This window comes from Zeus faber, assembly GCF_960531495.2.
Source record: "Zeus faber genome assembly, chromosome: 9".
Taxonomy (NCBI): Eukaryota; Metazoa; Chordata; class Actinopteri; order Zeiformes; family Zeidae; genus Zeus; species Zeus faber.
The window spans coordinates 26,492,911-26,612,910 of NC_137197.1; the positions used below are offsets into that span (position 1 = coordinate 26,492,911).

Below are 120,000 nucleotides of genomic sequence, written 5' to 3' on the forward strand. Positions count from 1 at the left end.
AGCCCATTCATTGTGGGCCAATTAGGGAATAAATGAGAGGCTGCTGGTACCGGGGTGAAAGGCTAGGAAGAGAGGAGTGTGTTTGTGTGTGTGTTTGAGTGTGTGTGTGTGTGTGTATGTGTGTGTTGCATTTGTTTCCACGTGCATGAGTAGCAGAAGTATTGCCCGGGTGTTTATGTAGCTCGGGTTTAGCCGGCACTGACATGACGACACAGTGGCTTGAGGCCCGGATCGTTGCCTCTCACCGGGGGAGCGGGACAAAAAGAGAACGCCAAAGTTGGGGGCCCATGCTGATTCATGGACGGAATCAGTTGTGAAGGAGAGGTGGCGGTGGGACTTGGCACATAGTCGTCCTGGAAGAGGGGGGTCTTGAACTGACTCGCCACTTCGCCTCGGTTGAAGGGGAGGTGGCACTCAAATATTTTCTCTTTCCTAAGTAACGAATCACAGTAATGCATTATTTACGATTCAATTTGTCTCTCCTCGTTGAATAACTATTTACTCGACTTCCGATTCTGCTGCTGCCGAGGGAGCGCCCCTTGCTTGGAGGCGAGAGGCAGTGAACTGAGAAGTGGCTTCAATTAAAAGTGAAGCAAGTTAGAAATGTGTGATGTCCTAGACAGCCCCAAACATAGAGGACACACGCGTGCGCACACACACACACACACACACACACACACACGCACGCGCACACACACGCACGCACACGCACACACACACACGCCTGCAGCCATGCCCACATTGTCATCAGGCACATCGTGGCCACCCACGGCGGGTCCTTCTGTGACGAGTCCTGAGGTGACGTCTTCACGCCGGGTCAGAATTGAAAAGCAGTTGGAGGGGGCGGAGGGGCAGAACGGGGACGCAGAGAAAGTTTTCAAGTGAAAAGAGGAGAGTCTGAACGCTCCCCTCAGATGTTTATGTTTAGATGCAGACATTTTACGTCGTCATTTTAAAAAGCACAATCCTCAAAACCTGTCTGTCTGGATAGTAAAAATAACCCCCCTAATTGGGGTTGGATAACTGTGTGATGACTATTTTTCTATTGTATAAGGTTTCTTGTTGATGTATTTTTTGTCTTTCAGCCCTGCAGAGGAGACAGCTTTGTCATAAATCCTTTGTTAGAGGAAAGACAGAACAGACGGCTCAGAAGGCTGGAAACAAAAGAAAAAATAACACACACACACACACACACACACACTCACACACACACTCACACTCACACTCACACTCACACTCACACTCACACTCACACTCCTGCCTTCACAAATGGTGTAATGCTCTGTATCGGCCATCACTTTTCGTTTTGGCAACACGGTACACAGAGACCATTTATTTTCATTAAATACAAGAACAGTTACAAATGAATGCCAACTATGTGGGGATTGGCATGATACGTTGTGACGCGTCAGCTTGCGGAGCTAGTTCTGTCAGACAACTTGACGGCGCCACACACTTCCACGCCCCTAATGGCTCGGCCCGGTGCCAAACTCAAACGACACAGAGCAAATAAAGATCTTTTTTTTTCAAGGTAATCTAACAGTTGTCCGTCAAAAATATTATCGAAGGGAAGCAATACAAAAAAACGACTAATACAAGGATCAACAACAATAAATTGATCATGTAATATTGAAATAAAAACAGAGATGAATGGGTAATTACACTGAGCATATTTAAAATGCTGATGATGATCGTCCAGTAGTAGTAATTTTTAATCCAATTACTAGTACTAGACCAATAATAGTAATAGAGACAAAGGGTGATAAACCTACATCTGACCTGACATCACATATTAAAGCCAATGAAAACAAACATGAACAACGTCAAATTTATAAATGTTGCATCGTATTACATCTTTATAGAGATGAATTAAACAATCAAATCATATTTAACCAAATTCAATCATACACCCTAGTCTCTCTTTTTATTACTTTAATTGTATTTTTACTTTACTTTTTATTCAATTTTATTCAATTTTTTCGGACAATTCTGTCAAGCTTTTCTTTCTTTTAATGCTAATCGTCTGCAGTGAAATGCACCAAACCTCACCAGAACAAAGTCCAAGTATATGTACACGTACTGTACATGGTGGAATAAACTGATTCTGATTTGGAGCAAATTTACCTGGAAAAGAAATTTGCAGATATCATAACGCGCACTCACGCACACACGCACACGCACACACACACACACACACACACACACACACACACACACACACACACACACACACACAGGCTTGCTCACCTTAGTTTTGTCATCCACCACCCTGAGTCCGTCAGCTGACACCCACAACACCGCCTTGACTGTCTTTTTTCCACTCTGGGGGAGAGAGAGAGAGAGACAGACAGAAACACAGACAGACAGAATTACATTTATTATATTAAAACTCATAGTTAAAAAAATATTAAAATAAAAAACAAATTTCCAATAAATATTATATAAAAACATCAAATCGAAAGAAAAAAAACAAGGAGAAAGTTGTCACACAAGTCTCACACATTGAAATGGATAGCAGGTTATATAGAACAGTCAAGCCCAGATCTACCATATGGGCAATTTTGGAACGTGGCCAGCGGCCCTTGAGCGTGAAAGGGCCACTGCAATGAGGAAAAAAAAATGTTTTCATTTATTTTCAGGTTGTTCTTTTTTTATGTCGGCTCCACAGGAAAATGACACAAAGCTTGACCCCTTCTCTTGATCTTGATAATTATCCAATCAGAATGAAATAAAAGTTGGTGTGGCGGCTTGGGGTGGGCTTGGTGGGGAGTGACACAAACCTACTCCAATGTACAGTACACTGGAATAGGTTTATGTCCAATTGGTTCATTTTAAGCCTTTATTGTAAATAGCTAAAGATAATTTGAAGAATATGATGTGGTTTGGCATTTTCTTTTTTCTATGATTTAAAGAATGAATATATAATTTTTTCCCCACAAGTTGAGTAAGACCCAGTGTTTTTGACGGTTATCTGCATTTCTAAAAATGCCCCTTCAGTCCTTATAGTTATCTCCCAGTTATTACGTTGTGTCCCCCACAAGCTGTAGTATCGGCACGGCCTTGTGGCGTGGATGGTGACGATGACAATGGGAACGAGGGAGCAGGCGGAGAGGACGGGCGGAGGTAAATTGTGCCAGCTGGCGCCAGTAGGCATTTCTCCAGGGGAGAGGCACCGAGTGGCATTAATAACACACTCCGCCCGAGCCAAGCTTAAAATACACCAGCTTAATAAGGCCTTCTTACGCGTGTGTGTGTGTGTGTCTGGATGTGTGAGAGAGCGAGACAGAGCACCGTGGTGGATGACTCTGAACGTCGTAACACACCGATAAGAAGTGTGGGTTTTGCGTACTCCCACAAAGAAGAAGAAGAAGAAGAAAGAAGAAGAAGAAAAAAAGAGAGAGAGAGAGAGAGAGAGAGAGAGAGAGAGAGAGGAGAGAGAGAGAGGGAGAGAGAGAGGAGAGAGGAGAGAGAGAGAGAGAGAGAGAGAGAGAGAAGAGAGAGGAGAGAGAGAGAGAGGAGGAGAGAGAGGAGGAGAGAGAGAGAGAGAGGGGAAAAGTTTGGAAGGAGAAAAGGAAAAAATCAAAAAAATCAATAAAATCAAAAGTAAAACTTTTTCAGGGCTGGGGATTTAGGGAATACGGCAGAGAGCGGGAAGGAATGGGAAAGAGATGCAGGGAAGACGGAGGGATGAAGACGAAGAGAGAGTCAAACCAGCAAAGCGTCAATTCGGCAGCGTGGGAAGATTAAAATAACGACTCCACCGACACCGGCTCGACGGAAAAGGCGGAGGAGGAAAAGTGCGTGAATAGAGTGGGGAAAAAAAGAAGCACAAGGAAGAAATAACTCCCAAAAAAAACCTTTCCCTGTCTCCTCTGTCGTTTCATTCATATTTCAGGGCTTGTTGAGAACATGCCGGCCAGCTTTGATCCCGGTTTTAAACAAGGGAACACTGTCTGATTCACATGAGAAATAGTTGTTCAGTCTATTGATGTAGAGCCTGTAAAGAATGTTTTTTTTCTTTCTTAAGGTGTGTGTGTGTGTGTGTGTGTGTGTGTGTATACAGTCTGTTTCACTGTTTCACACTGTTCACATTTGAATAGCGGCCCCCCAGGGGATGCAGCGGATGTGTGTGTGTGTGGGTGTGTGTGTGTGTGTGTGTGTCTGTGTGTCTGTGTGTGTGTTACTATACTTGTGAGGACCGCTCTCTGAATTGACAATTTTTTTTGTTTTACTATACTTGTTAGGACCGGTCTCCAAATTGACTGATTTGTGTGTGAAAGGATGTTAGTATTTCAACGTGCACGCATGTAAGATACACATTTGAATCACTTTCGAGTAATACAAAATGTGACTGAGCCCAGTAATAAATCACTGTTAAACAGTGACTTATTACTTTGATTTAAATTATGATCATTTTTTTTCCACTTTAGTAGTTTTATTTATTTTATTTGTATTCATCATATGTTATCATATTTTACGGGGGGGAGGAAGGGAGCGGGGTGCATGCACAAAAAAAATTTCACTGCCATTTTACATATTTAGCTGTGGTGTGTATGTGACCAATAAAGGTTGTGAAATTAAACTATTTTCAGATTTCGTTTTTTCCCTCCCAAGATTTCGGCTTTATATTATTTAAACTCAAATGTCTCACAACTACACGTCAAATTTTGATGCAGGAATGCATCACAATATTAAGCCCCCGGGTCAGAATCAATCACAGTTTATTGGTCCAAAGTGGAGAACATTTATTTTTTTTATTTTTTATTTTTATTTTTTTAATGGCATTTGACTGGTTAGTGTAATACAAGATCTATAATGGGCTGGCAATCACTGCACACAATTACACAAGTTTTCCACTTCATGTATTTCACACCTTTGGGGGGATTTTTTCAGGTTGTAAATTAGGGAAATGCCAGAGATAATATCACAGCTGATATTTTGTAAATGCCAGAATCTTCTTCACGCCGGCAGTTTTCATTTAAATACCATCTATTTGCAAATTGTATCTCGATGCACTACGTGTGAGTGTTGGCCAAAATCTCATTTTCTGCTTGCCAGTGTAGGGTATAGTAAGATTAATCAGGCAGACAATCGGGCAGGCAGGCAGGCAGGCAGACAGACAGACAGACAGACAGACAGACAGACACGTGAATGTGTACAATGTACAAACAATGAGCTCCAATGCAGTTTGTAAATCCATATGAGGAGAGAACAACTGCAGTAGCAGGCCTAGAGGAGGGCGTGTGTGTGTGTGTGTGAGTGCGCGCGCACACACACACACACACACACACACACACACACACTCATAGTGACAACACTTTTTGATCCTTTGATGTCGACTCTTCCTGTCATTGAGAAGCAGAATTCACCAAGCGCTGGATTGTTCACTCACTAATAGGAACGTTAGCTGGGTTTAGAGCGTCGTGAGACAGGTTAGTTTTAACCTACCGATGATGATGGTGTGTGTGTCTGTGTGTGTGTGTGTGTGTGTCTGTGTGTGTGTTACTTACAACTTTGAGCTTCTTCACTGCTTCTTCACATACATGCATCCCCCTGGACTCCTCCACCTCCACCAACCCCAGGTACTGGAGATAAAAGAGAGAGACAGAAGGAGGGAAAGAGAGAGAGAGAGAGGGGATTTGACGCTCAATGTTCGTTTAATAAAACATAATGAAGCAATGCGGGAGGTAACGGGGCCAAACAAACCCTGAAAACTCTCCACACACACACACACACACACACACACACACACACACACACACACACACACACACACACACACACACACACACACACACACACACACACACACACACACACACACACACACACACACACAGAAAACGAGTGAGAGAGATGAGAGGAACAGAAGTAATGTGAAGGAGAGAAGAACAGTAAAGCGGGAAAGAGAGAGAGAGAAAGAAAGGCCTTGTAAAACCAAAGCTTCATTAATGCCTATTTGTAGAAGTGGTAACTCGTCAGAAGCAGGGCATTTTTACCACATCTATGGTGGAGAAGGAGAGAGGAAAAAATAAAGCGTGAGAGAGAGAGAGAGAGAGAGAGAGTGACCAAAAGACAATCAAGCCTACGGAGCACTGTACTACTAGTGTAGGAAAGGCCCAGAGGGAAATAATTATAGTAGGACTGCAGCTCCCAGAGCCCAAAGTGACGAGCAGGCGGCGAGTGGAGGATTCCATTTTAAATGCAGCTTTTTTTTTTCTCTCAATCGCTTGTGTTGTGACATCGCACCGCGTTCCTCCGCCCGCCCACCCCTCGTGGAGGAAGATCAGTCATGTTTGGCAACGTTGTTGTAGTTTCTATGGCTTCCTTTAGCGGTTGCAATTTGTCTCTATTTTACCGATTGTGCTGTGAACTAGTTATATAATATTTGCATTAGTGAGTCTTGTGTCTCTTAAAATTTAAAATACTTGGCATTATTAGTGTCACCGATTCTGAGCCATGTATAAGAATAATTACGATTCCGAAAACATCCAACCAGGGGTTCTAAAAGACCCATCCTTTAAACAAAAGTTTTACTTAAACTACATTTGCCGCGATGCGTACACCCAACACCACTGCAGCTCCAGTGTAGTTCAATCCAAGGCAAACTTATGCAAAAAAAATGCATCAAAATGCTGCCGCTTATTGTCTTCTGACAGTCTTCCAGTATAATTCTGTCCGTGCCTCCACACCAGCTGGCGGCGCCTACAGTTCAACTATATCGTTTGCCCAGAGGGAGAAGAGGGAAACTGAAAGCCTGGCGGAGACCAAAGCATTGAACGCTCAGTGATGGTTTGCACAACAGGCTATTTTGATCGGATTTTCGCGACGGTGGTTCATGTGTGAAGAAAACTGCTCAAAAGTCCAGAGGACTGCTTCCTTACCCTGACGGCAAAATTACATTTGCCCTTGCGCACAGCCTCCTCGTCGGCCTGCCACTGGTGGGGTCTGCTGGCCTCCGGGACGTAGGTGGGCTTCTTCCTCCGCAGGCTCTGCCGAAGCTTGTTCATCTCCGGGGTCGCGTGCTCCCTGGTACTGTGAATGGAACGAGAGACAGACAGACAGGTTATTGAACCTGCACCGCGGGGAATTGGGGACAATACACACCACATTTTAACCATCTAACAAACAACCTGTGCTCCAACGGCTGTCTCCTTATCAGAGACATCGCTACGTCACATCCATCCCTAAAATGCTAAATCGCCTCGCTTGTCTCTCAAGGCTCGTTCATTTAAAAACCCAACAAAGGTGTTGTGTTGTGCACTCCAGGGCCTCACGGCCACATGGCGTATAAAACCGTGAGGGAGCGGGCACGGGCCTCATCGATTAACTCGCGCTCGTTATTGAGCAGTCATCTCCGGCGGCCTCATAAACCTCAATGCCACGACGCCTCATTGATTTCTCATTAAGACGAAGAGCAATGGATCACACAGGTAGAGCGAGACGCTGATTAGCACAGGGCACTCAGCGCGTTTTCATCTCGAAGAAGAAACATCCAGAAAACATGATGTGAATGCAGATCACTCGCACACACGTCAACGTGTTCAGACCACGGATGCGCATCATACACACAGCCCCTACCTCCTCAACACACACACACACACACACACACACACACACACACACACACACACACACACACACACACACACACACACACACACACACACACACACACACACACACACACACACACACCTACATACAAACAGACATACACACACGTTCTTGTACTGGTATCAAAGTGAAATCCGAGTATATACACCTGGTAAGCGAGGACCCATGTTTGTGCAATTCTCAACCAAAACAATTGTCAATTCTGAGAGCGGTCCTCACAAGTATAGTAACACACACACAGACACAGACACAGACACACACACACACACACACACACACACACATACATTTATATTACATTTACATTTAGTCATTTAGCAGACAAACACACTCCTTATACCACCTGTTTCTATGAGCACTGACACTCATGCACTCCTGTCATGACCGGCCTAATTAGACCATTCAGCCCATTGGTCCGTTTAGCAATGGTAATTTCCAGCCGCGCATAATCAGAGGCGATGCTATCAAAACATGACCTGCTTAAAAAATGGTAATCACCGTTTTCATCTCCGCCCCACGCTCGCTCAGTCTGCGCAGGGCCGGCTCTAGCCATTTTGCTGCTCTAGGCAAACTGTCGACGGGTGTGGGTGGGGGTGGGGGGTAGTGTCCCCATTACGCATGGTACTTGTTTTGTTCTTCAAGGAAACAGAGTCAAATAAAATAACGTACATCCAAAACAAAAACACACAGTTTTGGCGTGCTGATCACGCCTAGGTTGGCAACGTCGGGTGCTGATGCCCCATCGCTGCCGCCGGAGAGGGAGACAGGTGGGCGAATCGCCCCCTGATCGCTCCCTCACTGCCCCACCCTCGGGATGGCACCCTAGGCGACCGTCATATCTCGCCTGTCGGAAGAGCCGGGGTCTGCCGGGGAGGTAGGAAAGCTGATACGGATGGGACCAAATATAGAAGATTGAATCGCCTCAGTAGTCGCTATTCTCCCGACTCGTCGTCTTTTCTACACACGTAGTCGAATGAATCAGAAACAAAACCCTGCGGCGTGATCCCGTCTTTCGCTAAGTCTTCAGTCTTCGCGCTCTTTGGGGTCCAGAGGACACAGGGTTTGGATTAACCACATCATATTCTCTTACCGTCTAGCCGCCCCGAGCTTCGTCATCTCAGCTTTGAGAAATTCACGGGCTCGGACAAGGTTCTCACGCAGGTTTTATCTGAAGACTCCAGTCAAAAACCCTGCTCCGAAGCAGCGATCGGCAAGGATATTGTAGAAGTCTGAACTCCTCCCTGCACAGTACAGGGCTGGTACGTATTTTTATAGACACACACACACACACACACACACACACACACACATATTCTCGTCATCACAAGTAACAGGTGCTATGGTTTGCTGGAAGTGTATTCATATGCAGTACATCCTCATGTGTCACACAGTCACACACACACACACACACACACACACACACACACACACACACACACACACACACACACACACACACACACACACACACACACACACACACACACACACACACACACACACACACACACACGTTTCCGCTTATTCAGATGGAACCAGAGTGAATCCCAGGCCTGGGTGGCTGTAGTCATCCCTGGCATGGAAGGCACGCAAGCACTGCCAAGAGTTACGAGCCCAAGCCTACACACTTTACACACTTTACACACACACACACACACACACACACACACACACACACACACACACACACACACACACACACACACACACACACACACACACACACACACACACACACACACACACACCCTCTGCGGCTAGACCGCCAAGCGTGCCAAGGCCGTTGCCAGTAATTTCTGGGCACACCGCCAAGGCCGACTGGCACCTAACTGGTGTCCACTGCCTCTGGAGCAGGTGGGTGTGTGTGTGTGTGTGTGTGTGTGTGTGTGTGTGTGTGTGTGTGTGTGTGTGTGTGTGTGTGTGTGTGTGTGTGTGTGTGTGTGTGTGTTAATACATTGTAAGTGGCCTCATATGGTCAGGGTTAGAGAGAGAGAGAGAGAAACAAGCATGTAAGGAAGCAAGTGAGTAATAAGATAAGTGTGCAAATAGAACATTAAAATGTTTTGTGTTTTAGTGTGTGTGTGTGTGTGTGTAATGGGAATCTAATAAGACCCTTTCTACAGTAATGTGAGCCTTAATATTCAAAATTCAATAATTGATGGACCTGAACAGTCAAACGTTACGCTACGTTACAGTTCCGTTTTTTTGTTATCGTTGCTAAAATCATTGCGTTAATTATTACTAATGTGGATTTTGTAAAAAATGTATTCTCTGTGTTCCAAAAAGCACTAGATAGGAGTAGAGTGGGGTAGAGTGTCTGCACTATAAATCATGAAAAATAGATCTTGAGAGTGAAAAGTAGAAATGATGGCCAAATTTAGGACATTTTGAAGTGTGAGCAATAAATATTTAACATTGGAGAGGATTATTAAGTCCCTCCCTCTCTCTCTCGCTCTCTCTCGCTCTCTCTCGCTCTCTCTCTCTCTCTCTCTCTCTCCCCCTCTCCCTCTCCCCCTCGCTCTCTCTCCCTCCCTCCCTCCCTCCCTCTCCCCCCAACTTAATTTGCTGAATGTGCACAACCCAGCCAATGCTGTCTGTAATCAGGCAAAATGTTTCTAATAAATGAACGTTAAAAACTCTGATCTCAGCCTCGGATCAGAGATGAGGATAAATAAAATGCTGCACGGTGTCAAAAACAACCCTGTGCTCAGCTCGTCCAAAAAAAAGGACGACACGCAACAATAAATCTGGATAAAAGAGAAAAGCAGGAACAGACCCAGGCTGCACAGACACCCTGAGGGAGATGACAGAGTACACAAACAAAAAGCATGTGTCCCCATAAGGTTGTTTGTTTGGTTTCGTTAAGCTAAACACACTCCAAAGGGAGGCATTTGGGGACGTTCTGGAGCAGCGTGGATACAACAGGGTCCTGGAGAGAGAGAGAGAGAGAGAGAGAGAGAGAGTGGGGAAGAGAGAGGGCGAGGGTGCGGGAGGGAGGGGGACAAACAACAGGCTTATAACGGTGGAGAGCGACAGATGAGCGGAATCAGAAGGAGGTCAAGAAAGAAAAGAGAAAGACGGTAAAGTAAACAACGTCCGCAAACAAATCTATGAATCAACGGCGCCGTGGACTTCCCCGCTAATCCCCGCTCGCTGTCACGCAAAGCTCGCGCAAAGTTTATAAGCGAGCGTCGGCGTAGACTACACAAAGAGAGGGAGGGGGAGGGAGGGAGGGAGGGGGGCACATAGTTGTCTCCCTTCCAGCGTTTAGAGCGAGCAAAGTCATCTGGAGCACATTGTTCCGGGAGGAGAGAGACAGAGATAGAGAGAGAGAGAGAGAGAGAGAGAGAGAGAGAGAGAGAGAGATGACCTAGGATGTGATGTTCGGGCTTTGTCTTTCATGTGCACTCATCCCGGATCACCCCTCCCTCCCTCCTTCCTTCCCTCCCTCACCCTCTCCCTCTTCAACGCCATGGTAGAAAGGGGTGAAGGGGGAATGTCCCGACAAAAAAGCCTTTAAAGCGCTCCCGAGTCGCTGGGTTTGCGACAGTTAGGAGAAGTACTCTGATCTTTCACTCGAGTAAAAAAGTACAAACGCCCCGAGTAAGAGTGTCTCCAGTAGGAGTGAACATAGCATTAACATTTCTCCTATTAACAGTAAAAGTACAGGCACGCCCAGCGCCCTGAGGTAACAGAGCTTTTTGGGGTCATTTAGATTTAAAAGATACCATGGACCAAATCAATCATCAATGATCAGTTTGATTGATCCTTTATAAATGTGAATCCAGATTTTTGGAAAAAGTAAAGCAAAGTTACGGGATATTGAGAATGAGATAAATAAAGTACAGGTGTTTGCTTTGAGTGAAAGTCAAAAGTCTCCGAAACTGAATGTACGGAGACCTTAAAAATGTACATCAGTGCAGTAACAAAAATACTTTGTTACTTTTCACCACTGTGGATTTGTAATGGTGAAACAATGTGCATGGGTGTGGCGTGTGTGCGTTTTACTTTACTTTGAGCACCGGTCTCCGAGTGCGCATTCTTTGGTTTAGAAGTGCACCAGAAACATGGGTCCCCTTCAACAAAATGTATTTACTTGGACCTCACTTTGATACCAGTTGAAAAATGTGTGTGTGTGTGTGTGTTTCCATCCTATAGAAGTTGTCACACCCGCCCATGTATGTCCAGCTGTACATTTCACTGTCCAGCTGCAAGTCTGACTCAACTCTTTGGCGGACTGTTGCGTTCTCTTTCTTACACACACACACACACACACACACACACACACACACACACACACACACACACACACACACACACACACACACACACACACACACACACACACACACACACTCCTCCCTGATCCAGATGTTCTGCGCTGCGAGCTCAGAGCGTTGGCAACACAGGACACACTCCTCCCTCCAAACTCCTCCAGATAACATGCTCCTCCCTAACACCCATGCGCGCGCGCACACACACACACACACACACACACACACACACACACACACACACACACACACACACACACACACACACACACACACACACACACACACACACACACACACACACACACACACACCTCCCTGATCCAGATGTTCTGCGCTGCGCTGCAAGCTCAGAGCGTTGGCAACACAGGACACACTCTTCCCTCCAAACTCCTCCAGATAACATGCTCCTCCCTAACACCCACGCCCACACCCGCGCGTGCAGACACACACACACGCGCAGACACGCGCACACACACACACACACACACACACACACACACACACACACACACACACACACACACACACACACACACACACACACACACACACACACACACACACACACACACACACACACAGAATTACGGTAAGCCAGCCATGTGTCTGTGCAGCTCCTGGGATATGAGGAGAAGCGACAGGACAGGCTGGGCAAGAGTCCAAGTGTGTGCGTGTGCATGTGTGTCTGTGTCTGCGCGCACGCATGTGTGGATGTGTGGTGTCAAGCGGGAGGGGATTGTCTTGACTTAGTCGCTATTATAACGGAGTTAACCGCCACCACAATGTAGACACAAATGACACAAGGTGACAAAACCCTCTTTCTGTCCACCCCCCTCTCTCTATTACTTAATATTTTTCTTTACAATAGTCTGTTTGCTCTGTGTAATTACCGCTTCATTAGCTGCAGTATGCAATAGATTTGATTTGTTTGAACAGTTTTAGCCTACTTATGGCTAAAACACACACACACACACACACACACACACACACACACAGAGTCAGACACCGGGGGCTGAGGGGTGACCCAGTTTGAGGGCCTCTTACACTCCAACTGTACGCATGGAGTGACCCGGATAGAGACACTTGTTAGCCCACGCGGGTGGACACACACACACACACAAACACACACACGCACACACACACACACACACACACACACACACACAGGCAATCCTGAGGCGTCATCGTTTGCGGTTACTTCTTTAATGCACGTCTGACACAGAGACAAAACAGAGAAATGTGGTGGGTGTGACAGAGAGGCAGAAAGAGAGAGAGAAGAGAGAGAGAGAGAGAGAGAGAGGAAGATAGAGCTAGAGAGGGTAGAGAATACAGCGTGGTGCGGGAATGAAGACAGGCTGCCTCTGCGGCACCTCTTCATTTCAGCATGGTGAGACAGGAAGAAGCAGATGAAGAACATAAATGAATGGATGGATGGATGGATGGATGGATGGATGGATGGATGGATGGAGTTATTTATTACTCCAGCCTTAAACAGCTGTGGAATATAGTGATCTCGTAACCCTGCGTTGTTCACCTTTAAATAAAAAAACAACATTGCTAAAAACTACGTTCAGATAGACAGATAGATGCAATTTCTACATCAACACTAAACCTAATGATAAACAACAAATATAACCTAAACAATCACAGAAAAACAATCGAACTTATAAACAGGAAGAATTTTTCTCAAATACAATGACTAACAAAATCAACATAAGCGGTGAAACAGAAAGATGGACCTAAAGATAAGAAGAATAGAAGAGTTACATACAATGAACCTAATGATAACATCACAAATAACCCTAAAAATACAATAGAAAAAACCTAAAAACGTAAAGAGTAAACAGAATGGCAATAAACCCGAAAAAATGAACAGTATGTACAAAGTGTGTGTGTGTGTGTTGCCACCTCTTGCTGTGCCATAAATACATACGTACAGTATATGTTTTTTTTAAGTAGTTAGCAGAATCAAATACAAGACACACACGTAGAGACTCCTCGAGTGTCAGCCAAACACACACACACACACACACACACACACACACACACACACACACACACACTTGAATTGAGTGGTGTGTGTGTGGGTGCGTGGTGTGGTGTGTGGGAGCTGGAGACACTTCTTTTGGCGTGTGGGTGAGCGGCTACAACAACTGTACTTGTGCCTCTTCCCGAACACAATCACACGCCGTGAGTGCAGATGGATCCGTAGTGACGGCTGCAGCAGCACAGCGTGTGCTAAAGCAGCCCACTGCCACACTGTGACAGCCTACACACACACACACAGGCAGACAGAGAGAGACACACACACACACACAGGTAGACTAAAGACACACACACACACTGACTGACACGAAAAATCAAGTGGCGGTCTTATTCACCATAATTATACAAAAATATAATTAGATGGAGTCCCAGGATCAGGATAAACTAAACTGAAGAGACTTTTATAAAACATGAGAGAAACATAGCGTCCCATAGCGTGGAAGGACCAGCTTTTATACACTACTACAGGTATTTGCTTCCTTAATTGGACCAAACCAATAACACAGGTAGGTTGGGGGTGTAATACTTGAAACACATGCAGGGATTACATTATAAATGTTAATATAATGATGGCAATATATTTTTTTATGGCCAAAATTATCAAAACTAGAACACATAGTCACTTTTCTATGTAATTGTATACATTTATCTACCACATCAATGTAAAGTGAATCCAGGAAACCCTTGTTTCAGAGTTTAAAGTCTACCAGGGCCAGCCTAGTGCTACAGACCAGAACAAACACACTCACACACATACGCATGCCTAAATATAACAGATAAAGTGGAGTGCAAAGGGTAAAAAGCTTAAAGTTAAGACGTTATGTCAAAGGTTTGTGGTACTTAAAAAACAAAAATTCTAATTCCGACCGACCCCGCTAACCACTAATGACTTTGCCCTGTTTGCAAAACCTGAGCCTGAGGATCCCATTTTAATGATGCTCTAATGCAAACCACAAATCTGTGTGTGTGTGTGTGTGTGTGTGTGTGTGTGTGTGTGTGTGTGTGTGTAGCAACCAGTGACAGGAAAGTTGGAACACTCAACAAATATGAGAAGCCTCCACCCAAACACTGACAGTGTGTTTATGTGTGTATGTGTGTATGTGGTGTGTGTATAAGAATTCAACATTCTCGCCAGCGTAAGCATTTGCACCAACTCTCACCAAATCTCGTGAAAAGATCGGAGCTGCATCTCCGCCTGAACCAGACTGTTGCAATGCATTCTGGGAGGCGTGGTATTAGTATTAGCAGCAGGTGCACTCGGACTCAGACAGATGTTGTCATGACAATGATGCGGGGGATAAGGAGAAAGCCGCCCCTGCCTTTCAATCTAGGACAGTTTGGCCAATCCCATTTTGACCTTTGAACCAATGATGCGCATGCAATGATTTGTTTGTTTGTTCTACTTAAAACGCGACAAAGGTCGACCGGTAACAGTTGGCCAAATGGAACCGACTTCCAGACTAGACTCTGAAAATATGAAACAAAAAAATAAACCCCGACCCAGCCAATCACGACCCGACCATGCACAAAAACAAGCACAAGAACACTACTGTATCACACACACACACACACACACACACACACACACACACACACACACACACACACACACACACACACACACACACACACACACACACACACACACACACACACACACACACACACACACACACACACACACGACTAGGAAATCCCCTCACTGTCTGGAGGCTTTAAAACGCTCAAACTATCAGTTTCTTTGTTTCCCATACATGGAAAGAGTTAAAGAGAGGAAACCCGTCGGGAAACACAGACAACCTCACCTGTAGCGCGCACGCACCCGCGCACACACACACACGCGCTTGCGCTTGCGCGCGCACACATATACACACACACACAGACACAGACACACACAGACACACACACACACACACACACACACACACACACACACACACACACACACACACACACACACACACACACACACACACACACACACACACCTGTTATCCTCATACTTGCACCTGCCTCTGTTTCTATTCCCACCCACCCAAGGTTAAGCCTGGAGCACACTGCAGAGAAGATTGTGTGTGTGTGTGTGTGTGTGTGTGTGTGTGCGTGTGCGTGTGCGTGTGTGTGCGTATGTGGGGGTTTCATTTACTTAGTTCATTCAGGTCATTTAGGATTGGCTGCCGGGTGTGGAGCTGGTTGGGGAACGGCCACACCTGTCGAAGTCTATGGGGGGGGGGGCTCCCAACCCCCGCACTTTGTGTATATTTTTGTGTGTGTTTGTGTGTGTGTGTGTGTGTGTGTGTGTACGCCTGATGGAGGACACAAAAAATAAGTTTAAAAAAAACAAAAACAAGCAGATTAACGTACAAATCCTCCTGTGCCCTTGGAACAAGAGGACTCCCTGGATCCAGGTTAACTTTGAAAGCCTGCATGTGTGTGAGTGAGTGAGTGAGTGAGTGAGTGAGTGAGCGAGCGAGCGAGCGAGCGAGTTTGCTTGTTTGTTTTACCATACTTGTGAGGCCCAGTCTTCGAATTGACTATTTCTTTGGTTTAGAAGTGCACCAGGAACATGGGTCCTCACTTAGCAGGTGTGTTTACTTGGACCTCACTTTGATACAAGTACTAAAATGCGTGTGTGCGGGTGTCGTTAGATGCCTCAAACCACACTGTGATGCTGTGATCCCTTCTCTATCAGTCTAGACCACTGCTGAAAAAGCAGTGGTCATCACCAGCACTCTCACACACACACACACACACACACACACACACACACACACACACACACACACACACACACACACACACACACACACACACACACACACACACACACACACACACACACACACACACAGCATTATTGTTGCCGCTCCCACGCGGTGTTCTGTGTTTGAGGTTTTTTTCGTCAGTTTCATGCAGCTGTTTCAAACCGCCATACTGATGATGTCGTCTTTTTTCCCTAATCTAACACAGTTTTTTCACGTCTCCTCTCCTCCGCCTCCCGCTCTTCTCACCTCGCCACCACACTACTTGCCGTGCACGTCACACGCCATCCCCCTTCCACTTGCTTCTGTCAGTCTTGCATCATCACGCCTAACCCTAAAACTTTGTGTCATCACAATTCCATCCACCCACCCACCCACCCACCCCACAGACTGCATCATTTTTTCCCTCTGCAGCCCCACCCTCCATTCCTCCATCCCTCCATCTTTGGCTGGTGAGGACAGACTAAAGATTTACTGGCACCTATGGGAATGTCACCTTTTGTTGTTGTTGGCAGAAATGACAGTACGCACATACACACTTATAGACAGAGCCTCACACCCAACCACAAGCGCACACACACACACACACACACACACACACACACACACACACACACACAAAGTTGGGCGTTTGTATTAATTTAGCAGGTTTAATCTCTTCCATATGGGCCCAAGGGCTAATGCATCTGCTAAGGCTATTAGCTGCTATGAGTCCCGTGGATTCAGGACTAGACCGGTCGCACCAGCAGTTCAGCAGCTGCCACAAAATGCGGCCGCAGCCAACGACCGCACGACGATATCAACAACAGCAGAGAGCACTGAGCGCAAGAGCGGTGGAGTCCCTTATTGACCTTTATGAAGCTGCGATGGGGACACGGTTCGCAGGGATAGAACAGGGTCAATCCCATAAGCAGAACAAAAAGTAGGAGACCGGGAAATAAATAGTCCAAGGTGCTCAATCGCTACGGTAACAACCGACCCAGTTTAAGAGCTGCACAGGGAGGCACACGGATTCACACACGCACACACCCACCCGCTATGATAGAATGCATGTACATCCAAGCATGTCTCCTGTCAACACCTGCACAAACACACACACACACACACACACTAAACACTCACCTGAGCTCGATGGCTTCCCCCATCTCGCCACTAGAGCTCATGTCACACGGACAGAAGCCTCAGAAAGACACCGCGGCAGTGGAAATGGAGAGACGACAGTCAGATCCAAACAGAGAGAGAGGGGGGAGAGAGTGCCTCAGACCGGCAGCCACGGCAATTACAGCCGCACAAGAGAGGAGATGAGAGGCAGAGAGGACAGGAGCGAGAGAGTGAGCAGAGCCGAGCATGTGATGATACTGCCCTTCTCAGAGTGAGGGGGAGAGAGAGAGAAAGAGAGAAGGAGAGAGAGAGAGAGAGAGAGAGAGAACCCCACCTCTTCTTAAGGGATTAACTTGGAAGAGGCGGCCCGACGTGTTCATGTTTACGTGCACGCATGCACGCACGCACACACACACACACAGACTCCGTCATTCATCGAAACAAACAGGCTGATAAAGAACTAGCAACACACACACACACACACACACACACACACACACACACACACACACACACACACACACACACACACACACACACACACACACACACACACACACACACACACACACACACACACACACACACACACACACAGGCGAATACAATGGCGACGGCTCTAAAAATAAAAGTCAAATCAATTGTTGCCGCTCCAAATGCTGGCGGCTGGGAGTAGAGGAGGAGAGACGGAGAGAGAGACAGATACATAGGTAGGTAGAGGGGAGTGGCGATAGAGGAGATGGGAGGGATGACTGGGTGCATCACGGTGGGCGGTGACACAGTTTCCCTGCCTTCCATCTGCCCTGGTCACGCCGGTCAGGAGTTCGATGGCAGGGGGGAGGGAGGGGGAGAGGGTCAGTGTCTGAGCTGGAGCTGTCCTCCAAGGGACCCGCCCGGGACAAGAGGGGTGAGAGTGGTGAGAGGCGTCAGGGAGGGTTTTAGGGGTAAATAACCAGAGTAGGGACTCAGTACTGGGACACGGACTGTGACAGGCGTGCACCAATGAGGCTTTGAGTGAAGACGGGGCTACGGCAAGCTGGGTTCAATGACCCCAGCAGACCTCTGCACTTGCCCTTCCCTAACCTGCTGTTTGTTTCTTCTGACCCCGACTCTGCTCACCCACTTCACCCTCACCCCATCAGTGGGTCACATATTTAAAACCTACTCTGTGACTCTACTGACCTTACCTGTTTGTACTGAGGGTTTGGATGCAGTTGATGTCAGTTCAGCTACCACTGACAAATGTCCTGACAGGAAGTCACCTCATTAGTCATTGTTATGTCATGTGCAAAAACAACGACCTTCAAAAGGGGTCACTGCAAAAGGTTCCAGAACCGATGTCGGGTGTGCTTGAGGCTGGAAAACCCGGACGCCGGAGCAGCGACAATGGGCCGGAAGAATGGCTAGTTGGGGTTGGTGAGGGGATCAGAGAGTGAACAAGAGGGCTTGGAGGGTATAACGGGGCAAGACTCGAAGAGGACGAGGAAGATCAGATACAAAACAGCCCGCTGAGAGCCATAGGAAGTCTGGCGAGGGAGGGGGTGAGGAGTTGGACACGGTTGAGCCCTCCAGGCCAGAGTCCTCCAACTTTGATGTGGAAAGCGCAGCTCAGTGTCAGCTTGTGTGCGCAAGCGCTCCTTGATCTGACGTCTCACCCTCTTGATGCCGGTTCATCCCCTGAGCTCTTTACCTGTGATTCAAACAGCAAACTGGAGCCAAACATCCACAAGGCCAGAGGGGATGGGTGGATCAAAACATCTCATCTCGTTTATTCTCTCGGTGCTGTTCTTCGGCTCGGGTATGCCTCGGCCGTAGCTGCTCACGCTGGGGGTAAACTCGCAAGTCAAGTTAATGCTCTTTGTCTCTTTTATTTTGATCCCTGTCAGCATCAAAGTAGTAGTGATATTTCGTAGACATATCTTGTGTTTACGTATATGCGGTTCAGGGGCAATCTCAAAGTATCGGTTTCCAGTGCAAGTTATGAGTAGGGGAGTTGAGTTACATGTACCATAAATATAAAACACACACACACACACACACACACACACACACACGCACACACACACACACGCACACACACACACACACACACACACACGTGTGTGTTGGTATATATATATATATATATATATATATATATATATATATATATATATATATATATATATACAAATACAAACATACAAACATACATATACACTGTATATAGCCTTCATCCAGAGAAGCGTACAAAAGGAGGCAGCTAAAGAAGAGAGAAGATGAGAAGAGGAGGGTGAGAACGAGAGAGAAATGGGGACCTCTAAAAATAGACATCCGAGAGAGCGAGCGAGAGAGACAGAGAGAGAACCACGAAGCCAGAGACGGAGCTGGAGAAAGAGAACTGAACAGAGGATAGAAAGGTAGACATTATGCCTCTCTATATTGTGGTTTTGCAGTGAGATGATCAGCTATACGTGCTGCCACATACATGGCTCTTGCGAACATGCTTGAGCATGCATTTTCACATATCCTCACATCCATCTGTTGGGCGGACACAATCCTAAGCCTATTAGGGCTATTCATATTGTTATGAAACTCAGTGATCTCACCCGCTATGCTGCCTGGCTCACAGACGCACATCCCGCCCACAGAAAAGGATCTGAAATTGTTTTTGTTTTTTGTTTTTTATCCGATATTTTGAGATTGTAGCATTAACAAATCCGACAACTCATATCCCAGTTATCCCATCCCTAACTTCCTATGCTCCCACAGGAGTGACCGGGTGCATCCTCTAGTAAAACCTCTAGTTCTGGAAAATGTCATACTCTAGTGGAAGTGGGAGTGTTGTTATTGGATGCCCAGTGCACAGCATTGATTGTGTGTGTGTGTGTGTGTGTGTGTGTGTGTGTGTGTGTGTGTGTGTGTGTGTGTGTGTGTGTGTGTGTGTGAGACGGAGAATAACTGAACTTGTCCCAATTTCTGCCTCTGACCCAAATGATGACCCATTGGCAATACTGTTCTAATCGGAAATTGTCTGTGTGTGTGTGTGTGTGTGTGTGTGTGTGTGTGTGTGTGTGTGTGTGTGTGTGTGTGTGTGTGTGTGTGTGTGTGTGTGTGGGGGGGGGTGGCCCGGGTTTTCATGTTGGCCCGTGTCTGCCAACATGAAAACCATGAGATAGAACAACTGCTATGCTACAAAAACTGCAGTCAGTCAAAAAAGGTAAGCAACTTTTTCAGCAGACTTCAGCGTCCAGGCAGCCAGAGCTGAACCCGCTGGCTGACGCACTCATTCTACTAAATCACATGCATCACCAAATCACATGCATTTGTTTTCCTTTCTTCCAAGACTCAACCAAGCAAAAAACTTGGAACTTCTGAGTTGTAAAGCAAACACTTTGCGCTTCCATCATCTGTCATCGCAAAATGTTGAAATATATTGTAGAAAGTGTTTCAGGATTGCAATTTATGTGCTTCTCACGAGCTGCAACCGATGGCCTACTAACATATTATTCAGTATGCTAAATAAGTTTGTTGACGTGTTTAGTTTGTCTGGAAACATAGTGTGCAAGCTCAAATTGTATGCGAACAGGACCAGGATGACGTACTACAGCCGTTGAAATGTCGGAGTTTGCAAACACTGCACACTGCCCTACCAAGCATATCCCACAATGCATCGGGGGGGCCGAGATGCTGGTAAAAGTTTCTCTGCGGCGCCGTCACCATCCCCCAACGTGCTGAGAGGAAGCCGAGCGACAGAGGAGTCATCGATCTTTTTGCTCGCACACTTAAGCACCGTGGGCGGCAGCCTGAACCTACGTAGTATGTGTACGCCATTTTAGCCGCAAGGACGCTCCCAACTGTCCATCGCGAGGACTTCAAAAACTGCCCATCTCTAGGAGACATAGCAGCTCTTTTTGAACCCCTCTGTGACCTCTCTTGCCTGCATAAATAAGAATAGAACAGAACAGAATAGGACTATGAAAGTGGGGGCATTGAGTTGATTACCAGATACTTCAAAAAGCTGCTTTGTGTCTCTCTCTTCTGGGTGAAAAAAAAAAACACAGAGTGGGCAAGCAGGGCTCAGCGGCGTGTCCAGCAAAGAACGTAATTACAGTAGTGTGGCCAAGCGGACAAAGTTTTATGTGGCTCCGCGTGCCTGAAAAGACATCAAGTAAAAAGGACGTACGTTTATGTTTGCAGTCTATGCTTTCCATCCATCATTTCACACACACACACACACACACACACACACACACACACACACACACACACACACACACACACACACACACACACACACACACACACACACACACACACACACACACACACACACACTTATTACGAGGACGTTTGTTGATAAACTGCGTCTCTTATTATTCTGCAAAGGGCCAACCTGGAGCCTCACCGACGTCTCTGTCGGCTTGAGGTGGAAATGACAAAACCAAACATTTGCTCTATGACATAATTTCCCTGAAACATTTGGCATTGTTAGGGACTCCACACAGGGACAGGAGCGTGTGTGTTCCTATAGGGCAGAACATACACATCTGGCACAAGGCAAAGCAGCTGTGTAAAGATTCAATAACCGCTTAAATTTGCAGTACTTGGCCTCACAGGGCTAAAAGTAAAAGCGAGCTATGGCAGGCCTCTGCATTTCAGGGAGGGTTCTGTGCCAATCCCATGTGGGTGATGAAAACCCCACCGCCCGGTGGGCCGGCCAGCTAATCCACCCTGACTGAGGACCTGGAAAGGAAATCAACACACACACTTCCTGACTGACACACTGTCTGTAACACCCAAATCCACTGACCGTAGACCCCCCCCCGCCGCACTTTTGTCTGTTTGTCTGACCCAGAGCCTGTATCTTAACAAGTCCCCCCCCAACACACACACATACACACCATCGCTCTACTATCTGGTGTATGGATGGATTGACCTCAACACTAGATTAGAAGATCCAATGCTTTTCCTTCCTGTGTGTGAGACAAGGAAGTGGGTCAGGTCTGCAAAGTGGGTTCAGGTCTGCAGGGTCTACTAGATGGCGCTAGTGAGTTTCTGAAATCTCTCTCTCTCTCTCTCTCTCTCTCTCTCTCTCCTCTCTCTCTCTCGTCTCTCTCTCTCTCCTCTCTCTCTCTCTCTCTCTCTCTCTCTCTCTCTCCTCTCTCTTATCCTCTCTCTCTCTCTCTCTCTCTCTCTCTCTCTCTCTCTCTCTCTCTCTCTCTCCTCTCTCTCTCTCTCTCTCTCTCTCTCTCTCTCTCTCTCTCTCCACACTATGACAGACACTGACTCACAGACATACACCATGTTCAAACCCTAACTCCACTGCTTGGCAACCGGGTCGCATGGCAACCATTGTTGGGAAGGGTTTGTGGGCCGACAGAGAGACGGTGAGGGAAGCAAGAGTGAATGACAGTATGGGACTGAAAAGAAGCTGAGAGCGAGGGAGAGATAGCCAGAGAGAGAGAGAGAGAGACATAGGGTTGTGGTAGGTACTGAGGTAAAGACTGGAGGTTTCGGGAAAAGAAAATTAAACTAGTACGACACAACGTTATTGTGGGAGAGAGCCTGTGTAACAGCGCCCCTGCCGGGTGTGAAGGGCTAGTCCTAGAAGGTCTTGGTACAGCAGGCCAGATGTCTGACCGCCTGTGTGTGTGTGTGTGCGTGGCGTGCGTGCGTGTGTGAGAGAGAGAGTGTGTTTTCCATGAGCCAGGGGTCACTTTTTTGACACTAACCCAGACCACCAGTCAAATCTCTGGGCAGACAGGAACACCTGTACTCCACAGCTTGCTGACAAGGCTGCGCCTCTATATATGTGTGTGTGTGTGTGTGTGTGTGTGTGTGTGTGTGTGTGTGTGTGTGTGTGTGTGTGTGTACTCTACAAACATGTAAATGTCTGCATTCCAAATCTTTCCCAAGATCCATCTGCTCTGCACGCCTACCGCAATCCTGTAATGCATAATTCATGTTGGTGTGGATGTAAAGCAAGTAGATACACGGGCGCATTTCTGAAATCAATAAAGCTTTTAACGCTTCCAACATCCCCTCCTCAGCCGCTCTTGTTTACCAAAAATGCTGCCGTCGGTCTCAAATTATCAACCTCTTGTGCAACGTCCATCCCCCTATCTGTACATCCATATTTCTACCTCTCCCTCTAAAAATCGAACTTGAATCTTATCGCTCGGAAGCTGCTTACTTTTTGCTCTTGTTTGCATCCCGAGAAACCTATATTCCCCCAGGACTCAACGCAACGGCTTTCCTCGCAGCTGGTGACACCAAGAGCAGGAAAACCCTCTCTAGCTCATCTTCTTTCTTTTTTTTGCAGCACAGCAAGATGGGAAAACAAGGTCAGGGTTATTGTATGTATAAATAACGGCCGGGCTTACATATTTTTATTCTTAGTTTAAAAAGGGAAAACAGAAGCAGCTGGGCCATTTTTTGCGGGCGCCTTCTACTGACAGTTGTTAAAAGCTTGGGGATGGATTGGATCGGCTCGGACGCTGGGCGGTGGTGTGCGCCGCAGGGGTCTGGGGGCGGTGGAAAGGACCGGTTGGCAAACTACTTTTTGACCGACTGCTGCAGCTCGGCTCATTCCCTCAAGTCCTGCTTCTGCCGTCGGCATGGGCTGGTGATGGTCGGTTGCGTTAAGGAAAGTACAAAAAGCAGAGAACTAGTATAACAACTCTTCCATTCAGTTCTGAGCGGTATGACCAAAAATCTGTATCACGTTATTTTTTTATACAGTGGTACCTCGACTTACGACTGTAATTGGTTCTATAAGAACAGTCGTATGTTAAAACAGTCATATGTCGAAGCAATTTTACCCATATACACCATGCTCATATTTTTCTATGATTTCTTTCTTAGCTTCAATGGGAATCATTGCCCTTTTCCTTTTTCCATCATCCTTCTTCTTAGGACTCATCGTGAAGGGTGAAAATAAACAAAATACACAGCACAGACACAGTAAATATGAAAAAAATATCGATAAGCCACGAACTACGTGCACACGCGATGTGGGTCGCCCGCTGACTGACTGCTGACTGGCCGCCGAAGCGCCAACTGCACAATTTAACGGTCGTATCTTGGAGCAGTCGGTCGCAAGTCGATACAAATTTTCGCGACTATCGCTACTCGTATCTTGGATTAGTCGTAAGTAGATGCAGTCGTAAGCCGAGGTACCACTGTATTCTAACGGTTTCACGGTATTATTTCTTTTTGCATGACTGAGCCTTTGCAAAGGTTTATAGTGGCTTGTTTTACCGTCAGGAGGACATAGAATATAAAACCATTCAAATGTCATCATAACGTATATACTGAAGGCTTTACTATAGGGTTTGCTTCTCCCTACAAATCGATACAATAAATGAAGGAATCAGCACGAAACAGTTGCAAAATGTGAACAATCTTCATTGTGCAAACCGCAACGTAGTAAAAACAGAACTAAGAAAAAAAAAAGATTTTACTTATACATAGATAGTTTCGCCCTGGTAAGACATACCTCGAATCCAGCGTTTTAATCATGACTCTGAACCTGTCTTTCTAGACTGTAGCCAGGACCATGTCTGTGCATAGGGGTATTGTTATTGCGTTGGTAATGCCGCCCCGCCGCTTGCTTTTCCCGTCATAAAGTATGCGGTGCCTTGAGAAAATGCGTCCGCGAGCCATGTCGGACCCTTTGGCTTCACAGTTTCGCCAGCGCAACCTGATGACGACCTCGCATCCGACGACCGTGACCGCATACATTGCACTCTTGGTATTCCAACACGTGTTTTCTGCTGAGGTGATGGAGTACGTTCCTAGTGTTACCAACCACCAGCAACAACAGTGGCTCGACAAACGCTGCAATGAACAACCTCTTGGTCTTTACATCGGATCTATTTTATTTATTTATTTATTTATTTTCCAAACCAAAAAAAAACTCCCAAACAGCAGACACAGCTGCGCTCTTGGGCAGCATGCCGTTCGGTGTTATTTGGTAAATGTACAATCATCAATCTTATAAATTGTTTGCGTCACAAATTGTTGTGTGCCATGGTGTTATGGTTGTGTTAAAGAGAGTTAGTTGTGGGTTATTAATTGTTCTGTTATAAAGTTATAGCTGTTAGTAAGTAGGGTACACAGTTAATAGGGGTCCAAGCTCTTTGCACCAATATAAATTTATTTTTCAGGCTATTGAAGAGTTACGGCAATTGTTTCAGATATGCTATGTATGCCGGTATATGAAACATCCACATTGTGCGGGAAATTAATACTGGTGCACAGCACTACTTCCAATACTAGATGGACAAAAAAGGAAGACAGGCAACCGGTCGGAAGGATGAGGATGGCATAAATTGAATAGCTGAATGATGGGTGCATGACAGGATTACAGGGAAGGAGCAAATGAGACTATGGAAAGGAAGGACGGAAGAAGAGGGATCAAGAAAGGAATAAAGACGTGTAAGCCCTGGCTCCTTGTAGCCCAACAACCGGCACCCTTCTGGATCTTCTTCCCCCTTTGAGGACATCCTCCACGGCTCTGTGTGAACGGGGGGGGGGGGGGGGGGGGGGTTAAGCGGCTCTGTAAAACATCGGCCACCCAGGTGAGCTTGACTAAAAGAACTGAAATCCCTTTGAAGGACCGGCACGGTCTTAAAAGGCTGACGAGCGCCAAAAAGAGGGGACGAGATGGGAAGAAAAGGAGAGAGAGAAAAAAAAGAGGACTGAGAGAAGAGAAGACAAGTGGGCCCGTGTTCAGGCCCGGTTGCTACAAAACAAAGAGTCCGAGTGTAAAAAGGAGCGGATCAACAATAGGCACTTTGACATGAAGGAGAGGAGCAAAGAGGAGAGTAAAGCCCCGAACCGGGATTTGAGGAGGACGGATGACAGGCGAGGGCAGCGGCACTCTCCAACCCCGGGAGAGAGGATAACTGAGTCAAACGTCTCTCTTACATGCAGTCCCACATGGCTCCCCTGAATGCAACGTCATTGCAAAGCCGAACCTCCTATGAGGCATTGTGCTCCCGGAGAAGCGTGGCAAGACAAAAGGCAGGGATTCTTTTAGAACAGAAGTGTGTGTGCGCGCGCCCGTGTGTGTGTGTGTGTTTGCGTTGTGTGTGTGCGTATGGTCATTCAGTCCCCTGTCACATATACCAGACACACACCACAGATGGCCAGCGCGTCTCGTCTTTTCACCGCCACACTGGAAATAATGGCTAGAGGTGTCCCCTCCTCCTCCTGCCCCGCTCCCTTTCTCTTTTGTCCGGACGTGTGTCTGTCAAATAGAAGCGTGTGTCTGGGACAATGGCCGACCCGCACAAAGAGCCCGCCCTACCCCCCAGCGAGTCGCTGAATGGAGGGGCACGTGGGCCTTGTCATCCCGGGAACAATAGCACAGGGAGGGGAGGGTGTGGCACCCGGGCACAGGGCACCGAGCAGACAGCCAGCCCACCCAGAAGGGGCCGTGAGCGGGCTGCCACGTTTACTCCAGCCCCAGGCTTCTCCGCCGGCCTGTGGAAGTCTCTTCCATAGATACACAGTGGAGTACTGCTTCAGCTGCGGAAAAAGGAGGTGTGCACGTGTATGTGTGTTGAAGGGTTAGGGGGATCGGGGTGGGGAGGAGGGGTCATGGCAAAAACCAGTAGGGGAGTAGAGGAAGAACCTTCGAACAGCTGGGTGTTTGGAGGGGGTGCATGGGGTGTGGGGGGTCAGCAGAGGGAGTGACTGGAGGGGAGAGGAGAGGAATAGTGGGGGGGGGGGGTGCTGACAGAATCCTTTTAAGGTGGCAGCTGGCTTCGGGTGAGGGTCTCACCAGCTGTGCCCCCCCCCCCCCCCCCCACACACACACACACACACATATCCTCAACTCCCAAAACTCACCCGAAAAACACACACACACACACACACACACACAGACACACCAGCAACACACCATCTGTCTGCAAAAGATTTTCTATCAGTGACTGCCCCAGAACGTCCCAGCACCACACCCCAAATCAAAGCCCTCAGGAATAGAGGGCTCAACTTAACCAGACATTACCCATCACACATCAATCCCCTTCCACCATTCCAAAACATAGAAGGGACAATAGCAGTTCAATGCCTTAAACAGAACTCTGTAAGCATAAGGGTTAAACGTATAGCTCGATCGTGAGCTAAATCTCTGGCAAGATCGGCCATCGACACCACATCGAGAAAAATGTGGTTGTTGCCAGTTTAAATAGGACTTGCTTACTTGGCACTCATTGTGTGTGATATTTCTCAAAGCGTGCCTCGAGGAACGCTGAAGGATCGCCCATTACCTTCTCCTCCGTGGCCTCCTTCATTATCGCCGTGAGGTTCCGATGACTGCAGATTGACGCTGATTAAGCGACGCTCGGAGAGAGAAATTATGGTCAAACAACTTGTTTCCTGAGCGAGCCGTATCATGGAAAGCAGAGCCCGGCGCAGTTCAAAATGTGCAGTTAGATACTACGTATAGTTTTAGACACCATGTGCGCAGAAGACACACTTAGACATGCCCTTCATTTGGTGGGCGATCTAACTTAGATCCAGCATGTTGCCACTGCAGGTGGAACTCAGAATTATGAAATTAAATTCCGTTTGGTTCGTAGACTATAACTTACTAGTGCTGCACCAAGCCGTTCAGTACAAATACTGTTACACCCCTGCAATTCACCAGTCCCTGACACTCGGCTGCCCTAACTCCCGCCTCTCATCCGCGCTCCGCCTCGCCTTGATTTTCTCCCATTTCTTTCCGAGCAAATCGATAACAGCGATGCCTCCTCTTTATCTGTGTGCAGCCCCTGGTCTAGTACTTCCTCTCTCTTCTTGTCTCTCCATCCATCATGTCTGCTATGTTCTTTTACTTACTCCTCCTGGTTGCTCTACCCGATCTAAATACCCCTGAAGGGGTAGCAGAGGGGTGAATATTAGAGGCGGACAGACGGCATTAGATAACACAGACCTACATACTGTGGACGCTCTGTGAGCAGTAAATATGATATCATGAAGACATTGTACAATTCATGGCTAGGTGGGCAAACACATACTTGGCAGATACACACACACCCACCCACATATGGTTACAGTGGGTAAGTAAAAGATGGTTTCAAAGACATAAACCAAAAGAAATCATCCAAATCATATGTTATCAGTACTTTATATCGATATTGAATTCACTCTTTCATGTAAAAATGTTTCAAACTGTTCTGACCCATAAACAAACTTTGCTTTTCTTGCACGCACCTGCATATATGCACATACAGATGTGCACTGCCAGCACACTGTGCAGTGCTGGATGGGATGGGCCCACACGGCGCGCTGAGGGGCCCAGGGGTAAGTTCAGCCTTTAAAGCTGAGGCTCTCACAATAAGTTTGAAACACATTTTAATGTTTGGCAACTTGAAGGATATGAGAACGACACCATCGTTTAGGGATTCCTCTCAAATACATTACTAAAAGTTCAACAATGATACCTAATGGGTCCTAATGGCTACAAGCACATACTGTATACATCGATCAGCCACAACACTGAAACCACCTGCCTAATATTGTGTAGCTCCCGCTCGTGCCACCAAAACAGCTCTGACCCTTGGAGGCATGGACTCCACAAGACCTCTGGAGGTGTCCTGTGGTATCTGGCACCAGGACGTTAGCAGCAGATCCTTTAGGTCCTGGAAGTTGTGAGGTGGGGCCCCCATGGATCAGGCTTGTTGTTCCAACACATCCCATAGATGATCGATCGGATTGAGATCTGGGGAATTTAGAGATCAAGTCAACACCTTGAACTCTTTGTCATGTTCCTCAAAAACATTCATGAACATGTTTTTCCGTGTGGCAGGGTGCATTATCCCGCAGAAAGAGGACACTGCCACCAGGGAATACCGTTGCCATGAAGGGTTGAACTTGGTCTGCAACAATTTTTAGGTAGGTGCTACGTGTCAAAGTAACATCCACATGAATGCACGTGAACAATGTTATTCACTTAACCTGTCAGTGGTGCGCGCACACACACACACACACACACACACACACACACACACACACACACACACACACACACACACACACACACACACACACACACACACACACACACACACACACACACACACACACACACACACACACACACACCATTGGAATGGCTTTGAAGGTGGTGAAGAATTTACGGAAGGTTGCCCACGATTAATGCAAGGTCGCTAAATTTGGTGTAAGTATTTAATCAATTGAACAAGATGATTATGAACTAAATGACCCTGTGTATGAGGTTTTTAAGTTGCGTGGTGACTGTATCTATGATGATTTGTAATAAGGAAGCCTCATTTATACGTCCGTCATTTATATGATTAAATTACTTGCAGCCTATTCGTTTTTCGCTTTAAAAATAATTTGATTTTGCATCACTGTCATTTTTCAACAAATGTCTGACTGGAACCTTATTACCAAATTTTACTGGCTGTCACTTGGGAAATGATTTGTGTGAGTCTTCGTCGTCACATAGCGGACCTCACAACCTGTCATCACATCCATTACCGGACCTATATTTCATCAGTAAAGGGCGGTCAGGGCATTCAGCACTTCTCTCCATTTATATCCAGGTGATTGGGGAACTGTCCATCAAGGCAGCAGAGTCGCGGTGCGAGAAAGTGCAAGAAAAACATCCTCGTTGCCGTCACAGCCGTCTACGCTCAAAATGAAACATTTCGAATTTCAAATGCTGCGAGACTGAGCAACACCACAATCAGGAAAACGTCTGTCTCTGCTACAGAAAGAGTGTGTTTGTATTTGTTTGTGTGTGTGTGTGTGTGTGTGTGTGTGTGTGTGTGTGAAGGGGGCAACGGGGTTCAAAGCAAGTCCAGCTGAGTATGGAGAAAAACAGAAAGAAAGAGATGGGGGGGGGGGGGGGTTAAGAGGGGTTGAGATTTTCCTCTGGCTCGTAGGAATGTGGACTGTGTGGAGGGTGAGCAGTAACATTCTCTATGTGGAACAGCGTGCAACATAGGACGCAGAGCATGTAACACACACACACACACACACACACACACACACACACACACACACACACACACACACACACACACACACACACACACACACACACACACACACACACACACACACACACACACACACACAGGCAGAAAGACATGCAAATGTCGTATTCTGTCTCTTCTCCCCATATCCGGCAGCCATCTGGCCGACAGACTGAGTCAGCCTGCTGTCCAGCCCTTCGTCTTCTACTCCGGTTCTCTCCAACCCTCCTACACTCATTTACCGCCCTGCTCTCCCCTTTATTGCCGTCTCCTCTCTCCTCTAATGTCCCCTGTTTTCTCCCCAACCTCTCCTCGCCCCACAATTATTTGGATAAAACATCCAATCATAGAGGCGAGCAATGCCAAATGAACGTGTGGCATCGTTTGCCCAGAGTGTATTAGGGCGTCGCAATTACTCCCAATGCGCGGCCGGTGTGCGAAACACGATTGGCCACGGGGCACAGATAGCTGGGAAAGCTGTGGGAGCATTACGTTTGGGCTACACCCCCCCGCCCCAGAGCAGCTCATCCGTCTCGACGGTCGCAAATTTACTAGCACTAGTTTCTACAGCAGTCGCGGCAGCAGTTGCAATCACAAGGCACGAGGCACCCAAAGAGTCGGGTCCTCTTTCGGCCTTCACCACCGACTCTCAATCATCTTTTATTTTGTGGCACTGCCCTGCCACGACCCTTCATCCAATGGCCCACAACTCTTACCCTTTGAAGGGCTGTGGGTAGGGCAGAGGAGACAAGGCCATAAAGAGAATGGTAAATGCAAGGCTGTCTCTCCAGACAGCAGTAGAGGTAGAGATAGAGCGAGTAGGGGAAAGAGAGAGGGAGATGGGTAGATCCACATCCTCTAATTACACCACATCCTTGTTATTATTGCCTCGATGTCCGACTATGGTCAGACTATTAACATGCCTGATATCATGGAAGCTCACCTAACCAAGCTATGCCTTCTTACATCTCATAAAAGGTAAAAAAATAAATAAATAAAAAACGTTTTACACCTTGGGTAATGGAGGGGGGAATGCAGTTTTGTCGGGATCCATCATAGAAAACTCAAACTTCGTCCAGTCCAGATTTTTATGTAAAACAATTTCTAAAACAAGAGTTTCAATTTGAACATGTTTCCAAAATCCTTGTGGTCGGGTTTGCTGGAGGGATATTAAGGGCAGGACTGACACGTTCTGTTTGGGCATAATTAACTGCCTGGCTAGCTGGCTGACTGGATTTATGGCTGGCTGGCAGGCTGGACGTCTTGGGATTGACTGGCGAGGGAGCAGTCCTGATATTCCCCTCGGCCAGGGAACTTGCAGGCTGACAGCCTCTCCCGAGATGACCACGGCCGACTGGCTGGCTGGCCTGCTGGCCATGGGAGAACCCCTGAAATTCCCTGGGATGACTGGGCAGGCGGGTTACTCATCTTCCCACAGACAAGACAATGGCAGGTCTGTTCCTATGGGAAAGAGCACACATCCACCACCACAACCACCGGCCCCACTTCCCCAGAGTGGGAGAGAGGGAGAGAGAGAGAGAGCAAGACCAAGAGCGAGAGAGATAAAAAAAAAAAATTCTAATGGCCAGAGAGACGGTGCAGTACAGACAGTGCTGGAGAGAGACAAGGAGGAGACAGAGAAGTAGAGGAAGAGGGCCCGGCCATTCGCGCGGCATGGCAGCCTACGTGTACCGCCTGTCTCAGCTCGCGCAGGTTAGCCAGTCAATTCAGAGCCCGGTTCTACACGGCCCTCTAATCTAATGGCCCACAATCAATCAGCAGCGGCTTTTTGGGGTTGGCCTTTCCGCAAAAGCTCTCTCTCGCTCTCTCGCTCTCTCTCTCATCAAAGTCAGGTCCAGGTAAATACACCTGGTAAGTGCGATTTGGAGAGCGGTCCCCACAAATATAGTAAAACAAACACCATTCCCAAATCCCTCCTCAGCCTTGTGCTTCACAGCTTTCCTGTCGTTATATTGGTATACTTATCGTGCCTGCATCTCTCTCTTTCCCTCCCTCTCCCTCTCCCTCCCCCTCCCCCTCCCCCTCCCCCGCATCTGGCCAGCACGTGGCCACGCTGGACCGAACAATGGTGCAGATGGAAGAGTATGGGAGAGCTCTTAAACTAGAATTTCAAACTTGAAGCAAGGGATGGTAGGAGAGGGAGAGAGAGAGAGAGAGTGCGAGGAAAAAAAAAAAAGTGATAGAGCGATGTCTGTCATGCATGGGATGTCTTGTACAGCCAGATGCTCCTAATTGGCCGTGTTACTGTCAGGGCCCTCGCTATGGCAACCATGAGTCATCGCCGCCATAGATGGAGAGTGTTTAGAACAACGCCTCATTGGCACGTTCACCGGCGTGGCATGACTTCATGCTCGCAGACAGGGCGCGAGCAAAAACCCACAAAGCTTTCAGCGCGGAAGGCGGCAGGGTCTCGGGAACACCCCACACCAAAAAAAAACAAAAAAAAAAAAACACCCACTATTTTTATGTCTACGTTTTGCTTTTGCAGGTGGATCGTGGGAAGGTTTGAGACAGCGAGATCCACTTTTGATTTGCTTGGGTTGCACTGGGTAGGACGTGACACGCACAGCACAGCCGCGTTGGAAGTGATGTTTGCTCTTTTGAGACACTGTGGGTTCGGCAGTAAGAAGAAGCGAGCGGCACCGTAGCTTTGAAAGCCCACGGACGGGAAGGATCCACCAGAGTTCAAACGGAGGGGTTTTTCCTGAACCCCCTAAAACGGAGGCCAAACCGTTCCTTGTTATTTTGTCACTCCCCGTCAGATGTGAGAAACGACCCGACGTGTCATGAAGTCAGCGTAGTTACCACTGAATGAGGGGACCGTTCGGAGTAATGTAACGCAGAGGGAAGAGAAGTGATCTATAATAGCGGTGTCGGAGTACAGCGTTGGCCAGTTGGGGCTCGGCAGCGGGGCCTGGTCTTCTCAAGCTGCAGGTGGTGGAGTTACGACACTGTAATCAGACTCGAGCTCTGCCTACGTGTCACTGCGAATGCTGCCTTGCGGTCGCTGCGATTCCCCACAACATATAAAGTAAACACAGGTGCACACGGTAACTACTGGTTAGACGAACCCAAGTAGCCTTTTAAAGAAATTGTACTTTTCCGAGTCTATTTCAGAAAGACGATACTTTTCCCCCCCTATGGTCTGTGTGTATTTGTATATGTTTTTTGGTTTTTTTTTTATCCAATCGCATATCTTCTTTGCCATCCTCGGGTCGGATCATAACTTTTACCGTGAACACGTCTGTTCCATAGCCCGGTTTTAAAAAAATACAAATAAAATACTAAATACCTTGAAACCACTCTCTTGAGCTTTGAGCTCAGATCGGAATCGGATTGGTCGGAATTTATTATTACCCAAGTTGCAATTTTGATGGCTACCTTTACTTAAACTTGAAGTAAACCTCTGTTTAAATTAACACACACACACACACACACACACACACACGTCAAAGAACATACAATTGTCTGCACCTGCATGAACACCAATGGTAACGTTTCTCACTCCCTATTAGATTTCTCGCATGGCGAGAGGTTCTTTCTTCAGCAGTGGGAGGGTGGGCAAAAAAAAAAAAGTTCCCCACTCTACTTGGCTATATTTTTAGATCGCTTTCTCAATCCCAATCCCCCCCCCCCCATCTCTCTCTCTCTTTCTTGTCCCTCTCAGACACAGCATGACTCCCATGAGTTCTGCAGCGGTGTCTGAGACTGATCAGATCTGCTGCTCCTAATTCCTCAGTGTCTGTGGGACGCACACTGCTCCAGACAGGCCCTAAAACCCAAGAGCCATAAAACACACTCACACATAGACACTGATGCAGATAGACAAAAAAAAAAACCCACATATGGGAGGAAAAAAAAAAAAAGAAAAAAAAAACAGACAAAGAGATTTAACTGATTTAACCTCTGGAGAGATTTAACAGTTGGAACTGTGGGTTCCGACCATTGATAACAATCTCCCTCCTTTGCTATCACTCACTGGGAAACCAGTGACCAAGCCGAGCGGCGGTCTTGGTCTGGGTTGTACAGTCCAGTCTCTTGAAATGTACCACAAACCGGCACCCACACAAGGTCAAACGTAAATAATAATTAATAATAATAACAAACACAAACACATATCAAAGTCAGGTCCAGGTAAATACACCTGGTGAGTGAGGACCCAATGTTTCTGGTGCACTTCTAAAGAAAAGAAAACAAAAAAAAACAACCTGTCAATTTGGAGATCGGTCCTCACAAGGATAGTAAAACAAACACACACGACCAACACCATGCCCAAATCCCTCCTCAGCCTCGTGCATCACGGTTTTCCTGTCGTTATATCAGCATACTTATCCTGCAGTGCCACGGCTGGTGCATGTATTACCACACACGCTCAGGGTTCAACAATACACTGATTTGAAACCCAGTATATCTGTGGACGATAGTTTTGATAACTGCTCCGGTCGAGTGGTTTTGGATGTGTGTGTGTGTGTGGGTGGGTGTGTGTTTATACACTGCAAGGAAAGACCCTTTTCCACTTTCGTTGTTATCGGTGGAGAAAATCCTTGTTATCGGTGCCACTGAAGCAAGGAAATAAATTGACGATCGCCAGGGAAACTGTTGACCGCACGCACGCACACACGCACACACACACACACGCACACACGCACACACGCGCACACACACACACACACACACACACACACTTTTTATTTTTAGCTCACATTTCAATTATATTAAAAGTTATTTATGGCAGACTACACACACACACACACACACACACACCGTCCATCAGCCCACCTCACGCACAAGTTTAACACAACAAACATGCACAAGCACACTCCACAGGGAGAGTTTTCTACTGTGGGGTTTTTTTAGGGTTTTTTTTTTACATATACCATAGTGATGCCATTAGCGGGCACAGTAATGGAAATATATGGTGGAAAGCAGTGGCTCCATTTAACTAGCCTGCAGAAATCAGATAACTCCACTCAGCACAAAGGCACTTAGGCATCAGGCTGATGGAATCCTGCGTGTGTGCGTGTTAGTGTGTGTTGGAACGAGTGAACGACACAGATATTAGGAGACAGGTGCATCTTCTGTGGGTGGACTTCTGTCAGGTCCACTGACCAGAGGAGATTGTGACCACAAATTAGAAACAGTGGACCGTGGAACCAATTCTCTCACTCTCTTTCTCTCTCTGAAAGGGGGTAGTGAAGCCCGGTTTCATTCATGAAAACACACACATTTTCATTCACTCAATAATGTTTAGCTGTATTCTATCGTTGTGCCCGATGGGCCAGGGCCAGTGGTCAAACTCTGTATCAATGCATTTCCTGAACAGCACCTCAGCACATCGATTTGACCACGAACAGAGTCAAACTGTCAAAGGATTGGTGTCATTTAAAAGCACACTGTCCAAACTGGAACTCTCACAGAGGACTAAAGCCGACAGGATAAATGCCCGACACTTCCTGAATAGTATCCCTTCTCTGCCACTAGCCAGCTTAACGGGGCGCCCAGATTTGCCGGCTGACCAGGCGACCTCTGACCCCGTCATATTGTGGTCTCAGCTGGCCCACCTCAACCTGCACACCCCCATCCCCTCCTGTGCATGCGTATGTGACTTTCAGCGTGCGTGTCTACGTGTGTGTGTGTGCCCGAACAACAAAGGAGAGCCTAATGCTGCAATCAGAGTGAGGGGAGACAGGAAATAGTAGGTGGGGGGGGGGGGGGGTCGAGGGGGAGAGAGAAAGAGAGAAAGAGAGAGGGAGATAGACTGATGTGTGCGCATGTGTGTAGGGGGGTGTTACGATTACATGGTTGAGATAGAGTAACAGTGTAGTAGCATTTTTTACTTTTGATCCCCAGTTTAATCCCCAGGCTAAACCTCTAACCCCAGGCAAAACCTGGCCTTGCTCTGACCCCGAATCAAATCTGGCTTCTCTCTAACCCACAACAAAAAGTCTTACTCCATATGCAAAACTAGCCTAGTTTAAACGCAGGCCAGCATTGCCCTCACTTACCCCAAACCAAACCTAGCCTTACTCCAACCCCAGGCCCAGACCCAGTCCTGGACCACCTGCTTGGACAGCTGCTGGCCCAGGCTGGGCAGACACCCTGTTCCCCGTCACTGGTCTCCTAATACTCTGCATGTGACATGCTGACACACACACACACACACACACACACACACACACACACACACTCAGTCAGACACATGTCTCTCTTTCTTAATCACACACGCTCAGTGCCGGAGAGGGTGGGGGTAAAACCCCAATCAACCACCCCACCCCACCCCACCCTAACAGCATGACTGGCTGTTTAAGGAATGCCATATCATAGAACAGATGGAGCCACACAGACAATAGATTTGCATGCATGTACTTGGCTTACAAAGGCATGTGCCTTGTGTGTGTGTATGTGTGTGTGTGTGTGTGTGTGTGTGTGTGTGTGTGTGTGTGTGTGTGTGTGTGTGTGTGTGTGTGTGTTCTTGCAACATCACAGCATCCCATATCAATGATGTGATTTAATCGTGTTGCCTGCTTGTCATAACATGCGTTCTTATTTATAACACTGTAGCTCTGGAGAACTTTGAGGGTGATCATGCAACGACCCCCCCCCCCCCCCTCAAAAACCCCCCCCCAAAAAAACAGAGACAAGTTGTATCGGGAATCACACACCAGGGTCTGCCTGTACCTCGGAGAGAGAGAGAGCGAGCGAGAGAGAGAGAAGAATTGTGGGCCTAGGTGACGGAACGGGCTCCAGCCTGTAATCGTAAAGCATATTCAAACTCAGCGCGCGTTTTTCCAATAGCCTGCCTTCCTAAAGCCCGCACGGAGACAACTGCACCCCGAGGCGACGGGTGAATAAACCATCAGCCTCCGACAAGCCCCGCACAAGACGTCCCTCCCTCCCCGTAAGAGAGGCTGCTGGACCTGGACCGATCCGCACCAGACCCCGGCCGGCGGTGATTCATTCATTATTTACCCGACGCGAGGTCCGCAAACACGAACGACCAAAAGGTCCATAAAGAGGATCGGGATTTAGACGGAATCCGGAGGAACTCACCCCAAGAGAACGACGGATGATCCGCTCCCCGAACCGCCTTTTGTTGTAATCCAATACCGGCGAAATAAACACCAGAGAATGTGTAATTTCACCCAATCTTCATCCACACTATGGAAGCGGCGGTCCGCAAAATTAAAGACAAGAGAAAACAAATTCTTCTATCGCAAAGAGAGAAAAAAAAAAAAAAAAAGAAGGTGATTTGAAAAAGAAAACCCCGCAGCCGGTTTGATATTGTTCATGCGGAGAAGTAGGAAGAGCGGGGTGGGGGGGGGGGCGGCGACCCGGCGGGGATGGAGTGGACGTGGGCCCGGTTCCGTTCCGCAGTGATCTCGGATGCTTTGCTTGGTGTTGACTGTGCACTTCGGTGTCGCACAGACGGAGCTGCTCCCTCTCTCTCCCCGGCTCCACCCGCTCCTCCCGCTCCACCCAGCCCTCCCGGTCTTCCCAGGGAGCCCATTGGCACACGCGGCCGGACATGCAAATGCGTTCTTCCCATTGATGTTTCACAAAAACACCGGAGGTTTGCGACCGCTCCGGCTCGCTCTCCGGCGCCCCCGCGCGGCCGAAACCCTAACCCACGACACGCGAAAAGACCGGGGTGGCTCTCATCCCCCGAGTCCTCTGTGTATATTTCTATATATTTATATATCTGACTATTTCTGTTTTGTAGTTTTTTTTGTGTGGATATTTCGATATATTTTTCTATTTCTTATTTATTTATTCTTTTTACTTTTACGTCACTTTTTTAAAAATTCGGTTTTATTTTATTAATAAGCGTATTCTCCTTTTTGCGGACTGTTTTTTCTTTATATATTTATTTTATGCTAATGGTCTGAAGTATATTCATATTGTTTATAACCTTTTTATTATAACCCTGTTTACATATGGTATTATAAATACATAAATATAAATATACCGCTAAAATTAGCCGATTATGGTGCGTTCATAAACCTCGGATTTATTTTATTTCATACGGAGCCCTTTTAAGAGCAGATCCAAATAAAAAAAAAACACTGTACTTGTTTGGTCAAACATGGACTTGATTAAAATAAGAATCCTTAACAGCATTCCCAACCCTAACCCTTCCAAAGTCTGCTATATACAGTACACAGTAAGCTACATTGTAAATGCAGTCCAAATCAATTTGACTCGTATCAATGACGACAATGCTATGTATTGTGTTGGGCACCCCCAAGACCATTTCCTCTATAGAAACATTCGAGCAGTTAAAAAAAAAAAAAAAAAAAAAAAAAATCTATAAAAATCAATGTGGCATGTTGAAGGCCTTTGTCCAGTATTTGGCCTAGGCAGGTCTAATGGAAAACATTAAGGACCCTTTCCACCCCTATGAACTTGCATGCAGAGCAGTGATTCAGCTTGTGATCGAGCCCAACCCCCAGACAGGGATATCCTTTCCTTCTGTAGCTATGCGCTGAAGTCCGTACCATGCATGTTCTCCCCGTGCTCACATGGGGTTTCCTCCACCTACCATCAGTAAGGACCCCCACCAAAAACATGCACACATCATCATCTGATGATGGTGCGTCAACGAATGCTGCCCACTGCTCCTGGCTGCCCCCCCCCCCCCCCAAAGGAAGGACAAGCCAGGATGGGTCAAATGCAGAGGCCACATTTCACCGGCCACCATCCAAAGCATGTGCATGTGTGTGTGTGCATGTGTTGTAGTGTGTTGTGTTGCGTGACATTTAAAGATTCTTCTTCTTCTTCTTCTTCTTCTTCTTCTGTGGGATATTCCCCCCAAAGAGAGATGAACCCAATGGTTACTCCGATGTGGGGGGCCAGCCTCACACAGGTCCTGACAGAATTTAACCGCCGCCCGGGCTAAACCCACTGAAGGAATCTATTACAAATAAATATAAAATATTACAGTGAAACCATCGTGAAGGGGAGGAAACCCCTTCAGTGGTCTTTAGACACCACCCTGTGGGTGGAAAATCGCTTGAGGAGAAGAGGTAGATTTCAGATTGAAAAGAGGTAAATCATCCCCAGTTTCACATTATGCTTCTTATAGGATTATTATTGTTATTATTAGGATTATACGATGTGTCATGAGCAATCACTGCATTCGCTGCAGTATCTTAAGAGTCAAAAACTAAATGGAATTTGGGCCTGCATAGAAGAGACAAGAGGTGGCAGTTCTGTCAAATATCATCAGTTAACATACAGAACCATCCCAAGATGAGTCATTAGGAGGAACATTAATGTGGAAACAACTTCTTTAGGTAAATCACCATTTGGTTTGAACCTAGAACTAGATTTCACCTATTTCGAGCGGGGCGACGTGGTGGCAAAGTGCCGCTGCTGAGCGTCCCCCGTCTCTCTGGAGATCGCATGTTCTCACCATATTTCCCTTGGGTGCTCTGTTTCCCTCTCACCTTTCAACACACACCTGCGGGTGTGAACCGAGAGCCGAACAAGAGTGTGTGAACTGAGAGTGCGTGACAAGTAACAGGCTTCCCTTTCGGAGACACGGCACCAACTTAAGCACCCGAGGAAGCCGGAATATGCTCCGGTCCCTCCCACCATGAACACAAATGAGTTGGGTGAAGAAACTGGACGGATAGGAGTGAGCGGGGTAGGAATTGTTCGATTAGGGCGCATCAAATGTTTTTGTAGTTTTATTTTTACCCCTCCCCCCTTGATCATGACACTCGATCAATACGAGGACAGTGGTGAGAGGATGCGAAGGGCAGAGTTGAACGCGCCCTCCAGACAGTGGCCCCGAGGTCTAATATTGGAACGGAAGGATCAATAATCTAAAGGCAGAGAAATGAAACCTTGAAAGCCTGTTCTCGACACCTGCCGCTTACGCTTATTGACCTAGTCCGTATTCTCATATATCATTTTATATATTATTTAAGACCAACAGAAAGCTTTGTTTGCAAACTCTACAAAGCGCCGCAGTAGATTTTTTGAACACAAGATGCTATGTGGTAGCAAAGCACATCGCTTGCATGGCCATATAAATAAATAAAGAAAAAGAACATTAGCATTTTGGAAATATGGCATATGTGATTAAAAGGGAAATGTAGTGGGCTTGGATAAATACAGATGTTCTTTCCTCTATATTTTATAAGGATAAAAAAAATATTTAAAATATAAAATAATTCAATAAAAACCCAGGAATCTTGCAATGCATACGATTTATGAAGTCTTGCAATGACATTCCCAGTGGCTTTATTTTACACATTTTACGCACGGCCCAAGTAATGAAATTAGAAAAGCAACTCCTCAAAACAATTTATTTTCATTTATAGAACAAATTAAAGCAGATAAACGCTATGTATTATTATATAATGATCATTAATGACCCACGTCACTGGCATTAAATAATAATCTGAACCCATGGTCGTACTCTCTGTCTTTGTGAGTGGATTCGGTCAGAGGTATTGGGGTTGGGGTTGATATTGGCTACCACAGTTCTTTAAGAGTCTTGAGGTGAGATCAGTGGAATACAGCCTGGAGTAGAGTCAGTGAGTGGAGAGAGAGAAATGACTGGAAGCGGCAGAATGAATCAGATGTGTTGACACGCGATCAAACCGCCCGGGTCAGACCTCAGTGCTGGTTTCCTGCAGCTTCTCAAGTCTGACCCAACCCCAAGATCCAACATTCAGGGCACTCTGGGCCCGGTTTCCAGCTTGGGGAACATTTTAAGTCCTCATCCTTGTGCTGCCAGTGCAGCACCGGCGTCCTGCTGTCTCTGGTTGTAGGCGGCGTGGATGTCCAGGAACATGTCCCGGCAGGCGATGCGCGCCTGGAGCTTGGAGCAGATGAGGAAGGAGCCGGCCATTTTGCGGTGCAGCGAGTAGGTCTCCTCGGGCGGCGGTGTGAGGCGGTGCCGCAGCATGACGGGGATGAGGCCGTGGATCCGCTGCGTGGTGCTCTGTGTGCTGAAGTCGAATGGCTTTGCCGAGGCAAAGGCCTCGCCCAGGATCATCACCGCCTCCACGTGGGCGTCTTGGAAAGCCTGATATGGAGACAGAGACAGAGACAGAGAGAGAAAGAGATTGAAGCAGAAAGAATGATTCAGATTAGAAGTGTAAAATACTGTATTGCTTATATTTTTTGGGCAGGCACAATTGTGGAAGTAATTATAACAAAATCAAAGTTTCTCATGTGTAATACCAATACGCGATACAATGGCAGCACTATCAACCATTTTAAGATACAAACTCTAACTCCGAAGAATTTGTATTATATTTGGTGGTTAAAAGCTTGTTTGCAGTTACCAGTACTGTATGTCACAAATGATTCTGTGTTGCCATTTTCCTCTTTTGTTGCTTTCCACATTCACTGGTGAATAAAGTGAAATAACTGGTTTTCAAATAATTTAAAATTCCTTGAGAAACTAGATAGAGACTGAATCACGGTGAAGTATTTACCCACTGACTCAAACTGCATTTTGAATCATCCCTCATTAAGGTGACTATCTGCGTGTGTCCAGTACTATTATGTCTGTCTGTGTGTGTTTGTTTAGTACACATGTAAAAACTATTCTATTATTAATTATCCAAAAATTAAAAAAAATTAACTTATTTCACGCTCAAAACCAGAGGAAACCTAGCGATATCAGCATATTATGGTCCAGGGCCATGACTGAACCGTGGAGGACACAAAGAGCCGAGGCCGAAAAGGAGGAGCTCACGCACCGTGACTGCAGGGAAAACGACGTGGATACGAGTATAGAGCCGGAAGGACTGGAGAGAAATTAACAGAGGGAAGATGGAGGAGGGGCGTCGGGGGAAGAAAATAGAGTTGGCCGTGACCAAAATACAGAACCTTGGTCTCGAAACCGGTGAGGAACTTGAGGTCCTTGGATTTGGAGAGAACGGTTGCTCGATCGCCTATAGAGGCCGCGTGGACCACCTGGACACACACACACACACACACACACACACACACACACACACACACACACACACACACACACACACACACACACACACACACACACACACACACACACACACACACACACACACACACACACACACACACACACACACACACTTTAGCTTACATTGCAATTATATTAAAAGTTATTTATGGCGGACTACAAAAAAATAAAAACCTTTACCTGGGTAATTGCAAGACATTGTTTAACGTAAAGGGTATGCAGACTCGGACATCATATATCAAAACACATGCTTCATCGTACCTGTATGTAGTCATCGGTGAAGGACTCTGGGTAATCTCTGCATGCCCCAAAATCCAAGAGAATAACCTAAAAAAAATATGGTTAGGACATGTTAATAATAACTGGCGTCTGATCAGTCTGCAGATGCAAAAAGAGTGATGAGTACTGAGTGATTTGTGATGGTATTTATGGTTAGTCTGTTGAGTTTTATATAATTATATACATACATGAAACAGATACTATCACGACATACAGCAATATGATGTAGAAATCACAATGATAATCAACACCCAGCCCCATTAAGAATATAATCTTCATTCATCGGAAAAGATTATGATTTCTATTTGCTTACATCTATTGTGAAGAAAGTATTAGTTTCACGTCCCCCACCTTGTTGGTGTCTGCGTTGTAGAAGAAGTTGGCCCAGTTGGGATCCGTCTGCATGAACCGGAACTCAAACAGCTCCCTGAGGCAGAGCTGGAGGATGTTGAAACAGATCTGAAGAGAAGAGGAGGCAGGAGGAGGATGGAGGTAACTTTTTTTATTACCTTACGATTTGAATTACAAAACCAGGGGCAATATCGCAGTACTCCCCCCAGGACTTTTTGAGCACTTCAGCACAAAAGGTGCAATTTTCAAGGTATTCCAGGAGTTAATTTCTAAGGACAAAATTCAAGCACCTCAAGGACCTGGTAAGAACCCTGACTTCAAATCAAATCAAATCCACGTCCCGGGAATGAGGCCCACTGCGCGAACCTGGTTCCTGGTCTCCTGGTCCAGCTCCAAGCAGCGGTCCAGTGGGACCCCCTGCACCAGCTCCATGGCCAGCACCCGGCGCCCCGACAGCTCCTCAATCACCTGGGGCACCTGGAAGAACCCGTCTCCCTGTAGCAAGGACCTGGGGGCCACACACACCACACCGCTCATTTACGACATAGATTAAGAAAACTTAATTGGTGAGCAGACAATGATGAACACACTTTAAATTTCGAATGAATCTCAGATGAAGGGGAGCACCACTAAGCATGACGTGCTTTTGTAGTTTGTGTGTGTGTGTCACCTAAATTTCTTGGCACACTCGGCTTCCCTCTTGTAGTCGCACTCCCACGCCAGCTCTCTCTGTAGCACTTCGAGGCTGCTGTCTGCAAACAAGCCTGCAGGAAAACAAAAGGGAGGTTATTTGGGAACTTGAACAGGCACACTCTGTGTGTGTGTGTGTGTGTGTGTGTGTGTGTGTGTGTGTGTGTGTGTGTGTGTGTGTGTGTGTGTGTGTGTGTGTGTGTGTGTGTGCGTGTGTGTGTGTGTGTGTGTGCGCACACTTGTTAACATAGTGCTAATCCATGTCAAATCTGTGGATAGATGTGTAGGTATGGTCTTTTTTTATTTTATTTATTTCCATCTTACTTCTTATCCCCTTTCTTGACTTGCACCGTTTAGCTGCTGTGATGCCTGAATTCTCCCCACAGGGATTAATAACGTTTTATCTTACTTCACAATCCACCAGAAAGACGCACCAGTGCAAGTGAGAATTGACTCATTTCTCACCCTCTGGCAGGACAACGCTCATCTTCAGGACGGACATCAGGTTGTTGATGTCGCTTCTTATGCTCTCGGCCACACCCGGGTACTGGGGAACGGGGGCAGAAGCAGAGAGGAGGCCTTCAGAGAAGACGTTCAGAGAAGAGGGAGAGAGAACGTCATGTGAACAGCCTCCTACCTGGATCTTCAAGGCGATCTCTCTGCCGTCCTTCATAACCCCCAGATGCACCTGGCCTATGGATGCCGCGGCGAACGGTTTGTCTTCGAAGGACAGCAGCTTCTCTCTCCAGCCGGATCCTAGCTCTTCCTCGAGGACTTTCTAAAAACCGCCCAGTCAGTTCACACGGCTATTAGAGATCACAGCAAAGGAAATATCTATTTATATCATAATTTCTAGAGATGTATATCTGGCCACAGGTACAAATTGTCAGGTCTTATTCTAGTCAAATCAGATCACTTGTGCCATTTTACTCCTATAAAGATTAGCAAGTCCCTTACATATTTTTTTTTTACAGCATGCAAATTTGATTACTGTACGCAAGGAAGAGAAAGGGGGGGGGGGGGGGCCACAAATGCACGCCGCTCACATTCATCTGCCAGCTGGGCATGAAGTCAGCGCTCTGTCGGACCCGCTCGAAGATCTGCTGCAGCTGAGGGTTGATGAAGGAGTTGTCTGGCGGGATGATAGACCAGAAAGGGACCGTCACAAATGTGTTGTTTTTTTTTGTTGTCTTGTTTTTTAAACAGCACATTCATTGTGACATACTGCACAGTGCCTTCAAAAGAGCTGGATTTTTAGATTTGTATCCATTTATATCCAAAACCCCCAAGCCCCCAAAACTCTACCCAAATAGAACCCCAGGCTTGACATCATGAGGCTTATCAACTTGAATAGTTAGAAAGATAATAACGAAATATCCACACTTATATTAGGGATGCAATGGTACAGTGGGCTCACGGTTCGAATGTATCACGGTTTTGGGGAGACGGTAACAGTATGGTTATCTTTATATTTAAGAAAAAACAATTTAATGTAAAAAGTTTAAAAGTGTAAGAAATGTTTTGATAGTCGTCATAGACAGTAGCCATAAATAACTAGTGTAACGCTCTGTGTGTATCTCACACACACACACACACACACACACACACACACACACACACACACACACACACACACACACACACACACACACACACACACACACACACACACACACACACGAATAATAAAAGTAAAACGTTTATCAAAATAAAACCTCAGTCAGACCAGTGTATGTGGGCCTTCGCTTTGTGAACCTGACATAACAGTGGGTGCGCTCTTTTCAGCCAGGGCACAGGCTGTCTCTTACATGGAGGGGGAAACATTTGCCGTTGGCAGGAGACGGTGACTTAAACAAACATTGTTAAACTGTAAAATGTGAGAAAAGAAAAGCTCATCACCCAGCGAGATTTGGTTCCCTTCATTCATAGAAAAGAGCCGTTCACAAGACGACCCAGCACATGTGCAGTGGAAGCCAGAGAGAGTGTCTCAACCACCATCCCAGGGGATAATTTTCTGACTACAAAAACATTTCTTTGTAGTTTTATCTTGTGTTTCTATGGAAAAGAAGGCGTAGCAGTTGAAAAAATAAAAAATAAATAAAAATAATATATATATATATATGAGAAAAAAAAAACAAAAACTACACCGCTCACCAAAATAGAGAAATGTTGCGCAACTCCGCACGGACCCCACACAGCTGACGTGGCCAATGGAGCTGCAACAGTGGATTTAATAGGAAGCATGCAATCATGTCACACCGCGGCACACCCGTTCTCTGCCCCAACGCGTCTGGTGGACTTCTACCGTGATACTGTGGTTCAGGTGGGCGTATTGAGCTGTAAGGGGCGTAACGAACGGGTGGATAACATACCGTGTATCGTTGCATCCCTAACTTATATACATAAAAAAATACTATTATACCATTACATTATCAGAATTCCATTTGAGTTTCCCTCGCTACGACGGTGTACCTTGAATGCTCAGCATCTGCCCGATCTTGAGTGCGGCGCCGCGCACCTTGCACAGCGTGTTGACGATTCTCTCGGCGTTGGCCTCAGACAGGAAGGGAGAGTCCAGCAGGGCGCCCCCCTCTGTGAAGCGACACCGGGGTTAACAGCAGCTAATATCACATTTGAGAGTACAAGGCTTCACATAAACCCCCCCCCCCCCCCATGTCACCACCCGAGGCTAGGATTGGTCATTTAATGCGAATCCCGACATGAAAGACTCCTAACTAACAAGAGCTGAGCTTTTCGGGAAAGCTCTGGTTAACATGTTTGTTAACAGGTTTTTGATCCAATGCCAGTCCACGGGTCGAATGATCTGAAACATCTCCAGGCGGGCTGGCCATCTGTCTGTGGGATCCTGCCAGTGCTCGCCAAGTTGGACCCAGAGTTTGCAAAATACGGGATCGGAAAACGTCACCAGCAGCTCCTTACCTCGCGATCGCTTGCCGCCAAAGGACTGTTTGGCCACCTCGGAGAGGGCTCCGATCCCTAGCCCAACTGCCAGGCCTGCAGAGGAGAGCGAGGGGGAAGTGTATCCACATTAGGGTAAATCGAGCAGGAAGGCCGACCTTGTTCAAACGCGAGGGGAGGGGACCGACTACCCTCAATTTGGAAGAAAATGATCAGTGCCGTACTCTTGAGCACATTGTTCAGAAAATGACACCCAAAAATCGAAGCCCGAATTAGTTTCTTGTGTCGGATCTGAGATCTAAATACAGATCTGAAACATTTAAACACGCTGATCTCAAAGCTGGTCTTCTATCCTACTAAAAATAACATTGGTTGTTCAGTGTTGTGCAGTCAAATTAGGGCTGGGTGGTAGGAGCTACGTTTTTTTGTGTCTGAATCAATTATCATTCAAATAAACTAGATATGAAGACACACGTGGAATAGAATAAAAAATATATTTAAAGTACGCTCAATTTGTAAGCACTGTCATTCACTTTGTGAGTTTTGTGGCTTAAGTCTAAAAATGTCAGGTGTTGTTTTAAACAGTGAAACGGCCCAAGGCTTTTTTTATTTGACCAAATTATGTCAACAAAATAAATCTTTCAACTCAATAGACATACGTGAATAAACAAAATACATATTTCTTATGAAATAAAAAAAACGATAAATGCATGTATGTGAATATTTATTTTATACCCCTTTAAAAACCCTATTTATCATTTACCCATTATGTGATTCTTATGCTCTTACCACCAAAGTTTGCCAGCCGGCTGATTCTGGTGGTGGGCACCTTCCTCTCTTGGGCACGGTCACTGAGCTGAGGATGAGGCAGCACAACTCTATGAGGTATTTTCTAACGCTGAGATTGGGTTTCAACTCATCAGCGAAACACAGTCAGGCATTCCACTGACCTTCTGTCGGATGGGTTTGACCAGGGTCTGCTTAGCTTCCCTGGCCTTCCTGATGTCCTCGGGGGTAAGTCTGGCCACCACGGTGTCATGGAGGAACCTGGTGTGGCAATGGCCAAGGGCCGGCACGGTGTGGAGGAACCGGCTGCTCTGGCCCGGCCAGCCGGCTCCTCCTGGCCCTGGCCGTGCGTTGTGATGTCCCTCTGAGGTAGAGAAGGAAAAACAAATCATGACTCTATCAGATGGGACGGAAACATAGTTAGCAAATGGACCGTTTGACTGACGCCTTCGAATTTTGATTTTAGATTGTAATGAAATAAAACCCTGTACCATAGGAGCGCCCAATGCGTCAAAAAAACGGCCCCAGTTGGTCAGCCCACATTAATGTGTTTACATATCAGATGATGGAGCATTAATGCTTTTTCGGGCCTCGTTCACACTTAATGCGTTGGTAGGAATGAGCTGCACAGCCAGTACACATCCGTACTCAGATTAACTTAAAGGACCGGACTCTCTGTGAAGCACACAGTGGATGAAGAACTCATTTGCACCGTCCCTGGACTTTTCAGTCATGGTACAATACCGGTGAAGTGTATTTAAGGCCACAAATGAAGCATGGAGAAAACTGAAAAAATGGTTTGTTTAAGTGAGGCTGCAAACATATTGAGCACCACACTGCCTTCTTAATTTCCCCTCATACCAGGGTGCATTCTGGCATTACAAAATGAAATTCAAGGACTTCCCAGTACTTTTTCAAGCACTATTTTTTCCATTTTCAAGGAATTCACACAAAACAAATGTAATACATTTTCAATGTGATCTTTATTAATTGAAATATAATACAATCTTAGTCTCATTGTCTATTATTTATACAACTATATCTGTTATACAACTATATCTGTTATATATATACATACCGTATATATATATAATTAATGTTATTGTCATCTACTATTATAAGTGTCTATTTCCAACCATGCTGGATTACGATTCAATTAAATATTTTATTATGTTACGATTTTAATAGCAAAACCAGGAGGAATAGCACAGGTTGTTGTTTTTTCAAGGACTTTTCAAGCACTTCGGCACAAAAAGGGGCTATTTTCAAGGTATTCCAGTACTTACATTTCTGGGGACGAAATTCAAGCACTCAAGCATCCTGCTCCACACAGTCATTAACAAACCAGTGCGTCGACTTTCTCCACATTACCTTTTGGCATCTCAGACATGGGCTCGGCACTCGTTTGACAGTGAGAGAGGTCAGACCCCACCGCCCACTGCGCTGCCTCCTCCGCGTCCATCTCGTCCCAGCCCTCGGCATCCGGAAAGACGTCCTCTTTTACGGAACGCTGCCACAAAAGAGAAAGGTGTCATTCCACCAAATGTGTAAAATATTCAGTGTAGATAGCTCTTGTGTCCGGCCCTCACCGTAGAGCCAGCCCCCATGACGCCTCCCAGCAGTCCCTCCACCACGTCCTGAGCCGCTTGGACACCGGCCCCCAGGGAGGAGTTGCAGGCCATCAGTCTGAGCTGCTCCCCCTGTGTGGCGACCAGAGCCGAGCCCACTTTGCCCGCCCCACGCAGCACCTGCAGAACCTCAGACAGCGGCACTGTGAGGGCAGAGAGGACACAGAGTGGCAGCATGAAGTACAGTGGTACCTCGACTTACGACTGTAATCCGTTCTATAAGAACGGTCGTATGTTGAAGCAATTTTTCCCATATACACCACGCTCATTTTTTTCTAAGATTTCTTTCTTAGTTTCAATGGGAATCATTTTTTTCTTTTTCCCCATCATCCTTCTTCTTAGGACTCATCATGAAGGGTGAAAATAAACAAAATACACAGCACAAACACAGTAAATATGAAAAAAATATATCGATAAGCCATGAACTACGTGCACACACGATGTAGGACGCCCACTGACTGCTGACTGGCCGCCAACGCGCCACGGTCGTATCTTGGAGCAGTCGGTCGCAAGTCGATACAAATTTTCGCAACTATTGCTGCGCGGTGGTGCAGTGCATTGCACTGCTGCCTCACAGCAAGAAGGCTCTGGGTTCGATTCCTGCCTGGGGCGCTGTTGGCATCGTGCTCCGGCGGGTTATCTCTCAAATAGCAGCCTTTCTGTGTGGAGTTTGCATGTTCTCCCTGTGCTCACATGGGGTTTCCTCCACCTAACGTCAGTAAGGACCCCGACCAAAAACATACACACATTATCGTCTGACCAGCGATGGACACTCATCACCAGGTCCCCGGGCGCGTCCACGTATGCTGCCCACTGCTCCTGGCTGTGCCCCCGGAGGGAGGACAAGCCAGGATGGGGTTAAACGCAGAGGCCTCATTTCACCGGCCACCATCCAAAGCATGTGCATGTGTTGTGTTGTGCTGTGTGACGATTAAAGACTGTTCTTCGTATCTTGGATTAGTCGTAAGTAGATGCAGTCGTAAGTCGAAGTACCACGGTACTTCGGAACTTTATAATATTCACTTTGCAGAGATTTCTCCACCACACTTCACAGTAGAATATCTGTATTTTTTTTTTTTTTTACTCTCCTACATTTCTAACACAGTTGCGTTGTCTCGGTTTTATTACAAATCTGGATGTATATTTGTGGTGTGGGGTTGGTGTGGTTTGAGCAGCCAAACCTGACCTGGATCTAGGTGAATGGGATCAGAGTGGCTGCATACCTGTTTGCTCTTTGGTTGGTCTAACTCGCAACAGGTTAAAACACCCAACCCCACACACACACTCAGAAGAGGAGCTTGTGTCATGACATGTTCTATGTGCTCCTGGCTAATTCCAGCTGGCCCACTCTCTACAATAAACTGGTGTCTACAACCCAGTCTTCGGTGTCTCTGTGCCCGAGGTCCCTGAAAACGCCACCGGGATTGCGTGCGGCAACATTTTATTAGATTGATGAATAAATAGGCAATACAAAATAAACCTACAAACATAAAAAATGGTTAGATACAGCACATTTAAATTTAGTTTACTAAATACTAGGACACAAATGCGCGTGCGCGCGCACACACACACACACACACACACACACACACACACACACAGTGATTACATATAATATGATTATTTGCGATACGTATAGTGTGATTAGCTGTAATTCAGACCCGTGGACATACTTGTGACACCACACGTGTGATCTATATCCTTACTTTCCTTTCCAGCAGTGACATTGTGTAAAACATTTCATCAGAACAGCATTTCGTCTCGGAAAAATAACCTTGTTGGACAACCTCCCACCGTGAGTATCAAGCGTGTTGAGCAACGCCGGTGGCTGGCGACCACAAACAAAACACAAACAAACCAAACGACGCGCAAGATCCTTACTTGTGAAGTGCGGTAGGGCCGCGTCCAGGACGCCGCAGTGTTATGTGTTGTTGTGTGCACAGTTCGCCCAGCGCCAGCCGCTGCCGTTTCCCAACGCTGTCGCAAGGCGGAAGTGGACGTTTGACGGACGTGTCCGTCCTCCAATCGCAGTTCAACGATTAGGACGGCGGGCGCACGTCGTGATTGACGTTTTGATCAGCCAATGAGTGTGCAGAGGGGGGCACGTTCACAAAGGTCACCGTGCGAGGGCATTAGTCTTTCGGCCGTCGACGACAGGTAAAATGACCAATCAGAGAGAGGGAGCGGGGCTACACGGGGAGAACGTCCAATCATGTTTTTTCTTTTAGGGCGTGGCCTTTGTCTGGAGGATCACTTCAACCAAGTCACTAAACACAAGATTGTGCGGGGGTTGAGGTTTGGCATGGCAAACTACTTACTGTAAATTTAACCTTATTTTTGTATTTTATGGTTTCAACGTTTCAGCTTGGCAACACTATGCTCTCAACATCGATAGGAATGTCTCCTGATGAAGATATACAGTGGTGGGAACGGTACTAGAAAGATTCAAGATTCAAGATTCAAGATTTTTATTTGTCACATACATATACATACTTTCATACACATATGCAGTGAAATGTAATGCAACGCACCCGGTGATAACACACAATATGTCCTAGGAAAAAAAAAATCTTTCTAATAGACCGACTGACTGACTCCTAAAACGTGATACAGTAAGTTTAATACTTATAGAATAAAATAAAAAATATATAGAATAAAATAAAATACCATAAAAATAAAATGAAATAAAATGGAATAGATAGAGGGAATATGCTTATGTATGTACAGATATGTGCATTAAAGTGGCATGTGAATTAAAGTGGCATGTGAATGTGAATAAAGTGAGGTAGTGTTTGGGATAATACAGCACAGTATACAGCAGTACGGCGCAGCAATACGGCATCACGAACAACCCTGAACAGTGATACAGTATGCGGTACAGTATGCTACATACAGTACAGTAGGTAGTGGAGCAACACTAGAGTAAAAGTAGAGATATCTTGCTTAAAAAAAAACTACTCTTGTATGTTGAAAGTCACTCATTAGATACTACTTCAGTAAAAGCCTTAAAGTGGCTGACATTAAAGGTACTTAAGAATCAAAACTAAAAGTAAATGCCGTGCAGAAAAAAAGCCAGAGTGAGCTTTTTTTTTTGCTCTGATTTTTATTCTTTATTCTTCATTCTTCCTCATTGGGTAAGATGCATCGTTCACTCCGACATAAGAAAACATTTGTTGTAAACATGGCCGCGGGTGTCTCCATCAGTCGTAACAGGTGCAGGTGGAGCAGCATCACCGCTGGAGGAGGCCCTTGCTGGGGTCGTCGATCTCCAACGCGATGCTCTAGTTGTGGCTCTCTGGGACGTGCCTGTGCTCAGCGTTGCCAGATTAGCCGTTTTTCTGCCCAGTCGGGCTACTTTCAATCACATTGGGCTGGAAAAAAATAGCACTGGTACTGGCACTGTGTACATACAATTTGAGATGGTTCGTGAAATAAATTGGACTGGTTTGTGAAGTAATTTGGACTGGTTTGTGAAATAACAGTTTTTTTCTTATTTTACAAGAGGGAGCGACGGTGTCCCCGCGCTCCGTTCCCCCAAATAAAACAAATAAACTGTGTTTTCATTTTAGATGGAAGGTATTTTCCCTCGTTTCAACCCCCCAGTCAACGGTTTTCTGGCACTGGGCTGGTAATTGGTGGATTGGGCGACTTTTAGGCTGTGGTTGGGGTGGATATTGTCAATCCGATTTGGCAACACTGCGGGCCGTGCTAGTTCAGTAGCAATGCCGCAAAAACTAAACTTAACACGGGCAGGGTTGCCAGATCCCCATGACAAACTCAGCCCCGCCACCAACCTGCGGACAAAAAAAACCCCCAAAAAAAACCACTTCAACATTTAAAAAGCAGCCCGATTCCACAGGAAAACCGCAGACCTGGCAACTCTGAACACACGCTCGAGAGTGTTTGTTTACACTCAGCTTGCTGGATGATATGACCTTTAACCTGATAACATTAACTTCGTGGCAAGTTGTTCAGGGGAAATGCATTTGAGTAGAATTATTTTTTTGGGGGGCTAAATGGTAGCTAAGAAAACGTAAAAGTCGACAGAAATATAATCACTCCGTATTGAGATGTGCATAGATCTGATCAAATGAGTCCACTTGAGGAGACAATTCCTCGACGGTAAAAAAAAAATATGGTAACATATAACGATAATAACATTTAAAGTTATTATTAGCTTGTAGGTCTCTGGGGTCCCCGAAACATGTCTTTAAAGTGTTTTGCTGAAAATACCACTCAGATAATGCATTCTATCCATTCAAACATGCGTCTAAAGCATCCTGGTTCGGGATGCTGTGTGTCCGTGTGTGTCGCTATAAATTAAAATGAGCCGCTGCTCCCCACGCCCAGTTCTGTTTTGCCCTTTGTATGAGGTCGCTAAACCTTCGCTGACTCCAACTCGTCACTCCACGAAAAAATGTGTTTCTGAGCAAAATTTGAGGCGGGAAACAAGCGATCCAGTCGCTGAATCTTCGCTCATATTAGATCGACAAGCCTCATTCAAAAGTTTGTTCCGACTTTCCTTGCCGACACCGTACCGGGGATTTTTTGTTTCATGTCAACGTCGGAAAATAAAATAAAATGAATACATCTACAATAAAAACACACTGGTTTTTATTGGTTTTGTTTGGAGAAACGCAGCAGCGGCCTACAGTCGGCCTACAGCCTACAGCCTACAGACGTTCTTTTTTTTTTGTTTTGGAAAGAAACACACAGCAGAGTTCTTACTTACTTACATTTCCATCGTCTGCAGTTTCTATTGGACAGTTGGTATTAATTAATCTGTCTTTTAAAAGATTTGTGCTGGTCTTCTCAGCGACGCTTGTTATTCTTCGCGTTATTTCTCCAGCTCCTGGGTGGAGTTACTTTCGGTTCTAATTCTAATGTTGGCCCAGTGACGTATGAAGGGATCCAAAATCTGAACGGGGTGTGTCAGGACATGTTTTCTGAAATAGACAGCTCACAAAAAACTGACCGAGTTGTCTTTTTTCACAGTTTGTGTGTCAGTGGGCCCATCAGAGACCCAAATGTACAGTATGTGCACAAGCACTGAAAAAGTGAGTTTTGCATTATAGATCCCGTTTAAATGTTAATACAACTAAACAAGGACACACATGATTCCCACGAGTAAAAAAAACAAACAAACAAAAAAACAAAAAACAGAGTAGAAAAATAAACACAAAACCGACTCATTATTCACATTCTTTAAACATAAAATAAAAGTTTCTTCTATCTCAGAATTATTTAAATAGTATAAATCACAGGCCTTTCGACAGCTTAGAGAAATGTGTGTGCGTGCGTGAGAGAGAGAGCGAGAGAGAGAGAGAGAGAGAGAGAGAGAGAGAGGAGATATCTTTTTATTTTAGGGTCAGTTACTTATCTGTGTGTCTGTGTGTTTGTATCGGTAACATTTAAATATATGATACAACATATTGACGTCTGTCAATCTAAATGTAAGTCCGTTCAATTGAAAATGAAATAGAAAAGATGGAGAGAGAGGGGGAGAGAGAGGGGGGGAGAGAGGGGGAGAGAGAGGGAGAGAGAGAGGAGATATCTTTTTATTTTAGGGTCAGTTACTTATCTGTGTGTCTGTGTGTTTGTATCGGTAACATTTAAATATATGATACAACATATTGACGTCTGTCAATCTAAATGTAAGTCCGTTCAATTGAAAATGAAATAGAAAAGATGGAGAGAGAGGGGGAGAGAGAGGGGGGAGAGAGGGAGAGAGGGGGGGAGAGAGGGGGGGAGAGGGGGAGAGAGAGGGGGGAGAGAGGGGGGGGGGGAGAGGGGGGAGAGGGGGGAGAGAGGGGGGGGAGAGAGGGGGAGAGAGAGGGGGAGAGAGAGGGGGAGAGAGGGGGGGAGAGAGAGGGAGAGAGGGGGGGGATGGGGAGAGAGGGGGGGGAGAGGGAGAGAGGGGGGAGAGGGGGGGAGAGAGGGGGGGAGAGGGGGAGAGAGAGGGGGGAGAGAGAGGGGGAGAGAGAGGGAGAGAGAGAGGGGGGAGAGAGGGAGAGAGGGGGGAGAGGGAGGGAGAGAGAGAGGGGGGAGAGAGGGAGAGAGGGGGGAGAGGGAGGGAGAGAGAGAGGGGGGAGAGGGGGGGGAGAGGGGGGAGAGGGGGGGGGGGGGAGGGGGAGAGAGGGGGGGGGGGGGGTAAGAGCGCGCGCAGTGGGCTAAAGGAGGGGAGTCGCGGTGCTGCCATATATGGGCATACCATCGACTCTGCGCTGCCATTGGCTGCGGGCCGTGTGCAGCTGCTTGTCAACAAGATGGCCTTCCTCCCTCCACCGCTCTGATACTGATTATTTTGGTAGACCCGAGAACGAACCGTAAAAAGCCCGTGTCACTCCTACACAGATAACGGGAGAGGGTCCGGTGAGCGTCACCGAGGGGCGTGCATGAGCGCAGAATGTTTTCAAGGAACTGACAGCGCTCGGGCCTCGGTAGTAAGGAGCCCTGGACGAGGTTGACCGGAACGGAGCTGCTGGCTAATGTGGTTAGCCGAAGAGCTAGCTAGCCTAGCTACGTGGACACGGGCAGCTCGTGTCACCTGCGCCCCGCTAGCCGCCAACTCCGAGCGGCCGAGGCCGGGCGAGAACACCGCCGGGTGGCCGGCTGTCATCGGCCTTCCGCAGCTCTCCTTTCGGATTTTAACGCGAAGGTAAGACTGGGTGGCCGGCTACTAATAACTACGTAGCCAAGGCTTCGATTGTAGCATGTAGCGAAGGTGCTAGTTAGCCTTGTTAGCCCGTGTCCCCATTACGGCTCAGGTAAGCAGGGCTAGCCAGCTTGCTATTGATGCTTTTTAAAGGACGATAAGACTATTGCCAACTATTAAGAGGTATGAGATCCACACGAGTCTAGGAAATGTTTAACCCAGTGTATCAGTATTACAGTATAAAGAGTACCCATTCTTATTTTATTCACTATGCAAACTTGCACGTCTTCCAAATTTTGACAGTGACTACTTTATACAGAGGTTCATTGTTTGTTCGTTTTTAGGTTGATTGTGTACTCGCATTTTTTATATTTATATATTTTATATATTATTACGCTGTTATTGCCTGTTTTGATGTGCTCTACCTGCTCTATCGCTTAGAAAAACAAGTGGCCACTTCCTTGAGGGTGTGATGGTTTATGACATTACAATGCACCAGCACCTGCCTGGTTGGATCCAAAATAGAAACAACCTCAAACTTAAAAGGTTCAGTTTCTGTTCAGTTGATTGTAACCAACACATGCCTTATATGATTACAGTTATTTCTAGAGACCGGGTTAATGTTTCTACATTTCCAAATCGTAATTGAGTTGATCTTTGACCAACTTGAAAGCGTTGCTTGTTGGTAAGATGGAAAGGAAATAAGACTACAAATAGTTTGAGTAGTTTAATCAATTTTTTACATTACATGTGATACAACTGCCGCCTTAAGAAGTCTGATTGTAGTCAAATAGGGGACATTTGTGAGACACATATGGGGTTCATGAGCTTTTTACTGACTTGCATTTAAACTTATTTGGCACTTGACATGAATGCCCAGTTCCTATTACTGCATCTCATGTATGATTGTAATGCGTACACAATGTAAGCTCATAGTTTGAGGTTTCCCCTCAAATGTCCATGTCGTGATGGTGTTTTGATGCCCAGTCCATGGCAGGTTGACGGTGTGTGTGCAGTGATACAACAGCTCATCGAGCAGGCGCCGCACCCTCAGCCCGCCGGCCAGTCGAGGTCCTGCTCTAGATGGATTGACTGAAGGGCCACTTTAAATGATGGTGTCCCTGGACGGGCTGCTGGAGTGATGCAGTCAGTCCTTTTGTTGTGTTTGAGGGTTTGTTGCCGAACTACCCTGTGGCCATACTCGTGTTGCATTGTCTCCTCAGACGGAGAACGCAAACACACACACACACACACTCTGAGCTAAGGCTTCCTGGCATGCTTGCTAATATCACTTGTCTGGGTGTCTATAAGTGTGTCTGGGGGGGTTATGTTACTTTTATTACGTAAAGTTTTAGTTTGCAAATTTGACTATTTAAGTTGTAACCAAAGATCTATGCCCTAAATCTGTTAAGAAACAATGTGGAAAGACCCATTAGATACCAATGTAACTAATTCAACTTAAATTGAGGAGTGGGATGTGTTAGGGAGTGTGCGCATCAATTCTTAGGCGAAGGCAGAGTGCCCAACCAACCAGAATTGTTTATTGGGTAATGATTATCAGAACTGAGGTTACGATGCATTTCATGATGTTATTCTCTTTTGAAATGTTTATTATTATTTTAGTTTGCCATATGCAGAGTGCCAATACAAATACTATTACAGTAAGTTTGCTGTCACTGATTTTGAAGACCCTTTATCTTCTATTATTTTCAGCTCCATCAATGAATTCACTGCTTTTAAACAAAATTTGATATGAAAATGTCAGTGTCAAAAATGGAACCGGACCTCACTTGGAGCACTCGCAGTATCACAGTACGTTGCTGTCAGAGCTTCTTTTTATCTATTTATTTTTTAATGACAAGCACTTTATTGGACCTGATTGGACCAGTATTCTATCTTTACAACCCTAATAGTAAGATTGTCCATTTGTTTCTTGTACATTGAGTTTCCCAATGTCAGAATAACTACACCGTAAGTACACAAGATAGGTTGAATAACATAGTCTATATTATTATCATAATGCAGGTTAGTAAGGTGAACATTGCTGTGCGGAATACGGCTATCTACCATCTATGGTTGGTTCACAATAATTCAGTTTTATCAATCCAATCCTCTCAGACATCTCTAGTAGGGATGCATCGATCCCACTTTCAGTCCTGATACCGAAACCTGGGCTTTGGGTATCAGTCAATACCAGTGTTAAATTAATAAGCTGTATGAGGAAGAGACTGGGAATCCTTTATGTGTAAGGCAACATCAGGCTCGACTTCAACATTGCAATATAAATATCAACATAAACAGGATTGTCTCATCCTATATCTTGTATGAAAATAAATATGTAAAAAAAAAAAAAAAGGAACAGAATGTGCATCTCTAGCCAATTAAACCGAAGGAACTAGCTTTTTATCTCCAAATAACATCTGTTGCACACATCTACTTCGCCCCTTCCACTCAATATAATTCTTCCGACTTACACCTGTTGTTCAAAGTGTACTCTAATGATATATAAGAAGAAAGGTGATTTGTGTTTTTAATGAGCATGAGCTACTTTTGATTCCGGTTAAATGGTGAATGTATATGGGACCTTAAGATGTAGGCCTCTGTTCTGCTTTTATAGCAGTGCATAGTGGTATAGCTGTGGTGTTGTTGGCTGCATCTGGGCTTGGATGGGATTTGGTGGATTAGGCCTATGCAAAAAGCTTAAAGCCAAACCCAAGCCTCCGTTTTCAAGAATTGTTTCAAATAAGGGGGGCAGGGGGTATAACTGGCGGACTCTAAATTGTAGCCTACATCAGCTGTTTAATGATAATAAAAGAGAGAAAGTGTGTGTGTGTGTGTGTGTGTGTGTGTGTGTGTGTGTGTGAGTGAGAGAAGAGGGAGATCCCTGTACATATCACCCAAAAAAATCACTGCATTCCAATAGGCAGGCCCATAATCGAGAAATGGTGACTTCAATATCTGCTGATCAATCTTTCTGCGTACCTGTCTGTTATTACATTCTTGTCATGGATGGACCGTCAGTCCATGTTGAGATGCGGAGTCACAGTGAGCGAGCTGGATGACGGAAGATGAAAAGCAGTGCGGGAATAGATGACACGCAGGTTGGGCAGCAGGAGAGTGAGTGAAGGGAAGTACCATGAAAAGGCTTCACCCCCCCCCCCCCCCCTGACAGCATAATCTGTCTGCTCTTCCCCGAGCTGTTGCTCTGTGATTATGGAAGAAGCATTTGAAATTGGTTTCACAACGTGCGTGGGCAGCCTTTGCATTTTACCTCTCAGCAATGCCATTAGTCCAGAAGTACGAAGCCCCACCCAAACAGATGAGCAAAAGAAAGACCTCTTTTTTAAAGCATATGGATTTCATGTGTATGGTGGGTTTTAATTAGACAATAGGCTAATACCTCTTTAAAACTCAAGAGACACAAAGGTAATGAATTGGCAAAGTCCTTGTGATATTACACAGTACAATACAGGGCATTTAGGTGATACATAGCTTGCGCCTATTGTCTAAACATACAAATAAAGTAAATGTATTTATTTTATTGAAATAAATTTAGATTCACAAAAAGGTGATTTAGAAATGCATTCTGTTCTGTTCTTCTCACAGAACAAGTTAGACTGGAACTGTTCGTATTTTGGATGAGATCAGCTTTTCTCTAAGACACGCCTATGTTGTGATTCTTTTACCTCACTGACTTACATGAAACTCCAAAAACTGTTGGCTGTGCATCTTGCCAAATGGTGTGCTGAATGCATTGTCTGCCCAGAACCTACATGTAGATGACTCCTATTCCCTCACTGTAGCAAGGGATGACGACAATTAAACAGAATGGAAATATTTGCTTGTTACTGTGCAGTTAGCGTGTCATTTAAACTGTGTTGAACATAAAGGACAGTCAGTATGATTCATCATGAATCATCTAACCAGTATTTAACACTGAGCAAAATAAGTGTAGTGAGTGTTTTGTATGGAAGTGCATGCAGGAAATTCTAACCAATGTTTCTAATTGTGAAATTATTAGGTAGGTTCATGAAAACAAAGTCCTTGTCAGTTACATTATGTAATTCATCAGTGTGTTAAGGTTGGTTAATTAACCCCACTTAAAGCGCAGCACTTAAAATATTGAGATGAAGTGTAACTAGAGGTTTAAGCTGTTTCAAAGCCGAGGTCTTTAAATCGGCAGCGAGCTCAACATGTTGCACCGTCACCCCTAGCTTCTCTCATCCCCCCTCCGCTTGCATGCCGGCACGTTCCTGGCAGCCCTTACCTCTGGCACAGTCTGATGCAGAAGCAAGGCACTCTGGGTAGACTAAAGCCCCCTCCCTTGTAGCGTAGGCTCGATGTCAGGGAGATCGTGGGTGAGGCTATCGAAGGGCAACTACATCAATTTCACTACCCCCCCCCCCCCCCCCCCCACACACACACACACACACCAGCAGCACGCAACCACTGTGTGTTAAAAATAGACCTAGCATATGCCTGCCCCTCCCTATGTTGCCTCTTATTAGTCAAGTCCTCTGAAGCACTGAGAGGAGGGGAGGAGAGCAGAGTCCATTTGGTGCATTTTGTACTATACTGCTTTAATCCCATCAGGCATACCCCAGACACAAGGCCTGAAATGGGATCCTTTTAATTTGATTGAAAGCCTCTATTGTGAGGGAATTGATCTCCACAATAAAGTATCTGATGTAATGGCTAATTGCATTTGGCTTAAGTAGCAGACTGATTGCTTAGGATATTCAGTTCTCACCACATTGGTGGCCGGTAGTGTTGGAATAGTGGACTGGGTTGCTTTCTGCTCTATTGTCCAATTAGCACCTAGTGGCAAAATACGTGTTGTGACCTCAATGGGTCACTGACTATTGATCCTTCTACTGATTTGAATTGGTGGTCTAGTGATATGAGCTTTGTTAAGATCAGGGGTTCCCAACCACCAGGTCATGGGGCATTTGCCACCAGGCCGTTAGAATGTTCTTTAAAAAGAAAAGTATTTTATTCGTTTGTAGATCTATTTATTTTCCCAGCTCCGCGCTAAATACGCAGCTTAATGGTGGCGGTTGGGGGTGCAGCGGTGGGGCCGGTTGCGGTACGCCTCACTCTGCTCGCCGGTCCTAAGTCGGGGGCGAAATTCTGAGTTTATTCTCAAAACGCAGGGGAACTTTTTATTTATTTTATTTTCTTTTAATGACCCTAATACGCTTTTATTGTAGATGTATTTAATCATTTTCCTCGTTGCGTAACGGAGATACACACACAGTCATCCACCCGTCCGTCCGTGAACATTTTATGCGCTGTGGTCTGGTCCATGATAAGAAAAAAAGTTGTGACTTTGCTGTTTGACAACTGTGTTGAGGTCCTCCTCTCACCCCCCCCCCCCTTTTATCTTGCCCCCACTTCTTGTCTTTACCCAGATTGTATGCCCACGGTAGCTGCTGATTCCAACAGCAGACGGCGCCCGTCAGGTTGGCACTGGGTCAGGGAGCAGAGAATGAGAGGTCCAGCTCTGGATTCCTGCCAGCCAGCCTAAATGCCGTTATGCCCCGTTGGTTGTCCGCTCCCTGATGGACCGAGACCCCTTCTCTCACATCCGCCTGTGGTGCCCACGGCCCTTCGGCACCTACTCCCAGAACAAGGCTCGCAGCACGGGCTCGGGAGGCAGTGGAGGAGGGGCAGGAGCCCCCTCTCTCTGCAAGGCTGAGCCGTTGTCAGTGAGCAGGAGCTCACTGGATGGCGGTGGAGATGCAGGGATGATGGTGGGGGGCCAGCAGGAGAGTGTAGATGGGGAAGATGACGCAGGCTCAGAGAACACTCCACCTGACCCTGAGCTCAGTTCCAGTTCCCTGACACTGAGCCAGGCCCCTCCACCCTCCTCAGCCCCACCCTCGCCACCCTCCTCCGGGGCCCAGATGGAAGATGGCCGCGTGCTGTTGGACACCTGGTATGTCATTAAGCCGGGAAATACCAAGGAGAAGATTGCCTTCTTTGTAGCTCACCAGTTCAGTGGAGCTGGGCTGCCCAGACCAAGCGCCATGAAGGTAAGAATGAGCTACTGCTGACTGGAAACACATGTGGTAGTTATTCATAGGTCAATTTTCAATATGTTTAGCATTTTCTGTTGGACACTTTGTCAACTGCAAAACACTAACTGGTAGCTGTTGTTTAAGTTAATATTTGTAGTTGCAGTGTAGTATAATTTTATGTGTAAATTGTAATATCAAAGAGTAAATTCTAAAACTTTTTTTTTTTTTTTTTTTGTCCTCCTAAGGTAAAAGGTAACTGGGCGACGGACTGCAGTAAGGCCAAACGGCGAAGGCGCTGCTCTTCCTACGAGCCACCAACACGCTCGCAAACCTCCTCGGACCCCCACCGCAATCATGAACTCACGATTGCCACTGATGTGCCCTCCAGCCCCGATGAGCCACCGCTTGGAGGGGTGAATGAGACGGACCTGCTGTCTGTGGCGGAGATGGTGGCTTTGGTGGAGCAGCGGACGGCAATGGCCCTCCAGGGGATGGTGACGGTCCAGGACAACCAGCAGCAGAATCACCAGCCTCTGAGCTCCAACGGCCAGGGCCTCTCCTCCCACCAGCATACCGTTCTCCAAAGCACCGTGTCGGACCCATCACCCATGGTCTTCTTGTCAGGTTCAGACCACCAGTCCTCGACAGAACCAGAGGGATCTTCTCCCATTCAGACAGACCAGGAGCTGGAGGAGCAACAGCAGGAGTCCTGCAGGGTGGCTGAGGCCATCGCACACTTTGAGTCCCAGAACCTGGAGAACAGGCTGCGGCTGGCCTCCAACAATGGAATGGACTCTTCTGACCGGCAAAGGGGGCATAGGAGAGAAGGGGAGTCTGCGGCTGGAATTGCAACCCCTCCTCCACCCCCTAACCAATGCCACGGAGAGGTGAGGATAGCTTTTCGGGTGTCGAGCCTGGACTCTCGGTCCCAGTCGGAGCCCGCTGGCAGGCCCCGCTGTATGTTTATGAGTTGTGGCGGGGGGAGCAGCCAGGCAGGGGCCAGGGCCAAAGAGAAGATCACCTGCGACCTCTACCAGTTAGTCAGCCCTTCGTCACGAGACCCCAGCAGCCTGCTTCTTGCAGCCGCTTCAGCGCCTGCCAAACAAGATGGAGACCACCAACCCCCAGATAGGCAGGCATGCAGCAGTCCAGATCCGGCCCAAGAGCTTTGCAGTGGGGAGAAGAAGGCCGCCGGGGGAGGTAGAGAACGAATGACCGGTTTCCATGTTGAGGTGGTGGTGACCGGCGCTGTGGATCAGTGTGTCTTCTACGGAAAGGACAGCACTGAGAATGTCCAAGAGGAGACTGTGTGCTTTGCGATGCCGAGTGGTGGCGGGGGTGCAGGTAGCTCCCCAGATGCACTGTCAGATGACCCCCCTCCCGGCCAGCTTTTCTTTCTCCAACCCCCCCGGGGTCCAGAGGAGGATGGGAAAGGAACGGGCAGCGGGTCAGGAATGTGCTCTTTGGACTGTGCCAACAATAACAGCAGCCCAGGAGCAGAGGTGGTGGTTGGCCAAGGCGAGAGGGTCACGCGGCCCGAGTCTCCGCTGGCCAGCGTGGGGGTGGTGGAGGACTGCACGGACCCCTCGCTGTGTCGCCTGTACCGGCACGTCTCGCACGACTTCCTGGAGATCCGCTTTCAGATCCAGCGCCTGCTCGAACCCCGCCAGTACATGCTGCTGCTCCCAGACCACATCATGGTCAACATCTTCAGCTACCTGCCCACACGCTCCCTGGCCGCTCTCAAGTGCACCTGCCACGACTTCAAGGCGCTGATCGAGACGTACGGGGTGCGGGCGGTAGATTCTCGCTGGAACCAAGACCCCCTCTACCGGGACGACCCCTGCAAACAGTGCAAGCGGCAATATGAGCGCGGGGACGTTTCCCTGTGCCGATGGCACCCCAAACCTTACCACCACGACCTGCCTTATGGACGCTCTTACTGGATGTGCTGCCGGCGGACAGACAAGGACACGCCGGGCTGCCGCGTCGGGCTGCATGATAACAACTGGGTCCAGCAGCCCACTGACGGCACCCAGACAGTCCGCGCCAAGAGGGAGGAGCGGAGGGAGGAGGCCAGGTAGAGGGGGAAGAGAGGTCGACCTCCTCCATTTCCAGCATCCCTCCTCCCGTCTCCCCTTCCCTCTGTTTTTAGGAGGAACAGAGAGAGCACAGGCATTAAGTGGCACTCCAGGACTGTTTGTTTGTTATTTTTTCCAGCGCTCCTCTCGTTTCCCTCGTAAGAGGGCAGGATGAGGGGTAAAGAGAAGTCTCCTTGCCTTTTTTTTCTTCTATTTAAACCTCTCAGCCACGAGCCATGTGCTCGCTCTGTTTCTCTCCGCCTGTGCTACAGTGTGCAGTGGTGACATCATTGACAGTTAGTATATCAGGGTTGGGGTCCACTCCTCAGTCAACTCTTTGTCTGCCTCTTTCTGGATTTAAGTTTAGAAGTCTACACTCGGCTGAGCTTAGCATTCATGACGTGAAGCATCGCAATGTATTGTTCTAGAACCTGTTTAATGCTCCTGTTATGGCCAATTCTCATACCTGTTTTGTGTTGTGAATTGTACCCATAAACACCCATGTTGGCTGTGCAATGGTGCTTCACAGGGATGAACAGCACAAGGTCCTACAGATGTGTTCTTTTTGTTGGTGGAATGTCCTGCGTTTATAATAAAAATGTGATTGTATAGAACTAACTTGAGTTTCTGTTCTACGAGACTGCAACTCACCTGTCCCATGCCATGAATTTCTTTCTATTTCTATGAATGTGCTGTAACATTCTCTCTTCTACAGCCCCCTTATTAATGCTGCTGCAATCATTGCCTCTCGCACAGACGTTCACTCTGTAATAGCCATACTTTTGGCCGACAGCAGGCTCTGGTCTCTCCCCTCTAGCCTGTCTCACTGGCCACTGAGATCCATCCTTGTCATCCTGTCGGAGCTGACCCCAACCTTGCTTACCAGCCATGCAGGAGAACTGACGCAGACTTTTTGGTTTACAGAGGATTATGGGAGAAAGTATATTGAATGAGAAATGAAAAACAGACAAATGGGAGGAGTGGAGGGGCAACTTGATGTCACTTTGCGCAAAGGCCTGATGTCACTTTGTATGGTTTGATTGACTTGCTTGTTTGCTATTTTTGTTACTTTGTTTGATTGTTTTATTAGGGTGTGTGTGAGGATGTTTGCTGTTCATTTTATCTTTTTGAGGACTGTGTTCTCCCAGTATCATGCCCCCCCCCTCACCCACCCACACACACACACACACTTAAAATATCTTATTTACTTAAGATATAAGTATCCGTTTTAACCGCTGAACTCTTATGCTCCTGTTCCCTGTCATCCTCAGTTTGATTGAGCAAAGGTTTGCCTAGTCTTACTTTGGAGCGGGTGAAACCAATGACCAGACCATAGAAATTCTGTACACCAGCTTCCAGCCTTAAAACCCCCTACCTCTTGATCCACCCTGTAGGAGAATGAGGCGTCGGATGGCTCTCAAGAGGTCGAGTTTAGTAGGTGTTGCATGGGAGCTCGTAAGCAGCTCGACCTCTGGTGGCGACTGGACTCCATGCGAGTCTTTTCAAGTGTCCGCGACTACAAGCTTAGGTATTTGAAACAGTGCCTATAGACGGGTCTGACTCCTCATTCTGTCTCCTCCAGCTCACCCCTCCTGCTTTTACACAACCCACCCCCGCCCCTGTGAGCTGACCGACATGGCAGACATAAAGGACTTGTTCTGGTGAATGATGTAGAGTGCATGGAAATGGGGACAAAAGTATGGGAGGCATGGGAGAACTCTGTAGGTTCCCGATGTGTACAATGCTAATGGGAAATATCTGCTTAAATAAAAACAAAAGTGATGATTAAACTGGAAGCCTGCACTCTGCTCAGTTTTTGACAGACGAGGTTCAAGGGTTAACTTGACCCATACTATTCTAGAAATGATTATATTGGTGGTGTTCAACCTGTACATCTTCTCTGGAACAGTTGGTTAGCTGACGTTTTTTTTTTTTTTAATAATCGAACATTGATCAAATGGGTCACTGAAGATCCAGAAGAACTGTCTACTGCAATGTAAGAGGTTTGAAGGAAGAACTGTCTCATACAGCAAGGACTTGATTATATTTTCTCTGGTGCGGTTTAATCAGCTTGACAGAAGACAGTCATGCCACCATTTTGTAGCTCGGCACTGCTTTCTTTTTAACGGGGCAAATAATGTGCACACCCTGTCATGGCGAGTGCTGCGTAGTATCCGGTGCATGATCATTTCTGAATCATTTGCTTTTATTTTACACAGTTTAAGTAAAGAAATCATTGACAATTAAAGTTCTCATTCAATGCCTAGTGTCAGGTCTCGTCCCATTGGCGGTCCACTTTATAAGAACTGACTCAGCACTCCACTGTACTTTGACACTAGACAATATCCAAACAATCGATACAATAAACTCATCTTTTAGGTGTTGGAATGTCACGCATAGTAACCCCACAGAAAGATTGCCACGGCCATCATCACGATCGCGTTGGCATCGACAGCGTGCCTCCACACAGGGTCCTCGCTGATGTCAGGCAGCTTCTCGGGCGCCTCGGGCACTTCCTGGTCTGTGGACTCCAGGGTGGGAGAGCTGCTGTCCACTCCACACAACCACCCAATCAGGCGACAGATACGTGACCTGGCTCTCCGCTCGGTCGCTGAGGAGGGAAAAGACACGGTTTGTGTGACTCTGGCTTGTGGGTACGTTTGTCTTGATATCTACTCTTAAGTACATTTACATTTACATTTAGTCATTTAGCAGACGCTTTTATCCAAAGCGACTTACAATTGTTCAAAGACCGACGGACGCAGCCATCAGGAGCAATTAGGGGTTAAGTGTCTTGCTCAAGGACACTACAGCATGCTAGCAGGAGGAGCCTGGGATCGAACCAGCAACCTTTGGATCACTAGACCACCAGCTCTACCTCCTGAGCTACCATCCCCTCTAGCTCTCACCTGTGTTGCTGTCAGTCTCTGCTCTTTTCCTTTCTTCCCGCTGTTCGCATGCTTTTCTCCCTCTCTCAGCTTCCTTCCAGTCCAGGTCTTCCCTCTCCTCTTTGGAAAAACGAAGGCTGAACACCAGACGGTGGAGCTACGCGGAGAGGGAAGCAAAGTAGGGCTCAGGATTTCATAACCTCGACACTCACTCTTCCACTCAGTCACTAACCCACTCAGGAGAAGCACTTTCCACATCATCTTATCAAAAACACCAAAGTGGTTATTAAATTACTGTTAAGTGAAGGGGAATGCCTTAAGTGTGGCTTCTTTCTTAAATGCATGCAATAGCTGAAGCCAGACACAAATGCAATTTTGAAGCTGCATTTTTCACTCCTATCAATAGCCAAGCAGTATAGATGTCTATGTCCAAAATAAACCCCAAAAAATGTCTCATGCAGCACTTCCTTATTGCACCATCAAATATCACTATTCTGGAACAGTGTGGGAGGGGTGGGGCAAGATGTCAGAACATCTCCGACCCATCAGTGAGCCCTAAGCGGTGGGAGGAGCTAAGATACAGGCAGGGTTTGCCAATGTGGTTGTAAAAGGACCGACAACCAATGAATGGGATTGGAGGCAATCTGCCATCTCCCATTAAACTGTTAATTCAGCTGTAACTATTAAGGTCCATAAAAGGTAACCCACTCACGTGTTGATCCCCCAGGGGCTCAGAACAGAAGCTGACCATCAGCACCAGTGCCGAGGTGCAGAGGAAGAGGAGTATGGCGAAGTAGAGGTAGTGGAAGCCGCACACAAGATGGGGGCAGCTGGAGGGGAACAGGCAGCTGCCCGTACCAAACCAGAACTCCGGTAACATCCGACACAGACCCATCCCCAGGCCGCCCATCAAACCCCAGAATGCACCCTGGCAGTGTACGGAAAGTTTGAATTATTGGCATATGTAAGTCGACAAGATTCAATCTTCAGTCTCTTTTTTTTTTTTTTTATCCTATATTTTAGCATTGGTCCACAACAAATCGATGCAAAACCCTGAGGGGAAATTAAAGGAAAATTCCATTCCGGCTCTCATCTGTTTGAAAAAGGATTGCTGAATTACGGAATAAAATGAACCCCCAAGCAGTGTTTCTAGCAATATAGCCCTAAACCACTGCCGAAGCCTTCTGCTCCACCACAAACTACAACCAAGGGAAGCCAACTATATTGTCTGGGGCAATCGTGTAACTCTTGCATGGCATTGGTCCGAAAAATGTGTTTGTTTCTTTGTGAAATTTCCATTTAATTACATGCAAGATGGTCATATTTACACCAAATCAATAAGTCAAACAAAGTGAATAAACAAATATTAAGGAACTCAAACTTTCATAGAGTGGCACACAGTATCATTGGAAGGATAAGCGAGTTTTCCCTTGGGCAAACCCTTATTACACATGAATGGAAGAAGGTCGCATCTTATATTTGGCAGAACAAAAACCCATAACAGGTATCCATCTCACGGCTTCATTGACCCTCTTCACAAACACCGCCAGGAAGAAGACTGACGCGATGGGCGGAGCCAGGTAACTGGTGACCGACTGGATGTAGTCAAACAGCTGACCACTCTGGGCCGCCTGGACGACTGGGATCCAACAGATGCTGATGGCTACAATGCATAGCACCCAGACTCTGGAGAGGAGAGGACAGAGGGGTGAGGGAATTAGGGGGGTGGAGGGGAGGTTCCTGTGGAAGCTTCCGGTTTAAGATTACGGTTTAAGCTTTCACACGCCCAAAAGTTTAGCCAGATATGGCACAGAATCCTCATTCTGGGCAACCTTGAGTGTTCATGAGAGACTTCCAGTTGCATGTTATTTCCTTACAAGAGGGGTGTGTGTGTGTGTGTGCGTGCGTGCGTGCGTGTGCGCGCATGCGTCTCCCCCTGACCTGCCGACGACCATGAGCTCGCTCTCGGTGGCCTGCGGTCGGAGGCGCGTCCAGATGTCCATGGTGAAGAGGGTGCTGCTGCTGTTGAAGATGGAGGCCAGGGAGGACATGAGAGCAGCCAACATGACGGCCAGCATCAGTCCACGCAGTCCTGCACGGGGTGTAGGTGGGGGAGGGAGAGAGAGATGGAGGGGGACGAGGAAAGGGTGGGGGCAGGCAAAGGGGAAGGGTCGAGGTAAGAGACATATAAGAGACATAAGGAATTTCATTCTGGATTTCAATGACTGTACTCACACAACAACAGTAAATAATGTAAAAAAGAAATACGAAAAAACAGACATTAAACTGTAAGCAAAAAAAGGTTTTAATAAAAATTTAATGAAATAAAGGAATAATTAAAAAATAAAAAAATAAAATATTTAAAGTGTGCACTGGGCAAGTGGCATGTGCAACCGTTGGGGTAGGGTGAGAGATAACAGAAAAATTAAAGTGAGTTGAGTTTTTGAGAAAGCTTGAGGTTAGACGAGGTGATGGAAAAGGGAGTGAAAATAGTTGAAACGGTAGAGAGGAAGGGAGAGGAAAACAAAAAAAGAGGTAATTAGTGTTCCCTTTCAGAGGTGATGTGTCTTTGGTTGAAAGGAGAGCCCGACCCTCACCGTCGGGCATGACCGAGACCACCAGCTTAGGATAGGCGATGTTGGAGCAGCCCACCTCTGTCCCGCACACCTCCCTACACACCTCCGGGACCACGCAGCCAACCTCGTCTATGAAACACACACACACACACACACACACGTTGAGTCCACACCACTAAATGAAGCCAGCCCTAAATTAACACATATTTCGAAACGCGGCACAGTGAGCAGAGACCTGGGTAGAGGACCCTGCTGATCATGCCGGGGAAGACCATGAGGAACATCGGCAGCAGCTTGAAGTAGCCACACATGATGCAGCCCGCCTTCACATGAGTCAGACTGCGAGCTGCCAGACACCGCTGGACTATCACCTGGAGACAGTTGGAAATAGCTGAGCAAGCAGGAGGCGGCGGCAGCCCAGGAAGGAGAGACGGAGAGTCGGACAAACAAAAGGTTCTGGCAAAAAAAAAAAAAGGGTGTGCACTTTTGGTACACTTCACAGGAAGAAAGAGCTTGAAGCCCCAACACGGTTGTCGGTGTTCTCTCATATTAGAACGGAGTCTAATACCAATGATAGCGACAAAATGAACCGAAAAAGAAAGTTAAAACTCTGCCCCCATTACACAGGCAAGCTGTCGTTTTGTTCACGCGTTCTCTTTTCGCTCGAAAATATTGTGGTTGGTCATCGGAACAGGATCCGTTCTGGCCAAATTTAATTCAAGGACTTTCAAGTACTTTTTCTTCAGCACAATTTTGAATATATGTATATACTGCATATATAATATTAATCAAATTGTCATCTACTTTTACAAGTGTCTATTACCGACCACGCTGGATTAAATGTACGTTTCCCTGGCATCGACTATGCCGTAAAAGCGATCCTGAAAATACTGTATTACATTACGATTTGAATAACAAAACCAGGGCTAATGTCACCAGGAGGTGTTTAATGAGCGCTTTTTTTTCCAAGGACTTTTCAAGCATGAAATTCAAGCACTTTGAGGAGCTGGTAAAAAAAAAACCCTGTGAGAATACCGGCACCTTTACACCAGCCTAGACGGATCCTGTGTGTATCTACCGGTTCTGCATTATATCTCCATCCTTCAATTCACTCTGCGGGTCCTTAAAATCGGCTCAAGCTACCATATTCGGCAGGCAAACACTTAGAGGTCGAACCGAGACTCTAGAGAGCGTTCACCTGGTCCGTGCACCAGTACCAGCCCCCCACTATGGCGATCCCGAACAGCACCCCGGGCCACGGGAGGTCCCCCTCGGCGGGGTCCCGCAGCAGGCTGAAGGCGTCCTGCCGAGGGGTGTAGCACAGGGGGGAGATGTTGTAGTGCTGGGGGTCCAGAGACCGGGTGGCGCTCGGCAAGGCAGAGCCGTAGCTGGCGAGTAGTGCGGCGTAGCCTCCAACCTTAGCAAATGCTAAGGGGAGGGGAAGGGGATAGAGGATGATGAGTAACGCAGTCAAAAGTCAAGCTTCCAAATTGCGCAACAGTGTTATTGTTGCACAGCGCACGCTGGGCGGGGGAGGCCGGGAGAATGGGGGAGTTTGGATTTGATTACTTCCAGACGAAGGAAAATGGCATTGTATTAGTCAACAAGCTGCTAGACAGGAGCTCTATATACTTATTCGGGAGGCACCAATACATTTATTTACATTACAGTACTGGGTGCTCGTACTCCTGGATGGATAGATGCATAGCATAGATAGATACTTTATTTAACCCCTAGAGGGACATTTTAGTGTCATAGAAGCTCATATAAAAATAAGACAATAAGGCAAAACACACACACACACTCACACACACACACACACACACACACACACACACATTATATACAATACATATAAACCTAAATGTAACAGAAACAGTAAGAAGATGACTGAAATAAAATAAAAAAGAAAAATTGGCAATGTACATAAACTGAACCTAAAGATAAACAATGAGCAGTAAGGACTTGGTAATGAACAATAAACCTCATGATACATAGCAAATATAAACCTATAAATTGGCACAAAAAAGCCTTTCAAATGAACCTCAAATTAGATTTGTTATTAACCTCATGCCTAACAATGTACTGAACACATGTACTAAGTTATGATACAAATACAGATTTCTTATTTTGTCATAATAATAGCGAGATCACTGATTTTGAATATCTTGTGTGATTTTTCATCCATCAATTTATTCACTGCTTTGTTCAAACAAAGTCAAATAGAACAACAAGTAACACGTCACATGCAACATGTCACCAAGTTCCAAAAACAACTCAACCCCATCGCACTGGCATTGGGTTCAGGTTTCGGAGCATTGTTAAGAATACGGCAGTGAGTCGTGCAACAGACCTGATCCCGCTATTTGAATTCTGTTAATATTTGTATTTATGTTATAGTTCTAATAATCTACTCACTGTTAGAAGTTATATGAAAATCATCCACTGCTGAGCCTGCCAGAAGTACGAGTCCTCTGCTGATTCAGCAGTAACTGTTAATGGAGTAATGGGTGTAAATCAGGGAAGCCACCTTCAGACCTGTTTTTCCACTGTTTTTTGTGACTCCTTGCATTTTTTTTTTTTTTTTTACCCCCCGGCTCTTGTTGTTGCCGCATTACAACAGCCTGATCCCTGTACTTATTGTAGGGGCGAGGCCAAAACACACTGGACTTACAGAAGCCGGTGAGGACGAAGGCGCCGGCGATGATCACGAACGTCTGAACCGTGTCGGTGTACATCAGGGCAGCCAGGCCGCCTGGCCACAAACAAGCATCAGTCAGAGAGAGACCAGCGCACGGGGGCCAAAGCACCACAGTTCACACACCTTTACTGTTGGATCAACCCATTAACACAATCGGAAAACGCAATAAATGCATGTTGAAATAGGTCGGAGTACACCCCCTTACCCGTAACAGTGTACAAGGCTGTGATGGAGAGGAGGGCGATGACCGCCACGTAGATGTTCCATCCCAACGCCTGTTGGATGAACACAGCTCCTGAGAACATGTCCACCTGAAAGAACAGAACAGAAGAGAGCCTGTTCCGAGCTCTAAAATGGGAGTCTCAATGTAATATTTTCGGGGCCCTCGGGGACCCGGTAGCGTTTCCATGCGCTTGCCGACTTCCTCTCACAGAGATCTTGGTGAAGATGTAGAGGAACAGCGAGATGACCGAGAGGTAGAGGCTTATCCTGGTCCCTCCAAACCTCTTCTTCAGGTACTGGGGCATTGTGACCACCTACAATAGGAGATCACCTTTTAGCCTATTCACCGAGAAAACCAGTGTTTGGCGCGGAAGTTGAGTAGGACACGAGGAGCGCTCACCCCGGCTGTGAGGTAGACGGGTACGAACAGCCAACCCAGCAACAGCACAATAAACAACGCCTGGTAGAAGAGAAAGACAGCGACACTGTGTCATCGTACGTTGACGACGGCTGCGCCCCTGGACACCCCAGGAGAGACTGGAAGGACCCCTACGTCAAATACGTCAAGGTGCTGGATTGGTATTGATTAAAGCTTTAATAATGAATTATGGCGATTCATCGTAGAACAAACTCATTTGTCCCGTTTGGTGGGGCACAACTTACGTTCCACTCAAACCCGCCCACTGCGATACCGCTGGCGGCCCCGGTGCCTGCCAGTCCAACAAAGTGACCGCTACCAATGTTGCTGGCAAACAGCGATGCACCAACCTAAAAAAAGGAACAAAATAAACAGATGTAGCCTCACCACATTAAGAGAGACGTGTGTCAAGATTTAAAAAAAGAGCAATTCATGTCAACTTTCTGTAAGTTACCCTTAGTTTCCTCCTCTTGATAATTCATATCAAAAGGGATTTGGCAAACATGAGGAGTGGAACATTCAAGTGAATTTGATCTCACAATGCCTTTCCCGACACCTACGCAGCCCCTCTGACATGGTTCTACACATCGATACTCTACGACAGGACAGGCTTTGCCTCACCGGCCACCAAGTCATGGTTCGTCCGGCCAGGAAGTAGCCTCTCACTGTTCCACGATTGGTGCGGAACATAGACTGGAATAAAAACAAGACAAAATCAATTACCTGGGGAAGGGTCTAATGCATTAAAAGAAAAACAAAAAAACAACAACACACAAGTAGACAGTTTAGGATGCGCTTACCCAAATCCCAACACCGATGACCAAGATGAAGTACCCCACGATGACGGAGATATCCGCTGCGTTGTTGACGGTTACCTTTCCGGGTAAAATGGGCGCCAAGGAAATATTCTCCATCGCTCTGTCTGTGGCCTGATGCACCCGGCTCAACAATATACCTTTAATCTTTTAATCTAATGCAGGTGAAGATACTGCCAGACTATTATTGGAAAAGCCGTCAGTCTAGCTCTATGAGTTCACTGAGGCTACTGGCCAGTACTGTGGGCTTGGACCTTTGGTCAGAAAAAGGAACACTGAGCAGATTCAGCAGAATATCAACGACACTAAATATTAACACCACAGTACGAAAAAAAGCCCCTCAGTCAGGTTTCAGTGGTTTTCACTTGTCATCCTGCTTTGCCTATGTTCTACCAACTACACTCACTGAGCACTTTATTATGAACACTATACTTATACTGGGTGGGGCCTCCTTTTGCACTCAAAACAGCCTCAATTCCTCTTGGCATGGATTTCACAAGATGTCGGAAACATTCATTGAGATTCTTGTCCATGTTGACATGATTGCATCGCCAAATACCTGCGGATTTGTCAGCTGCACATTCATGCTGCGAATCCCCCGTCACTTCCCAAAGGTGTTCTATTGGATTCGGATCCGGTGACTGGGCAGGCCACTGAAGAACATTGAATTCATTGTCATGTTCATGAAACCAGGTCGAGACGGCTTTTACTTTGTGTCGTGGTGCGTTACCATGCTGGAAGAAGCCATTAGAAGATGGTAAATTGGGGCCATGAAGGGATGCACATGGTCAGCAACAATACTCAAATAGGCTGTGGCATTCAAGCGAGGATTGATTGGTATTAAGGGGCCCAAAGGGTGCCAAGAAATAAGTCCCCACACCATTACACCACCGCCACCGGCCTGTTGACAGTTGACACAAGGCAGGTTGGTTCCATGGATTCATGCTGTTGCCACCAAATTCTGACCTTACCATCTGTGTGCCTCAACAGAGATTCATCAGACCAGGCTACGTTTTTCCAGTCTTCAACTGTCTATCAGTAGTTACAGAAATACTCAAACCAGCCCGTCCGGCACCAACAGTCATGCTATGGTGGAAAACACTGAGATCACATTTTTTCCCCCCATTCTGATGATTGATGTGAACATTAACTGAAGCTGCTGACCTGTATCTGTATGATTTTATGCACTGCACTGCTGCCACACAATTGGCTGATTAGCTAACTGCATGAATAAGTAGGTGTACAGGTGTTCCTAATAAAGTGCTCAGTGAGTGTATAAGCTCATTTGATCCTCAGTTGGGTAAATAAACAAAGCAATAGTAAGCAAATAGTTTTTTTTATTATCCAATAACACTGCTGTCATCAAAATATCCATTTGCCATTCAGTTCAAAAACATCAGTTCCTATAAATGAGATGACTCACTCGACCTGAATGTGTGTAATGGCGAGGGGTATGAAAAATTCATGATCAAGAAATGTCCTCACATTACATTTAACCTATCAGCACACGACTCTATTAGAATAGGAAAGACAATCTGCATTCAGGCAATCATAACCTCCAAGCCAGGTACCGTGAAAGCTCCAGCCTGGGAGTGCTAAGGTAAAATTCTAACCTTCACATTTACTGCTGATTAATTCTCTAAATTGAATCCGTTTTCAAACCAGCCTCGAGAAAGGAAGTTTAAATGAAAATATTACTACAAAGATCATTCATGGAGGGAGGGGGGTTGGGGGGGCAAAATAAACACATTCATGGCCTTTCTCCTTTCTTGATCTTAAAATAGGTTTTCAGTGTCCCCCGTCCTGGCAAATGGAAGCTGAGGATACATTCAAGTACAGGTCCCCTGACACCTTGTTGGCCCCACTGGCTCGCTGTTGGTCTACTTGTCTGGATGTATAAATTACTTTAAAAACCACTTCTGAGATTTAGGACTAGATTAAAAATAATTAAAAATAAAATAACATTGATACTCCAATATACTTCAATTCCATTTTTCAATTTCTTAATTGATTTAGTAAATTGTAACATTGACACTGTGTTATGAGAGTTATGCAACCATTTTAGTTATCTCATATCTGTAATGGACTGTATTTGTGCTGCGACATTTTTTGTAAAGCGCATTAGATTGTACATTGAAAAGTTGGTAGCAATTAAGTATAAAAATGTCAACATATCGATATACAATCGCATCGTGACCATTTGTATTGAAATTAAAACGAATCGTGAGATCCTGCCCCATAACCAGCAGTACTCAGATTGTCTAGAACACTCACTTCCTCACAAATTGATGTTGATCATTAATATTACATGATTGATGATGGTGAAGAGTAAAGGCTGGTTTATGCTTCTCCCTCTCTACGTAAGTGAACGTGCGTCGGCATCATACAGAGATGTTCCTATGGCTGAAATACAGGTACTCCTCACTTAACGACCTACTTGTTTAACCACTGTTCAAACTTAGGACCAGCTCTCTGACCAGTCTGTATAATATATAGAGATATATATATTATATGCAGTGTATATGCTTTATACACTGTATATACTATATTCAATATATATACTACAGTATATAAACTGTATAAACTATATACAGTGCATATACTATATACAGTGTATCCTAGGGGAACAGAACTCTGTCGTTAAGTGAGGAGTACCTGTATTAGAATAAATATTTTTTCCCTGACAAACGTTAATTAAAAACTTTATACAACAAAAATTATATGCAAAAAATATTCTTTCCCAAGTCAAGTTCCTATCTGCCGAATTTTATTCCGCATTTCAAACCCACCTCCTGACAGGAAGTTGGACTATTCACCCAATCGGCGCGTTTGACATGCAGGACCGTGCAACCTTTTGAGATTTGGGCAGTGGTGCGTTGTCTCCTCAGCGAGCCTCTGTGACCCATTACCCCCTTAGCTGTGCAGCTCCGTGGGACGTTTATGTGTACCTACGCAGAAGCATAAACCAGGCTTAGTTCTGGTGATTTTAACACAGTATGAAGCCTGTCATAGTGTCTCCAAAAGGCTAATGCCCAGTCTTCTTGTAGTCGTCTTTGGCTAGCCTTAATCTGGACAGGATGTGTTTCTTGGGGAACTTGAGAGTGGTACAGCCAAACTGACTGACCCCCCCGGTGTCGCCCGGGAGCTTCTCACGTCTCTGGACCCAGCTCCTCCAGCCGGGCTTCCAGCAGTACACGCTATCGTAGAACCGTGAGCCGTTCTCACCCCCAAGTACATAAATCCTTCGCTTCCAGCGGGCCACACCGCCAGCTGCAATGCGTCGCGGTAGACCCGGGAACACCACCGGGCTCGGTGCCCGATCGCTGCCACCGCCGCCGCCGCCTCCTCCTCCTGCGCCCCCCCGCTCCCCCGTGACAGTCCCTCCGCCCCCAGTCACCTCCCTTTCCACCCCGGACCCCCTACCCTCTCTAAAGAACAACACGCGTCCCGTGGCGTCCAGAGTCTCCAGGTTGGTATAGATTCCGTCCATGAATTTGCTGGTGTCCCTCATGTAGCCGCCGATGGCGCAGACTCCTCCTCGCACAGCCACGCCTCCCGACAGGCAGGTGGCACCAGACTCCAGAGACACGCGCGTCCAGCAGTCCGTCAGGGTGTGGTATATCACCACTCCGGAATGCACCACAGCTCGGTTCTGGTCTAGCGTGGTTCCACCCAGCAGGTACAGCCGTCCACGCAGGGCTGCGCTGGCAAAGGCGCGTAGAGGGAGGGGGAGTCTGGGGCCAGGGCCCCACTGGAGTGAAGCCAGGTCCATGGTCTCACAGGAGTCTAGGAGGGCGGAGCGGTTACTCCCGCCCAGGGCGTAGAGTAGATCCCCACAGCCTAGCAGCCCCAACATGGCCCGGGGCTGGACCATGGGAGGTCGCTCAATCCAGCGGTCCAGCACGGCGTCATATTCATGCACCGCGGCAGACACAGAACCCATCCTAAGAATTCCCCCGGCTACAAACAAACGGTCGCCGACAGCAGTGCAGCCGGGACAGACCAGCGAATCCAGCGCAGCCAACTTCTCCCACTTGCCTGTCCGAGGGTCAAAGCAGTCGACCGTGTTGTTCCTCTCAGTCACATTGTGATCCTCGCGTGGCGTCAGGTCCACACAGACAATCTTTTTCTCAAACATGCCCTCCCTCGGTCTTAGCGGGCCACCGAGGCCCTCACCTGCTGCGGCCGGACCCAATTCCTGGCTCAGCCGTCGGCTCTCCTCCTGGGAGAGCAGTCCTGGCCGCAAGTGGTGAAGCAGCGCTGGCATGTAGGCATAGCGATCCAGGGGCTGGTGTTCTGCCCAGCGCCGAGCCGCGTCATAGACCTCGGCCTCCGACTCCACCCCAAGACGGTCGGAGCCAAGGAGGCTTCCCAGGGTGCCGTGGTCCAGCAGGAGGAAGTCCTTCTGGCGAGCCACGCGTGGAAAGTGTTGGGCCACGAGCCTGAGGGAAGCCCGCAGCAGCAGCTGGTCATGGTGGGAGCGAGCCAGGGAGTACATCCCCAGGCAGTTGTCCACAGACAGGTGCTCAAATAGAAACCTGGGGCAGGGGGCCAGACACACAGAAGAGAATGAGGAAAGGTGCGGAAGACAATATAGATATACTGAATTATTTAAGTGGAAGCCACAGCTTTTGGACTATGCTATACATGTCATAACGTACACATATTTTAGGATTTTACAGGAACTCTGGCAGTGCCTACCTGGAGCACAGGTCCTGCAGGGGCAAGACTTGAAGCCGATTGGCTGCCACAAAGAGGTCCTCAGCCGTGTCCAGAGAAAGCCCCGCCTCCCCGGTGTAAACAAACTGGATGACAGTCTCCATGACAGACGGCGTCACCTCCTCCAATCGGATCTCGGTCAGGCGAGACTCTACCAGAGGGCTGGTGAACATCGCCCGGAAATATGGGCTAACGGCTGCCAAGAGCACTCTAGGGTGGTAAGAGATAAATTAAGAGGGAAAAGATGAGTGCTTGCCCACCTCAGATAGTTTTGGGCCGACGGGCACTGTATAGGAGAGAGAACTGGCAGCCATACCTGTGACACATGAACTTTTTCCCCTCCACTAACAGAGTGACATCACACAACTGTTGGGCATCCAATAGCTGCTTGAGTCCTGCAGCATGAATTGTGGGAAGGTGAGAAAGAATTGAAAAGAAGGGATGCATTAAAGGTATTCAAGTAAAACAAAGGACAATTAAGCTACAGGAAAACAAAGTCCCTCAGAGGATGTGAGCATATCACATGGATTTCCTAATATCATTCCCTGGAATGGAACTCCACTCGTTTTGATAATAACTTTCTTTCCTAGCTCAGAGCTCCTAGTTGGAGCTCCAGGGGGGCGGTCAGAGCTAAACTGAAGACTGAGCGTTCACCCTACGACCTCGGTGCTTCTGGTTGATCCCGGTCATTTTTCTCTTTGTCTTCCGGACAATTCTCACTCTACAGGCTCTTTTGCAGAATTTAATCAGCTAACAAAATCACAATTCTTTGTTAATTGTTAAATCTGACATTTGGTCTACTTACTTGGTTTTAGGAGTGATCACACATGGAACATATATGGAACATTATATTTCAACAAATATTTTGCTGCCATGTTGGGTATTTGACAAATGTCAATATTTTGACTGAATGTCCGGTGGTATTCCTGATCTTCTTGTAATGCAAGTTATTGACGGCCAGCTGAACTCCTGTTCTGCAAGAAAGAAGCACTGCTTTCACAACAAAGTAAGTTTGTAAGTCTTCAGGTAAAGCTCGCACTACTGATAATAGACCGATCTTTGGGGCAGTTTGGTCTAGATCTGGTATTTAACAGTGTGTGACTAAATTCATATGCTATATATTATCTCTCACTTGAAGCAATACGAATCTTGCATCGACGCATCTGCTTCTGATGTAAACACAATTGTGAAATCTTTGCTTCATGCATTCCTTTTAGGCCTGCAGGACGCTAAACAGCGGCTACTCCTACTATTAATGCAGAATACATAGAGCAGGAACCTGCGATGTCCTTGTTCTAAAAGGTCGTATCTATGCATTGGGCAATGAAGTAAGACATCAAGTACTGGGTACTTGGACTTGAATGTTCAGCCCAGTGTTTCCTGAAAGTCAGCAAAGAACTTTAAATTTCTGTTAACATTTCAGCAAGGTTCATTCTTATGTTTCACCAGGGGTGTTTTTAACTATGTACACCCTAAAGTAGCATTTGTCTCAAGGTGTCATTTTAAAACACAAGAGAGCTCTGGTCTATTATACATGATCAAAACCATGTCCAATGCAGATTCTATAATATTCTTTGTTTGACTTGATTTTTTTATGCAATTTAATGGTTTGTTTAAGGGCCGGGACATAGAGATCTGCATCTGTACTATTGTTGGGAGGAAGGGAGGGAGGTCGCGGAGCTGTACAGCCCATTCTCTTCATCTTTCTCTCTATCCTATATATCTATCCTGTACCATCTTTTTATTCTTAATTAAAATTACAAAAAAACACTGACTCCTGTATTCAATTACAATAACTACCACAAAACAAATCAATAACCACTACTGGATCCATACTGGATCACATGGAATATAGCGTCCTTAAAGTAGTTTCCACAGGGTTCATTCTGGCATTACTTCAAGGACATTCAAGGACTTTCAAGTACTTTTTAAGCCCTACCTTTTTATTTTTATGGACAATAAACAAATATAATAGATTTTCAATGTGTGGACACACAGTGTGTCCCCGTTATACAGGAGCTAATTATTGATGGAGGGAGACCGGTCACGATCTATACCTGATCTAAGGTCTCTATAGCCTTCCATCCTCTGCTGCCATGATAGAGACACACAAGCAGACACTTTTATTTTTGTAGCGTCCGACTAAGTATTGATAACACACTTAGTATTTAACAAAATAGAACTGATTCTATTTGATGAACGTCAGCGCTGATACGTGAAAAATTAACTAAATCGATTTTATTGCTATTTATTTAAAAAAAGCAAAACGACGGTGGGGTGGTGGGCAAGTAATGTAATCGGTGTATGCCTGAATGCCGTGAAACACAAATAACCGCGGCAAACCCAGTAGCTCTTGTGTGGGAGACTTCGCTCCCCACGTACATCACTAGCCTTGGGCACCCGTGACCCTATCGCAGGTCCACCAGTTGTCCTTTCTTGGACCACTTTTGGTAGGTAATAACCACTGTATACCAGGAACACCCCACAAGACCTGCTGTTTTGGAGATGCTCTGACCCAGTCATCTAGCCATCACAATTTGGCCCTTGTCAAAGTCGTTTAGATCCTTACGCTTGCCCATTTTTCCTGCTTCCAACACATCAACTTCAAGAACTGACTGTTCACTTGCTGCCTAATATATCCCACCCATCGCAGGTGCCATTGGAATGAGATGAGCAATGTTATTCCCTTCACCTGTCAGTTGTTTTAATGTTTTGGCTGCACTTCCTGGTTTTCTCTACTGTAAATCATAGCTTTTTAAAGGCATTGGAAATTGGGATTCAGTTGAAGCAATTCAATTCTGCAAAAGAACCTCTGAAAAGAGATAAAATAGTGACTAATTTGAAATAAAAAATGACATGGCTGAAACTAAAGCACCGTGGTCCTATGGTGCACTTTCTGAATGTCTTGAGCAAAGCCACAAGCTCAGCGAGGGATGAGGGAGCCACTGGGGACAAGATGAGTGGTGAAATCCCCAGACTTTAGCAAGTTGTGGGCAGGCTACAGTTCCAAACGCGTAGCGAGGAACTGTACACCCTCTCCTTGTCGTACCGTGTGTTATGTAGTCCCCTAATGGAGTAGTGCTGTCATCCGGAAAGTCCTCCTCCTCTGAGTCACTGTCGGACAGGGGTTCCCCTCCTCCCCCGTCCCCATCCTGCCACGGCTGGGGGCGCCAGGTGACTGTGCCCCCCCGAACCGCATTCATCTGAGAGAGGTATGCATGCTTGGTTAAATCATCTGCCAGTGATATGAAATACAGTGACGTAAAAATGCATTAGCCCCCTTACTGGTTTCCTTTATGATTGGGTATTTGTAACACCGAATGGTTTCAGATCTTCGGACAAATTGTAAGATTTGACAATATCAACGTGATATAAAATTATAGAAAGCGTTTGGCTGCTGTTATCGCGGCTAAAATGTGCTGCAAACAGTTATTAAGGTTAAGTTGGGCATTTACTTTTGCACATTGGTGATATGGGTGTTTGACAACTTCATAATTGAATAAATTATATAATAATTTCAATAAATGTGTTTTGTGTTTTCACAGATTATATTGTCTAATATTATATTTTGTCATAAGATCTGGAACCATTCACGTGGCAAATATGCAATAATACAGATCATCAAGAAGGGGGCAAATACTTTCACGGCACTGTACAAATGCTTACAAAAGCATCATTATCACTGTACACTACAGGCTATAATCAAGATAGATACACATTTGGCGCACACACACACACACACACACACACACACACACACACACACACACACACACACACACACACACACACACACACACACACACACACACACACACACACACACACACACACACACACACACACACACACACACACACACACAGTGTACCAGGGTGGAAAAAAAAAAAATGGTAATAACATTACAGCTACTCCTCACTTAATGATTGAGTTCCGTTCCTAGGACCAGGTCGTTAAGCAAATTGGTCGATAAATGAAGAACCGTGTTATATCACGGTAAGGGGGCGTGGCAATTGCAAACGCTAGTGTAGTGAATACTGACAGACGGCGGAAACGAGACTGAAACTGAGAACTGTAATGCGCAATGAGATGCTTGACGCTGAGACAATTGACACTATTATACGCAGCTTACAATGCTGGTGGTCAGAGAGCTGGTCGTAAGTCCGAGCGGTCGTTAGGTGAGGAGTACCTGTATAATGTATGAAGCATTATCTTTAACATTTTCCTGTCTGGCTCAGATCAGATCACCCAGGTCAAGCCAGCCAGGGGGAGTTGTACAGTCAACAATCTAGTTAACAATATGCAGTCTTTGAATCTTTATCTTTGAAATGTCCCTCCACAATTATAAAGGGGACCTATTTTGCTCATTTCCAGCTAGATATTTTTATTCTGGGACTCCACTAGAGTAGCTTTCCATGATTCACAGTAAAAATATATATTTTTTAATTTTACTGGCCCTCTATGCGGCCCCTCAGTTCAGCCTCTGCTGAAACAAGCCATCATAGCTTCTGTCTCTTCAAGACCCCCTCCATAAAAGCCAAATTTCTCCCGATTGGCCCAATTCCTGCCTCCTCAAACCTAGCCAGTGTGGGCAAAGTGTGGGCAGTGAAGGTACTGCAGGTGGGACGCAGGATGTCATGCTCAATTTTGTAATTAAGTTTGAAATTACAATAAAGTATTTATGATTAAATATTTAAATTTAAAAAAGGAATCAGAACAAATTAAACCATGGGAAAAAAAATCCATGGGATTTAAATTACATGTTATTCTTCATGTATCTGACCTTGATTTTTTAATTTGTTAACCCTGTTTTTACATTTGTTGCTTTATAAATTGCTGCGTTGCCCTAGGCCCACGTTTACATACAATTGTTTTGTTTTTTTAAAAATACATAGCAAAATACTTGGTCCTGGTCTCGTGTGTTGATCAGAGTTGTTATTAAAAGTTCGGGTGCACCACAGAGGATTTTCTGATTTCCAGTTGGGCCCTGGCATTCCCAAGTTTGGGAATGGCCGTAATAAAATTTCTTGTTCTCGATTGGAAATGGCAAATAGTCAAATCCAACCGTACACGTTCGATCCCAAATGAGATTCTGAAAATGAGAGTGGACACAACAAAGATTACAGCAGGACGTCTCTGTTCGGTAAATATTATGCTCAATACCTGCTTATTATGTGACATAACGGGTAGATTTTGCCCGCTAAACTAAACTGGGTTCTGAATTAAGCCCGGGTGTGTCCGGATCCAGGACACATGTTCCTCGTCCCGAAATGGAGACAAATTACATGTTTGTCTGTTCTTTACGGTTACACGGCTAAACTGGAGGCTTTTTCTCCCCCCCAAATCTAAAAACTTACAATGCAATCATAGTAAGTTTTTAATCAATAATTCCGTTCAGTGTGTACGCTGTTAACGTTGACGTTGTGATCCCGTGCCCAATTTACATACACAAACACACTTATTTTAAGGATATTAGTCTTTGTTTTAAAGCGTAATCTCAAAGATCTCCGTCGCGTTGTTTTTGGCGACGCGTGTGGCGAAAGGCGGTAACTGCCGGTGTGCGGCGGAGGGAATGCATGTGAACGCGGTGTGTGTGTGTGTGTGTGTGTGTGTGTGTGTGTGTGTGTGAATGCGAATGCATGGCGGGAAAGCCGCCACAGACGTCCGGCTCTCCGGGGCTTTCACCAGTGGCCCACGGGCTCGGTCACCCGGTGACAGGCATTGATTAAACGCATGTTTTCGGCGCGACCCCCGTGCACCGTGGGGGGCCATATGACCATATGGACCATATGAGGAAATCCGGCGCGAGCTGACGTCAGCGCGGTCCGAAAGTGGATAGAAAACCGTTGGGAACCAGGCGCTGGGAAGCCCTGAGCTCACAGCCATTACTTTGTCATTCGTTTACCTCCTTATGTGACACTTAATAAACATATATAAGTGACAAAAATAAGTAGAAGCATATTATGTCCCCTGTCTGGCTCAGATCACCCAGGTCAAGCCGGCCAGGGGACGAGTTGTAGGGTATACAATCGAGTACACAATATGCAGTCTTTGCATCTTTATCACATGCATTGACAACGCGTCTATCGAGGTGCATATATTATTATATTATATTATTATATTATTATTGTTGTTGTTTCACATTACCTTAGCTCTTCGTCTCGTTTCCACGGTGAAGCCTTGAGTGAGTACCTCAACGGGAACCGGTGGGCCAGTTGCGGTAAATGTTTCCGAACACCCGTTCGCTTCAGTTCAGTCCAGACCAGAGACTCTTTAACGGTCCCATGTGTGATGATCCGCGGGGCTCCCTGGATACTTGGCCCGGTACCGGGAGTGAGGGAGCACGGCCTTGTGAGAGAGGAGCGTGGCTCCCACCAAGCCTCATGCAGGCCAACCAGTCTCTTTTACAGAAAATGAACAAATATTAGTCAACCATGGCACAATGTGAATACGCCCTTCATGGCTACGCACAACGAAGTCATATAAATATGTATATATATTTTTTTTTAAGCGGTGGATATGAGAAAGATGCAGCTGACTTTCGTCGGCCGCACTTGTCTTACTGCAATGTGACGCTTCCGTGTTTCCGATTGGTTAACCTTTGAACCGTGACGATTTGTTTTGGGTTCGCTAGTGCTCCTTTGCACGAGAAATTAAAAAATGTATTTAAATTTCTAGTAAAATATTTGACACAGTTGGTTTATATATGTAAAGTGCGTCTACAATGATATTCATACACTTGTATAGAAAAAAACCTCTCTCAGTTTTCAATTTTATTTTCTGATTGGTCAGTTCAATTTTGACCCCGCCTCCTCTGACCGTACGTACTTCCGTATTCCGAGCTCAGGTCGCTAATGGTGCGTTCAATTAAAATTGGAACTCGGGAAATATCTCAGCTCGGCTTAGGAAACTCTAAAGGAACGACCATTTAAATCAGAATTCCAAGTCGGAATTTCGGGACGGATTGCAGATTTGTTTTTCTTTTACGCGAAACCTTCAATCTCTCTTCCAAAAACATAAAAACTAAACACACATTTACTGCGGGCGTCCATGTTTTTTTTTTTCTCGAGCAGAAGCAATAGAATAGCTCGGAAGCGTGGACTCGCGAGTCGGAATGAACGAGTTCCAATTTTCAATGGAATGCAACACAACTTTCTAAAATAAACTGATTTAATATACATAAATTAGTGCATTTCAATATTTATTATTATTGTTAATCATTATTACTATAATTATTATTATTATTATTCTATATTTTAGTGCTCAATCTTCGCAGGGGAAAATAATCTCCAGTTGGTGGCGGTAATGCACTTACAATTGGGTTTGCCGAACACCGAAGAAGAACCAGCCGACCCCAAACATGGCGACCTGCATTGGCATGGTCGCCCGGGCTGGAGGCGCAACACTGAACGCGCTGAAGCCGGTGACACGCGTTCGGCAAGCATCGTGCCGGGTGAGCCTGGTTCGTTCGGCCCACGGCACCCGGAGCAGTCTGCTCGACCATGTCCGGGAGGGCTACAGCGACAAGCCGGACCTGGACATGCGACCGGTGTGTGAGGAGACTGACAGAGTCATGGCCGATGTGGAGAACAGGAAGGGGGAGCTGCGAGGGGAGCAAGTCAGAGACATCGTAAGAGCGGCGGCGTCATGAACGGTTGTCTCATTAAAATGATGTCGAAACATTCCTACATTACAATGCTCTATATATTGTATATTCTTACACGTTACCGTTATGTTTTCCACCCGGTCCCTTACACAGTGTGTGTACACACAGAATACAGAATAATAAATAGCACTTGGCTGTAAGACTAAATTAAAAAAAATATTATTTTTCCAAAAATCTATTTTTAAATAGTCAAATATATTTTTTCAAAGTTTTTAACTGATACCTGCACACCCCCTGGTGAAAGATATAGAAAGCGACAATGAAAAATGTCTGGATGACCTCTGCACTCCTTTCGATATGATCAAGATTCAAGATTCAAGATTCAAGATTTTTTATTTGTCACATACATATACATACTTCCATACATATATGCAGTGAAATGTAATGCAACGCACCCGGTGATAGCACACACTATGTCCTAGGAAAAAATAAAAAATAAAATAAAAGTAGAAAAATTCTTTTCTAATAGACCGACTAACTGACTCCTAAAACGTAATGCAGTAAGTTGAATACTTATAGAATAAGATAAAAATATATAGAATAAAATACAATAAAAATAAAATGGAATAGGTTGAAGGAATATGCCTATGTATATACAGATATGTGCATTTAAAGTGGCATGTGAATTAAAGTGGCATGTGAATGTGAATAGTGTGAGGTAGTGTTTGGGATAATACAGCACAGTATACAACAGTACGGCGCAGCAATACGGCATCACGAACAACCCTGAACAGTGACACAGTATGCGGTACAGTATGCTACATACAGTACAGTAGGTAGTGGAGCCTAGTGCATGGCTCAGTTAGGACCCCTGGTGAGGTCAGCGTTGACAGTTCTTATGGCGTGCGGGAAAAAACTCAGTCTCAGTCTCTCTGTTCTCGCTGTGTGACTGCGGAGGCGCTTGCCTGACCGCAGCAGCTGAAACAGTCCGTTGTTGGGGTGGTGAGGATCCTTCATGATCCTGCGGGCTCTGCTACTTCACCTCCTGGTGTATAGCTCCTGCAAGGGGGGGAGGGTAGTTCCATTTTGATAACTATAAATAATGATGAAAGTATTCGGACACATACATTTGACCCGCCCTTGTCCAGCTTCACCCCCGTGTCTACGCCGCGACCACATTTGGGCTGTTGTGTCTGTGTGCGTTGCAGGTGAGAGTGTGGCGGCAGCTCCAAGCGGTGAGGGAGGACATCTTCGAGCTGGAGGCGCAGAAGCACGTAGTCAGTGAGGAAGTCAGAGCGCTGGTGGTCAGTACGACTGCCCGCACACACCCAAATCACTTACAATACGCCTGCAAACTGAAAGAACAACAACACATAGTTATTTTCAAAGAGCTGACAAAAACATACTTTTTACCCTGACATCCAGCCTCGAACAGATAGAGGACAATCTAACTTGATGCATGTGTATATGTATAACATTCTAATAGTTTAATGTGTATTTCCTGAACATGACACGTTGCTGCTCTCGTTTTAACAGGACAAGAATGACAAGAAGGCTCTCGCAAATGTAAGTGGGACCTCATTTAATTTCCTATTATGTGTCATTGAGGGTTAAGACAAAACACTCAAAGATAATTTACATGCATAAACGAGGAATTTTAGACAATTAGCATGAACATTTTTTTTTAAAGAATTAAATAGAATAAAAAGTGAAGATAAAATAAATAAGAAATACTTTTCTTAAATAAATACTTATTTTTGAATAAAAGTTAATAAAGAAAACCACAAAACGAAATAGTCAGATATATAAAAATAAATAAACAAATACAAGTGTTGACACTGGTTGACTGATTAAATTAGATTATAACATTTAATTGTCCTCATTGAGTCTTTGAAATTCTGTACGTAAGTGTAGGAAGTAGGTTTTCAGTGAGTGACTTTTTTTATTTATTTTATTTTTATTTTTTTTTAATTATTTTCTTCCATTATCCAGATTCCAGAATTCAGCCAAGCTCGTCAGAGAGGTCGAAAGATCCGCGACCGGCTCAATCAACTGTACCCTAAAGAAAGTGAGCTGGAACGGGAGCACTACAGCCGAGCACTCAGTCTGCCCAACACCACACACCCCGACGTGGTAAAGACACAGGAACAGTCCACTGCTGCTTTTTGAAATGGTTGCATGCAAGATATTACAGCATTTATTCCGAACACGTTATTTGGAACTCAAGCCATGTGTCCGTGTTTCCGGTTTTAGCCAATCGGAGATGAGAGCCAGGCGACGGTGCTGGAGCTGGTTGGACAGAAGCCAGGTGACCTGCGTTTGGAGTATATAGGCTTTCTGGATGGATAGGCATTGTTTTTAAGGGACATGCTGGACTCCCGACACAGGGTTCTCACCAGGTCCTTCAGGTGCTTGACGTGGGAGAATTTCGTCCTCAGAAATTTAAGTACCGGAGGACCTGGAAAAATGGTCCCCTTCGTGCTGATGTGCTTGAAAACTCCTAAAAAAAAAAAAAAAAAAAAAAGATCATTGAAAACCTCTGGTTTTGTTATTCAGATTGTAATAACATTTTTCCATAATTGCTTTTCATCTCATTGAATACATAAAATCGTGGGCCCATGGGGAATAGTAAGGATCATACAGGGTTATGTCCAGTGTAGATGCTATCGTTTGGACAATCTGGCGGCAACAGACGTACAATATGAATAGTTTTCTTTTTTTTTTCCTGGCTCTCCAGACCAGCGCTTCAGTTTCCACCCCCCTGTATCCCCGCCCTTCCCGGACGCACTCAGTTCCCCCCTGTTGACGGAGCAGGGACAAAGCCCCTGGAAAAAATAACCCTAACCCAGGGTTATTAAATAAGTGTGACTACACACTTTGTCCTACACACTCTGCCTCCAACGGAGGAACGTTCTCCACCCATCCTATGTCTCCCTGTCCACTCGCTCCCTCTCCGGCTCCACACTAGGTGCGAGCACTGCTGCTCAATGCCACCAAACCTAACTCTAAAAGACACACTAACATGTGAGTGGCATTTTTTAAGAAGAAAAATAATGCAATTTAAGAATATAAATACCCATCTTCAGGTGGACGGGACGTGTTTCAGTTTATCATCTTTGCAGCTGAGCGCCACGGGTCGGATCGGACTCGCTGTTATTCTGAAAAAAAACCCAAAAAACTTTCTTCTTCCGGAAAACAAATCATTTTGGAAATATTTGTACGAAACAAATATTCGTAAAAATCAACTATTTGTGCTTTCCCAATATTTGGATTTGGCTCCATCCCTAGTTTATGTGCTTGTCCCGACAATATGACTGCTTCCATTCCCATACACTTACATTACACAGTGGTGCCGGCATTTTCGAGGAAATTATACGAGGTCGAGAGTGGGGAAATTAATTGAACGACTTTTACAGAACATAGACACCGGCTCCTGTTCACACGTCATTGCCAGCGGATTTATGTGTTTCAGTGCAAGTGGGAAAGGGGCTTTGGTTTCAGATACTAAACAAAGGTATTATATAATGAAGGTCCCAAGGAGCCAGGTGTGGTCAGGGGGAGACACCATGCTAACTAAAGATATTAAGTGTCTCTCAGGAGAAAGGTGGAGGAAAGAGCAGAGGTCCGGTAAACACAATGTATTAAAATGAATGTCCCAAGGAATGTGACAAGCCAGGGGGGAGGTCATTGTACAAAGGGTACTACAAACAGACAGTCTACCGGAAAGGTTAGAAGTATACAACAGTTGATAATATATATAATTGTACAACAATAATATATGCTGTATACTAATATTAATAATAGACAATGAGACTAAGATTATATTATATTTAATTAATAAAGATCACATTTTAAGTTTCTTTGAACTCCTTTAAAATAAAGAAATAGTGCTTGAAAGTCCTTGAATTCAGAATGAAGCCTGCTGACATTACTGTACTTTTTCCAAATTCAATATTAATTTGAGAAAAAAAATATGTATCCTAATGTCAATCTTTTCCACTTTCCGCCTTCAGTGTTCGACTTCAAACCCAAAGGTCATGTGGAACTGGGGGAGGAGTTGGGCCTCATCAGACAGAGGTGAGACCGTGAGGGTTTCTTACACCGTGTTCCAAATTATTATGCAAATGATATTTTTCTCTGATTTTCCTAAATAGTCGATGCATGAAGATGATTTTGCTACGGAAGGCACGGTTCTTCTTTTTGTACCATGGCAGAAAGTGGTCAGTCAGAAACTATATACTTTTCCGAGGTTATTCTCACACCTTCAGGGACCTACCACATCTCTCCCCATGATTCCGGCCCAAAACATGACTCCGCCACCTCCTTGCTGATGTCACAGCCTTGTTGGGACATGGTGGCCATCCACCAACCATCCACTGCTCCATCCATCTGGACCATCCAGGGTTGCACGGCACTCATCAGTAAACAAGACTGTTTGTTTCTGCTTGTGAGCATTGGTTAGGGGGGGCCCAATAGTAGGTTTATGCACAACTGCAAGCCTCTGGAGGATCCTACACCTTGAGGTTCACGGGACTCCAGAGGCACCAGCAGCTTCAAATACTTGTTTGCTGCTTTGTAACGGCATTTTAGCAGCTGCTCTCTTAATCCCATGAATTTGTCTGGCAGAAACCTTCCTCATTATGCCTTTATCTGCACCAACCCGTCTGTGCTCTGAATCAGCCACAAATCTCTTCACAGTACGATCACGCTTAAGTTTTCGTGAAACATCTAATGTTTTCATACCTTGTACAAGGCATTGCACTATTTCATGCTGTTCGGCAGCAGAGAGATCTTTTCTTTCCCATATTGCTTGAAACTGCTTAATAATGTGGAACGTCCATCTTAAGTAGTATATATTTCAGTGACCCAAAGAGCCCTGAGACACTATACCATCCATGATTTTAATTGAAAAACAAAAAACGTAATGTTTAGGACACTTAAATCCAATTTGCATAATAATTTGGAACGCAGTGTATGAAATGTATTGCTATATTTATTCTATATTCCAGAGGTTCCCAACCTTAAAATAAATCATATAGATAATTAATAAATAAAAAACACACTGTCCGCTCGTTTGTTTTCATTTTGAGAACGCTCTGATCAGGCTTTGCAAAACTAAAGTAAAGCACAGGCTAAACAGGGCACCCCTGCCCGCCTTTTCACGCCCAGTGGAAAATGGCCGGGCACCGCTCCGCGGCACGGTGGTTGGGAACCCCTGGTATATGCCACCTGCTCAATTTTTCAAACCAGTGCCTTTGACTATTTTTTTTGTATATGTTGTCCGTCTGTCCTCTGGTCCAGGCATCTGTCCCACATCTCAGGCCACCGGTCCTACTACCTGCGGGGGGCCGGGGCCAGGCTGCAGACCGCCCTGCAGAACTTCGCTCTGGACACCCTGCAGCGGCGGGTAGGCCTGGGTCAGAAAATAAAATTTTACATCTACATGTGGTATTCTGCCCCTGGAGGAGGCACAGCAAGGAGATGCAGAGGCTAAATCTCTCTCTCTCTCTCTCTCTCTCTCTCTCTGCTTTTCTGAAACTACCGCTTTTTTTTTTTTTTTTTTTTTTAATCCCTGTCTTCTTTTAACCCGCACAGGGCTTCATTCCCATGGTGGTGCCAGACATGCTGAAGGGGGCAGTGTTTGTAAGTGTCACAACCTGTTCCTTGTGTTATCCGTTGTCTCTGTTATACTGTTCTTTTAGATTGATTTTTGAAATTGTCTTCCCTTCCAGGAGGGCTGCGGGATGCGACCCAATGCCCACCGCTCCCAAGTCTACTCTCTGAACCCGGACCGTTTCCCTGATCTCAACCTGGCCGGAACCGGAGAGGTGGGGGTGGCAGGTAAAGCTCCATTGCCCTGTGGATGATCGAGGGGTTTCGGCTCAAGGGATTCTGGTTTGTAGACATATGGAGAATTTCTCGATACGCTTTCTCCCATTACATGATCATTCATTTAAAGGGGAAATATATCTCTCATATGCAGGCTTCTTACCAGGTCCTTGAAGTGCTTGAATTTCGTCCTTTGAATTATCGAAATTTAAGGACTGGAATACCTTGTAACTAGCCTCTTTTGTGCTTGAAAACTGATTGGAAAGCTTGAAATCCGTGATGAAACATTTCCAGAATTGTGTGTGGAGAGAGAGGGAGGGAGGGAGAGAGAGAGAGAGAGAGAGACATATAATATTGTAATTAATAAAGATCACAACGTTTATTATATTTGTTTTGCGTGAAGTTGTTGAAAATGAAAAAGTAGAGCTTAAAAAAGTACTTGAAAGTTCTTGAATTAGATTTTGTTATGCCAGAATGAACCCCGTTTTAACTTGGTGTATCCTGTCTCTTTCCAACACCAGGCTATTTCATGGACCATGCAGTAAACTGGAAGGACCTGCCTGTCCTGTGAGAACTGGGGAGCTCAGGGGTTTGGACTATCAAGTGGGAGATTTGGTATTTCATGTGTGTTTATTATTATTATTATTATTCTATTTTTGCATGATGTGACTCGTGATGTGCCACCACAGGACCGCGTGCAGCAGCACATGTTACAGAGCAGAGACCGACACGGGACGAGAGACATGGGGGCTGTACAGAGTGCATCACTTCAACAAGGTGAAGGGAACACACACACACACACACACACACACACACACACACACACACACACACGCCTCTGACTTTACTGATAATAAGATACTTGTGCCCAGGAAGATTGGCTCATCTTGCTGAAGTACCGTATATCAATGAAGTGTGTGGGGGTGGGGGATGTGTGTGTGTGTGTGTGTGTGTGTCTACAGGTGGAGATGTTCGGTGTGACGGCTGATGAGACGGGGGAGGAGAGCTCTCAGCTCCTGCAGTACTTCCTGTCTCTGCAGAAGGAGATCTTCTCCTCTCTCGAGCTCCCCTACAGGTCGCTGAACGCTTTAATGTTCGACAGCCTCACTCACTCAGTCCTACATCCCCACACAATCTGCACCTGCTCTTATGACATGCATCCGGAAGATTTGTACTTTTTTTTTTGATATATGTATACATTTTCAGAGTCCTTGACATGCCAACACAGGAACTGGGTCTTCCAGCACACAGGAAGTACGACATTGAAGCCTGGATGCCGGGGAGAAACGCCTATGGGGAGGTGAATGCCATGAGGTTGCTGTATGGCTGCACCGATTTCTTTGAACACGGCCCTTGACAATGTGCAATTTTATAGTTTTAAACCATTTTATGCAGGTTTTTTTTTTTTTTTTTTTAACAATTCTAATATAGTGCAATCTAAACTCTTTGAAGTATAATACGAGATTCTGTTGGAATCAGCATTGTTTGACTGGAGAGACCCACAAGCATGGCTTCAATTAGTTGTTTTACAGCCCATTGTACATACTCTTTGCGTAAGGGTAAGCCAAGTAAGAACCCAACCCAAGTCAGGTGCTTTAGTGCCATTCTGTACCCACTGAGCACCACAGGACCATTTCTTTCGTTTTCTTTTTCCTCTGCATGTCAGATCTCCAGCGCGTCCAACTGCACGGACTACCAGAGCAGGCGCCTAAACATTGTGTATGAGAGGGAGGATGGCAGCCTGCAGTACGCTCACACAGTAAGGCTTGGGGCTTGGGGCGGCAGAGGTATAATCATGCAGGTCTTGCTCACATTGGCTCACCATGTGCTCTATGTGTGCACCTTCAGGTGAACGCTACGGCGTGTGCCATCCCCCGGACCATCATTGCCATCCTGGAGACGCACCAGACCAAAGTGAGTCTGATGATGTTGCTCATCACTTTTTTTTGATTTGCTCCGCACTCTTAACACTACCAATCCCTCTTTCACCCTCTCACTCCTTGTCGTCATCTCCCTCTGTGTACAGGAGGGAAAGGTGCGCGTACCACAGGCCCTGCAGTCCTATATGGGTCTGGAAGTGATCGAGAAGCCAGCCGACACTCCGCTGAAATACATCGGCCCCAACCAGCACCACCGCCCCCCCAGGCCCGCTCCAAAGACGAGATGACGAACATTCAAAAACAAACCTTAAACTGAGTGTGTCAACCCTAATCTATGACGAGAAATATACTGTAATTTTTCAAGGTTCAAGAGGTTATTTGTCGCATATATATACATACGGTCATACATATGTTTCATCATATGACGTTGCCTGAATTTGTTTCTATTGACATTAAGGATTAACTGCAATTCTTCTTTGCTTCGGTTAGGGTTCAAACTTTGGGCGGAATGCAATATGAGGTCACTACCCTGGCCAGAGTGGAAGCTTTGGACATGGATCAGTTGCACTATAAAATCGCTCTCCAATTGCTAACCGTTAATTTATATACAGTATATCGTTTTTGTGTTGATCATGAAATTGTACTTTAAACGTCAACTTGAATGTCAAGATAATGTAAAGAAAGATATGGAATAAAACACATCACTTCTTAAAAATTGCGAATCATCTTGATTGCTTGTTATGTGTAGTTCATTACATGCGTCTTATCAATCCAGCAAATATAAAAATTCCACCGTTGCTTTTTGTAATATATATATTTTTTAGAATAGAAAGGTTTGCGTATGACCCATGTGCAAACATAGATAGAAGAGCATATATTGTATTGCTGATGATTTTAGTTGGGGGGGGGGGGCTGTTGTGCTTTAACTGACTAATAAAGTCATTTCACTTTACAGAATATACACTGATCAGCCACAACATTAAAACGACCGGCCTTATATTGTATAGGTCCCCCTTGTGCCACCAAAACAGCTCTGACATGTGGAGGCATGGACTCCACAAGACCTCTGAAGGTGTCCTGTGGTATCTGGCACCAGGACGTAGCAGCAGATCCTTTAAGTCCTGTAAGTCGTGAGGTGGGGCCCCCATGGATCAGGCTTGTTGTTCCAGCACATCCCACAGATGATCCATCAGGTTGAGATCTGTGGGATCTGAGTCAACACCTTGAACTCTTTGTCATGTTTCTTAAGCCATTCCTGAACATGTTTTTCGGTGTGGCAGGGTACATTTTCCTGCAGAAAGAGGACACTGCCATCAGGGAATACCGTTGCCATGAAGGAGTGAATTTCGTCTGCAACAATGTTTAGGTAGGTGCTACGTGTCAAAGTAACATCCACATGAATGCAGGACCCAAAGTTTCCCAGCAGAGCATCACGCTTGCCTTCTTCCCATAGTGCATCCTGGTGCCATCTCTTCCGCAGGTAAACGACCCACACACACCTGACCATCCACATGATGTAAAAGAAAATGTGATTCATCAGACCAGGCCACCTTCTTCCATTGCTCCAATTTGGCCCTTGTCAAAGTCACTCAGATCCTTACGCTTGCCCATTTTCCTGCTTCCGACACATCAACTTCAAGAACTGACTGTTCACTTGTTGCCTAATATATCCCACCCCCCCTTGTCAGGTGCCATTGGAACGAGATGAACGATATTATTCACTTCACCTGTCACTGGTTTTAATGTTGTGGCTGATCGGAATATTTAACGTCGACAAGGCGCTAGAATATTTTCAGCAGCCACACGTCTTTCAATTATTTCGTTTTTTAAATTAAATACTTTTAGTTATATATATATATATTTTTTTTTTTCATTCGTATAAATCCATTAGATGTAATGTAGTAATAAATCATGCTTCTTAAATGCGTTTATATTTTATAAAAAAATAAAAAAATAAAACGATACAGGTTGCATTCATCCGTCAGTCATCGATCACCTGACCCGCGCGCCCTGCTCCTGGCCCCGCCCCCCCCGCGCCCTGGCTCCGCACCGCGCTCCGCTGGAGGCTGAGCCCTTATTTCGAGGTTGTCTGCTGCGGGGCGCGTCTCTCCGACCCCATGGGCTGTCTGCGGTTCGCGGTGTTCCTGTGGGCTGCTTTTACAGGTAAGAACCGGCGGCAGTGACGGTCTTTCAGCGACGATTGTCCTCCATCCGTGAGTGGCTTCGGGACCCGTCCGAAACACGGGCTGCAAATTGCAGAATAATACCCCGTGATTTATAGATCGCCAATAGAAATGCGGATGATGGTTTTCTAATCGCATGTGTCTCGTTGCAAGCGACCGCAGGGAACATTGGGAGGATGACAAACGTACAAAAAAAAAAAACCCCAAAAACGATTTGTTGCATAACTACGCGCCTAACCTTTTAATTTCCATCATCCTATAGATTCACACTGCAAAAACAGATTGCTACACAGAGTCTGTGGTTATATCGTGCGATTTTGGAACATTAACCTTCAATGAAATAAATCAGGTCAACAGTTAAGTCCACAGTCTCCTGTGGAGAGTCCACAGTCTCCTCGCCGTCGAGACGCTCCGTGTGTTGTGGCTGGTGGGCAGGTGCATGCCGGGAATTCTGTTGGTTTTCTGTAATTACCGTGACGGGGAAGCCTCCATGCGTGGCCGGGTGATCAACGCACAAACTGGGTGGAGGGGCCTGCTGGGTTTCACCGGCGTGGCTCTTCTCCTCATAATATAAAGGCGTGACGCCGTGGACGCTTATATAATGTCGCAGGTATGACCGCGGCAGTGCTGTGGTAAGGCAGCGGGGAGGACGGGGGTGCGAAGTGATCGGGCGGTGGCATCAGATGAGACCCGGTTTTGGCGAGGTCAACCGTTGACTTTTGGACGTCTCCAAACGGACGACGGCTGCGTCGAGCCCGAGGGACGGGCGGCGAAAACAGGCCGCCCTGGTTCCGAGGCGGGCGCAGACGGCGGCGCTGGCTTTTCGCTGACGCAGACCTCTCGGGGGGAGCCCGGCGGGCAGAGCGAGCTGACGCGCACACCGCCGGAGTCCGGTGCCGTGCGCGACACCCGAGCGACGGGGATTCTTCGAACGCGGTATCAACGCGGGGGGTTCCGTGCGGATAGGTTCCTCCGTCTCCGACGCTGTTCGGGCTCGTTGTGCGACGCGTAACAGCAGCACGCTGAGCTTTTCGAAGTTGCCTTTGGCAATTTTTTATTTATTATTATTTTGACTTGGTTCGATGTTTTCCACTGAGGTGTACTGCTTAGCGCACCTCTAATGAGCGGCAGGCGGGCAGGGATTGAGGGACCGATTTAGATCTGGCGACAGAGCGGCCCGCACAATGTCCGGTGAGGTCAAGCACCGGGAATACCCGCTTCCGAGAGGGAGAGAGCGAGAGAGAGAGAGAGAGAGGGCTAAGCCTCTTTTCCCGTGTGGCCGAACGTCTAATGGCACTTACCTTAATGAGGTAATGGTTTCGGGCCGTGCCTGGGAAAAGCAACAAAGCCACGGTGCCCAGGGTGGCGCGGTGACCGCAAACATGTCGAGATGTTAAGGCTTTGCTGCTTCCTCTGCCCTGTGTTTCTGTGGTTCTAGTGGGAGGCCGGCCAGTGTCCTTGCCCCTCAATGACGCAAAGGTCAGAAAACGACTATTCTTTTATCCTTTAAATCAGCATATTCATCTTTATGTCCCGTTTACTTTGTCTGTTTGTCTCAGACAACCAACCGTCTGAGTGTATTCACATGCACTTTACTGCACATATCTGTATATACAAATAGCCTATCCCATGTACATAACTCTATTCCCTTTACTTTTATTTTGTACCCCACTCGATATTACCTTTTTGAGTCTTAGTTTATTTTTATTTTATTTTATTTGTATTATTCTATTCACTAAATGCATTACGCTTTAGGAATCAGTTAGTTTCAGTTAGTTAGCGAGGTAGGAATTAGATTAGCTATTATGTTCTGTTTAGTAGCTATTCTGCATAATCTCCGGGTGCGTTGCAAAGACAATTCACTGCACACATGTATGAAAGTGTGTACATGCGTGTGACAAATAAACCTCTTGAATCTTGAGTCATGAATCTCCATGTGTGTTGTGTCCCAAGGTGGAATGTATTATACAGGAGACGTTGAATGGCGACGGCTCACGCCACACCTGTGACCCGGGGCTGACAGGTAACGTCCCTGTCAATAAATTAATGCCACAACAAATTAAGCTCCGGTTTCTATTAACGTGGCTTGGTATAATGGCAGGTTACATGTTCTTGGTTTCCTTTAATGTTTATTGGTTTAGGGCTTAGATGCATTAATCTCAACCCGATGGTGTGTTTGTGTGTAGAGCAACTGGAAGAAGTTCAGAGACACCATGGTCTGCTTAGGGAGCTGCAGGAGCTGGCTGACGACGGTAAACACACACACACACACACACACACACACACACACACACACACACACACACACACACTCATTCTTGTGTGTGGGTTTATTTGTGTCTGTGTGTGTACGTGTGTACTGGTATCAAAGTGAGGTCCGAATAAATACAATAAGTGAGGGGAAACACACACACACACACACACACACACACACACAGCTGCTTGATGATCACCATCCTTGTCCGTCTTGTCCAGAGAGAGACCGAGAGAGGGACTACGAGAGGGAGAAAGATGGATACCGGTACAACCTGGCCGGAGACGAGAGCGACTTCGAGCAGCAAGAAGAGGAGGCGCAGGAAGAGGACGAGGACGAGGAAGGGAATGAGGAGGAGAGAGGAGCCAGCGAATCCAAGAAAGACGATGGAGGGGAGAGGAAGCGCGAAGGAGGACCAGGAGAAGAGCCGGCGAAGGATGAGCCCAGAGCGGGGTCGATGAGCAGGAGCGAAGGTGGGGCGGACGAGGGGGAGGAGGAGGAGAGGGCCAAGGAGCTGGAGGAGCTGCTGGCGCAGGAGATCAGCAAGAAAGGAGGTGAGGAGCAGAGCGACGGCGAGCTGAAGACACTGCTGAGGGAGCTGAAGAAGAAGCGCTACGAGGCGGCCAGGGAGAAGGAGCTCCAGAGAGGGGAGAAAGGTGCCGAGGAGACCAGGAAGGCAGCGGCCGCGGCCAGCCTCCCGACAGAGAAGGAACCGGAGAGCGAGAGAGTGAGCGAGGAGCGGAGGAAGACGGAGGCTGAGCTGCTGGTGGAGAAGGAAAAGGTGGAGCGGGAGCTGAAGGAGCTGCTCCGACAGCAGGACAGCAGGAGCAAGCCGGGGAAGGAGCCAAAGAAGGAGCAGGAGCCGGAGCTGGAGCTGGAGAGGGAGCGCAAGGAGAAGCAGGAGGAGCTGGACGAGCTGCTCCGCAAGATGAAGAGGGTGCAAGAGGAGGAGGAGGAGGAGGAGAAAAAGGACGGAGAGCAGGAGGAGAGGAAGACAGCAGACGCAGATGACCAGGCGAAGGCGGAGGGTGAGAAGAGCGAGAGCGACGGGAGCGACAAGGAAGCAGGGGATAAAACAGAGGGTGGGGTGAAGGAGAGGAAGGAGGGGCAAGGGGTGGAGGAGAAGGAGCCGCCTCAGAAGAGGGTGATGGAGAAAGCGAGCGACGAGGCTACGCGGCAGTTTGAGCGGGAGAGGTACGAGGGGGAGGAGGAAGACGACGACGACGACGACAATGACGACGGCGGCGAGGAAGAATATATGAGAGAGGACGAGGCCGAGGAGCGGCGTGAGGAGGAAGACGACAATGATGACGAAGATAACGCCAAAGAGGATGAAGGGGAAGTAAGTCGTGTGTGTGTGTGTGTGTGTGTGTGTGTGTGTGTGTGTGTGTGTGTGTGTGTGTGTGTGTGTGTGTGTGTGTGTGTGTGTGTGTGTGTGTGTGTGTGTGTGTGTGCGCTCATTTAGTGCTTTCTCTCGGCAGGAGCTGCTGGAGATAGAAGCAGAGCTGCGCAGGGTCGCCACCCAGCTCAGGGAGCTTCGCCGAGGATAAACACACACACACACACACACACACACACACACACACACACACACACGCATACATAGATACATACGCAGCAGACAAAACATCTTACACCTCACACCAATGGTTTTTTTGGAGCCAGGGTACAAACAAAAATATGTTGAAAACTAAAAAGTAATTCCTTGACAATCTGAAGGACCTCCTTTTCCGTTCAAATATATTCTTTCTTTTAATTAGGTCGTAATATGGCATTTAGAACTTTGATATTTATTTATTTATTTATTTATTTATTTATTTATTTATTTATTTATTTATTTTCGAAATTGCCAATCTGAAATGCAGATGTTCTCTCTGAAATCAACCTGAATGTGGCAAATCTTATGCTTTTTTTTATTCAGGAGTATTATCTGTCATGGAGGTGATTCTCACTGGGGACGTTTTCTTTTCAACGTGTAACATATATATGTACTTTGAACTTTGTGCAATAATGGAAAACTGTGTGTAAAACCGTTTCTGCTGTTCCGACTGTTAACGTGAGCAACGTATTTCCGACATTTCAATTGAGGAATACTCAGTTTTCTCTCCATTTCCTTAAAGGAGTGACAAGGATTGTGTTTTATCTGGCTCACGCACTGTTAAAATCCGACTGTTTTACGAGGAGCTGAGGAGACACGACGCAACGCAGGGAATTGGGCGGCTCCAGAGACGGGGCCCGACCGTTGTCCCAACCTAATGCTGTTCGGCTTGACTCCCGGGCCGCGGCCGCCGCCGTGGGGAAGCCAGGACGCCATGTACCTAAAAGCTTATAAGGTCTAAAAGTGTCGCCTCAGGTTTTCAGCCAGCTTTGCACTCTTTATCGTTAACAAGCCAAGGAGGACTAGAGAGGAGCAGGAGACACTGAAGCCATTTGTTGTCGTTTGGTAAACAAAAGAAACATTAGACATTATAAACAATAGTGCTGGTGACTGGTGAATAGTGTTACATCGTCATTTCCCTTGCAGTTACTGTTACAGTGTCACTTGTGTAAATATCATTGTTGTCTGTATAAGCCAAGGTCATAAGTAAATATGAAGCCACAGTGCCCCCTGGTGGATGGTTGATAATAGTTCACTGCGTAGGAGATTACCAAGGCCCATTTACTGCAATAAAAGGACAGTACATAGACTACAGCACAGCTCAACGCAATAATCAGCCAAATACATCATGATAAAGTCTTTAATGTATTTTAATATGTAATAACAATGCATCAGAGTATTCTAAATATAATCTCTTTTTCTATAAATACAAGATTTACAATACATTTTGTGTATTTAAAAACTGGCAAAAGCAACCATTTCAACTTATATTGACACTTGGTAATACCACGTTTAAAAATCAGTTTCAACTGATTTTGATTCTGTCTGATTCCAAAGATGATCAAATAATTGTTTTCACTCGAGATTAACTAAATGAATGTATTTTTTTGTTTTGCTTTATTTTCTAGAGACGTGCAAACCAGCAGAAATAAAAGATGTAGGAAATGTCGATGAAAATAAGATAAGATAAGGGCATAGACGACATTTCAAACATAGGAAAATGACAGAAAATCACCATTCTTAATGTTATCAAGATTGGCCAATTGGAGTGCTGTATTTTGTGCCTCTTGTATCATGTTCTATGCTACCTATTAATCAATAAATGAATAAAAAGTGTGATACGCCATTCGGTGTCCTCTCTCTCGTGTAAGTTAACTATCAATAATCGAATAATAGCAGTTTAGTGTAGCTTTTAGTGCAGCAAAGTGTAAATGTGGGGGGTCCAGGAATTTGGTTTGTTCCTCTTGTGTGAGGGAGAGCCGCTGTGGCCCTGTCAAGTGGTTCCTGCGAATTGCCAGGTCAGGCGGAATCCCCGGGACCCTGCACCGAGTCAGAAGAAGAGCATGTGGCCCGGGATCCAGCGGGCGGTGTTCGCTGGTCCAACACCATCTCAATGTGGCTGAGCAGGGCGGTAAAAAACTGGGGGACGCCCTCGTAACCTGAGAGAAAGACCAGGGGAGAGTCAGAGCATACAAAACAGTGTGTCGCTGTGGCAGTGTGTGTGTGTGTGTGGTGTGTGTGTGTGTGTATCCTGCTTTGTGTCGCTTACCCGGAAAGATGTTGATATCGATGACGGTGAGAGTGTGGGTGTGTATGTTGATGATCACGTCCACGCCGAACAGGGCCATTCCCAGCTGGGCCCGCAGCTCCCTGGCGAGCACCGCCACCGTCTCCGAGCTGGGCGGTGGCAGACACGGCATCTGTTCATCCAACTGAGGAGAAAAAAGTAATATACAATATATTATACAGATAGATGGATGGATGGATAGACAGACAGACAGACAGACAGATAGATAGATAGATAGATAGATAGATAGAAAGATTACTATATACATTATACCTAATGATAAACAACAAAATATATAACTTAAAAGATAATAATAAAAAATAAATAAATACATAAAAATTACAAGTGACCCAAACAATTAAATAAAATACATTTTAAAAATGAAAAATATGGTCACGACTAATGAAATAATGGTAAATAAACCTAATGACAAAACCCTTAATATAAGCCAAAAAAAAAAAAGACAAAAACCCAATAGAAAAATAAACCTAAAATGATAAACCTCAAATACAATAAACCTCAAATACAGACAACTATATCTAGGTTTTTGTACATCAGCAACGATTTTGTTTGTGAATATTATATTTTTTTGACAAAAATATTTCCTATGGGAGTGTAACCAACCCATCTCCTAAAATCAGGTGCGTATGTGTCATGGGCAACAGGATTCATGGGAAAAATGTTTTTATTAAATATAAAAGACCATGCGGAAAGTAGGTGTCACTGAGGATTCTAAGGAAGGCATTTGAGTCATTACATTTTTATGAAATGCTTATTCACACACCAAGGTGATGATCTGCTTTGTTTGCATTGTCCCCAGCATTTACAACACTGTGTTAACACTGACCGCTGTGAGGTGGGAACTGGACTCGGGCTTAGACACCTTGTGGCTGTTGAAGAAGATGGTCTTTCTTTCTGAAGGGGCATGAAAAAAAATGTAAACTGGGTTGGAATGATACGAAATGGCTGTAGAATAAAGAAGAACATCAACCACAACAATCCCACCCCGCCCCGCCCCGCCCCGCCCGCCCCACCCGCCCCGCCCGCCCCACCCCGCCCCTGTGGGGGAAGGTAGGAGAGCAGGACGGAATAAAGTCGTATAAGCTTTAAGTGTGGACCAACCGCAGGGGCCCGAGGGGAAGTTCTTTAGTGAGGGCCGCTCCACGCAGAAGTGTCGGTCTCCCACCACGAACACCTTGTGCAGGACGGCGCCGTGGTTGATGAAGCTCTGGAGCACACAGGGCGGCTGCACGGCGGCCAGGCCAGCAGCGCTGAAGATCAAGGACATCTGGGGGGAGGTGTGGAGAGCAGAGCGGAAAGGTGGAGGCAACGGAAAATGTACAGTCAGTTTCTTTTCCTGTTAGTGTTTACATATTTTTAATTTTTAGGATTTAGGTTTATTTATCCATCTTTTTTTTTGGAGAATTTTTGGGTTTATATTTAACGTTTATCATCAGGTTTATTGTACATGACAAAGTTTTTGCTGTTCAGTTTGTTGCACTTACTTCATTACTTATTGTTCAATATTTAGGTTTATTGACTATGGAAAATGTAACTAAATCTATCTGTTATTGTAACAGCCAACAACTTTTTTTTTTATTGTTTATCTATATAGTGTTTATATTTAGGTTGATTATTTTATTGTTAATTGTATATTCCCTATCTCTTGTTTTCTAATGAATCCTTAGATTTACTGTCTCTTGCCAATTCCATCAGGTGAACGTCAGGTTTATTGAAACTTGCCATTTTCTTTACTTTTCTACCATCTATGTTCTTATCTTCTTCTTCTTCTTCTTCTTCTTCTTCTTCGACTTCTCCTTCTTCTTCTTCTCTTATTATTATTATCATTATTAATAGACGTCTTGAATCTTGAATCTGTACTGTTCATTGTTTATCTTCAGCGTCGATTTCTTGTATATTGTTATGGTAATTTCATTACTTATTATTCAATATTTAGGTTTATTGTCTATGGAAAATCTACACTCACTGAGCACTTTTTTAGGAACACCTGTACACCGACTTATTCATGCAGTTATCCAATCAGCCAATTGTGTGGCAGCAGTGCAGAGCATAAGATCATGCAGATACAGGTCAGCAGCTTCAGTTAATGTTCACATCAACCATTAAAATGTGGGAAAAAATGTGATCTCAGCGTTTTCCACCATGGCATGATTGTTGGTGCCAGACGGGCTGGTTTGTGTATTTCTGTAACTGCTGATCTCCTGGTCTCTAGATTTTAGCCAGAATGGTGAGAAAAGAAAAAAAAAAAACATCCAGCGAGCGGCAGTTCTGCGTACGGAACTGATCCGAATCCAATAGAACACCTTTGGGAAGTGACGGGGGATTCGCAGCATGAATGTGCAGCTGACAAATCCGCAGGTATTTGGCGATGCAATCATGTCAACATGGACCAGAATCTCAATGAATGTTTCCGACATCTTGTGGAATCGATGCCAAGAAGAATTTAGGCTGTTTTGAGTGCCCCACCCGGTATTAGTATTGTGTTCCTAATAAGGTGCTCAGTGAGTCTATCTATCTATCTATCTATCTATCTATCTATCTATCTATCTATCTATCTATCTATCTATCTATCTATCTATCTATCTATCTATCTATCTATCTATCTATCTATCTATCTATCTATCTATCTATCTATCTATCTATGTGAATGAATCAATAAATCACTAAACAGATAAAAGAGACAACTGTCAACAGCTTGGAATATTTTTAAACAAAATGCCAGATCAGACTTAAAATGATCAACTGACCTCGTGGGACAGTGAGCCGTGTGCAACTCTGGTTTTGCAAACTGGGGGGACAGCAAGGAATAAAAGTGTTTAAACAGCAACATAACGTGCGGACGGCTCAGTCTTGACCATGATGCTTTTTGGTTTCAGGTGAAGAAGGTGTGCTCTACTGACTGAGAGGGAAGCTGAGGCCCTGGGTCACCATTGCGTGCTGGATGGAGGACATGTCCCTCGCGGTGTGGATGGCCAGGTAGGGAGGGCTGCAGATACGCCAGTCTGGTACGGACAACAGCGCATCAGAGGACAATCTCAGGACAAAAACCGCGGGACCACAGAAACGAACGGGATATTGTGAAAGGACAGAGGAGAACACAAGAGAACAGAAAAGAGCAGAACAAGGGGACACTGAATGGAAACCGACTTCAATTGTCCACATCGGGGGCGACATTCATTTCACACAAATGCCGGCGCACTGTACCCCTTAGTGAGTTCTGCAGCTGGCTCATGATGCGATAGGAGGTGAAGCGGTCGAGCAGCTGGGTCATGGCGGGAAGGGGGTCCAGGAGGATTGTGTCGGGGTGGGCCGACACATAGTTCTGCGGTGGTGCCAGAGATGAGAGCACTGCCTCAGTTTAAACCAATGTTTTTTACAACTCAGTACACGATGAGAGCGACAGATTGTGATTCCATAGGTTTTGATCGTAGTGACGTGTAGCTCGCAGAGCTAGTTCTGTCGGACAACTCCACGGTGCCACGCCCATGATGGGCCGGCATATTTAAGCAGCTCAACCCTTATATCCAACGGGGGATTTGAGCTCACCGCTCCAATATTTCTATTTCACGAACTATGCCTATGTTTGCTGCACACCTCGCCGCGAGTGATGAGCAACAGAGCCCAGACGCCCAAAACTCAAACAATGCAAAATAAATAAAGATCGTTTTAATGAAATCTAAGAGTTGTCCGTCAGAAATAATTTTCCCATAACAACTCATGCAGTGACATTGAGTTTTTAATCACATAATACCCAGAACTGGGTAGAATTCTCAAGAAGCATTGTACCTTTGAAAAAATATAACATTTAATAAAAATATCTGAACTCAAGTGTATTATTCCCCACTTGAGTAAGAGTGTATTAGTTCAACAAGTTACTTTAGGAGCTGTTACTTCTGTCTTCATCTGTTTTAGTGTCTTAACAGTCGACAGAATTGTACTCAAGCTCAGGCATTGAGGTTTCAAGCTATTTTGGGTTTGGAGTTCACGTTGTTATTACTATTGTTTCATAGCACATTTTTAGCTGTACTTAATTTAGATGACGGGAGAAACGTAACCAATATCAAGAGCAGAGAGCAAGAATGAGAGATGTGACCAAATGAAAAACTAAAGCATAATTAACCCTAACCCTGGACTCGACTGCAAGGCTGGGGGGGGGGGGGGGGGAAACAACCTTCCTTCTTTGACTATAAGAAAAATCCTCCCTGAAAAATGTGCTCAGAAAGGACAGCGGCCCATGGAGCCGAACCCTAATGGAATCGTTTTCTCGGCTGACCTGGAAGTTGGCGAGGAGCTGCTGGGACTGCTGGTCGCTCTCGGCCTCGACCACGACGTCGGACAGCTTGTGCACGATGACGTCGAAGGGTCCCTGCGAGGCCAGCGGCTGAGCCAGGTCGATCTGGAACAGTGGAGAAACAGCCATTTTTCAACCGACACCCTCCTCTAGGCACACACGCACGCACGCACACAGACACAGACACAGACACAGACACAGACATACACACACACACACACACACTTTTGTAAATGGGAGCATTTGTACAGCTATTGTGTACATTACAGTGGGGACGGGAGGCCAGTCTGTTTGGTTATTCATTGTAATTGTCCTAAATCATGTTCATGAGGGACAGTTCCATCTATTTGGGCTGTAGAGCTCCTGCGGAGAACAACCCGGGGGTTAAAATGTGGCTAAACTGCCATTGTTCCCTCCCATGATTTGGAGAGAATTCGGCTGCAGGTGGCTGTGACACAAATTGCCCCAGTGTAAGACACCTGTAGATGACGCTGTGTGTGTACGTGTACGTGTACGTGTGCGTGCGTGTGCGGGTGGATGGGTGCATGTGCTCTCCTTCATTTATGAATGAGTGTGTGTGTGTGTTCTGCATGTAAAAAAAATGACACTGCAACATCGACTATCCGTAAATACACATGCGTGTATCAGTACAGACACGTGCCTTGCGTCACACACACCACATGCACACAGCTATGGACAACATTACGGAAGCATTATACCCTCCACTACAAGGCCATCTCAAATATTTACTGTGAACTCATTTATTGAATCCAAATGTGCACGACTGTAAGCGTAAAACGTCGAATGAATATCTTGCGATAGTCCTTCTCTTACCTCCACCACCTCCACCCCGTGGCCCCTGCAGAAAATATTACACAAACACTTTAATCCACTTCTGTCCACCACTGATGGTGTCAAGCTAGTCTCATGTTCAACCGATTTCGTTTTTTTTTTTTTCTTTTTAATTTTAATTGTAATTTTTTTTTAAATAGGTTCGAGGTCTGTCGGTGTGTGGCGGAGAAAAGACTTACGTACGCACACATCTCTGCAAACGCATCGAGGTTAATCCTCCGCCGCTTCTTGTCGCTGAGGCAGAAGCCCACCCTGCGGCCTGACATTTGGACCCCGACACACTGGGAGCACCGGGTCTCTCTCTTTTTCTCCCCCTCCCTCTCTCTCCTCTCTCTCTCTCTCCCTCTCCCTCTCTCCCCCTCTCTCTCTCTCCGAGGGGACGGACCTCCACAAACCAAAGGAAGAGAGAGAGAGAGAGAGAGAGAGCGTGGGAGAAGGAGGGAGAGAGATATACAGTATATTTATTTTATCTGTATCTCTATCTGTCCGTCCGTCCGTCTGTCTGATGTTTTTTGGTTTTTTTTTCTCTATTTTATTTTAGACTGTCTTTACTTTAATAGTCTTTTACATTTTGTGTTTTCACTGTAGGTGAAAGCGTTCACTTCTTGTTTTCCGCTTCCTTTGAATTGAATTGACGTTGCAATTTTAACTGAGAGAGAGAGAGAGAGAGAGAGAGAGAGAGAGAGAGAGGAGAGAGAGCGAGAGAGAGAGAGAGAGCTGAGAGAGAGAGAGAGAGAGAGAGAGAGAGAGAGAGAGAGAGAGAGAAAGAGAGAGAGAGAGAGAGAAGAGAGAGAGAGAGAGAGAGAGAGAGAGAGAGAGAGAGAGAGAGAGAGAGAGAGAGAGAGAGAGAGAGAGAGAGAGAGAGAGAGAGAGAGAGAGAGAGCGAGAGAGAGAGAGAGATAGCGAGAGAGAGAGAGAGAGAGAGAGAGAGAGAGAGAGAGAGAGAGAGAGAGAGAGGAGAGAGAGAGAGAGAGAGAGAGAGAGAGAGAGAGAGAGAGAGAGAGAGAGAGAGAGAGAGAGAGAGAGAGAGAGAGAGAGAGAGCGCCTTTGACCAACCTGTTGCTTGCCTCAACTCCCCCCCCCCCCCCCCCCACACACACACGTCCAACCCGCTAAAACCTCTGCTATGGCAGAAAAGATTCAAAAATACATCATGTCATATTTCAAAACAATCGTCCAAATAAAGTAAAAAAAAATAAAAATAAAAAATAGGTCCAGAGTTGCCTCCGCCGGCGGAGCGGTCCCGCTGCCCCTGCGCCTCCCTGTCTCGCTGCTTCCTTATAGTCCCTTGGAAACAGAAAGAGAAAGTAAATAGACGGAAGGCGCTACCGACGCGTTCGCCGCCGTTCGGACCGATCGAACGGGCTTTGGTCGTTTTCGTCTCAGCGGTCCACGCGGTCCACGCGGTCAAGACGATGTCCCGCGGCTCCAACGCCGGTTTCGACCGCCACATCACGATTTTCTCATCACGATTTTCTCGCCGGACGGACGACTCTACCAAGTCGGTGAGTCGGGGTTTCTCCCGAAAGCATTAAAGTCACAACGGCGTCGACAAAGTCATCGATCGCGACAACGATGAGTCGACATCGATAAATTGGCGATATTTTGGGGACGCTGACTCGTGGTGCTTCCTGCTGTGTCTATATTTTCATATCACGATATAAAATACCGACATATCCACCAATACATCGGTAACGTTTCTGTCATGGGTGTTTTCAAAGGATATTTATGTGCAATATTAAGTGAAGTATAACTATGATAACGATGATAACATCACCCACATGCACATGCCACGACCCTCCACACACACGAGTTTGTATGGTGTCAATGTTCTCTATCCGTGAAGAGCAATTTTTACTCCAGATCCAAAGGATGTGAGCACACCTACACAGCTTCTACCCAAAAATGATCCATTGTGCAATGAAAGAAAATGATGAATAGTTAAACTTCCCCATGATTTCATTTACAAGACTTTATCACCATGAGGGAAGGTACCATAACGACGGTTTTGATCCTAGTGTCACCGTCATCTTCCTAAGTATAGTATAGACGAGTATGGAAGGTTGGACTAAATCATATCTAACAATAAAAAATCTTCTCAGGGAACAAATCCCCTGATATTGGGGTCCCAGAGGCGGGGTGTCAGAATCACTTCTCTATTCTGTTCTATTCTCCCCTATTCTGTGGTTGGCTTGCAGAGTATGCGTTCAAAGCTGTGGCCCAGAGTGGGTTTACAACGGTGGGAGTCCGGGGAACAGACTGCGCTGTGGTGATCACACAGAAGAAGTTGCCGGTACGATATCAAGAAACACACAGAAACACGCGCACACACACACACACACGCAGTCATGGGGGTCAGATTCGAAGCTTGCCAAACGACGCTTGACAGAGTAGCCACTCCAGCATTCTGCCGACTCGACGGAACATTAGCCGATGCCGTTGGACACATTCCCAAATGTGACACATTATATACCTTATTAAGGTTTTAGTATGAAAATGTTTATGCCGCGAAATGTATTATAATGATAATCATTATGTTATGTCGTACCCTGTCTGGACCCCAGGACAAGCTGCTGGACTCATCCACCGTGACCAACATATTCAAACTGACCCCTCTCATCGGCTGTGTGATGACCGGACACAGCGGTGAGTGGCATTTATCACCGCCTATCACCATTTATTACCATCGTCACCAGTTCGCTATCCATCATCCCCCTCCCCCGCCCCTCTTGCAGCCGACAGCCGCTCCCAGGTGCACCGGGCCCGCGTGGAGGCGGGGGAGTGGAGGTACAAGTTTGGGTACGACATCAACGCGGACGTGCTGTGCCGCAGGATGGCCGACATCGCTCAGGTGTACACGCAGAACGCCGAGATGAGGCCGCTGGGCTGCTGTGAGTGCCGCCCCACCGGGGTCTCTTCCTCTACGGCCTCGACATTAACCTCATTTTCAGGTGTTTGCGTCCATGGGCACCACATGACTCACAAATTACCAGGCGGTTTTGGAGAATGTGTAGCTCTTTTTGGTTCAACAGCAACAGTTGCATAAAATCGAACTATGGGAGTGAGTCAGGGTTCTGTGGTTCCCCCACTGTACGAGTAGTTGTATTTGTTTTTTATTGCGTCTTGTATTTTATGTCATGTTACATACAGTATATTGAATATGCCCACTAGCTGTCGTTTTACTGCTAATACTAGGAGTATTAATAAAATAATCAATTAATCCATCAGTAGAAAACAATCAAATTTGATTTGTTGAATAATTGGTTAGTTGATGTTTCATATAATATATATATATTTTTTTTTTACATTATTAACTTATTTTTCAGTCATTTTAAATAATTAGAAAAAAACTTTTTATTTTTTGCTTGTTCAGTATACAAATCAGTATATATCAGTAGATGGATATTTAAACACACAGATACCTATATGTTTAGTTTCCATTCCTGTATATTTTTATTTTATTTTATTTCATAATATACATATATTTTCATTTATTTACATTTTTACTTTTTATTCTGTTATATTTTATATATATTTTTTTTAATTGACAGTCTGAGAAAAAAAATAAAAATAAAATAATAATAATAATAATAATAATAATTCAAGATTCAAGATTCAAGATTTTTATTTGTCACATACATATACATATGTATGGAAGTATGTATATGTATGTGACAAATAAAAATCTTGAATCTTGAATCTTGAATTATTATTATTATTATTATTATTATTATTATTATTATTATTATTATTATTATTATTATTTTATTTTTATTTTTTTTCTCAGACTGTCAAGCTTTTTAAAATGCTAATGGTCTGTAGATACACACCAAAAATCGCCACGACAACTTCTTAGTACAGTGGTACCACGACTTACGACTGCATCTACTTACGACTAATCCAAGATACGAGTAGCGATAGTCACGTAAATTTTGTGTTGACTTGCGACCGACTGCTCCAAGATACGACCGTGGAAATTTGCAGTTGGCGCGTCGGTGGCCAGTCAGCAGTCAGTCAGCGGGCGACCTACATGGTGTGTGCACGTAGTTCATGGCTTATCAATATTTTTTTCATATTTACTGTGTTTGTGCTGTGTATTTTGTTTATTTTCACCCTTCATGATTTTTTTTCATTTATTCCCCCTCCTTGCAGGTATGATCCTGGTGGCCATGGACCCCCAGCGGGGCCCGGTGCTGTATAAGTGCGACCCCGCCGGCTACTACTGCGGCTTCAGAGCCACGGCAGTGGGTGCCAAACACAGCGAGGCCAACACCTACCTCGAGAAGAAGCTGAAAAAGAGGCCAGAGCTGAGCCAGGACAGGACCGTGCAGGTAGGGGTAAAAATGTGTCCGTTTTCACAGTTGGGTCTGCACAGCTCCCACAATTTCTGAGGCTTTTTGGCTGTTGAGCTTCATGGAAAACGTTCTCTCTTCCCACTCTAGTTAGCCATCTCCTGCCTCTCTTCGGTCTTGTCCATGGACTTCAAGGCCAGTGAGCTGGAGGTGGGCTTGGTCACCAAAGAACAGCCCAAGTTCAGGTAGATTGACCGCTGGATCGCGCATCATACAGCGGCAAAGGGGGAAACATTTCACATTTCATGATGGAGCGGCCTCTGATTTTTACGTAAGACTTTCCCCCGCTCTCCCTCCCTCTTCTCTCCCCTCTCTCCCCCGCTGCAGGACCTTATCTGAGGCGGAAATAGAAGCCCACCTGGTGGCCATCGCAGAGCGGGATTAGAGGGGTTTGACGCTGCCGTCACACAACGCAATATAGTATCGTTTTTTTTCAAGGTTTAGGTGTGATCCGAGTAGCTTGCTTGACTTAACAACAAAGTATTGTGAAAAATGTCCGTCTAGACAGGCCATTAAGTCTCAAAGTGGAAAAAGAACAAACCAAAAAAAACAGAACACTGGCTTTTCTATAACTAAACCTGTGCATAAAGCAGATGATACGGCACAAATAATGTTTTTAATGTGTAATCTTTTGATCCGTCTTCATCTTGTATGGTCATTGATTGATTTAGAATGTGGTCAAGGTTTGTTTTGAAGGTGAGTCTGAGCATATTTCTTGAGAGATCCCGCACACACAGCAATGTAGGGAAGTATACGATGTTCAAAAGCAGATACTTATTGTAGCTTCCTGTGTAGTATAGAACAGTTCTGTTGATTGCACCAGCCTCAGTGTCTCTAGACATCCACAATACAATTGCAATAAAACCACCCCGTTTGAATATCATGGTTAATGTATTTTGTATATACATATTATTGAAATGCAATGGTCTGACATTTAGAACACACAGCTTTAATTAGCAGGACTTGGACTTTGGAGGGCCATTATACTTTGCATGTGGGCAACTGTTTTGAATTGGGTTATATTCATCCCTGTACCGAAGGAGGTGTGAGTGTGTGTGTGTGTGTGTGTGTGTGTGTGTGTGTGTGTGTGTGTGTGTGTGTGTGTGTGTGTGTGTGTGTGTGTGTGTGTGTGTGTGTGTGAATACCTACCTCATGACGAAACTTCCGGTGTGTTGAGGAGAACGGATGTCAAGAAACACATATTTCTCCTTCCTCCCTTATCACACACCTACCAGCATTCCCCTGCTTGCACAGCAGATAGCACCAGTGAGCTTGAAGCTCATTTAAAACAAGATGCCGTTCAACAGTTCTGAGCAGGTCGGCTTCCGCTTTCCACCTATATCGAATTCAGTATCAAAATGGCCCGTTTTGCCACAGATAAATTCATTCTATGAAACGGGTGGCTATTGGAAACTTTCATTCAACATCTATTATCTCTCTGAGAATTATACATGATTGTTTTGGGGACACCTGCCTCATAGGAAGCATCACATAGGGCTTAATGAAGTCCTAGCGCTGTACAACCACTGGGGGACAGTGTTGTAACTTGCCTGTGAGTCTTTCATAATGTTTTTTGCCTTTATAGATTTATATTTATAGATTATTTATTAATAGGTTATTCTCACTCAACAATTATGATCAATTGTCATCATTGACTTCATTGTTTTAATCCTATTGATCAGTTTTAATGTGTATGAGTGTGTGTGTGTGTGTGTGTGTGTGTGTGTGTGGGGGGGGGGTCTGTTTGTGTGTTCCAATGTGAGTGATACAGCAATTGCTTGTTGTCTGTGTGCATGTTTCTATTAGTACAGTTGTCTCTGTCTGTATGGCCCCGGAGACCAAGGAGTTGTAAATGAAGCAACATGAAGCTGATAGCCATTTATGTTCTGTTGAATTAAAGTATTATAGATTCAAGATACATCACCCCTCTCTAAATTATTAGAACACGCAGAAGCTGGATTACTGTCTATCTTGTGCTGTAGCATAATATAAAAAAAGGATATTAGCACAAGTTTTAATATTAATATCAATAAACAACAAAGTACTCCACAAAAAGGAAAAAACAATGTCGAAAGGTGTATAAGGCAAATCACAGTGAATGAGTCAAAGCAAATAATCATTATTCAATATTATCATTGTTATTAGTGGTCCACAGTGTACAATAAGCCCCTTTTTGTTATAGATCAGGACAAAAAATCGCAGAATTTTGAAGCCTAAAACTATCTGGAACACCAAATTCGGTGGTTTACGTCTTGTTTGAACCACACTGTCACAAAGATCTTGTGGTTGAAGTTTCATCCAAATCGATCCACATACAGAGCAGATATTTGTAAAAAAACAAAACAAATTTGAACCCAAAATATTATTATTGGTTAACTCACACGTCGCACGTCTCGTTCTAAAATGAACGAGATGAGTTTTACAGTATGACTCTTGATGACATCATCATATTATTTACTATAAATGTACAGATTGCGATTGAGAATGTCCAGTTGGACTGTGTCCCATGTCCGGTGTAGACTCTGTCACTTTGAAGTAGTTACCAAACTAAAGAAAATCAATTTTACGTTTATTTTTATGTAGCTTCGTACACCTGGTATATGTCAGTAGATCTGTTTGATTGATATTTAAAATCTGTCGTCCACATTACTTTTCCAGATTAACGGAAGAAAATAATCCTTAAGCGCCTCCCTCGCAAACACTGAAATGTGCGACTCCGTGATGCACTCAAAATCCAGCGAGGCGTCGGAAAAATAGAAGTCGTGCAATGGTGATTACCCACAGAAATACCACAGCGTTTTTCATATTTAATGGAAACATGACTGACTAAAAATGTAATCCAAGGAAATAACTCAACAAATAAATGATGTGCCCGGCACAAAACGGCCACCCGTCACTGAGAGTGCTGCTCTATTTCTGCAGACAACAGGGTGAGTTCTAACAATGAGGAGTTCTGGTTAACAGGCAAACATGGACGGTGGGATCAAAGACGGGAGGGTTGCGCTGTGTAGACCGCATAGTGGCTGCTCCGCGAGACGAGCAACCAGGAGACGACAGACCAGGGGGGAGCCCATGCTGTTTTCAAGTTAATTCGGTAAATCGTGCTGCCTTTCAGAGATCTTGTAAAACACGCCCAACATGACCAAACTTGTCTCCCTGTGTTTTGCTGCCTGCAACAATTGTTTTTATTACGGGTCCAGCCCACAAGGCTGGAACCCTATTGTAATTGTGTCACAGCCCCTTTTTGTTATTGTAAGAGGAAAAATAACCCCAAATTCTCTGAATTGAAAGCCTAAAACTATCTGAAAAACCAACTTCTGCATAACACGCAAACCCAGTTGATGTCTCATTTGAACCTGCACTGTCACAAAGACCTCTTGTTCAAAGTTTCATACAAATCGATGCACATACGGAGCAGATATTAGCTGAATACCAACCAAAAATGTCGCGATTTCCAGACTGACATGCCGGCACGCAAGTCCAAAAAAAGTCGAACCTGGATAAAACTGTAACAGATACTTCAGCATAAGCTAGAAACACGGTTAAGGTGTCGTTTAAATTGAGATATAACAAGGATCTCGTGGTTTCAATTTCATACAAATCGATCCACTTGTAGAGCAGATATTAGTGAAAAACAGAACAAATTTGACGTGAAATATTCAGTATTTCTTGTTATATGACACGTCACAAGGGTCATTCGAAATTAAACAAGATGAGATTTACAGTAAGTTGCTTTATGACGTCATCATATTATTTACTATAAATGTACAGATTCCAATTGACAATATCCAGTTGGATTTTCTTTAGAAATTAACAAACTATTGATTTACCTGTATATTATAAAGCTTCTTACACCTGGTAGATGTCAGTAGATCTGTTCGATTGATGTTTTAAATCTGTGGTCCACATTACTGACTTAAAAAAAGTACTGAAGAAACGAAGCCAACAACCAGGAGACGACAGACGGGGGGAACACATGCTGCGTTTCAGAGAAACTGGGAAACTGTAACACATACCTATAACAAATAAACTGGACCCTGTGTATTGTTGCCTGAAGCTATATTTATTATTGATATTGTTCCAGGAAAATTCTCTGAATTTATAAATTTGAAACAGAAGAACGGCAAAAGCCACTAACACGGTTTACGTCTTGTTTGAACCGATATTTCACAAACACCTCGTGGTTGAAGTTTCATGCAAATCGATCCACATAGGGAGCATAAATTGGTAAAAAACAAAACAAAAAAAAAAACCATTTGACAGATCACAGACATGCATGGATTTAACGCTAAAATATGCCCAAACCGGCTAAAATGATCTGGAACACGTCAATGACATAAGCTACGAACACAGTTGAGGTGTAGTTTGAACGGGTATGTCACAAGCCTCTCGTGGTTTCAGCGTCATCCAAATCGATCCACATATGGAGCAGATATTAGTGAAAAACCGAACAACTATGACTCCAAGTATTCAGCTGGTCCTGCTTGAGTGACATGCCACTATTCGTGAACAAAATGAACGAGATGAGATTTACAGTAAGGCGCTTTGTGACATCATCATATTATTTACTATATGGAGGTTCTCATTCAGAACGTCTAGTCAGAGCGTGTCCAGTGTGCGGCGTAGACTCTGTCACTCTGTAGTGTTTCGACGTTACAAACAAACTACTAAACACTACTGCTATATACTGTATTTATGTACAAACTTACCCGGTAGATGTCTGTGGATTTGTTTGATTGACATTTCATCTCTTTGGTCTCCATGACTTTGCCGGATTCATAAAAAATACGAAAAATAGTAGTCCACAAAAACTTGTGACCACGTCGAGTCTAATCCACTAAAATTTACGACTGAGTGATGTGTTCAGGATCCAGCGATCCGTCAGAAAAATAGAAACCGAAGCAATGTTAATTTCTCACAGAAATACCACAATGTTTTTGAACGTAACTTATTGAAAATGTAATCCAAGGAAAAAAGTCACCACTGAAATGACCTGAGTTCGACTTCTATCGTAAATCTCCGTAAATAAGTAGACCTATGTAAATACGTCATCATTGACGCACACGAGACCTAACGTCACCTGCCATCAATGACACTGCAAAGGTACCTACAACAAGGTAAGTTATAATGATGACAAGATTTGGTTCAAAGTTAAAAAAAACCCCCATGTTTTTTAAAGAAGTTTCCTACAGCCAAACCTAGCAGATTTAAATGAAAAGATAGAAAGTGTCAAGTATTGACAAGTTCTTCCATAATAATTGTAATGACAAATTAATCGCTAAGTTCCATAAATGTCGTCTGCATTACAATATAGACAAGTAATCTATTAAACTGAATTTTTCAATTGTAGATTCTTAACAGAAAAAATACAATGAAGTACTAATTAAATGTATTTATAATGTTTATGAAATAACATGTATTTATTATTATTGTCACGTAAAGTAATTACAAATTGTGTTTTTGTTATTGTTCCAGATGACGAAAAATAGCTGAAAGTCGGCGTTGGCGTGTTTGAGAATACATAACAAGGAATAAGGCGCTTTCCAAAATTGAGGAAGATCCAAAAAACACAAACAACAATAATGAATCTGTGTGCATTGGTAATATGGAAAATGCAGATTTAAGTTTAGAAGATGAAAATATTGATGAAACGTTAACTGATGGATGAGCATGGAGTGTTTATGGACACATGTTTCCAACTACAGTAGTTGATATTGTACAGGAAGTATCAGAGCAGCACTTGCAGGAGGAAACAACCCTGCACCATTATTGGCAGATTAAACCAATGAAGCAAAATGTTTCCCAGTTCTTTTCCCAAACAACCATGGGAACGTTTCACATGTGTTATCCTCCAAGTTTGATTTACACCGGTCTACATTTGTATCAGGAAATATTGATACAACTTTACAAACCCCCTTAAAATAGAAGACATAGAAAACATTAGCGTTACATTGAGAACACACTCACTTTGTGATATCATGAACCAATGCTATATAAATTCACGGTTCGTCTCTAAAAAAAAAAATCGAAAAATTGTAACTTGTGCTACATTGCACAGAATCAGGAGAACTGTAATAAATATCTTACATGACTCAACTGGGCCCTGTGTATTCCTGCCTGCAGCTATATTTATTATTATCATTTGTAATCTCACTCTGTGAAGTTTTATGTGAGTACCATTCAGATCGTTTTACCTGAGTTCATTTATTTATAATAACAATCATAAATATAGCTGCAGGCAGCAAAACGCGGGGTCCAGAGTAGTCGGCCCTTCATTAAAGTTCAATGGACGAGTGTGCTTTGACTCTGTTCTGGTGTGTTTTGTGACTGCAGAAGTTCATTGGTTCTGGCCTGGTTACAGTGAAATTCTGTGATCGGGCGGTGTTTGCGGCTTTGAATGGGTTTCCTACGCCGCAAGTAATGGAGGTTATCATTCTAAAGTAGGGCTGCATGATTATGTCTGAAATGATAATCAGTTATTAATAAATTATAAGTAAACAATTATTGATCATAATTATTAATCCATTTTGAGCAACAGAATTGTTTTATGGCACTTTGAACAAAAAACTGCCTTCACAATAATAATGGATTTTATTATCTCTTTTATTACCGGTATCTATCGATCAATAAATACACTAAGGCAAGTGGTTTAACGGACTCCAATTGTAGAGGATATATAATGAAAAACAATTTGTGTAGCTGTAGCATTGTGTGTGTGGGCTACACATCTTTGTAGTAATTGTAACAAATCTTTGAGGCATCTGGAAGGGAACCCAAAAACACAAGAAGAATGAAAATATAATATATACATACACAACAAAATGTTCCTTGTATTATGTAATTGCTTATGGTTATTGTGACCAGCAATTATAGTTCAGGAAGTTTGTATACATTGATATCTCTGGAATGTCAAAAAATTCTGACAGTGATGTTATTGGGTTTTTATTTTGTGGAACTTACTCTGGTGCGTGTCAGTTGTCCTCAGAAGCACATACTGTACATTTATGCCTTTTAATACACCGCACTTTGTTAAATCCAATTGTCTTCTGGTAATACTTTAACTTCCTTCAAACATAATAAGGTTTAATGGAAATAAAATAATACCTGTCACTTTGTAACTTCCTATGGTTAAGAGTTTGTATCTCATATTCCTTTAGTTAAAATCGAATTGCGACTGTACTGTTTCTGTCACACGATCTGTGTACTGTGTGTACGTCAACTTGCACATCTGTGCTGTGCGAGGCGCCATCTTGGCGAGGTGGCGATTGTTAATTACAAACTTCTTCCACAATAAGGAAACTTGGACGACGCCATGTTGGAACTGCCCCGAATACATATCTTATTCGGATTGTCTGTGGGTTCGTCGGATCCACAACATCCATAAAGTTCTGACGTCAGTCCCATCTCCCATTCGCCATCTTGGTGAAGTCCTGATTGTTGACCAATCACTGGACTGCAATGCTGTCATGCGACGTGTGTGTGACGTTATTTTCGGATGTGAGCGCGTTGCAGCGATGATAATAAATACAGTTTTTTACTAAATTATTCCACAATAATGGACTGATCTGTATCAAACTTGGGTGACAACATGTCGGAACTGCCCCGAATACACATTTTATTCATGTTTTCTGTGAGTGCGGCGGATCCAGGAGATCCATAGACTACTGGTGTCAGTTTTTGATAGGCGGGACCCTAATGATAATAACAATAATATAAGATTAAAAATAGTGCTCACATAGAACTTCAAACAGAATTGAAGGTGAGATTATAAAATGTAAAATAGTTATTATTATTTTTTAGGCGTAGCAGATCCAACACACAGCGATTTGTCCCCTATGTATGTTAAGGACATAACCCAAGAAAATACATTACTCTCACTTTTTTATTTACCCTTATAGGCAAATTATAAAGGCATCCTGTTGGCATGTTCGCATCCTGTTTGCTGTTCCATTATTAAATATCATCCGTCAGTCTGTCAGCCCACGCAACACACAGACAAACACACACACAAAAGCTTAAGCCCACATCCAGAGACAGTACAACGACAGAAAACGTTTGCTTTCATCCATTTTATTTTATTTATGACATTCTATATTTCCGAGACCAATATCATTTTTCAGGGTTACAAGCACACTCAGAACATTTTTAGCAACGAACAGCAAGCATCGCATTTGGCTGCCCACTTTCCCCAATAAAAAGATGTGTACGTGTCACGTCAGTCGCTGGAGTCTTGTGTTAACCTTTGCGTTCGTGTATCACTTATGCACGGTAACCACAGAGGGCTTGCTTGAACCCTTTAACACTAACCCTGACCCTAACGCTAACACTAACACTAACCCTAACACTAACTCTAGTCAGCGTACCATAGGCCTTTAGTCTGCACGGCCTTAGCTCCATTTGCAGCCACAACTAGACACAGTAGTTAGAGGGCTGTTTATCTCAGAGGGAAATGCATTTAACACAGCGGCCTCTGAGAATTAACAATGTAAGAGGTCACCAATACGGATTCATATCTAAAAGAAAACACAT

General features: G+C 45.4%; 8 protein-coding genes and 1 pseudogene across 9 annotated transcripts in view; 4 read left to right on the top strand and 5 right to left on the bottom strand.

The window, feature by feature from the left end:
- The window catches only part of numbl (NUMB like endocytic adaptor protein), a 15,191-nt gene extending 8,163 nt beyond the window's left edge, over nt 1–7,028 (bottom strand). Inside the window, exons 1-3 of the mRNA XM_080007124.1 lie at nt 6,885–7,028; nt 5,511–5,585; nt 2,248–2,322 (exon numbers count right to left, since the gene is read on the bottom strand). Coding sequence (XP_079863250.1) covers nt 2,248–2,322; nt 5,511–5,585; nt 6,885–7,010 — 276 coding nt within the window. The 5' untranslated portion in view covers nt 7,011–7,028. The remainder of the gene's footprint in view (nt 1–2,247; nt 2,323–5,510; nt 5,586–6,884) is intronic.
- Nucleotides 7,029–41,121: 34,093 nt separating this feature from the next.
- On the bottom strand, nt 41,122–51,426 carry coq8b (coenzyme Q8B). Its single transcript, XM_080006254.1, has 16 exons — nt 51,325–51,426; nt 49,405–49,586; nt 49,187–49,325; nt 47,980–48,179; nt 47,819–47,885; nt 47,051–47,125; nt 46,583–46,702; nt 45,157–45,242; nt 44,748–44,888; nt 44,576–44,657; nt 44,091–44,184; nt 43,787–43,928; nt 43,421–43,528; nt 43,052–43,117; nt 42,673–42,759; nt 41,122–41,860 (listed from the first exon to the last, which is right to left on the bottom strand). Coding segments are annotated over exons 1-16 (1,899 nt in total). The 5' UTR covers nt 51,326–51,426; the 3' UTR covers nt 41,122–41,551.
- A 4,320-nt stretch (nt 51,427–55,746) lies between these two features.
- On the top strand, nt 55,747–65,980 carry fbxo46 (F-box protein 46). The gene is made up of 3 exons (XM_080006419.1): nt 55,747–56,101; nt 61,510–62,133; nt 62,364–65,980. Exons 2-3 carry the CDS (start codon nt 61,660–61,662, stop codon nt 64,200–64,202), a joined length of 2,313 nt encoding a protein of 770 aa, XP_079862545.1. The 5' UTR covers nt 55,747–56,101; nt 61,510–61,659; the 3' UTR covers nt 64,203–65,980.
- A 606-nt stretch (nt 65,981–66,586) lies between these two features.
- Nucleotides 66,587–73,655, bottom strand: slc5a2 (solute carrier family 5 member 2). The gene is made up of 14 exons (XM_080007481.1): nt 73,626–73,655; nt 73,250–73,354; nt 72,987–73,046; nt 72,796–72,900; nt 72,570–72,675; nt 72,338–72,418; nt 70,862–71,091; nt 69,899–70,034; nt 69,685–69,792; nt 69,029–69,179; nt 68,605–68,773; nt 67,800–68,015; nt 67,109–67,244; nt 66,587–66,810 (listed from the first exon to the last, which is right to left on the bottom strand). Exons 1-14 carry the CDS (start codon nt 73,638–73,640, stop codon nt 66,590–66,592), a joined length of 1,839 nt encoding a protein of 612 aa, XP_079863607.1. The 5' UTR covers nt 73,641–73,655; the 3' UTR covers nt 66,587–66,589.
- Nucleotides 73,656–75,157: 1,502 nt separating this feature from the next.
- On the bottom strand, nt 75,158–84,921 carry LOC307235108 (kelch repeat and BTB domain-containing protein 8). The gene is made up of 5 exons (XM_080007093.1): nt 84,686–84,921; nt 81,588–81,741; nt 78,855–78,933; nt 78,521–78,748; nt 75,158–78,357 (listed from the first exon to the last, which is right to left on the bottom strand). The coding sequence occupies exons 2-5, from the start codon at nt 81,739–81,741 to the stop codon at nt 76,845–76,847; spliced, it is 1,974 nt and encodes a 657-aa protein (XP_079863219.1). The 5' UTR covers nt 84,686–84,921; the 3' UTR covers nt 75,158–76,844.
- Nucleotides 84,922–85,898: 977 nt separating this feature from the next.
- sars2 (seryl-tRNA synthetase 2, mitochondrial) lies at nt 85,899–94,456 on the top strand (the record flags this gene model as incomplete). The annotated part of the gene is made up of 16 exons (XM_080007207.1): nt 85,899–86,168; nt 87,353–87,448; nt 87,681–87,710; nt 88,137–88,277; nt 88,398–88,452; nt 90,158–90,221; nt 91,446–91,551; nt 91,740–91,787; nt 91,877–91,985; nt 92,495–92,540; nt 92,663–92,750; nt 92,936–93,048; nt 93,180–93,273; nt 93,640–93,732; nt 93,822–93,887; nt 94,000–94,456. The coding sequence occupies 16 exons, from the start codon at nt 85,899–85,901 to the stop codon at nt 94,138–94,140; spliced, it is 1,560 nt and encodes a 519-aa protein (XP_079863333.1). The 3' UTR covers nt 94,141–94,456.
- Nucleotides 94,457–95,969: 1,513 nt separating this feature from the next.
- Nucleotides 95,970–99,381, top strand: LOC307234874 (uncharacterized protein; the record flags this gene model as incomplete). Its single annotated transcript, XM_080006739.1, has 6 exons — nt 95,970–96,016; nt 97,475–97,515; nt 97,990–98,059; nt 98,223–98,288; nt 98,512–99,227; nt 99,370–99,381. Exons 1-6 carry the CDS (start codon nt 95,971–95,973, stop codon nt 99,379–99,381), a joined length of 951 nt encoding a protein of 316 aa, XP_079862865.1. The 5' UTR covers nt 95,970.
- Nucleotides 99,382–101,687: 2,306 nt separating this feature from the next.
- On the bottom strand, nt 101,688–107,385 carry LOC307234875 (inositol-tetrakisphosphate 1-kinase-like; the record flags this gene model as incomplete). The annotated part of the gene is made up of 10 exons (XM_080006740.1): nt 101,688–101,827; nt 101,938–102,100; nt 102,803–102,870; nt 103,078–103,243; nt 104,724–104,764; nt 104,877–104,978; nt 105,181–105,298; nt 106,250–106,372; nt 107,102–107,126; nt 107,303–107,385. The coding sequence occupies 10 exons, from the start codon at nt 107,383–107,385 to the stop codon at nt 101,688–101,690; spliced, it is 1,029 nt and encodes a 342-aa protein (XP_079862866.1).
- A 1,149-nt stretch (nt 107,386–108,534) lies between these two features.
- LOC307235218 (proteasome subunit alpha type-6-like) lies at nt 108,535–112,369 on the top strand (annotated as a pseudogene). Its single transcript, XR_013844786.1, has 7 exons — nt 108,535–108,624; nt 109,318–109,412; nt 109,684–109,765; nt 109,855–110,010; nt 111,272–111,450; nt 111,562–111,656; nt 111,799–112,369. The product of XR_013844786.1 is annotated as a proteasome subunit alpha type-6-like (transcript).
- The last annotated feature ends 7,631 nt before the right edge of the window (nt 112,370–120,000 follow it).

Bases quoted from the DNA above. Each gene is read 5' to 3' on its own strand.
- coq8b (XM_080006254.1), bottom strand. The intron at 45,243-46,582 runs GTACACCGTCGT...TCATCCCGCCAG, and splicing joins GCAGATGCTGAGCATTCAAG to ACAACTCCTTCATCAACCCT. The intron at 43,929-44,090 runs GTGACACACACA...TGTGGCCCCCAG, and splicing joins GAGTGTGCCAAGAAATTTAG to GTCCTTGCTACAGGGAGACG.
- fbxo46 (XM_080006419.1), top strand. From the start codon at position 61,660: ATGGACCGAGACCCCTTCTCTCACATCCGCCTGTGGTGCCCACGGCCC. The intron at 62,134-62,363 runs GTAAGAATGAGC...TGTCCTCCTAAG, and splicing joins CCAGACCAAGCGCCATGAAG to GTAAAAGGTAACTGGGCGAC.
- slc5a2 (XM_080007481.1), bottom strand. The intron at 71,092-72,337 runs GTAAGTCCAGTG...CCCTCCCCTTAG, and splicing joins CTTCGTCCTCACCGGCTTCT to CATTTGCTAAGGTTGGAGGC. The intron at 70,035-70,861 runs GTGAACGCTCTC...AACTGTCTCCAG, and splicing joins GGTACTGGTGCACGGACCAG to GTGATAGTCCAGCGGTGTCT.
- LOC307235108 (XM_080007093.1), bottom strand. From the start codon at position 81,741: ATGAATGCGGTTCGGGGGGGCACAGTCACCTGGCGCCCCCAGCCGTGG. The intron at 78,934-81,587 runs GTACGACAAGGA...TTCATGCTGCAG, and splicing joins AGGGGACTACATAACACACG to GACTCAAGCAGCTATTGGAT. The intron at 78,358-78,520 runs GTAGGCACTGCC...CCCCTGCCCCAG, and splicing joins CTGCAGGACCTGTGCTCCAG to GTTTCTATTTGAGCACCTGT.